This window comes from Oryza brachyantha, chromosome 10 (genome assembly GCF_000231095.2).
Source record: "Oryza brachyantha chromosome 10, ObraRS2, whole genome shotgun sequence".
NCBI classification, from domain to species: domain Eukaryota; kingdom Viridiplantae; phylum Streptophyta; class Magnoliopsida; order Poales; family Poaceae; genus Oryza; species Oryza brachyantha.
In genome coordinates this window covers 14,254,858-14,393,117 of record NC_023172.2, presented here as the reverse complement: position 1 = coordinate 14,393,117, position 138,260 = coordinate 14,254,858, and the positions used below count along the sequence as shown (strand labels likewise).

The 138,260-nt window shown below is 43.8% G+C and overlaps 19 protein-coding genes, 1 non-coding gene and 1 pseudogene across 23 annotated transcripts; 12 read left to right on the top strand and 9 right to left on the bottom strand.

Annotated features, from left to right (window-relative positions):
- Positions 1-11,940: 11,940 nt before the first annotated feature.
- On the top strand, positions 11,941-17,244 carry LOC102702976 (homeobox protein BEL1 homolog). Its single transcript, XM_040528254.1, has 4 exons — positions 11,941-12,899; positions 13,645-14,024; positions 15,042-15,102; positions 15,692-17,244. The coding sequence occupies exons 1-4, from the start codon at positions 12,261-12,263 to the stop codon at positions 16,358-16,360; spliced, it is 1,749 nt and encodes a 582-aa protein (XP_040384188.1). The 5' UTR covers positions 11,941-12,260; the 3' UTR covers positions 16,361-17,244.
- Positions 17,245-18,569: 1,325 nt separating this feature from the next.
- LOC102702694 lies at positions 18,570-20,699 on the top strand. 2 transcript variants are annotated; one of them, XM_040528256.1, is made up of 3 exons: positions 18,570-20,158; positions 20,251-20,374; positions 20,462-20,699. In XM_040528256.1, the coding sequence occupies exons 1-2, from the start codon at positions 18,587-18,589 to the stop codon at positions 20,362-20,364; spliced, it is 1,686 nt and encodes a 561-aa protein (XP_040384190.1). In that variant the 5' UTR covers positions 18,570-18,586; the 3' UTR covers positions 20,365-20,374; positions 20,462-20,699. The 2 variants fall into 2 exon arrangements, with proteins under 2 accessions (XP_040384190.1, XP_040384189.1); XM_040528255.1 differs by having other exon boundaries at positions 18,574-20,158; positions 20,459-20,699.
- Positions 20,700-22,081: 1,382 nt separating this feature from the next.
- On the top strand, positions 22,082-25,229 carry LOC107305190 (probable receptor-like protein kinase At5g24010). Its single transcript, XM_015841950.2, has one exon. It carries the CDS (start codon positions 22,471-22,473, stop codon positions 24,991-24,993), a length of 2,523 nt encoding a protein of 840 aa, XP_015697436.2. The 5' UTR covers positions 22,082-22,470; the 3' UTR covers positions 24,994-25,229.
- A 63-nt stretch (positions 25,230-25,292) lies between these two features.
- On the top strand, positions 25,293-26,712 carry LOC102702415 (probable RNA-binding protein 18). The gene is made up of 4 exons (XM_015841949.2): positions 25,293-25,742; positions 25,827-25,900; positions 26,001-26,127; positions 26,214-26,712. Exons 1-4 carry the CDS (start codon positions 25,740-25,742, stop codon positions 26,511-26,513), a joined length of 504 nt encoding a protein of 167 aa, XP_015697435.1. The 5' UTR covers positions 25,293-25,739; the 3' UTR covers positions 26,514-26,712.
- Positions 26,713-30,151: 3,439 nt separating this feature from the next.
- On the top strand, positions 30,152-31,711 carry LOC102702137 (probable membrane-associated kinase regulator 6). Its single transcript, XM_040528253.1, has 2 exons — positions 30,152-31,123; positions 31,219-31,711. Exons 1-2 carry the CDS (start codon positions 30,365-30,367, stop codon positions 31,231-31,233), a joined length of 774 nt encoding a protein of 257 aa, XP_040384187.1. The 5' UTR covers positions 30,152-30,364; the 3' UTR covers positions 31,234-31,711.
- Positions 31,712-36,187: 4,476 nt separating this feature from the next.
- LOC102715241 (uncharacterized GPI-anchored protein At1g61900) lies at positions 36,188-40,351 on the top strand. Of its 2 annotated transcripts, none has more exons than XM_006661936.3 (8): positions 36,188-36,458; positions 36,988-37,109; positions 37,863-38,702; positions 38,916-39,161; positions 39,264-39,278; positions 39,358-39,498; positions 39,584-39,631; positions 39,764-40,351. In XM_006661936.3, the coding sequence occupies exons 2-8, from the start codon at positions 37,052-37,054 to the stop codon at positions 39,829-39,831; spliced, it is 1,416 nt and encodes a 471-aa protein (XP_006661999.1). In that variant the 5' UTR covers positions 36,188-36,458; positions 36,988-37,051; the 3' UTR covers positions 39,832-40,351. The 2 variants fall into 2 exon arrangements, with proteins under 2 accessions (XP_006661999.1, XP_006661998.1); XM_006661935.3 differs by having other exon boundaries at positions 39,761-40,351.
- Positions 40,352-41,434: 1,083 nt separating this feature from the next.
- On the bottom strand, positions 41,435-44,453 carry LOC102714955 (deubiquitinase DESI2-like). Its single transcript, XM_006661934.3, has 4 exons — positions 44,152-44,453; positions 43,779-44,040; positions 42,832-42,899; positions 41,435-41,889 (listed from the first exon to the last, which is right to left on the bottom strand). Exons 1-4 carry the CDS (start codon positions 44,284-44,286, stop codon positions 41,623-41,625), a joined length of 732 nt encoding a protein of 243 aa, XP_006661997.1. The 5' UTR covers positions 44,287-44,453; the 3' UTR covers positions 41,435-41,622.
- Positions 44,454-48,438: 3,985 nt separating this feature from the next.
- Positions 48,439-50,641, top strand: LOC102701862 (L-type lectin-domain containing receptor kinase SIT2-like). The gene has a single exon (XM_040528293.1). The coding sequence runs from the start codon at positions 48,483-48,485 to the stop codon at positions 50,520-50,522; it is 2,040 nt and encodes a 679-aa protein (XP_040384227.1). The 5' UTR covers positions 48,439-48,482; the 3' UTR covers positions 50,523-50,641.
- Positions 50,642-50,864: 223 nt separating this feature from the next.
- Positions 50,865-54,718, bottom strand: LOC102701584 (mitogen-activated protein kinase 6). Its single transcript, XM_006662481.3, has 7 exons — positions 54,263-54,718; positions 53,877-54,006; positions 52,929-53,066; positions 52,417-52,749; positions 51,873-52,056; positions 51,620-51,800; positions 50,865-51,183 (listed from the first exon to the last, which is right to left on the bottom strand). Exons 1-6 carry the CDS (start codon positions 54,445-54,447, stop codon positions 51,628-51,630), a joined length of 1,143 nt encoding a protein of 380 aa, XP_006662544.3. The 5' UTR covers positions 54,448-54,718; the 3' UTR covers positions 50,865-51,183; positions 51,620-51,627.
- A 5,438-nt stretch (positions 54,719-60,156) lies between these two features.
- On the top strand, positions 60,157-62,179 carry LOC102714678 (annotated as a pseudogene).
- A 292-nt stretch (positions 62,180-62,471) lies between these two features.
- Positions 62,472-65,990, bottom strand: LOC102701304 (beta-carotene 3-hydroxylase, chloroplastic-like). 2 transcript variants are annotated; one of them, XM_006662480.3, is made up of 6 exons: positions 65,544-65,989; positions 65,359-65,418; positions 65,066-65,272; positions 63,255-63,380; positions 63,041-63,097; positions 62,472-62,918 (listed from the first exon to the last, which is right to left on the bottom strand). In XM_006662480.3, the coding sequence occupies exons 1-6, from the start codon at positions 65,862-65,864 to the stop codon at positions 62,829-62,831; spliced, it is 861 nt and encodes a 286-aa protein (XP_006662543.2). In that variant the 5' UTR covers positions 65,865-65,989; the 3' UTR covers positions 62,472-62,828. The 2 variants fall into 2 exon arrangements, with proteins under 2 accessions (XP_006662543.2, XP_040384125.1); XM_040528191.1 differs by lacking the exon at positions 63,255-63,380 and having other exon boundaries at positions 65,544-65,990.
- Positions 65,991-72,991: 7,001 nt separating this feature from the next.
- On the bottom strand, positions 72,992-73,063 carry TRNAH-GUG. The gene has a single exon. It is a non-coding gene; the product is annotated as a tRNA-His (tRNA).
- Positions 73,064-73,437: 374 nt separating this feature from the next.
- On the bottom strand, positions 73,438-74,875 carry LOC102701028 (protein SAR DEFICIENT 4). The gene has a single exon (XM_040528276.1). It carries the CDS (start codon positions 74,706-74,708, stop codon positions 73,692-73,694), a length of 1,017 nt encoding a protein of 338 aa, XP_040384210.1. The 5' UTR covers positions 74,709-74,875; the 3' UTR covers positions 73,438-73,691.
- Positions 74,876-80,221: 5,346 nt separating this feature from the next.
- Positions 80,222-83,529, top strand: LOC102700745 (probable serine/threonine-protein kinase At1g01540). The gene is made up of 7 exons (XM_015841687.2): positions 80,222-81,100; positions 81,622-81,726; positions 81,834-81,956; positions 82,234-82,404; positions 82,482-82,611; positions 82,695-82,901; positions 82,995-83,529. The coding sequence occupies exons 1-7, from the start codon at positions 80,268-80,270 to the stop codon at positions 83,055-83,057; spliced, it is 1,632 nt and encodes a 543-aa protein (XP_015697173.2). The 5' UTR covers positions 80,222-80,267; the 3' UTR covers positions 83,058-83,529.
- Positions 83,530-85,725: 2,196 nt separating this feature from the next.
- On the top strand, positions 85,726-86,640 carry LOC102714406 (protein PAM68, chloroplastic). Its single transcript, XM_040528089.1, has one exon. The coding sequence runs from the start codon at positions 85,848-85,850 to the stop codon at positions 86,511-86,513; it is 666 nt and encodes a 221-aa protein (XP_040384023.1). The 5' UTR covers positions 85,726-85,847; the 3' UTR covers positions 86,514-86,640.
- Positions 86,641-86,684: 44 nt separating this feature from the next.
- Positions 86,685-90,837, bottom strand: LOC102700466 (C-terminal binding protein AN-like). The gene is made up of 7 exons (XM_006662477.2): positions 90,232-90,837; positions 89,373-89,541; positions 89,108-89,238; positions 87,854-88,636; positions 87,697-87,744; positions 87,167-87,283; positions 86,685-86,926 (listed from the first exon to the last, which is right to left on the bottom strand). Exons 1-7 carry the CDS (start codon positions 90,835-90,837, stop codon positions 86,852-86,854), a joined length of 1,929 nt encoding a protein of 642 aa, XP_006662540.2. The 3' UTR covers positions 86,685-86,851.
- Positions 90,838-93,155: 2,318 nt separating this feature from the next.
- On the bottom strand, positions 93,156-94,285 carry LOC102714127 (transcription repressor OFP8-like). Its single transcript, XM_006661932.3, has one exon. It carries the CDS (start codon positions 94,215-94,217, stop codon positions 93,426-93,428), a length of 792 nt encoding a protein of 263 aa, XP_006661995.1. The 5' UTR covers positions 94,218-94,285; the 3' UTR covers positions 93,156-93,425.
- Positions 94,286-106,056: 11,771 nt separating this feature from the next.
- Positions 106,057-107,368, top strand: LOC102713853 (heavy metal-associated isoprenylated plant protein 39). Its single transcript, XM_006661931.3, has 3 exons — positions 106,057-106,262; positions 106,540-106,615; positions 106,711-107,368. Exons 1-3 carry the CDS (start codon positions 106,254-106,256, stop codon positions 107,136-107,138), a joined length of 513 nt encoding a protein of 170 aa, XP_006661994.1. The 5' UTR covers positions 106,057-106,253; the 3' UTR covers positions 107,139-107,368.
- A 6,057-nt stretch (positions 107,369-113,425) lies between these two features.
- Positions 113,426-118,092, top strand: LOC102700185 (probable lysophospholipase BODYGUARD 3). The gene is made up of 3 exons (XM_006662476.3): positions 113,426-114,457; positions 114,533-114,732; positions 117,435-118,092. The coding sequence occupies exons 1-3, from the start codon at positions 113,576-113,578 to the stop codon at positions 117,754-117,756; spliced, it is 1,404 nt and encodes a 467-aa protein (XP_006662539.2). The 5' UTR covers positions 113,426-113,575; the 3' UTR covers positions 117,757-118,092.
- Positions 118,093-120,791: 2,699 nt separating this feature from the next.
- LOC102713576 (lysine-specific histone demethylase 1 homolog 3) lies at positions 120,792-129,538 on the bottom strand. The gene is made up of 9 exons (XM_006661930.3): positions 129,388-129,538; positions 127,316-129,289; positions 127,061-127,202; positions 124,449-126,734; positions 124,265-124,358; positions 123,475-123,965; positions 122,350-123,030; positions 122,007-122,081; positions 120,792-121,799 (listed from the first exon to the last, which is right to left on the bottom strand). The coding sequence occupies exons 2-9, from the start codon at positions 129,013-129,015 to the stop codon at positions 121,734-121,736; spliced, it is 5,535 nt and encodes a 1,844-aa protein (XP_006661993.1). The 5' UTR covers positions 129,016-129,289; positions 129,388-129,538; the 3' UTR covers positions 120,792-121,733.
- Positions 129,539-131,644: 2,106 nt separating this feature from the next.
- Positions 131,645-137,149, bottom strand: LOC102713303 (NAC domain-containing protein 105-like). Its single transcript, XM_006661929.3, has 5 exons — positions 137,130-137,149; positions 133,934-134,142; positions 133,549-133,820; positions 132,068-132,485; positions 131,645-132,016 (listed from the first exon to the last, which is right to left on the bottom strand). Exons 2-5 carry the CDS (start codon positions 134,094-134,096, stop codon positions 131,844-131,846), a joined length of 1,026 nt encoding a protein of 341 aa, XP_006661992.1. The 5' UTR covers positions 134,097-134,142; positions 137,130-137,149; the 3' UTR covers positions 131,645-131,843.
- Between the last annotated feature and the right edge of the window lie 1,111 nt (positions 137,150-138,260).

The following is a 138,260-nucleotide window of genomic DNA, read 5'->3' as shown; positions in this document are numbered from 1 at the left end:
ATCACTCAAGGCGAGTGATTTTTATCAAAACAATATTTTATGCAGCCTGATAGCGTCATCATGTGACGACGGGCAAAATAGATGTATGTGTGTAGAAGTTTGGTGGTATTACCCACTACAATATTAGTCTGGTGAAGTGTACAACCTATGCCTAGGTTATCAGGGAACATGGTATGGTGGTTTATGGTATCGGCAATAATAATAAATTAAGTACAGGGTAATAACTAATGTAACATGATTATTTGAAAGTAATAATACGTCAAAATAACTTTGTAAATAAATAATGCATAAAATAACTAAGTGGTCCTCTACTTAGGTTCTCAAGATGATCAAAGGATGATTTCGTAGCTTGCCTTGCACAACGTGGTCTTCTGAAGCTTCAACATAGCCCTCAGGGTCCACGTCAGCTCCTACGGGGTCGACGAAGGCTTCGGGTCGATCTATCCCACACACACGAAAAAAAACAGACCAAATAAGCCTATAAACAAAATCTATAAATAAACGGAACAAACAAAATAAAGAAAAGGCAACTCGAGCTGAAATAGATAGATTAATGAATCAAAGGGTTTTAGAATTGCTTCAAATGAATTTTGGGAATATGGTTGTGATGTATGTGGTAATTGGTAAGGGGTAAAGACAAAATAATTTAGAATCTTGAGGTTTAAAATGGAGGTGTACTGAATGAGAATCATAATGAGTTGATATATACTAGTTTGAATTGATTTTCTAGTGGTTTGGTTACTATTTGGAAGACTCAAGTGAAATGGTTGGGCTCAGTCAAGAGAGAACAGTGCCTAGCCAGCACTGTTCATCTTCTTCCCTGGTTCATACGTACAGGCAGAGAAACAAAGAGGGGGCATAGGGCTACGGTAGTGAAACGATGAGAACGCCATAAGAAAAACATGTCCCCAGGAATGACGAAAAGAATGGTGCTTATAGTTTTCAGAGAGGATGCCCATGATGGCTGAAACGCAAGTTCCAGATCTAGAGCTTCAGTGACCTTGGGTATAAAAGTGGCAACTCCGGTGATGGAATCGATTGGAACGAGGAAGCATCATGTGTTCTAGGTCAAGGGGGTTCCATTTTTGTAGTTTCTTGAAAGAGAAGTGGCGCTGGCTGGACTGACCACAGTGGCAGCCATGGCACCAAGTGAGAGCTTGAAGGCTTCTTGCCACGGTCACTGGGAGGAAGGGGAAACTTTAGAGGAGGTTTACCTATTGTTGGGAGATGCTGGGGGTGCGAGGAGGCTGCACGAGTTGGCCGGAGATGACGAAGTATGTGACAACCCTAATGGCAGCGTGAAGAACTGGAGAGAGAAGAGCTCAGGAGCTTTCCCTTCTTAGCAAAGGAGGAGGGCTGGTAAAAGAAGGAGAGGGAGGAGTTGTTGGCTTATCTAGGGCTTCTCTTCTTAGGGTGGCAGTAGCGAGAGAGAGGAGGCAGAGAGGAAGATTTGAGAGAGAGCAGAGGCGGTGGTGAGAGGATGGCGACGCCTGGCTCGGCTTTGAGTCAGTCGCTAGTTACTTCAGTGGCAAGGCGTGCGTCCAACGACGACGCGTGGTGATGGAGCTGCTGCATGGCTACTGCCTTAGCAAGGCAGTGACGGCAGTGCCGCACGCCGGAAAGAACACACGGAGAGAGAGACTGTGTGCTGGAGTTGGATATGTTGCTGGCTGGATGGATTTGATTGGATGAATAAATAAAACATCGATTCAAGCGAGATTGAATTCGGACTATTTTGAGTGAAGTGGCATGGTTAGAAATTTTGGTGGCGATGGTTTGATGTCGAATAATTGTGGAAGAAATTAAATTTGATGGTAGATATTTGAGTAGACGGTGACAGACGAAAAGATAAAAGAAAAAGAGAGTTTAGAAGCTCCAACTCGACGAACGAAGAACGAAACTTTTTAAAATAATTTCGCAAAAAAAAAATTTCCAAAAAAAATCTAGTATGTTACAGATGGTATAATACTTGAAGGGGAATATTCCCTAAGACACGAGTAAGCTTCATTCCTCAAAAACTATCGGACAAACCTGTCCCACTTCCTGTCTCCCGCTGACATGTACTACATCCTCACACCTCAAGCCAGCTTTATTCCTAAAAATCTAACAGACCAATCCATTACATTTTCTATCTTTAGCTCGCATTTACTGCATCATCACATCCTAGAAAATAGGACCATTTTATGCCTCGTGTCAAATGGAGTAGATGGATCATCTCATAAAAGAACATGAACCTATATATCACGCTTTATCTCCAAACAAACCCACTCTAAGAGACGGGGGAGGCAGTTCATCCCTCATGTCAAATGGATAGATGTGATCATGACATAAAAAACAAACCTATCCCATCTTATCTCCAAACCACACACACTCTTAAGAGGTGGGGCACATACACATGATAGCTGCTTGGCTTGGGACAATATGTGCTCAGGGGAGGAAGAGGATCAACGATGCCTCGTTGGAACCATTGGCGCCTTCGCACAATGACATAATGCGGAGGAGGCGATGGCACTAGGGCTAGGCAGCGAAAGAAGAAGGGGTAGATAGGGTTGGTGTTAATTGTTTGCACGAATCTAAAAGCACATCTAATGATAAAAATGAGTAATTTTATCGTCACGGAAAATGTATCGGAAAGTACCATATTTTCTAATGTAAAACTTAGTATCTCTAGGTACCTAGTATTTTGATGTATCAAAATTTTCAGTTTATCTATATACTTTCTCCATGATCATAAAATTTCTTCAAAAATATTTCATGATAATAGAGGGTTTTCTATCAAATGTGGAACAGACAATGTTGTTTTATTAAACCGAAGATGAATGTATATATATACTTATATAGTCAAGATACATACCATTGCATAGCCCTAATTTTTTTCACTTGTGTTTATGCTTATATTAGCCAAAATCTAAAATTCTAAACTTAAACATGGAGTTAATTTGTGGGGGTGGGGAGGGGGGTTTCTCGTAGTTTCTCTTCTAGTGTTTGCTTTTAAATCACTGAGGACACGAATATAAAATTTAACCACAAATTATATATTTCAGTCTTACAAGCATGCATGTAGTCAATGGTTTAAAACTTATTCATGCTATAGATATCTTCTCAATCATATGCAGTCTGATTGATGTCCAGCTAATAATGTTTCCTTTTGAAAATTCGAAAGTACTATAGTATCAAAGGGACATGCAGTAGTTTGGTCCGTACTTATATTATTTCAGCTCTATCAGTTGGCAGTTGTGGCACCCGGTGATGGCCGGTACGGCAGGCCTTTTAGACTCGTGCATCCATCGCCTGAATCGACCTGTGGGCTGTGGCCCGGTACATGCGACGTGCGACCGATGGCAAACGTGCATGTGAGGCAACCAACCGTACACACGCACCAGTACGTACGATGTCATAGCCATGTATACAAAACACACTGCGCCTGCTTTTAGCCTCGTCAGTTTGCGTCTAATAACAGAAGCGAAACATCTTATTAATAATTAAAAAATAACTTATAGATCAAAATTTTATATTCATGTTATTAGCGCTATAGAATTAAAGCTGAAATGAAACACAATAAACAAATCAAAAATAAATTCTAAATTTAATTTTAGCTTATAAACATAAACATAAGAAAAAAAGATAGAGGTTTTCTCCAGGAGCTCTAGCCATTTCCATTTCCCGTCGTGCCACCCCATGCATCCATATCTATACACACAAATAGAGCATACGCACAGAGACCGGCTATTCTCTTCGTTCTATATAATAAAACTTTATGGTCTTGTGTGTGCTAATGAATCTAGGCATATTTACCAGGCATATGCATCTATACGTTTAAAATAGGGAGTACTACCTTTTATCTACCGCCACTAACATCAGCATCAGCTGCACACGTATCCACAGGCCAAAGCTGGCCCGGCCCCCTGAATTTTGCCATGAGAATCATGCGACCGATGTCTGACGGATGGGTACACATACACACACAAGCACACACGTCGTGTGGTACATGTAGGACAGGGCAGGGGCAGCCACGAGCTGAGAGGGAGCAGCAAGCAGCAGCTAGCTAGCTCGCTCGCTCGACAGGAACAGGAGAGCCGCTAGCTAGCGCGACCTCGCCGTCCGTCCGTCGCGGAGGCAAAGATTCTCCACATGCACCCACGGAGAGCCAGAAAAGCATCGCAACTTGCAAGCTCGGCAACGCCGGTACGTCGACCGTTGGTACATCTGCTTCTCCCTCGATAGCCCCTTCCCAACTGACACTTCGCCAACGCACCTCTCACACGCTCTTCGCCGCTCTCATCCGTTGAGCTACGACCCAAAAACCGTACAAAAATGAACCCAAAAGAAACCAAAACTATATTGGCGATGGTTTGGTTTCAGAGAAAAAAAAGACTAAAGATATATTTATATATTCTTTAGCGATCTAAAGGTCAAAACTGAAATTTTTAACTTATAAACGTAAGCAGAAGTGAAAAAAAAAACCGTAAAATAAGTTTAAGTTTTTTTTAGGTAAAAAATAAGTTTAAGTTTTGGAATCTAGATTTTAGATGGTCGATGATAAGCCAACAAGCAGACGACGAGACTGACTTTGTCGTGTGTACGTAGGGTGGAGCGAAGCAGTAACTCTCGCAAGGGCGACTGACAAGAACGGCAGGGCGCGGCCGAAAAGCACAGCTCCGGCAGCTAGCTTCCTTCTCCTTCTTCTTCTTCCTCCAAGAGACAGGGAGAGGAGGATCAGCAGCGACCTCTGGCTAGCTACAGGTCAAGTACTCGAGTGAGTCTACGTACGTCTCTACCCAGCAACAATAATGAATTGAGTTTCACCTCACAGTGTGCTTCGTTAATTAGCACCACGGTCTGTCCGTCTTGTCTTTTCGTTTTTAGTTATGTTATATAAGTCAAAATTTAAAATTATAATCTTAAAATAAATCTTATTTTAGAGGCTTTTAAACATAGATAGTTTATTTTCTAATTTTGACTTTATTTTGTAGTTTTGACTTTTAAATCGCTAATAGCATGTATATATCAGTGACCTGAGTAGCACCCAAGGTCTTAGGTTCAAATCTATATATGAGCATAAATTTCAGATTGGGTATTTGAGAGGCTAAGTTCCCAAAGTTCTCGAAATAAAAAAATGACTGCATATATCCAAGTAAATATAGAGGCCGGGTAAAAGTACTGTTCTCTTTAAAAAAAGAGCATGTATATATAAAAGTTTTATTTATAAATTATTTTTTGTTTATAAATAGGTTGTTTGGATCGTCCCTCGTGTGTGTAGAGGATTATTCTTCTTCTAGCAGCGAAGAAAAAAAAACCGGTAGCTGATCGATCGACGACGACCAGTGGTGCTGTGCTGCATGACTCCATCCCTGCAATCTCCATCAGCTGGCTGTTCCACTCGTAGGCCCCATGGCGATGGGCCTAAAAATCTCGGAAAGACAGTAATGGCGGAATAGTCTTTGGTGCCGACGGGTGCGTGCAGCTAGCGATGTTGGCTGGAATAATCGTCTTCTCTGCTCTGTGTGGTGCTGGTAAATCGATCAACGTAGGAAGCTAAATATTTCTTTCCATTCGTGATGAGAAGTAATCAACTAATTAAGAAGATGTGGCTAGTTCTTGCTCATTTCTGACGGAAGCAGCACAGATAATTGAACTGCCAAGAAGCAAAATAATTCATCAGTCAGTCAATCAATCAAACGCTGAGACGATCGATGATCCGAACGTGTGCTGCACTGCAGTTGCCCAGCTACATCATATCTGCATGCATGGTTGCGATCGATTTGCGTGATCAGAAAATTCAGATGACACGCATGCAGCTAGCAGTCACGCCTGAGATTAAGGCGCATCATCATTCGTCGGATGGGATGATGTTTATATATGAACAGCACGACAGCTTGGAGCGTACACTATCATATCAATTCTCTCATATATGCAGCGGATCGGATAGATAGGCTCATAGGCCGGCCAATAGCAATTCTTCGTTTTGGAATCGAGAAAAATTCAGAAAGGAAAAGAATCAAAATCCTTAACTGAACGAGATGGGGAGAGCATCGAACTGATTGGCATGCTTCGCCTAATATAGCACTGCCCGTCGTCATCTATCATCTGCAAATGTTGCTATTTGTTATTAATTTTATCTTTCTCGAACTTCCAAGTCATGTCTAGACCTCGACGAATTTTCAATTTTCTGAAGATGACCAAAATACTCTGACTTGGCTACCTAGAAAGACCAGACCGGTCGACTTGTAAGTCTCAAGTCGTTTTACGAATATGCATACGCATCGGTCTTTTTTTACCATCATGGGACGTAATTTGAGGTATTAAAAATTTTAATATAAAATTTTGTTACCTCGAGATACAAATATATTTTAAGTACTAAACTTTTACATAAAAAATATAAAATATAAAAAATATAGTTACATTAAGATATTTTTCAAGAATAATAAAATCATACATATCTATGTGTGTATATATATATGTGTATATATATATGTACGGAACTTTCAAGATACTCTTTTGGATAATCAAAGATTCACAAATTAAGAAGATTTTTTTCTCTCATTTTTCCCTCCGGAGAAGATCCGGGCAAGAGGGAAAATCCCCCTAGCACTACGTTTGCAAGTACTATACGTATCTCTACCTACCAACAACTTCTCCTTGGATGATAGAAATGTACTCTGCTACTTCCCTTGTCCCCCTGCCTGAAGTCTACTTGAAACACATGAGGAATTTTAGATGACATATTATTCTACGTAGAAAAAAAAATTCCAGGTGAAACTTGAAGTTAAAAATTGTTCGAACTCGTATTATATATATTCTGTAATACTAAAAAAATCCATATACATTGTTACACAATTTAAAAAATTCATATAGAGCTAGTTAGTATTATATATCAAATATGTACTTTCTGGTGTGTGAGCAGAAACATATATGAACATGTTTTTTATATTAGACATGAAGAGAGTAACTACGAGTAGTAGGATTATCTTCCTATATATATGTGTGTTAGTACAGATCTGAACTAGGCAATTAAAAAGCCTTACACAGAGGTAGTATTAGAGTTGGGAATTTATGATAAGTTAGTAGAATTAATTTAACGCCTACCACCACCATTATTTTTTTAAAAGAAGTATATGAAATACATACATTAATACTTCATTTCGTTTATGGTTATAAAAAGCAAAAGGAAACCGTAAATGATTTTTCCTCGTCAGATCAAACTTATGCTAATATTAATGGTTTCTTTTACCATTTTTAAGAAGTATATTGAGATATCAAAACTAAAATTTTTAAAATTTTTGATAACTCAAGATATCTTTTAGTACGGTAAAAAAATCTAATATTAATGTCTTTGATTTCCAATCCTGTGCTTTGGTTTTCTTTCAAGCGGACCATTGACTTAGGTGGTGTTTAGATTGAGAAAAATTTTGGGAGAATTGTCATGTTAAATGTTTGACCGGATGTCGGAAGGGGTTTTCGGACATGAATGAAAAAACGAATTTCACGGCTAGCCTAGAAACCGCGAGACGAATCTTTTGAGCCTAATTAATCCGTCATAGCACATGTTGGGTACTGTAGCACTTATGGCTAATCGTGGGCTAATTAGGCTCAAAAGATTCGTCTTAATATTTCTTCCATAACTATACAATTAGTTTTTTGGTTCATCTATGTTTAATGTTTTATTTATGTCCAAAAATTCAATGCGATGTTTTTGGAAAAAAATTTTAGGAACTAACAAGCTAGGACCTTTACCTAACGGTGTGAACACGAGCGAGTTCGTTACCATTTGTGGGCCCCGCTGAGATGATTAATCTACAACAGGGCCCACCTGTCACAGACCCTAGAAATGTACGACGGCAATGTGGTTACCAGCATACGTCACCGCAGCTCATGCATTGGTATGCAAAAGAAGTAACTAACCATGCACTCTTAAACTAATCAACAGATAGTACTACAAAATCCAAAATAGCAACCTACTTCGTCTAATCTGTATCATGTCACATCAATTAGCATAGTAATATTTTGTTGTTTGGAATTAAAAAATCATTTTTCTCTGTAAATTAAATTAAGTCCATGGACCATGGTTAATATTGTGTGTGCATTTCTTTTCTCTAGCTAGTGGCAGGTGTGCGCAATGCATGCATTGAGACATGGAATCTGGTAGGAAGAATGAGGGCTAGCTAGCTAGCTCAAGTCCAGTGACAAATATTGTATTTGTTGCCATAAAAATATATTTACATGCATGATAGGACGGAGAAATGGATTAAGGGAATGATGAGATTTGGTGATTTAAAAATGAAACGGGAAACTTTGGAGAAAGTGACACGTATCTATATTAACCTAAATGAGGAGGTGAGCCCCATTGAGGCACTTTTATTTTATTTTTTTTTGAACGGTCCGTTTTGTTTAAATTCAATTTTCTCCATAGTTTTTTTAAGTGAAGGAACTGAGACTTCAAACACAAGTTTATATGTGTTGACGAGGATTGATAGGGCTATTTCCTGGCGCGCCCGTGTAGATATATTGAAAAATATGTGGTCGACATCATTGTCCACCCATATATATTTAAAAAATTATGTTGTGTTTGGGTTGGTTTTAACTTTTCTCGGATGGTTATTTTGCAGCTGTCACAGTTGTTAAACACACATGCGTGCACATCAAATGCATCTTTCTTCCATCAATTCTTTTTCTTTGTTTCAGACAAGCTTTCTTCTTAGAGGGTTTTAGAAGATTTTAAGCCCCTTTAGACACATGATTTTATTTATGTTTTTGTTCCCTTCATAGCACAACGGGATTGATGATCGCATTCTTGTCAATCACCATAGATAATTCTCCCTCATTGACTTTTCGTCACGTGTTTGAGCTTTAGTTTTATTTAAAAAATATGCAATTTATACGACCCTCTTTACTGGCTGTGACATAAGCATCATCAAGTGAAAATCAATTTTTTTTAGAAAATATGTATTTATACCTAACTTTTTCATGTAAATAATATGAAAAGAATATAAATAGATCTATATCTTTTTAGCAAAAAAATGGTTTATGCAATCGGATGACACCAGCAAAGATAGTTGATTTTCACTTACCTTAAATTGTTGGCAGGACGTATGGTCACCAGGAAAAATACGTTTTATCCGCTAAGAATGTGTTTTGGAGTAGTGCATGAATATACGTAAACATGTTGAATGTGCAACATGTGTACTCCTAAAAATTATTTGCTTGTTTTCTTTTTAAGTTGTCATCATTTTATAGGGTTGTAAATTACTTTAATTAGCTTATGTATTATTACACCTTGCGCTAGATTATGCCATGATTGTTCCCGAAACGTTGATGGGGAAAGTTATAGTTAAGAGGAATAGACGGGTAATCAAGTACAGTATGAAGTATGAACTGTACTTTATGCGAAGAATTTTTTTTTTAGCAGGCTATGATGCAACACGCTCAAACCCTTGCCTCATCTAATCGGAAACGCATATCATTTCGCGTGGTTTTCATCCAAAAAAATATCCTGCAAATGCAAATGCAAATGCAAAAAAGCAAACGACGAGCCCCCCATGACAGCAACACATGCATAGAGATTAGAGAGACCGTGATCTCGATGAATTTCCAGTCGTTCAGTCAGCAGTCCGCTCCAGTACTCTGCCTTCTTCGCACGAGTGGCAGAAAAATACTCCTGAGCTAAGATCGATCGATCGATTAATTAAAACACACTCCATCGATCAAATTGGTTATTATTAACACATGAAAAAAAAACTAGTGCACCAAGGTGTAAAAAGAGAAAAAAAAAGAAAGAAAAAAAAAGAGAGAAGATGCACGATGGTGACGTGGGTGGTCCCACGGGGCCCACACGTGGTCCCCACCGGCCTCAACTTCCAATACGCAGCTCTCTACAAATTGTCATTGGTTGGTAGCCGCGGGGACCACTCGCGCGCTCACTCCTACCCCCGTTCGTGGCTTCAAGTACCCACATGCATACACACACAGAGCCCCTCGTGAGAGGGAGATGGATTCTGAACCTACCCAGTGATGTTTCCTCTTCTTTTATTTTTCTTTTTTCTTTTTTGCATACCATTCTAACCTTAAAAAAGCTTTTGAATCATAATAAGATAGGTTAATATATATTGTGTCATTCCACAAATATACATCCAAATTCTATTTTTAAAATTTTTAAATACTTTATAATGCGATCGCTCGTCAGATCGGCTCAGCTCCTTGAGACCAAGGAGGCAAAGATGGATCCATGCATTGCATATACTGCACTGCACTCTGCACGCACCTTGAGCTTGTAATGGTACTGTACAGTGTACACCCGAACCACTTCACGGGCATAGTTGCACTGACTGTACTACATATGTGTGTAGCTAGCGTCGTGCGAGTGCAAGACAGTGCATGCAACGTAGCTACAGTCGTGCATGTAACCTAGCAGCTTTCTTGTAGCTCCCGCGCGCGCGATATCGGAAGCTTACGCCGCAACCACCGCGTCTCCTGCAGTGGCGAAGCTGCATGTAAACAGAAAATTTTTTAACTAAAGTTTATAAATTTTCACCATATATTCATTCCTCCCATTTAAACTTAGATATCCGCGGCACCCCTCTCTATTTCGCTCTAGCTTCGTCTCTGGTCTCCTGGTTGTTTCTCTGTTTATATATGTACGTTTTCTGAATAGTATTTTTCCAAAAAATCTATATGAAATTAAGTTGATCGTAATATACTCTTAAGAAAAAAAATAATTTTATAGTAGCTAAATCTATCGTTTATACTATGAAATAACTATTATAAGAATCAGATAATCTTTTATCTTTATCTAACAAATGAATGCAACCTGGATAGTTTTCTTGTTTCTGCGGCACCCCACTCACTCAATCACCCATGTATGCACGGTTTCATGTAGGAGTAGTTTGGCAAATGGAATTTTGTAAACTTCAAGTATACCGAGGGGTGGATTCAAAATGGGGTTGTGGCGCTCTAACTCCCCCTATACGTTGGATCTCGTTATTTGGTTTCTGGATTCGTCTCTGTGTTTATTAATTAGTGGGTCTTTGGTAAAAAATGTTTTCAAGAGTAAAGTCTTGAATTTAATGAAGAAAAGTTTTGTTCGGAAACTCTTTCAAATTTAGAATGGCTAAAATTCCCTGTTCTTGGCAGGGACACGCACACGTGTGGGAAGTGTATGTCTGAGGATGTTCTTATTATACATCTTAAGAAAGAGGAAATGTCTAATCTTGTATCTCTCCGAGGACTTGTTCGATTAATCCCTTCTTTATAGGGTGTGAACTTAATCCCATCAATTCCTTCCACACCAGGATTAGTTAACCAAACGATCCAGCCAGCGTACCCGTGAAGTAGGAGTAGTGATGCAGTCCATGTGGAGACACCGTTAGCGCTGTCTTTTCGTATTCCTTTGTAATTATTTGATTTTTCGTGATAGCTATTAATAGCAGTGTGAACAATAAAATTAATTATTACTTATTTTATTTATATTATAAGATATTTTAGCTATGTCTAAATTTAGCTATTAATCAACATATAATAGTTATACATATGTATGTAGATATTAGTACCAATATGAATTTAGACAATGATAGAAAGTCCTACATTATGAAACAAATATAATATAAAGTTTAAAATCTATGTTACAAAAGTAGGATTATAAACTTATATACAGAACCCTTTGATTTGATTCAGTCCAACAAAAAGTATCTCGAGGTACCGGTACCTTGCGGTACCAAATTGTTTCTGATTGTTGGATCTAACAGCACACATCATACTCAGCTAGATCCAATGATAAGAAACGATTTGATACCTCAAAATATTTTTTTAGACCGGAGAAAATCTCATAAAAATAACACCATTAAACAGTTCGGAAGCATGTGTCCCAAGGAAAACAGGAGAAGAACATGTCTACAACAGGTGCGTAGACGCGGTCGGCTAGCTAGCTCGATCACATATTCACATCCATCTCTCCTCTCCAAAAAGATATGGTCCAGCTCCTGCTCGCCATCTCCGTCTCCATCTCCACCTTTGCGCAAAGCCGCGCGCGCTGCCGTTGCGTGCCTCTCCCCAAGCTAGCTTAGCTTAGCTTTTTTTTTTTTCTCTCTTTTCCTCTCGGTGCGCTTCCCTTCCTAGCCTACCTAGCCTACCTAGCCTAGTCTAGCTCCTCTCCTCGTCGGCCTTGTCCTGCAGCTTTTGTTGCCTCAGCTTTCCGCCTTTCCGTCGCGCGCCAAACCGGCGGGGTGGGGGGACTCGCGCGCGCCGCGCCGCGCGTGTAAAGGCTGCCCATGGCGCACGATCCGAGTCTAGGGTATGCTGACTACTTCGCGGCGGAGGTGGACGGCGCCGGCGGGGCGGAGCTGTACGGGATACAGGCCCACCAGCAGCAGCAGCAGGGGGTGGCGGAGATGTTCGGGGTGAGGGGGCTCATGCCGGCGGCGGCGGGGCATCACGCCCACAGCAAGGGCGCGCTCGCCGGCGGCGTCGACGACGGGGCAGCGCTGCCGACGGTCCACTTCGGTGGCCTCGGGGAGCTGCACCACCACCGGCAGAGCCAGGCGCCGCTGTCCCTCTCGCTCCACAGGCCGGCGGCGGAGGCGGCGACGTCGCTGCTGATGCAGCAGCAGCAGCACCAGCCGTCGCCGGCGGCGGGCGCGTGGCAGCTGCAGCAGGGCGCGTGGCACCTCCGCGGCTCCAGGTTCCTCCTCCCCACGCAGCAGCTCCTGCAGGAGTTCTGCAGCCTCCCCGCCAAGACCACCACCACCCCGTCGTCGGCCGCACCCAAGGCTCCTAAGGCTGCGCAAGAAGACGGCAACGGCGGCGGCGGCGGCGGCTCGTCGTCCTGGACAGCGCCGACGCAGATCCAGTCCATGGACGCCGCCGAGATGCAGCGTCTCAAGGGCAAGCTCTACACCATGCTCGAAGAGGTCAGCTCAACTCTAGCTAATCTAATCACCAACCACCACCATGGCAAACCACCTTTAATCTAAGCAAAGCAGCATGAGACCGATCGATCGATCGATCGAGGTGAAGTGCGTGCATACATGCCTCCTTGGAAATCTAAAAAGCTGCAGGCAAGTGGCAGTTCAATTATGGCTTACCCAAGGACGGTTCCTGGGACACGCACAGCGAGGGGATTCCATTCCGGGGCCTCACCATTCGCTTTTGGAAACCTCCATTCCTTTCCCTAGCCTGCAGCCGTACGTAGCTAGGCATCTCTACATAGGAATTCACTCTCTCTTTCCTCTCCTCTTCTCTGTAAAAGCTAAGCATGGCCATGGCACTGTAGGTGTAGGGTTGCAGCTAGCTAGCTACTAGCTCATATCTATGCAGCCTAGCTAGCTAGCTAGCTACTCGATCGCTTTGGACTTGGCTTGCCCATCGTCTGCAACACCAAGTAATTCCTCAGACATTAATTACTGCTCCCGCTTATTGCTTGCCATTCTTGTGATTACACTGCACATCAGTACAGTGAAGTTCACAGGTAGGTGCAGCTAGCTAAAGCTTGGTCGTTGCAGAATTCCGGGTACTATTTACAAAGCAAGTAGAGCTAGTCAAGTAGTCGAGTGGAGTGTACTACCCACAGTGTCGTCGATCTGTTCATCGATCAACAGGGTCGATTTAGTTGGTTAATCATGCCGTTTGATTATCTGTTTTGTGCTGTGGATGCAGGTGGATAGGAGGTACAGAAGGTACTGCGAGCAGATGAGGGCGCTGGCGGCGTCGTTCGAGGCGGTGGCCGGGGAGCGGGCGGCGGCGGCGTACACGCGGCTGGCGTCGAGGACGATCTCGCGGCACTTCCGGTCGCTGAGGGACGGGGTGGTGGCGCAGCTGCAGGCGGTGCGGAAGCAGCTCGGGGAGAAGGACACGGCGGTGCCCGGGATGACCAAGGGGGAGACGCCCAGGCTGCGCGTGCTCGACCAGTGCCTCCGCCAGCACAAGGCCTACCAGGCCGGCATGCTCGAGAGCCACCCATGGCGCCCCCAGCGCGGCCTCCCCGAGCGCGCCGTCTCCATCCTCCGCGCTTGGCTCTTCGAGCACTTCCTTCACCCGTACGTACATCAAACACTCCTCCATCCTTGCATACTCTCATCCATCCATCCCTTCAAAATTTTGTTTCTGTTCATATGATCGATGATGAACATCTATACATGCGAGCATTAGTTTGCATATAAGCAATTTTACCATACTTGAGAAGATATCAGGAGGTATCAAATTTTACAATAAAATTTTGATACCTCTCAATATCTACTAAGAACTTTCAAGGATCTGATGAACTTAACTTGTCGATAGGATTAGGATGCATGATTCCTTCTAAAAAAACAAAAGGATCGAAAAGGGGTGCGTGTAGCTACGAAGTTGATCAGCATATTCTAACAAAACTAAGGCTAAGAATCAAACACGTACGTCATCTGCTACTTGCAAAAGAATGTTTGCTGGTTTCGTGATGCTTCCTCTCTCGTGCTCAGTGTAATTGGGATTCTCTCGTTCTTGCAACATCGTTCTTTTGCCTTGCACTTTTATTCTCGCTAAGGCATTGTGTGCTTCTCTTGGATTTTAATTTGGCTTTGGTTAGTTGAGCTTAACAGAAGCGTTTACATTAATTTATTTCAAAACCACAGCATTATTTTTTTCAGTTGACCTACGTACGTACGCTTCAACAACTGAATAGTACTGTACGCCTAAATATATATATATACCATCAAGTTATAATTTATAGGCATATAATGATCGACGTACGGCATGGTATTCATTTAGTTATTAGCCTGATCTGTTGTTGATCAAGAAACTGTTTTGCACATATATTATGACAATAATAATAATTTCAACAAATAAATAATAATGGATTCTTTTAATTGTTCTAGTACTGTTACAACGTCTACATCAAATACCACACATACTTGTCTTCTAAGAATATTCCATGTATTATGCACGAAAAAAAATTTTAAACAGTCTCTTGACATATCTCCAGATCCATATAATAACGGTTTTTGGTTTATTTTCTTACAACCTATATGATCTTAGATGAAAGAAAAACTAACGCCCAAATTGGCATCTTTTTCATCCAGGTATCCAAGCGACGTGGATAAGCACATCCTTGCGAGGCAGACCGGCCTATCACGCAGTCAAGTACGTACACTAGCTGCTTGCCTCCTCATTTTCACTTGATCAGTCAGCAGGCCCAATAATACGAAAAAGAGCAATTTTACCGTCCTTCAGTAGGTACCGAGAGGTACCAAAATTTCAGTGTAAAATTTTGTATCTCCTAGTACCTAAGGTATCAAGAGATACCAAAATTTACATAGAAAAAAGTGGTACCTCCTGATATCTTCTCAAGGATTATAAAATTGCTCTAAAAAATGTTATTAATTGGTTCCTGTCAACACAGTGATGATCGCATTCATAATCATTGCAATGTTTGCATCATGATTAAGATAACATATTACATGATTGTGGCCAAGATCCATTTGTCCCACTAATTAACCAACATAAATTGATTCCACACGCAATGCTGCAATCCTAGCTATAGCTAATTAAGCTAGCTGCAATTTGGCAATGGCGAGAGAGATGGCACATCAACGTACGCACCAGCTAGCACACTCAGTCTAGTCGGGTACCACGTCTGAGTCGTCGTCGGTGTCCTCTTGTGCAAGCAGATGTTGAAAGAATCTAATCAACCTCTCCTCTCTCTTCCATCTCTGTCGTCGCGCGCATGCAGGTGGCGAACTGGTTCATCAACGCGCGGGTGAGGCTGTGGAAGCCAATGGTGGAGGAGATGTACGCGGAGGAGATGAAGGACGAGGATGGCAGTGGCGGCGCCCAGTCGCAGGCCAGCAACCTGCAGAACCCTAACCCTAGCAGCTACACCTCGGAGGGGCGCGGTGGCGGCGGCGGCGGCGAGGAGCGCGGCGAGCAGAAGCCGTCGCGGGCGCAGCTGCTGCACGACGCCGGCTCCCTGGCCTCCGTCGTGAGCATCGGGAGCGGCGGCGGCGGCATCGGGCACGGCGCTGGCAGGATGGTCGATCACCATCATCATCAGAGCCTTAACTTTGGGATGATGGACCAGCTCGACTTCGACGCGTACGAGGCGGCCGGCGGGCAGGGGTTCGGCGGCGGCGGCGGCGTATCCCTGACGCTGGGCCTGCAGCAGCAGCACGCCGACCCTCACGACGGCGTGAACGTCGCGTTCGCGGCGGCCCCGCCTTCGTCCTCCGGCGCCGCCGCCGCGGAGTACCTATTCATGGGCGGCGGCGGCGAGCACCAGCAGCAGCAGCAGCTGCCTCAAACCCAGTTCGGCGCCGTCATGGAAGCCGACGCCGCGTCGCACTACCGGAGCCTCAGCGCCACCGCCGCCGGGTTCCACCTCCTCCACGACCTCGCCGGGTGAACCATCCATCCATCCCACATCAAACAAACAGCACCGTCGTTCCTCCCATCAGGTAGACCACGCCGGCCGGCCGGAACCAATCGCCGGCGATCGATCAACCCCCGCATTAAATCACAGGCGCACGCGCGCTCGATCACCACCGCCCAATTCGCGCATGCTTAGGGTGGGATTAATTGGGAGGTTAGCTAGCTAGCTAGGCTGACGATGATGTGATTGACGGGGACGCGCCACCGCGCGCGCGCGGGCGGGCGACACCGGCATTGGCGCGGCGAGCGCGCGCGCTCTCTCTCTCTCTCTCCTGTACATGTACGTACGTACGCTGCTTGCTGCTTGGATTTATTTTTGTTAGCGATTTAGATTGCTGGCCTCTCGCTCGATTTCTTTCTATTAATTTTCTTGGCAGCGCGTCTCTGTCTACGTATATATGTATTTTTTAAAAAAAAATCTCGACCGTCGCTATTGCCGCGTACGTACGTCGGGCTCGGCGTGCTAATTGCTACGTGCACCTGGGTTAGTTTCACCCATGGACGCATCCGTGCAGTGTGCATGTACAGTACGGGGAGCTTTCGTACAGTCTGGACACAGCTGCTGCTGCTGCCAAACGTTTGGAACGTACGGAATGAAAGAGATTCGTGTTGGGTCGTACGTGTGCAGGATCGATCGTGATGCATGGCTCAATCGATCCGAATGACTGATGAACAGTTTAGTTCGATCGATCGATCTCTGCCGACCTGTGTACAGTAGTCGATTTAATCCTCATGGCCGACTCAAACAGTCAGGCTGCATTGATCGTCCAACGTGTATGCTCCTAGGAAATGCCTATACGTCCAGCAAATGTGTTCTTTCTTACTGAAAATAAAAGACGGAAGAATTTCTAATTTTATAATCGAGATTTAATAATATAAATAAGAAAAATTAAGAAAATCTTATTTTAGAATGGTGAGAGAATGAACTTCTGTAATTTTTTCAAAAAAATACACCATTAATTTAAAAGTTTTGCCAGCATGCAAGCAAAAGCTGAGAAAAAGCTAAAGAAAAGAAAACAACCTGTGAATAGTTGATAGCTGATAAGACATGGTTAGACATAGGTCGTACAACGGAGCCATACATGTATACGCACGATAGGACTCATACTCTTAAAACTTAGTTATAGGATACGTGTAGGAGCACTAGCCACAAAATACTGTAGTACAAGAGTATTTTTTATGGTACAAATATCAAACCAAAAATTATATTGTAGTTATTTGTGGTGTATAATATATTACAGTAATGTTTCTAGGGTTAAGATAGTATTCTTAATACCTTCTTAAAGACGATAAAATAATTGAATATCATACGTGGCCCAAAATAATTTAGTTTAATAATATAAAAGTAGTAATGCATTATTTGTATAAGCGAACCCTAATACATATAATCAAATAGAGAAGTGAGAAATATGGCGTGTGAATGGTTGGATATGTGACAAAGGGTTAGGTGGTGGGTCACATGGTTAGATGCATTCGGCGAAGGGGTAGGTTATGTGGCGTAGTCAAGTATCTATATTGCACCCATTGGGCTATTCTCGACCTCAGGTAATGTATGCCCGCTGCCATCGTCTCTAGGTTGCTACACATTGCTATGGAGTGCTTCGCATCAGTGTGTAACTATAGCTACAAACAAATTTGATGGTTTCACATGAACACTTTTCAGATATAAGAAGCAAACATACGGTCTTGTTTTTTTTTCACCCCTCACACTTCATCCCATGAGTCTATTTCCGTTATAACTAGTTGGTCTCTCTTGTGTAACTTTCGAACTATAAAAAACCTAACTCAATAACATTTGCATGTATTGACGCGAACAAATTCTAAATGCTCCCAAAAATGAATCAAATATGAGATAGGCACAAATGCGTCAAACACTACACTTGTATGCAGGTGTCAAAGCGTAAGATCACTTGGGTCTATTCATGGGCCTTAATCTAGCCCATCCACATTTGTGGGCCGAAATTGAAATGAAGGCCCAAATAGCACAAAAGAAGGCCCAAAGAGAACATCCGGTCCACTAAGCAAACCCAAATGGTCGGACAGGTGGCAACAAATGAGACGACGCATGCAAAACGAAGCGCGATAGTCTTCTCCAACCTCAGGCTCAGCTGATGACTGATCGATCCTACAAAGGCGATGCCGCCATGCTCATGCATTGACCAGGCCATGGGGCATGCAGAGAGAAGCTTAGCTCTCTCGCATGCCACACCACGCCACGCCATGCGTGCTAGCCTCTTTTAGCAACTGGATCGATCGGCCGATCAAGCCTAGCCTGGCCATCGCGCGAGGTCGCGGCATGGGGGGAGGAGGAGGAGGAGGAGGAGGTGCCGGAGAGAAGCTGCCGGCCAATGGCGCGCACGGCGGCAAGGCCTGCAGGTTCTCCTTCCTCTACGGCCTCCTCCTCTACGTCGTCCTGCCGGTGCTCTTCCTGTACATGCTCGCCATCGCCGCCTCCCCGTTCTACAACCCGCGGTGCTCGCCGGAGCAGAACGCCGCCATGGCGCGTTTCGTGGTGGCCATGCCCAACGCGTCGTCGTCGTCCGCGGTGAACAGGTCCTCTTCGTCCGCGCCCCCGCCGCCGGGTCCGCCGATGCGGTCGGCGGATGAGGCACCGACGGGGCTGCGGCACATCGCGTTCGGCATCGGCGCGTCGTCGGCGCTGTGGAAGAGCCGGAAGGAGTACATCAAGCTATGGTGGCGGCCGGGGCGGATGCGCGGGTTCGTGTGGATGGACAAGCCGGTGGAGGAGTTCTACTCCAAGAGCTCGCGCACGGGGCTCCCGCCGATCATGGTCAGCTCCGACACGTCCAAGTTCCCCTACACGCACGGCGCGGGAAGCCGGTCGGCGCTGCGGATCTCCCGCATTGTGTCCGAGACGTTCCGGCTCGGCCTCCCCGGCGTCCGGTGGTTCGTCATGGGCGACGACGACACGGTGTTCCTCCCGGAGAACCTGGTGCACGTGCTCTCTCAGTACGACCACCGGCAGCCGTACTACATCGGGTCGCCGTCGGAGAGCCACATCCAGAACCTCATCTTCTCGTACGGCATGGCGTTCGGCGGCGGCGGCTTCGCCATCAGCCGCGCGCTCGCCGAGGAGCTGGCCAAGATGCAGGACGGGTGCCTCCACCGGTACCCGGCGCTGTACGGCAGCGACGACCGCATCCACGCGTGCATGTCGGAGCTCGGCGTGCCGCTCACCCGCCACCCGGGGTTCCACCAGTGCGACCTATGGGGCGACGTGCTCGGCCTCCTCGGCGCGCACCCGGTGGCGCCGCTGGTGACGCTCCACCACCTCGACTTCCTGGAGCCGGTGTTCCCCACGACGCCGTCCCGCGCCGGCGCGCTGAGGAGGCTGTTCGACGGGCCGGTGCGGCTGGACTCCGCGGCGGTGGCGCAGCAGTCGGTGTGCTACGACCGGGACAACCACTGGACCGTGTCGGTGTCGTGGGGGTTCGCCGTGATGGTGGTGCGCGGCGTGCTCTCGCCGCGGGAGATGGAGACGCCGATGCGCTCCTTCCTCAACTGGTACAAGCGCGCCGACTACACGGCCTACTCCTTCAACACTCGCCCCGTCGCGCGGCAGCCGTGCCAGAAGCCCCGCGTCTACTACCTCCGCGACTCCCGCATGGACCGCCGCCGCAACGTCACCGTCACCGAGTACGACCGCCACCGCGGCAAGCAGCCCGACTGCCGGTGGCGCATCCCCGACCCGGCCGACCTCGTCGACCACATCGTCGTCCTCAAGAAGCCCGACCCGGACCTCTGGAAACGGGTACGTACCACCTCCACACCACTCCTCATACAAACAACCACTCCACGACGACGCACCATTTTCATCGATTCCTGGTTGAAATCTTGCTGCAGTCGCCGCGGAGGAACTGCTGCAAGGTGGTGTCGTCGCCGAAGAAGGAGGGGAAAGACCGGACGATGACCATCGACGTCGGCGTGTGCAGAGAAGGCGACTTCGCCAAGGTTTAATCTTAATTAGGTCAGTGCTCAGCTCAGCTTAGCCCTAACTGAACTGATCTTCTCTACCCAGTCACGTTGATCTCGCTTCAATCTTGTGATGCAGCAGCGGGATGGATTAATTGATTGATTAGTCGATTAGGAGATGGGAAGAGGGCATTAGCGGCGGCGGCATGCAGCAGGAGAGAGAGAGATGGAGGGGAGATTAACGAGCCAGAGCTAAGCTAAGCTAATCCACTGGGACCGATTGAATAGCTCATTTAGTGTTAGATCGCCACCTGAGGTGGCGATGTGTTGTTTAATTAGCACGGCGGTGTGTGTATGCACGCACGCCGAGACTATTTTGATCTTTTCGCTAGTTCACTTGCATATTGGAGTTGGACGTTGGTGAGCTCACGAGCCTACACATGCAGCCGGCCGGGGTTTCACAAATCTCTGTGTGGTATATCAAAACGAACGAAAAAAAATGCTATACAACACACTCATACGTCGTCTTCTTTTTACACGCTCATATGTCTTCTCGGGCTCTTATAGTGTGGTTTTTGGGCCTTCAAGCGGACGTCCCCATATTTTGTGCATATCCTGCTATCCCCCAACAAGTCATTGAAAATTTTGGGGAATAAGTGATAATAAGGTAATGTAGATCAATATGCGGTCTCTCACTAAGTTCAAAATCGACTTACCTAAATAGAAAAATGACAACAAATACAACTCTCAATAGTGCATGCTATTTACAACTGAAGTTTGTTGTCTCTGTTGCTCTATTTGTATATGTTAAATTTAAACTTACATGTTTATGATGTTGTATTACCTCCGCCCTATTATAACTTTATTTTTTAATTTCTGTATCTAACGTTTGACTCTCTATCTTATTTGAAAAATTTCTAGAAAGACTTTTAAAAAATTAGTTACGTGTAAAATACTATTCATGTTTTATCATATAATAAAAATAAAAATATTAATTGTAAAAAAAATTCAAATAAGACTAAGAGTCAAACATTGTACCTAAAAACTGAAAAATAAACTTATTTTAAGACGGAGGAAACATTATATCTAAAAACTGAAAAATGAACTTATTTTAAGACGGAGAAAGCATAGAACATGTCTATCAATGTTGACGATTTTTTAAAAATAACTTCGTGATAGTTTTTTGTATATAAAAAACAAGGTTACTTTGAAAAAAAAACTTTAATTTCCTACACCATGACTACAAAGGCTCAACCTCCCAAATTTAACTCTAAGAGGGTAATTTGAACTAAGGTTCTGTAGCAGTTCGAAGTCCAAATCCAACTCTACTTCTCTAATTCATTTTTTTACTCTCGTCCACTTCTCTAATTTGAACTAAGGTTCTGTAGCAGTTCGAAGTTGAAACTAGTTGTTTAGGTTCCAACTTTCAACTCCATGAGAGATATAGGGCCTATTTGGATGTCGTCGTGAGCATCTCGTCTGACTCAGGCGTCTCTCTCGTGCATCTGATTTTGGTCGCATGCGGCAGGATCGACGTGCCTGAGCTTGAGCGACCAGGAGAGGGCATGAACCAAACAGGCCCATAGCCCAAGGCCCCAAGCTGTCAAACATGGCTACATGCCCACAAATATACAGAGATGGGCTGGAAGCCCTGACGGTTGCACACGTGTTTTGAACGGAGCGACATGATTAGTTCATCCTTAATTATTCTCCCACCAACGGGTTCAGGTCAGGCTGATTTGGATTATTGGGAGATATTTTCTGTCCGGTCCAGATGACTGACTGCACGCTAGGCGCTAGCCACCAACAACACGTCGCCGTCGCGCCTTGTCCGCGCCCACCGGCGTTCCACGACGACGTAGCCGCCGGGGAACGATGACCGCCGCGCGCGCCTCTGTGCTCAGTGATCACCCCACCCAATCGCTGTCGCCCCGAGCGAGACGAGGGGAAAGTGGGATGGCGCACCGTGCGTGCCGACCTCGTCGATCACTTCCGTTTCGCCCACCTCGACCGCATGGTTGACCCTCTCGCCGCGCATGGCTGACCTCACCGCCGCTGCTCCTGCATGGGCGAATCCTAGACCTAGCTCGCGAGTTTAGTTTAGGTACTGCCGCTCGATCATCGCCGCCGGTGTCGAGTCACTGCGTGCAGATGGCTGTGTGTGTGCCAGTCGTCGTGCTGCTCGTCGTCGTGGGATTGTTGCCGGCTTCGAACGCGCAGACGGCGCCCTTCTCGCCGCAATTTGGCGTCTACGTCGCCTGCGGCGCCGGCGGCGACGTCGTCACGACGTCCGACTCGCCGCAGCGCACCTTCGTCCCGGACGACGGCAGCCTGTCAGGGAAGTCCTCTCGCCGCGCGGAGAGGTTGAGGAACCCCGACGCGAGCCCGCCGTCCCCTCTCTACGCGGCTGTGCGGGTCGGCAGGAGCGGCTTCTCGTACCGGCTCGAATACCCTGCCTCGGCGGCGCCCGACGGCAACACGACGCTCGTCCTCCGCCTCCACTTCTTCCCCTTCGCGTCCCAGTCCGACGGCGACCTCTCCGCGGCGCGGTTCGGCGTCTCCGCCATGGGCAGGTACGTCCTCCTGCCTTCTCCCTTCTCGCCGCCGCGCGCCGGCGTGGTGAAGGAGTTCTTCCTCCCGTCGGATGGATCCGGCGTGTTCGACGTCACCTTCACGCCCGAAGCAGGGGGGCTCGCGTTCGTCAACGCCATCGAGCTGTTCCCGGCGCCGCAGGAGCTTCTGTGGAGGTACGCCCTGACGCCGGTCAAAGCCGCCGACGTCCCGCCTCATCAGGCGCTGGAGACTCTGTACCGGCTCAACGTGGGCGGCCCAACGGTGACGACGACGAGCGACACCATGTGGCGGACGTGGCTCGCCGACGACTCCTACCTCTCCCTTGCCACGGTCTCGGCGGTGGCCAGCATCCAGCGTACGATCAACTTCGACCCGACGTCGGGCTTCACGCGGATGGTCGCGCCGGACGCCGTGTACAAGTCGCAGCGCACGACGAACTCGTCCACGTCGAACGTGACATGGACGTTCGCCGTCGATGGCGATAGCAGCTACGTCGTCCGCCTCCATTTCTGCGCCTTCGAGGAGCTCAGCTCCGTCGTCGGACAAGGCGTTGATTTCAATGTTTATCTGATGCAAGCCATCGCTTCCCGGGAATTGAAGGCCAAGGACTACGCCACACTGAACATGCCAACCCAGGCTTTCTATCTGGACTACGTCACCAGGGTCCCGACCGGCGGCGAGAACCTCACGGTGAGCATCGGCAGGGCGGCGACCAGTGACAGCAACAAGGCGATCCTAAACGGTCTGGAGATCATGAAGCTCAGAGCGGTCGATATGGCTCCGGGGAGCTCGTCCGGCAAGACGAGCAAGGTCGTCATAGCCGTGATTGTGGCCGTGCTCGCCGTGGCCGTTCTCCCAGGTGTAGCATTGTGCATCGTGTTTGTGCGGCGGAGGCAGAGGCAGGCGACGCTGCCGGTGCCGGAGGAGGAGAAGGAGAGCGTTGGGACACCGTGGTCGCCTTTCACGCCGGACGGCGATGGTTCGGTGGCCAGCTCCGCGGTCACGCCGCGGAGGATGAACATGAAGCTCCACATCCCGCTCGCCGACATCATGGTGGCGACGGGGGACTTCAACGACGGCAACGTCATCGGCGTCGGCGGGTTCGGGAGCGTGTACCGCGGCGTGCTCCGCGACGGCACGCGCGTCGCGGTGAAGCGCGCGAAGCGCGCGTCCAAGCAGGGGTTCCCGGAGTTCCAGACGGAGATCCTGGTGCTCTCGAGCATCCGCCACCGGCACCTCGTCTCCCTCATCGGCTACTGCAACGAGCGCTCGGAGATGATCCTCGTGTACGAGCTCATGGAGCACGGCACGCTGAGGAGCCAGCTGTACGGCTCCGACGCCGCGCCGGCGCCGCTGTCGTGGAAGCAGCGGCTGGAGATCTGCATCGGAGCGGCGAAGGGCCTGCACTACCTGCACACCGGCCACTCCGACAACATCATCCACCGCGACGTCAAGTCGACGAACATCCTCCTCGGCGACGGCCTCGTGGCGAAGGTGGCCGACTTCGGGCTGTCCCGCATCGGGCCTGCGGTGGGGCAGACGCACGTGAGCACGGCGGTGAAGGGCAGCTTCGGCTACCTCGACCCGGAGTACTTCAAGACGCGGCAGCTCACCGACCGCTCCGACGTGTACTCCTTCGGTGTGGTCCTGTTCGAGGTGCTCTGCGCGCGGCCGGTGATCGACCAGAGCCTCCCGCCCGACGAGATCAACCTCGCGGAGTGGGCGATGCAGTGGAGCCGGAGGGGCCGGTTCGACAAGATCATCGACCCAGCCGTCGCCGGCGACGCCAACACGAACTCGCTGCGGAAGTTCGCCGAGACCGCCGGGAGGTGCCTCGCCGACTACGGCGACCTCCGGCCGTCCATGGGCGACGTGGTGTGGAACCTGGAGTACTGCCTCCAGCTGCAGGAGAGCCAGCCGAGCACCGACGCGACGCTGGACGACAGCGGCGTGCACCTGCCACGGGACATCGTCGTGGCGAGGCAGGTGGCGCCCAATGCCGCGGTCGACGTCGGAGACGACATGAGCTGGTCGGAGACGGCGAGCTTCACGGCGACGGGCAACGTGTTCTCGCAGATAATGTCCCGCGACGGGAGATGAACCGAGTAGCCAACGCTTTCTAGATGGTGCACGCACGATTACAAAAATGCAAGGATTTGTAAAATGTTTTAAAGATTTTGATTACCTTCAGTTCCGAATTTATCTCGGATTTGATGCTAATTCACCAGGGGGTGCTCTGTTCAGCGTGAGTTTGAATATGAACATGGCTCCGGCTTTGGACCGTTCGGCCATGATAAAGCTTGGGCTTTTCTCACAGGAATAATTCCACTTCAAGTCTCTCGAGTTCAAAAACATTCTTAAACCGTAGAACAGATATAACACATCCAGTGATTTTTATAAGATCGGATATCCCATATATCTTGTTTTGTGATTTAAGGATGTTTTTTTGAACTCGATGACGAGGAGGGTTAAAGTGAACTTACTCCTTTCTGCGCCGTTTGGGCCAGATAAGTTATAGCCCATATAAATGTGTGGCCCATCTGGAACACACAGAACTGGTCTCCGCGTCACAATCTCAAAGCACCCACCCTCTTCACCAGTTCTCCACGACTCCGCCGCCGCCCCCTCCGCCGCACCGTGCAGTCGTGCTCCGCCGCCGCCGCCGAGTGATCTCAGCGGAATCCATCGTCGGAGCGGCGCCAATCCCAGCCCTCCGGCTTCTCCCGAGCTGCCGGAGTAATTTCTCCGCGGGGGACCCGATCTCCCGCACCAGATACCGCCTCCAGCTCTACTCTCCTTGCTTAGATAGATCTCGAACTCTCCGTGCCTCGTATCTTCAAGCGGCAATGGTAAGCGGGTCTGCAATCCTGGATTATAAGGGAGGTTATATCAAAGCATGGTTTGATGCTAAGTTTGCAACCGATAAATTGCAGGATCACAAGGGTTTTGACGGCGACAGGTCGGAGAGTAGGCTCTACGTGGGGAATTTAGATTTTAGGGTATCAGAGTGAGTTATCTCTTGTGCTCTTAGTTGCATTGTTTTTTTTTTCTAGGTTTGCCTTTGCATTGTGCAACCCAACGTTATTATTATCTGATTTTGCTTGCAGGTCTGACATTATCAAGATGTTCTCTCCTTTTGGGAAGATTATTGCCGAGGATTTCTTGTGGCACACACGTGGCCCAAAGCGAGGCGAGCCGCGTGGTTATGCGTTTGTTCAGTACACCACCAAAGAGGTAACACCAGTATTCATTTCTTGTGGCAAGCAGTAATTGGGTTCTGGAAGGAATTCTCACCTTTGCCACCTGAAGTGAGCATGCAGGAAGCACAGTTGGCGAAGGAAAAGATGAACGGGAAGTTGGTCTGTGGGCGCCCTGTGGTGGTTCACCTGGCTAGTGAGAAGTGTTTCTTGGACTCCGGAAGTTCCCACAGAGCAATGAAGGACAAGAAAATTGCAGGTGGTTCAGGAAGCAAATCGGTACAAACTGATCGCGCTGCGAAGATCGCTGCTATAAAACACAAATTGAAATCTTTAGAAGATGAGGGATGCAGTACAAAAAGACCAAGGCTTAAGTCAGACGAATTGACAGGCAGTGGCAAACAATCTGATAAGAAGTGCTGAAACGGGATTGCTCAGGATTTCGTTTACGTCATAAACTACGCTTTCTTGTGCTGTTCACTTTGCTGAAGGTGCTGGCATTGTAAAATTTTAGCTCTGTTATGTTAGAGGAGTCACAGGTGTAACACTTTATAGTTTGTCACATTTGTACAACAGGCTGTATCAGCCACCAGTGATTAACATGAATGTTTTGTTGGTGGAACTCTCTCCTGGCATTCCAGTTCTTTAGCATCCACACATGCTGCTATCCGCTGCTATGTTTTAGCCCACCATTTATTTGTTCAATTGAATTGTATCATGTACTCATAGTTAGTTTATTCAGTTCTCTTGAAACTAGCAAGGTTGCTTAACCTTCTGCATGTTATTCAGAAGATAATTTGCATTGTCCCTTCTCTGGAATTAAACAGGATGCCAACATTCCATAAAGGAGACACTTGTGTACGTTTGTTATCATCACTTATGCAGCAAAGTACGTTTTCCCCTTCCATTTCCATCGATAATATACTGGTAAGAAGTGGGGATGCTTTCACTCCTTATAAGCCAGAATCTTCTTGGTAAGATTTTTTATTCACGCAAGTTAGCTTGTTGATGCTGTTTTTATGTTCAGTTTTGGATGACATGAGCATGCATCGGCATCGCTGAAATACTCAGTTTATATGCCACTAGTTGATATTATAACAGCATCAACAGCAAAGATTGAATCATTATTTCCATTTACTTTTAAGACGTCCTGCTACTGCAGCATTCCCCAACTATCTTAAATTCTGTTAATTGCACTACACAAGAAGCATTTTTCTTGTTCACTGATATACATGTCATGTCAGTATTGTTAAGCTTCACTGATTCAGCCCTTTTATGTCTGTGGTTTCCACTATAGAATATTATGGAAAGTTGGTTATATTATTCCAACATGTTGTGGGGTAACATTATGTGAGATATCATATGTATTCAACTTCATACCAATATGATTTACCTTCTAGAATCCCAGACAAGAGTTTTTTGGAAGCATATAGATACTGCTCTTTCTGTATGGACAAAATCATTCCATTTCTGACATACGTGTATTTGGATATATGATTCTCCAGAGTCATGTTCTGAATGATGAAGCAAGGTGCTTTGGTTGAAAGGTCCGCAAATCTGTACTCCTGGTAAGCCAGGAGTGGTGGGGGCAAAATGTTCTTTACTGTTTGGCAAAGTATAACCAGAATCTGTCATATTACAAAGGTATGGTCGACAGTAATTGATATATAGTTGATTTGTCCGATTTGTTACTGAATTTTGGAACAATGATCTGTAAATCAATGACAAATCAACAGAAGTAGTCATTAATGTCTCCAGAACTTGCAAAGCTGTCATTTACGCTTCGCCTACCATGAAATCATTAGACACTTGTGACTCATGTTTTATGGTTTATGAAATCATGCACATCCTTATTTTGCTAGAGCACAAAATGGCATCAGCATTGAAATCATTCGCCCTGTTGCTCTTTGTTATCTCTCGAGAAAATGCCTAGGCCTTTGTAGGTACAGAAATTAAAGGTCGAGCGTTCAGAATATCACCCCTTTCCCCAATTTGTGATCAGTATATTGATATAACTCCTATTCTATTCCGTTTTAGAATGATAGAAGTCGCAGGCGATCTTAAGCCTCTAGTTTTCTACTGGTCCTTAGATTCGTCTTTACAAACCGTGTTCCTCCATGTAGTAACTAATACTCCCTTCTTCAAAAAAAAAAAAAAACGAATTTCTGACTATAAATCTGGACATAGGCCATACCCATATTCCTAGCCAGTAATTAGTTTTTTTCCAGGCATAAGGAGTAAGCAATAAGAACCTCAAGTATTGCCTCACATAGTAGCTAAGTGGGATGCTTATGGTAAACGACAAAAGTCTCATCCATTGCCTTGGCCCTTGGGGAGTATAATCTGTTAGTTTAACAACTGAGTAAGAAACTACTATTAGAAATGATTTCAATTCATAGAAGTTGCACAAACCGTTTTTATTTATATTATGGTACGTATCACTTTCTTTCTTTGTTAAACCGTTGATGTGCATTGTACACTAGTTGGTGATTTGGTGCTTCATTTCTGGGAAAGCAATTGATTTCATTTAGAGACTATGCTAGGCTGCTATTCTGCTAGTAAGCTTAATTCAGAACCACGCTAGTGTTGGCTTGTACTATACTTGTCTTGTGATGATTGTTTCAACCAAGTGAAATCTCTAGACTTAGACCACAGGATGTCACCACTTAGGAGCTAGAACTAGTGGTTATTATATGAGTTCACAAACGTGGAACCCTATTAACAAACGGTCATCAAAGAATTGGTATTGATCACTGCCTCTCGACGTCTGTTACTGTTGTTCCTTTGGATGCTTACACAGACCATCGCCCTCTGTTTAAGGGTCTTTGGTTTCTTGATATTTGTTTTGCTGGGACCAGGTACATGGAACCCCATTTAATTTTCCTTCAGAATCTGGGCTTTGTTTCCCCAGTCAGCTTACACAACTCCTGCTCCACGGTTTGAATATTGCAGGTCTGATAGGAGAACAGATGCTTTGCGGCAGCTTGGAGAGATTTCCCATGTGAGGGCCAACATATCTTGGGTTGATTTCCGCATATTTGCCCAGGACCATAGGTTTTATATCCTCCAAATTGCTAGTGCTTTAATATGCTAGCTTTTTTGTTCTCTGAACATTTGGCATTGTTCCGTTCTGAAACTCGCATATGAGACATGGCATGAGATGCTCTCTGCAGAATGCTGTCCCTGTTTTTTGTCCAGATTATCTCAACCACCCGACTAATCCCGTATTATTGCCTATAACATTAATTGGCCTGTCTTTGACAAGTTTGGGACTTTGGTCTCTGCTTGCATTTTGTTTATCAGTAGAATTTCTTTTTCTGTCGTTTGTCTGGTCCACCATGGAACAACCAACAATTTGTTGAGGCAAACAACCAAGCTCCTATACTTTTCCCAAGTACTAATTTTCACATCCAACTTTGTACTGACCCAATTTCTATCATTTCTGTGCGTATCTTACTTCGAAAAACCTCATGAACAGCTGACACATTTCACACGTATGCATCAAATATGCATTTTATGTCGAAAATGTAGGATCGTAAATGGTCTTTCCCACCTCAAAAGCTAGCCAATGAGGTGAGGGACTCCCCCACTTATATCCTAGGCCCATTGCTCCTCCACAATCAATATGGAGACTATTCAACAATCTCCCCCTTCACATGTTGGTGTCCCTCAGCCCTTCACTGTATCCGGGCTATTACCAGCCCACGGTCCATTAGGTATACAGCCAACGGTCCGGCCAGAGATGTTAAACTAGCCAGGCTTTAGATGGACACAGAGATGTTAAACTAGTCAGACTCTAATACCATTTGTAGGATCGTAAAGGGTATTTTCCACCTCAAAAGCTAGCCAATGAGATGAGGGGCTCTCCCACTTATATCCTAGCCCATTGCCCCTCTCCAACCAATATAGGACTATTAAAAAAAAAACGTATTAACAGTGGCCACATCTCACATGTAGGGCGAAAAGGAGCAGAATCTGTATGTGTTTTGGGACCGTGAAAAGCACGCAAATTTGGAGGAGAGAACCCCTGGGCCACTGGGCATGGAACCAAAAAGAACGGGAGGAAATTAGGAGGTGGTGGCCTGGTGGGGGGGACAAACGTTGACGCGGCACCGAACGCCTCGCCTCCCGGCGACGTCAACTCGTTTGTCCGATGGCGTCGCGCGGCTCCCGGCTCGCCGGCTCGATCGCCTCCCCCACTATATCATCTTCGCCCTCGCGCCACGCTTCGCTTGCATTGCATTGACCAAGCGAGGCCGCGCGCTCTAGTAGCCATGGAGGCCTCGCCGTCACGCAGCGACAGCTTCTCGCAGTGCTGGCTCAGGCGGAAGGCGCGGGCGGCGGCTGGGTCGTTCGAGCGACTTGGCGGCGAGGGTGGCGTTGGCGACGGCGATCTTGGGCATTCGTTCGGTAGCTCTGTCGCTTCGTTCATTGACATGGACCCCGCGGAGCTCTTCTCGATGCGGTGGACGTCGCTGCCAGTGGCGGCGGCGGAGGACCAGGAGTTCGACTTCGGCCTGCCGTGCGACGGCGCGCTGTGCTCCTCCCCGCTGCTGGTCGGCACCGGGCGCGTCGACTTCTCCGATGACGGCCCCCTCCTCCCCCCGTGCGAGCCGGGCGTCGACGTGGCCCGGGACAGCACGACGACGTACGCCGACGTGTCGTCGCCGAGCCCGTCGTCGCCGCTGTTCCACTCCGCGCTGAGCACGCCGGCCTCCGTGATCGCCACCAGCTCGCGCCGCGCCGCCGCCGGCGGCGCGGCAGGCAACAAGGCGAGGGCGCCGCTGCTGGCGACGAGGAGGATCCTTCTCAGGTACCTCCGCTTCCTCGTGCCGCTCTGCCGGAAGGTGAGGTCGCTCCCGCTGCGCGTGCTCGCGCCGCGCTCCAGGGCGGCGGCCAGCCTCGCCGCGCCGTCGACGTCCCCGGCGCGGCGGTCCACGTCGAGCAGCTACGCCAGCGCGGCGGAGTACTGGTGCCACGGCAATGCCGACACCGCCGTGCGCGACGCCATCCTCTACTGCAAGAAATCCATCGTAAGCTCACGTACCCAATGCAACCAACCATATGCAATGCACGCACGTTTTACCAAAACAACTTTGACTGACCATCCCATTCTTGTACGTTTCAGGGACAGGACATGTAACTTCTAATCACGATCACTTGCAAGAACAATCAATGTGATTGTTGGATGGTAAATCAGAGAGAAAGCTGGACACTTTGTCACCTTGATTTCCTTGTTCTCTGGGGATTTTGACCTGCATGTGGTGTATATGCATACAGTACTATACTACTGTTACAGTGTATAAGTTGATGAACTTTGCTCCAAGGGGTTTAACCTTGTGAAGCTGTTTAATTAGTTAATTATGGTGTTAGAACTTAGAAGAAGATGTGTTTCTCCTGTCTTCTTCTACCACTTTGTGGTTAAAATTGTCTATCATGTGCATGCATGTATCAGGGCTGACAGGCTCCAAGCATTAGGTTAACAAACGCTGCATTATCTGATTAATTTGTGGGAGAACTCGTGCATTATTGAGCTCATCCCAACCCAAGATGCTGACGGCTCACGACACAGAGTGCTTGTACTGTTGATCTAGCCGGTATTTCCCTTTCATCTGCACCGCATTGCTGCAATTATTCAGCTAGGCACTCATCGCAGTCTCTCACGGTTGTTCTCTGTATGGTGTGTTCAGAGAGGCCATGGCCTTCTGAAATGGATGCAGTTGTCAGTAGTAAGCAAAGGTTTAGCCTAAAATATCAATTCTTAGATGACGATTTCTGAAACTTCAACAGTGATTCCAAAGATCGTTTCAGGGGTCAAACCGAACGCAAAACATCGATTGTTGAAGACGACAATAATATATGTTTGCTGCTCCAACGCGCAAGGCACTGCATTCTGAAGTTATCTCACCAAGAGTGCAGACTGCAGAAGCTAGAACCCAGATCTGCACATTAGTTTTCTCACCAACATTTATCAGAGCAATAGAAACTAAAGAAAACGCTTACATCAATCCACATATATAGCAAGCCAGCTAGTACAAACGATAGCTACATGATCATACAAAAGGACTGGAACCTGAGAGTACCTAACGACGACGATACACTGCAGGAAATTTCAGACTCGTACGTGTACAGTGTGTTGCTAACACGCGCACACATTGCTGCAGCAGATGGCTGCAGGTTACTCGATAGTAGTAGTTGGGTGTGCACGTGTATGTACGAGCATTTGCGTTTGTACTGTGTTTTGAATGGGAAAAAGAAAAGATGGGTACACGCAAACAAGTTTTCGTGATCATCTGCAGCGAAAACTGTGCTGCTGCCCCCAGCAATTTGGCCTGAAATCTAGAGAGGAGGTTGGAGCCGACCGTTCGCTGTAGCGGTGTGGGTGCCATCGGGGGAGATGGACGCATCCGCCATGCCGGAGCCAAGCAATAATTCGACGGCGACCGGGTTGTCGTATCGCCCCTGGCCGGCGACAGTGCGGCTCTCCGAGGACACGAACATTCTCTCGCTTATCCATCGAATCGATCGATCCACTACGTACTGTGCGGTGCACCCACATGGAATGTGGCCAGTGGGCATATCCTAGGCTTAAACGGTTTCACCTGCAAGCAGCCAAAAGCATGGATATACTCCATTAGAAAACCAATGTACGAGAGGTCGTCCACGCGTCGTGTCGAACTGTCCAAGCCGGCATTGTGTTTTTCTCCTTTTGCTGTGATGGGTGGGGGCGTGTGGAGATGGGATCGGGTGCATGTGTCGTCGCAAGCGGCCAGGCTAGGCGGGGAGAGCGACGCGACGGGGAGTACGGCTCGGTCGGGACCCTATGGGTGTATGGGTGGTGGCGGCAAGAAAGAGCGCGGCGATGTCGCGAGCCAGTGGGAGGTGGAGCGACGCGATCGCGCGCAACCGCGGACACGCGCGGGCCGCGGGCTACCGGCACGGAGCATGCAGGTGGTAATAGTAGCGTGAGCCCACGCATCTATTCGCGTGTTCTCCCGTGCGTGTCGCGGTTGCCCATTTTTGCGATCGAGCTGCTGTGCGTTGCCGGCTGGCCGGCCGGAGCGGATGAAAGCGTCGGGTCTCGTCACCGGCCGGCACGGCACTGCATGCGTGGCGGCCAACTTACCGACGCACGTGTATACGTGTAGATACTAGACAGTGTGATAGGGCCATGTATACCGAGCGGAAGAGCTAATGCATGAATTTCCACGCGTCCTAACCCCCCGAGGTTTTTCTTATATCTAGTTTTTTTAATAAAAAATATGTGCATCTAAAGTTTATATATTAAATTTGAGTTATATATATATGGAAAGTTTAATCATCATTGGATCCACTTTTCTATCCTAAAGTGCACCAACTGATTTTACCCATTCTACGCACTCTATTCATCACTTTTTTAAATCTTATGACTAAAATCATCTTCGTAAAATCGGATGACTTGAACAAACTCCAGCTCACCTTACGTAAACTTTCTCCGTATCAATGACTTTATAAATTAGAAATTATCTTATAAATTATAGAGTTTTCATATGTTAGAAATACAAGTTGAAAACTTTAAATATATTATAGACTTATATAAAGATAAATATACATACTTTTCTATATTACTTTAAAAGTCTCTAGTGGCGGCGGCAGCGAATTTGTCACCCCATTGCTCTCTACAGTTCTTTTGCAAAATAGCCCATGGTATTTCCTGATATTTTAAAATAGTGGCTCGACAAGTAATATGAGTATGGTTGAAAAAAATCCCTATAATATTTTGTAATATAATTTCATAGCAACGCAGGGGTATTTTGCTAGTCAATAATAAAATTTCTACAAATATGCATTATATATTTTTAGAATAAAGTACAATCACAACATCGATGTGGCATGTGCAATAGCATAATCTGCATGAGATATCATTAGAACACCAACAACTATGCCAAGATAATGAAATTCATGTTTAACACCATATCATAGTTGCTCTAATCATAAGATCGATAAAGACTCTCGATTACTTCAATTGGACGCCTAAATAACCTAATCACTAACAGTAGGATATAAATATCCAGTAAATAGAAATGAGTATTCAGGATACTAGAAATATTTTGTTGGCACCATATTTTAATGTAAATAAGTAAATTCCTTGATACATTAAATGATACATCATTACAGAATATTTTTAAATTGTTGAAAGATATATGTACCTTCTGATAATGAACATGAAACACAACCAGTGAAAACATTATTAGTAATCTCACTTTGTTGGTATGATAACATCGGAGTGGTTGGTGTTGGCTAGATATTGTTAGCATTCTCCGATGTCGACACAATGAGATTCGTACAGTTTGGCTTTTAGTTACTTATTTAAGGTTTGTTGGGCTCTCAAATCTTTGTAGGCATGTCAATCCCCTTTCGTAGGATCTTGTATTTATACCCACGGTTGTTCTCTTGTCCAAGTAGAACCAAGAAGGCAAGTATTAGTACCATACGAACAGTCTCGGTAGCAACTCTGTAACACTTTGAGAAATCCTTAGACAAAACAGTCAGGACAGTAAGGTGGGAAGGTAGAACCATGCCCGGATCAAACTACCTATATTTTTTTTATCCGAGTACAATTTTCTTTCTCTAGCTTATAGGATTTGGGTATAGGTATATGATACTAGCTCCTATTCGTATATGATTGTTATATGGCACTCCTGCCGAGATAATTACATATCTACGTGGTATCCTATATTCATAACACATACACTCATCTGCCGTGTGGTGCTAACACGTACGTATAACTAATACATGCAAATGGAAAATAATATATATATATATATATATATATATATATATATATATATATATTCTTAGTGATTTGAAAGCGAACGCTGAAAAATAAATTTTAATAAGAAATTCTTAAAATCAAATTAAATTTAAGGTTAAAAATTTAAATTTTAGCATATAAGTACAAGAGAAAAGACGAGGCTACGGTTGCAAGTTACTGGGTTCACGAACGCATCGACGTTATCAATCATTAGGCCTAGCTCTGAAACCACGACAAGTGAGTGTTCACGTGTGTATATAGAGCGTTTGCGTCTAAGAGAAAACAGATAGGTATACGCAAAAATATTTTCGCGATCGTCTGTAGTGAAAAACTGTGCTGCTCCTCCGGCAATTCGGCCGGAGAGGAGGTTGGGACCGACCGTTTGCTGTAGCATAAATAGCATGTAGCGGTGTGGGCGCCGTCGGGGAGATCCGCCGGAGCCAACCAAAAATTCGACGGCTACTTCTCGACGGGAACCGGGTTGTCGTATCGCCCCTGTCTCCGACCGGCGACAGTTCTCGTAATACGCCTTCGCAAATTAGACGCCGGGGCGGTAGTTGAGCGATGCATAGACACTACTAGTAAGTTACTACATGAATATTCTTTTCTGATGGTTCCATTAATCCATATATCAGTGTAATCAAAGGACGTAATTCTCTTGACAGCATGTTATTGCTGCAGCAAACCCTACTGGAAAAAGGGAAATTAGAAATGAAGCGAACTACATCACACCAAGATATATACTATTTTGGAGCAATTTTACCGTCATTAAAAAAATACTCCTCAATACCAAAATTTATACTCAAATATTATTTTATCTCGAGATACAAAGTAACTAGAGATATCAAAGTTTTGCACTAAATAAATTTGTGCACCAAAATAAACGATTTACAAGTTCATGTGCTAAACTGCACCCACCTCCCAAGTTCGTGTACAGGCAGCACAATTTACACTAAGATGAGAGTAAATCATCCAAAATCATGGGCAACAACTCACTTGTTACAACCCAATCATCCAAAATCATGGGCAACAACTCACTTGTTACAACCCAATCATCCAAAATCATGGGTAACTCACTTATCATAACACAAACTGATACACACATACATATAAACAAGAAATAACACAACTAATCCCTTCGAGTTCGCTGTAGACGGAGATTGGGCTAGCCAGAAGCCCATGCTCTCGCCTGACATAAGCAGACGACGGCCCGGCCCATGCGCGTGTCGGCCCATTCTCTGGTTGGGTTCTCTTCTCTCCTCTCCTCCACGGCGGGGAGTACAGACAGACAGCCAGGCGCACGCAGACACGGGGGACAGTCGCTCACCCCCACCCGCGCCTCCGCCTCCGCCTCCGCCTCGCCAACCCTAATCCCCTCCAGCTCCGGCGCGCTCCCCTCGCCGTCCCGGCACCGGGGGAAGTGAGGAAGCCAGCCAGCCAGCCAGCCAGCCATCCCTGCAGGTGTGCGCTGCGGCGCGGGGGAGGCAGAGGCGGCCACGCGGGGCCCCCCACCCACCGGAGGGCAGGCCGGATCGGCCCGCGCTCCAGATCCAGCGGCGGCGGCGGGACCCGAGGTGAGGCGCTCTGCTGGACTGCTCGGAGTGAGGCGTTTTCGGTGCTGGGTTCGCCGGAGAGAGCGAATCTGTAGCTGCGTAGTCGAGATTTCGCTGGAACAAGGTGGTGGAAGAGAGGGAGGTAGATTTTGCTCCGAGTGATTAAATGCTGCTTAACTCGAGCTGTTAGCATGGTAGGGAGAGGAAAAAAAAGGGCAAAGAGTTTAGCTGACGCTGTAGGAGGTTTCACATTGCTCTTGGATGACACACATGCTGCTCACTTCTTGCAGCAGCAAGGATGCTGAGCTCCCACTTGCTTTATTAGAGCTATGTGAGTGAGGAGGAAGCTACATACATGTGATTCCAGTATCAGACCATTTGCTAATGCTAACAACTAATTGACAGTATGGGTCTCACCGGAATGCTTGATTTGTATGCTGGGCTTTACTCACTAAATGTTACTCTTGCACTTTGCTTTCTCATGATTCTATTTTTCCTGGTGCATTACGTTTCGCTTTACATTTATACATATGCTTATTTCACTTTACAGTTAATTAAGAACTACTGGACTTTTACTGGGACTGAGGACCCTGTACGCACCGCCTCATGCATGCATGCACTTACTTAGTGGGGCTAAAAGAATGGAGAGTTCAAGCTCTGGTTGTCCTCAGGGTGAGTTATTTGTCATCTGCATATTATTGTAGCCAGTAAATTTTATTTTGAAAATTCTTCACAATCTATAATGTGCTAATATTCCAAGCTAAAGGGGAACTTACTGAGATATGAATATAGAAGTCTGTTTGGAACTTCAGTTCTTAATTCTGAACCACTTATGGTGCATGTGGCTGTGAACTAGGCTGCAAATGTGTCAACACCCAGCAGTAGCAGTGTAGCACTGACACTGGTGTGACACGGTAGAGCATAGATGGGAACAGACATGTCGCATGATGTTCTTCAAAATATTGATATGGCAACATGGTTTTGCAGATGAACTGATATGAACAATTATTTTTGCTATACTCAATACTACACCTACACTATATGTTCCTCAATGTATTGTCTTGTTGTCGTAGCAGCATACTTACCTTGGAAATCTCAGATTTTCTGTGCATTTTTACTTGTAAATAATAAACTGGCTATATCGTTTGTTGATTAAGAGTCTGCTGTATTGCATACTATATATTCCTAATCAGTTTATGAATACAATGACCATAGTTCCATGTTATACTTGATTTGGTAGGTAGTGAACTCCTTTCCTTTCATGAAGAACTCGGTTACAAATTTACCGTGGATTATTGATGGGGGTGAATATTATGTGTAGGCCATGTGCTTACTAGTGGAAAGTCAATATTCAGTTGAAGTGTACTGTACAATATATGTAATTTTCCTTCAATGAGCTATGCTAAGATGATTGTTACATTGCAGGCACAGTGTATCATTGGTTTGTCTTGTTTGCGGTTTGGCTTTGTGGCAGCCAGCATGTTCTTTCTCAGAAAACAACACTTGAACCAAAAGACAAATTCCTTCTATCTGATCCACCAATTGGCCTCTTTGATCCAATAGAGATTTCACCATCTGTTCTTCCACACAATGCTAACCCAGTTGAGCCACTGTCACCAATGTATCCAAACTACACATCATATGATCCGGTCTTGACTGGAAAATGTCATGTAAATTTCTCAGCGCTCTCTTATATTATGGATAAAACGGCATTTGATTGTTCCATACCTTTAGCACCACTAGTTGCTGATGTGATATGCTGCCCCCAAGTTAATAGCTTGATGAATATTTTCCAAGCTGCATATGGTGCTGGAAACAACACACTAGTTCTCAACCAGGCTTCAGCAAATGCTTGTTTCTCTGATGTTATGAGCATACTGGCAAGCAAAGGAGCAAACACTAATATCCCTGAGTTATGTACTCTAAGGCCATCAAACCTTACTGATGCTTCTTGCCCCGTGAAGGATATTAGCACATTTGAGAAAATAGTTAATGTAAGCAAGCTCCTAGAGGCATGCAGCAGTGTTGATCCACTGAAAGAGTGTTGCAGACCTGTTTGCCAGCCTGCAATAGTGGAAGCAGCAGTTCACATATCTTCTGGTGGAGCAAACATGTTTGGAAGTTCTAGCATATCTGGGAGTGATGCTGGGATCAATGTTGTTAGTGACTGCAAAGGGGTAGTTCACTCCTGGTTATCTATGAAGCTTTCATCAGAAGAATCAAACACTGCCTTTAGGGTATTATCTGGTTGCAAGGTGAACAAAGGTATGTGATGTCACATGGTGTTTGGTTTGGTTTCATCTGTTAATGGGATAATCTATCAGTACATTGTATACCATTACCAAGTTTTCCATATTTTAGTTACAGTTAACCTTCAATGTCTGAGAAATTTTGGTTCGTGTTGTGCTATGTGCTATCAGTGTTATCATCATGTATAGCACAATGTGATTTATCTGGTCCATGTTTTGAACTATGCAGTTTGTCCGCTGGAGTTTGATGATCCTTCTCCCGTTGCTAAGGCATGCGGCAAGGCATCTTCTTCAACGCCCTCATGCTGTGGGGCATTGCACTCTTACATTGCAACTCGCCAGAAGCAAATATTTGTAACAAATTTGCAAGCAATTAACTGTGCAACCATGTTTGGATCAATGCTACAGAAAGCTGGCGTATCCAGTGATATTTATGGGCTTTGTGATATTGATTTAAAAGATTTCAGCCTGCAAGGTATGGACAGAAGACGTGATAACCTAGCATTAATTTTGCTTCATATCGGAATGCTTTCTAACTTTGTTTATTATTCTTGGCACCATTCTCCCACTGGAACAGCGTTTGGTCAGCAAGGTTAGTTCATTTTATTCACTTTGTTTGGTTTCTTCAGCGATCTTTAGTTCTGTGCTAATTCCAGTTTTCCTTTTTGTAGGCTGTCTACTTCGGAGCTTACCTACAGACATTGTATTTGACAATGCTACGGGCATTAGCTTTACATGTGACTTGAGCGACAACATTGCAGCACCATGGCCATCATCATCATCTGTTCAATCCTTGTCACTTTGTGCTCCAGGTAAGGTGACATTTTGGGTTTAGTACTAGAAAAAGGAGATTTCCTACAGTGTAAATTGACATGAAACCCTCTCTTTTGGTTTCAGAAATGTCATTGCCTGCATTGCCTGTCGCTCAACCATCTGGGAGCTCAGGTACTTAATCTTTTTGTTGGTATATCTCATTTGTTCTTTCATGTTCCTATTAGAATCATTATTATCTTTTTTCTGTCACCATAACTCTATCCTTATGTCAACGAACTGAAAAGGCACCTGTTATGGCAGTAGGTATCTCAAGAACCGGAATTGGAATTTTGGTGCCTCTTCTATTCCTTGTGACGGCCATCGTCTTCTGAGAAACGCTTTTCACCTAGTGAACCAGGAGCTTCTTACCCCTGTTGTATTTTTCCCCTCTGTGCAGGTCCACGTGTAAATTGAATTGCATTTCATTCTTGTAAATGAGCCTTTCCCTTCTCTGTTCTTTTTTGTTCGGTGGATGGATAGCATTGCTGTTATGTTGTTAGAGACGACTGCTGTACCGTCTGAGATCTAAACAATGGAGGTAAATTTCTAGATGCTGCTGGGCAAAAAGGGTATACTATACAGCTGAAGAGTGAAGACACGTTGTCATATCAGGATCGGCAGGTTGATGTCATCGAACGCATCCTCTGTCCAAATCCTGGATCAGATTGAGATAAAACAGCTACTACCCTTGGTTCTCCCACTAGCAAAATGTTCATAAGAGGACACATGATTCTGCTACGAAATGTTCTAAATTTAGTTGGATGATTCATATAACAGTTATATAGTATTGCTCTCTGCATTGCCCAAACGGCTTCAGCAATACCAATATAATCAAAATGTCATCAAGTTGCCCTAAACAAAATAAACAATATAATATCTCTTCACTGTTGCATCGGTGAGAACCCGAGTTTAGGTTAACTGACCAATTAGTCCATTGAATGAGCAAGCTAGCTGATGCTGTATAGAATAGAGATTGGTTTACATGGACTAGCATTCAGATTATTAGATAATCAGAGAAAAAATTCGGATAATTCCGAACATATCAGATTTTGCGGATACCACTCTTCTGCCCAAGAGAATGACAATCTTACTTGACATACTTAAATTTAGCAATTTTACATAAAAAATGTCCTTAAGCATCTTCAAGAGATTGACTAAATTTTAACTATCCAAATCAAAATTTAGCTATTCTTTTTGTTTTTAAAACTCAGAATTCATATAGCATCTCTAAGAGACTATCTATTCCCACTCTCCAAATTCTAGCAAGAGAAGGATGACAAGAGGGTTCCACCCACATGAGACTCACGGATAGCAATTGTGCTAGTGAGAGAATGAGTTGCTAGATTTGGCCATTGAAGACTCAAGTTTAGCCATTCAAATAACATGACAAGTCAAATAGTCATTCTCTTGGAGGATATTTTTTTTATAAAATTATCAAATTTAAGTATGACAAGTGAGATATCCATTTTCTAAAAGAATGACTATTTAATTTGTCATACCATTTGAATGACTAAACTTAAGTCCTCAATGACCAAATCTAGCAACTCATTCTCTCACTAAACAATTGCTATCTGTGGATCCCATGTGGGTGGAACCCTCTTGTCATCCTCCCCTTGCCATGATTTAAAACACTAAACAATTGCTATATGTGGATCCCATGTGGGTGGAACCCTCTTGCCATCCTCCCCTTGCCATGATTTAAAAAGTGAGGATAGATAGTCTCTTGGAGATGCTATTAGAATTCAAGTTACCCAAACTAAAATGAATAGCTAAATTTTGATTTAAAGAGTTAAAATTTACCCATTCTTTTGGAGATGCTCTAACCAAAATCATAAAGCATTCAATTTGCGACAAATCACCCAAATTAGCGGGTCCCAAAAATCTCATCGACGTGAAAGATCACAAAACTGTCAGGCTATCATCCAAACCGCCTCATGAGTGACCGTAAAGAACCCCAGAACTGTCAAGCTGGATGGCGTGTTTTAACATTTCATGTTTCCCATTGCAAGACAATGTAGGGAGACAATACTCATGCGTGAATAAGATACCATGTTTTTTTTAACAAATGTTGGGCTACTGTTACACTACAGATTCAATTCAACAGCTGATAACTGGGGCTGCAACTACAACCGTGTTGACTGCTCCGCTGATTTTTGATTCTGCAAAGGGGATTCATCACTAGTGTCATGCGATGAAGTTGATTCGCTTGAAGAAGGCTTTGCGCCGGCGGAAATGATGTTCTTGAACCAGGCACCCTGGAAAGTAGGGCCGCTTCTGCTTTGGTTACTTGGGGACTCTGGTTGCGAGTTTTGATTTTTTGATGCTAGGCCCGCCATAAATCTGTATGCTACTCTACTGGCATTGACAATTTCTGTTTTAGCCTGCCTGAACTGCAAAACATAAATTCAGTCAAGAATCATGTTATAGAAAATATTTGGGGAAAAAACCAAATGACATATTTTTTAAAAAAATAATTTATGAATAAAAATTTTATATACATATTCTTAGTGATCTGAAAGTCAAGGATGGAAAATAAACTTCGGTGAAAAAAACCCTAAAATCAAATCCAAATTTAAGGTTGAAAATCACTAAATGCATTCAGTTATCCAGAAAAGATGGAAACCAGAACACATCTTCCTGAATCTTTACACGAATGGGTAAAAACAGTGCTAATGAACTAGATCATTTAGGATATGACTAACAGATTAAGCAAAGTTGCCAAATGACACTGAGTTATGCTAAGATATGGCCGACAACTGACAAAACGGGTAAAACCGAGCATTACGCTTTAACAGAAAGAAATAGATTATTTCAAAAGAAGTAAATATGTGGTCAACTTTACTTTTGTGGTAAAGCAAGGAATCTAAAAATGGGATGCAAACTAAGTAGTTGAATAGAAAAGGCTTTTAAATGTATCACATAATAAAATAACTCAACTACGTACTATCCGTTGTAAAGTCACAGTTACAATATCAACAATGAGAAAAAAGAAACTTGAGCATGAATTTATTCAAAAGTTATAAAAGGATCCTTATTGGAATGCACATGACACTCTGATAGCTGCTAATGAGCTGGACATGAACTGGGTCTAGTTGCAAGCTTGGGGCATTGAAGCTTAATACCATTATAAACGTTTTTTTAGAAAAAGAGCATCACAATGAATCACAACTCATTGAAAATTAAGTGTTATAGTGAAATATTTGGTTTAACACAGAACAATATTAAATCTGCCAATAGGCAAGGGGCGTGTGTAACAACAATAAAGCACTCCTAACAAGGAACAGATAAGAGAAGAACTTGCTGATGCCTAAGAAAAGTTAAAATAAGTGTACCTTAACTGCTGTGTTCTCAGCAACTACCACCGCGGTATCACCAGCATTGGCAAAACGATTAACCCAGCCTGCACAGTTTTTAACACAAGGTCAGCAAAACTTAAACTATAATGTACGCCATTCCAAATCTGCAGGAATAAAACATACTTGTATCATAGATAAGGCATGATTAATATAAGCAAGTTGCGAGCAAATCTCATTGATTTTAAGTAAAGGCATAGTAGGCCTAGCTTATTACTCCCTCCGTTTCCATAATACTTGTGTTTTGGGCAAGGATGTGGTCTCCAAAAAAACAATTTTGGCCACTATTTTCTATGGCAAAATATCTAAAAATATCAACAAACATATGGTTATTGAAGTATCTTACAAATTAATCTAAACATATAATTTCCGTGCTTCTAAAGTAAATATTTTAAAAGTTCTTCATATTCAAAAGTTTTTGACTTAGCCTTGTCCAAACTCCAAAACAACAGGTATTATAGAACCGGAGGGAGTAGTACTGCCTTTTGTCAGTTGATATAGTTCTGAAATCAAGTTCTAATGTAATAGCATACAGCCTAAGACAGTTAACACCTCTAAGACAATGAAATCCCTCCTGGTAAGCTGCAGCACTACTCAATAGCCCTCTAACAAAATAAAACAGCCAAGAATTTGAATCCAGCAACCTGCTACTCTCTAGCTGAGTAACTACCAAGTTGTACACCCATATCCCTGCCCCCACAATGTCCAATTTGTAACAAATATCCTTCATTTTCTCAAAAGCATATTTTTCCTAACCAACTAGATCTTACTATGAACTAAATTAGAATCTGCTCTGAATATATCTATCGATGCTAGACTCTGCACTTGAGAATCGAGAATTGATATCCCTTGCGCACACATGACATATGCATTGCACGGCCTATTACTAACCGGAAGAGTAGAGCTGCGAATCTCATGTGTCATACCTGGGAGCTTGGGGACGGCGAGCCTCTCGCAGAGCTCGTCGCAGAAGTGGTTGCAGTTCCTGGAGAGGAGGTCATAGGAGTGGCCCGGCCAGTTGCGGCTGAGCTCGCGCAGGATCCGGTTCACGGTGGCGATGGAGCACTCGGTCTCCCCGAGCACGATGCACTCGCGGTAGGTGTACATGGGGTTCTTCCCGATGGGGCAGCTGAAGACGCCGCTGCCGCTCTCGCAGAACCCGAACGACCACTCCTCCTCGCCATAGACCTGCATCAGGACCCGACCAAGGCGACGCCGCCGACAGGAGTCTCTCAATCAGGGAGGGATCTGGAGGAAGCGAGCGAGGGAATGCGGCCGCGGGATCTGGGGGGCACCAACCTGGACGGCGCTGTGGAAGATGCCGCCGAGGCCGATCCGGTCCTTGAAGATGCGGTTGATCTGGAGGATGGTGTTGTTCGTCTTCTCCGAGTCGCTGTTCGTCACGTCGTACACGTGGAGCACCACCTCCTTCATCTCATCAACACGGCGACCGCGCCCTCCCTCCTCCGGCGGCGGCGGGCGTTGGCCGCGTGGCTCGATTGGGGTCGCCGGCGAGGCGAGGCGAGGCGAGATCGAATCGTCGGTCGGCCGGGGCGGGTGGTGGTTGCTTTGCAGGTTGGAGGAGGAGGACGAGACACGACCGCGACACGGCTGGCTCGGGATGCACTTATCGGCGCGGCGATTTGGGTGGTGGAGGGGGTCACTGACAAGTGGGCCCAGGTCACCCGCTTTCCCGTTTCGTTTTGGGTTTTCTCTCCCCGTGTCGGCCACGGTCCATGGAGCACTGTTTTCTCTTGTCCAAGGGGATTTTTTTTAGATTTTTTCTAAATCAGAAATACTTTTGTACTATAAGATATCCGTATCTCGAGGTATTTTTATTGGACCGAAACAAATCTCTTTTTTATAGGTTGGCACTTAGTAATTCAAGGGGTTTTAAGGTATTTCTTTTTTGAAACAGGCAGTTCATGCTCTATTTGTTTATATAACTTGACTTTTATGCTAAATAGTACTCGCTCTGTCTTAAAAAAAATGTTTTCTACAAATAAATCTGGCTATCCTGGTTCATCAGTCGAAATTCGCTCTTTTAAGGATGAATTGCGTATAAATTTAAATAAACATATATTTTCTTTATAATCGACTTGTTCAACAATATAAGTCACCCTTACACTATTCATATAACTTTTTTGGGTTATTTGAAATAGACACCATTAAATTTAAAAATTTTAAAACACCAACTTATAAATCATATAACCCAAAAGTCAGCTTAAAATCTCAAGCCAATAAGCTGAAGCCGAAGCATTAATGTTTAGACTTTAAAACTGATTTTTTTAGTTTATTTTGAGGTTTTTTAATTGTAGCTTATTTTTTTAGTGTTGGGTTTTAAATTACTAAAGCATACATATGAAAGTATTGTCCATAGATCTCTTTTTATTGCTCAGTTTATTTTTTCATACCTTACCAACCATATACCAAAAATCAGAGTGGAGATCATTATGAGAATAGTCAAACAAGAGATATTTATGATACCAGATCCAAATTAATAAAGTACATTTGATTTGGCATTAATCTATGCGGTGAGGCAAAAGAAATTGGTGCTTCTCAACAGGTTCACCTTACCGATGGTTACTGTGGTAATTTATCTTAATACCGAGGTCCTGTAGCAGAAACAACCGAGATAAGGTTTAGCAAGATTTGTTTGAATTCAATTTTTTCTTAGAAAGGAGAAAATATATCATAGAAGTAGCAACTAGTCACCTACTCTATAATTCTATCTGGCGAAAAATATAAAAAATGAATTAACTTCATATTATTGCAGCCAAACCAAAATTGAAACTAAAAATAGTAAAAAAATAGACAAATGAGCTAGGCCAATAGTGAGCACTATTCATGAAGCTTAGGCCCACTTGAGAGGGAAATGTGATTCAGTGTCTCCAAAATATAGCAAATGTCATGTCAAAATTTCCATGCAATTCATATATGTACATTTTCTATATGTTTCTAAAATTATCTGTAATTTTTCTACTTTTTTAATTTCATACAATTTTTAGTTTTTCGAAATTTGTTATCTCACAAACGAAGTTCGATCTGGATCAAGATAAGTTACATGATTGTTCATCATCATCTTATCTATATGCGGGGTTTTTCGATCTGTTGTAATAATTTTATATTTATTGCAATCTTGGTTTACACCAATTTTCATATTTGGTTATTAAGTATCCACTGTATATTTACCAAAAGGTAACCCACCCCAATGCGATGGGATAAAATCGACTTCATGAAAAGATCAAGCTACACATGGTCAGGGCATGCATGCGAGTAGGGATGTAAGTGGACCAGCCCCATAAACCCATTTATAGAACAATTAATGGATAATCGGTTTAATTAACCTATAAATAGATTGACGGATTGACTAATTTATGGTTGACGGCCTGGCCCATTTATGCCCATACATGCGAGTTTCAGAATTTCAATTCCGGTAGAACTAGTCTTTTACCTAAGTGGTACGGAGTACTATATATGATTTCTGTCCAAAGTCCAAACGTATGCTACCAAGACAGGACGAATAGATGATATTACGGTGATGCATGAGATCAATCATGGAATATCAGGCCTTGTTTAGTTTCAATTTTTTTTTCTAAAAACATCACATCGAATTTTTGGACACCTAAATAAATCATTAAATATAGATAAACTAAAAAACTAATTGTACAGTTATGAAAGAAATCTTGAGACGAATCTTTTAAGCCTAATTAGTCTATGATTAGCCATAAGTGCTACATTAATCAATATGTGCTAATGACGGATTAATTAGGCTCAAAAGATTCGTCTCGTGGTTTCCAGGCTAGCCATGAAATTCGTTTTTTCATTCGTGTCAAAAACCCCTTTCGACATCCGATCAAACATTTGACGTTCTCCCAAAAATTTTCTAAATCTAAACACCACATCAGATAATCACCCCAGCTGTGTGATGTGCCTCAGAAAGCCAAGGCAACGACTCAGAGTCAATTTGTACCTTCCTTCATATTAAGAAGCTAACCTATTTATCCCTAGGCTTGCAATCATGCATATGGTAGATTACTATTTTAATTGTTAGCAACTGGTTCATGAAGATAAGTGAAAACGGCTGAGATTCAGAGTGGTCTCTTCTTGCTCGTGTTTGTCTTCTGACAAACATAATATGTCTAGCTAGAATTGCGTAGGCTATCCCTTTTATCTTTTTCCTCATCGCTATGCAACGAGAGATGATCTAATTGAACTAAAAAGATAAATTTATTTTAAGACAGAGAAAATAAAAAAACTCTAACACAATTGCCCCTATCTTCCACATGATGTCAGCATAGGAGTAGTTTGCACTATGGCAGTCGACGTTGAATCGTGGATGCTAGGAATAGGAAGGTGGTGTTAAAGTTGCTGACTAGCAATAGGGAGGGGGAGTCAGAGCTGTAATGCTCTTTCCTGAGAAGTTCCTGTCAAGAAGATAATAATAGTGTAGGATGAAAAGTGGACAGGCAATGGCAAACTCTTTAATTCAATACATTGATGGTTTTAATTGACCTGAGGTTCTACTTATATCATGTCACTTATGGTGTACAAAATAATTCCTTTTCTTTATCGGAAACCTAGAGACAAGGAAAAATCACAAAGGGTCAAGTCGTTTACCCAGTTTGTTATCAGACGATAGATGATAAAGATGGTCCTATCAACCTAGCAGTAATATACAACTTATCAAGTATACTCCCCCCGTCGTACAGGGGATTTCAACTTTTTATTTGTAATGTTTGACTACTCGTCTTATTAAAAAAATTAAAAGTATTATTTATTTTATTTATTATTAAAATTAGTTTAAGTATTACTTATAAATTTTTATATTTGCACTAAATTTTTTAATAAGACGAATGATAAAAATTATAAGTGAATAGTCAGAATCTCATATATTATGGGACATAGGTAATAGGTAATAGTACATATTATTGTCGATTTGGCTTCCCTGACTTATACGGTGTTAATCTTAGCCTTTCAATTGAAGAAGAATGGATAAGATCATGTGCCATAGTGCGAATAAACGGAGGTTACTGGTTGTAATTTTGCAGTTCTCACAAAATTCTTTTTGCCGTTCGATACTGTTCACATTTCACAGATAGGGGCCAAGCTACAATACTAGGTTCAGGATCAAGTGACACCGACTATAAATTGATGCTATAACTGACTATATAAACTTGTAGCTCATTTTCTTTTTCCTTTCTTTATCTACCTACAAATTTGATGTCTTAATTTCTCTAGACTGTTTATAATACTTTACTAGTTTACTGTATTAACTCGTTATCGGTATCCATGGTGCTCATCTGTTGGCTTTGAAAGGAATAAGCAACATGACATATTTGCAAAAAATAAATTGTGAATAAAACTTTTATAGATGTGTTGTTAGTAATCTAAACCCAAGCTGAAAAATAAAACACGATAAAAAACACCTAAAATCAACTCTAAATTTATAATTGAAAATTCTGATTTTGATTTATAAGCGTAAGCATAATCGAAAAAACGATTGTGCATGATTTCATCAGCTTGATGCATGCCAACTATTTATCATTGCGCTTCATGAACGAATCTCAACATTAACAACGCAACTGTTCAACTACAGCCTACAGGCACATCCAAGTACAGTTTCTTCCATGTCTCCGGCGTCCGTTGCAACGCCCGGCCACCTCGCCGTCGCCGTACTCTCCCTCCTTGCTCACCGCCTTCTCCTCTGTTCGGCCGACGTTGATTTCATCTACAACGGTTTCCACAACGCCGCCAACCTGAGCCTAGAGGACGCGGCCTCCGTCTTGCCCGGCGGCGCGCTGCAGCTCACCAACGACAGCAAAAATATCATGGGCCATGCGTTCTTCGACTCCCCGGTGCAGATGGTGCAGGACGCCGCCGCCGTCGTCTCCTTCAGCACGGCCTTCGTCTTTGAGATCGTGACCGTCGGCAGCGGCGGCGGCCATGGCCTGGCCTTTGTCGTCGCCGCCTCCAAGCTGCTCCCCGGCGCAACCGCGGAGCAGTACCTTGGCCTCCTCGGGAAGGACAACCTGGGCAATCTCTCCAACCACGTCTTCGCCGTCGAGTTCGATACGGTGAAGGCGAACGGGCTCCTAAACGAGACGAACGACAACCACGTCGGCGTCGACTTGAACAGCCTCGTGTCCAACGTGTCGGAGCCGGCCGCCTACTTCGCCGGCGACGGCGGCGAGAGGACCAACGTGACGTTGGAGAGCGCGCAGGAGATTCAGGCGTGGGTGGAGTACGACGGCAGCAGCAAGATCCTCAACGTCACCATCGCTCCGGTGTCCGTGACGACACGGCCTCGTCGGCCGCTCATATCGCGCCCCATCGACCTCCTGCCGATCTTCAAGCAAGAAATGTACGTCGGCTTCTCGTCGGCGACGGGGAAGCTGGCGAGCTCGCACTACATCCTCGCATGGAGCTTCCGAACCGGTGGAGCTGCGCAGCCGATCGATCTCTCTCGGTTGCCGAGCGTCCCGAAGAAGCCGGAGCCGCCGCCTTCCGCCTCCACCGTCATCAAAATCGTCGCACTGTCCTGCGCTGCCACGGTCACGGCGATCATCGCGTCGACCGGCGTCGCGCTCTGGCTGCGGCGGCGGGCCGCGCTCGCCGACACGCTCGAGGAGTGGGAGCTTGACCACCCGCACAGGTTCCCGTACAGAGAGCTCCACATGGCGACCAAGGGGTTCAAGAACAGCGAGCTCCTCGGTGCCGGCGGCTTCGGCCAGGTGTACAGAGGCGTGCTCCGGCGATCCGGCGACGTGGTGGCCGTGAAGAGGATCTCGAGCAACGCGAGGCAGGGGATGCGCGAGTTCGTCGCCGAGGTCGCCAGCCTCGGCCGCATGCGGCACCGGAACCTCGCCGAGCTGCGCGGGTGGTGCAAGCGCGGGCAGGACCTGCTCCTGGTCTACGAGTTCATGCCCAACGGCAGCCTCGACGCTCTCCTGTTCGGCGACTGCGCCGCCGCCGGCAAGTCCGCTTCGCCGGCGGCGACGCCGCCGCCGCTGACGTGGGAGCAGCGGGTGAGGATCCTCAGGGGCGTCGCCTCCGGGCTGGTGTACCTGCACGAGGAGTGGGAGCAGGTGGTGGTGCACCGCGACGTGAAGGCCAGCAACGTCCTCCTCGGCGGCGACATGGGCGCGCGCCTCGGCGACTTCGGCCTCGCGCGGCTCTACGAGCACGGCGGGGACCCGGCCACGACGCGCGTGGTCGGGACGCTGGGCTACATGGCGCCGGAGCTCACCGTGACCGGCAAGGCCACCACGGCCACCGACGTGTTCGCCTACGGCGCGCTGCTGCTCGAGGTGGCCTGCGGGCGCCGCCCCATCGACCCCGTCACCGGCGTGAACCTGCTGCGCTGGGTCCGGGACCTCGGCGTCCGGGGCGAGGTGGTGCGCGCCGTCGACGAGAGGCTCGGCGGGTGCTACGACAAGGAGGAGGCGAGGCTGGTGCTCTGGCTCGGCCTCACGTGCAGCCAGGCGAGGCCTGAGGCGCGGCCTAGCATGAGGCAGGTGTGCCAGTACCTCGACGGCGAGGAGCATGTGCCGGAGGAGGCCGTGCTCGTCTTCTCCGACGCCGATTCCGTTGACTTCGGGTTGTTCACGTCCCTGACATGGTCCTCATGCGCGACAATGTCTGTCGGCTCGCTCCACGGTGGCCGGTGAACATCGGCCAAGTTGCCGCGGCCAGATTTGCTCATGTACCAGAGTTGCTTATCATAGTGTTTTCCAAACCACTCGTTACCACACGATTATCACAGTAACCGTGGTTACTGTCACGATACGATAATGATAATACTATGATAACTATACTAAATTCAAACAAAGTTTAAAAATAATTTAAAATTTTAATAAACCTTATACGGTTTACCGTGGGGCACGCCGGCAGTGAGGCCTACCGGCAGTGAGGCCTACTGGCACATATCGTAGCTGCATGGTATCACTGTAACAGTGAGCAGAATTGGAGCTAACTTAAGACTGACAACTTTGATATTAGAGCAAAATGGAAATAGCATGTATGAGAGAAGATGTCAACTCTGATATACACGGGCAGTTCAAGCCATTGTGCACACAATTACAGGCTTAGATACATAAGAAAAGTTATACGATCAACCGGTATAATACAAGCCCGGGTTAGGGCTATCTGAAAAGAGATACAAAAGCTGTTTCTTTAGACAGGCCTTAAGAAAAATTGTCACTATAACAATAAGGGATTCATGCTCATTCGCCCAACAGGTGGGCATAAAATTAATACATGCACAAAGCAGGGGAGGTTTTGGCTTCTCTAGAGCTACAGATCTTCATATGCCTGCGCTGATAAATTGCTCTGTACTCCAGGCAAAAGAAATGCAATGTGTTATAAATAAAAATGAGGAATTGTAATTTTGAAATGTCCAGGTATGGATAATTCACATTTTGAACCCTTCTAAGAAGGTCTTAAACAAAAGAGAGAGTATTTAAAATGGTGAATGGAGACAGTTGACTATTGAGAATTATTAGCAAACAGGAAATATGTGGCAAGCAAGGTATAAATATCATTCTATTTCATAGATTGAGTTATGAATAAAATTTTATTCAGCAGTAAATTATGAGCATAAAAACTTAGTGCTCCAGGCATTCAGTTCTAGAAGAACAGACATTTTTCCCAGGGTCTAAATTAGTCGATCTAGCAAGCTATCAATACGAAGCCTGTAAAAAGCATTTGCAGGATGCCAGAATTAACCATCTACAAAATTTGAGATCATTGGTTCTCTCGAACAAACCTGAGATTTTAGTAGGGAGGATTCGGATTGAATGCCAAGGATTCCCTCCAGATAAGTTCTTTTATATGTTCTTCGGTAAAGGATGGCTGCTCAAAATCAAAGCTGAAAGGCGCTGGGCAGGTGGGTTCTTCATTGATGTCATGAAGAGAAGCCAAGTACGGGTGATGAAGAGCCTCATCAACTGCATGGAAAAATAATGTTGACTTTACAGTTAAGACAACACAAATGAAGTAGTTTGTGTAAGTCCATGTACCAGTAATCCGTCTGCTTGGATCAAACACCAGCATTTTCTCTAACAGGTCAACTGCGCCAGGAGACATGTTGCGGAAGCGCAAGCGGAAGTCCTGCCTGGGGTACTGAGGTAGCTGTTTCATGTATCTTTTTGCATTATCACTCCGAAGAAATCCTAGGCTTGAGTCATCTGGCGACCCTATCAGCTTTTGAAAAGAAAATGGCCTGATTAATATTGATACCGCTTGGGTTCCAGGGACACAATTCAGAAAGAAAAACAACAGAAAGAATGGTCCTACGATAGACGATAGTCAATCAGGAGTGATCAAGAGAGGACAATTCCACAAAAAAATGAATTAATTGCAAGAAATTTAGTCCAAATCTGCATCTCAGATCTTAATATGCCGTAAAATGTTGTTTTATACTACCAGAAGAAAAAAACACATCTATATATTGATACTAAATAATAAAAAGTGTCTCTTATTCACATACCCCCAAAAGTACAGTTTAACATGTTAAAGTAGAAACTAAAAAGTAGGCAAGCAATGAATCAGAGAACGACTTACTTCAGTGATCAATTTTAATTGTTGGATGTAATCCCTTCCAGGAAACAGGGGTTGACGAGTAACAATTTCCCCAAGTATGCACCCAACTGACCAAACATCAATAGCAGCAGTATACTGTGAACAGTTCAACAGCAATTCTGGTGCTCGGTACCACCGAGTGACCACATACTCTGTCATGAGATCAGTCTCCGTAGTGGTCCTTGCGAGCCCAAAATCCGCAATCTTGAGATCACAATTTGCATTAAGGAACAAGTTGCTTGGCTTCAGATCACGGTGCAAGACATTTGCTGAGTGCACATATTTTAGCCCTCGTAGCAACTGGTACAGGAAGTACTGCAAAGCAAAACATGCCCCTTATGATTTTTGAACAGGATAAACAAAACAATGTTAAGCTGAAATATGGATAGGATGAAGAAACATAGTAACCAAAGGAACAAGATGCATGCAATCACTGTCTAGATTTTCTGCAAGCAAAATTTGTTTCAGCAAAGCACAAAATGGAAGCAACAAACCTGGCAATGGTCATCAGTCAATGGTTGATTTGAGCGTATGATCTGATGGAGATCAGTATCCATCAACTCAGAAACAATGTACACATCATTAAAATTTTCTCTTCTTGGGGGGCGAATTATGTCCTTTATGGCAATAATCTGCGAGCCAATGTTAAAATCACAATCAAACTATATGATACAAATGTGTGAATGAAAAGTGTATAACACGCTTTACGGAAATGAATACCCCACTCCAGTTTGTATGTTCAATTAAAGCAAACAGAACTACTCATAGAGATAGAAAACCAAACAAGCCACATGAGTGCAAGGTTGTTAAGTCTTAAAAATCGAATTGAGTCATCCCTCTACCAACTTGGCCGACTAGTCGTGACTATTTAAAACTAGTGTTCTAGTTCACTAGTCTATTAGACCATAACAGCATATATGCTGGTTGTCTCTACTGTCAATCTGCTCCCGTCCTCTCTCCTCTCTGCTTCACTTAGTAATAATGGGCCCGATGCACCAGGCCTCCCAAGTAAGGCCCAATTTTCACCATAGCAGTTCAGTGTTACTGCCCTTACCCCATAGCATCTTATGCGCCAACAAGTCAAGTCATGCCCCTTGGATGACTTGTCAATTAGTTACATGATAACAGAATATGAGTGCAACAATGAGTGGCATAAAAGGGATAGTGTGATCTTTCAGTGGTGTACAAGGAAGTTGTACTAACTAATAATAGCAACAGTAATGCATTCTTTACAAGTTAGTACAGAAAAGTCTGAGTGTTGTTGCCGCTTTCTCTAACAAATTATGGAACATGATGATTGCAGTGGAAAATGCCTTCCAAAGATGGGTTATCAATGTAAACCAAATGCGAAGCACAACCAATAAATTACCTAATAGTGGTAAAGCTGAGTTCAATCAATAATTGCTAGGAATGTCAAACCAATAATAACAAACAGCTCTTACATTCTCGTGGTCCATGTGGCGGAGCAGCTTGATTTCTCTCAAGGTCCGCTTGGCATCGATGTGGTTGTCGAATGCATTGCCAATCTTCTTGATGGCAACTTCCTCGCTGTTTTCCGAGTTAACAGCCGCACTATGAATAGGAAAAACAAAATCCCAATATAAGCACATCTACTCTACTACTAGTAGTCAACCCTTTCACATTTTTTAGGGCCACCGCGACACATTTCCCCCACAATCTTATGCTCAAAACACAACACGCGGGCGCCAAATCTAGCGCACCAAGTGTCACGAACACACCACGGCCTCGCGCGCGTGCAACTCGGATTCCCTATTAATTACCGGGCAATTCAAACGCATAACCCCATCCGCGGTCCGGGAAAACGTACCAGACAATGCCGTAGGCGCCCCGGCCGATGGGGCGGATGGGAGGGGTGTACTTGGAGGAGACCTCGAAGAGGTTGCCGTACACGTTGTACAGCACGTAGCGGCCCCCGTGCGTCGCCATCCCCCTGATCTGCGAGCCGCCCCCGCCGCCGCCGCCGCCGCCCCCACCGCCGGAGGAGGGATCCATGGGCTCCTCCCCTCGCCGCCGCCGCTGCCGCCGCTCGCGGGGGGAACCGGAAAGGGGGGACGTGGGGGAGCTTAGGGTTTGGCTCTCTCGGTGGCCGCGACTAGTAGTCGTTGGTGGGCGGAAGCGGAGCCGAAGGGGAGGAAGGAAGGAAGGGCTCTCTCTCCTCTGGTGGGAGAAGCTTCCCTCTTTTTGACTCGGGCGGCGACTGCGGAATGGGGATCGGAGCGAGCCGACGACCTCCTTGGGCGGTGTTGGGAGAAAACGGCTGTGGGTCGGTTATCTGTTGCCAAACCTACCTCGCTCGAGTTCTTGCGTTCGAATCCTAATATCATCGATTCAAATCTTTGATTAATCCATTAAATTATTTTAAATGTATATTTAATTTAATACAATTTAAAGTAAAAATTGAAGCTATAAAAATATAATAAAGGGTTTGTTTGGTACGGCTCTAGCTTCGACTTTTTTTTTCTGTTGAGCTATAGTCCAATCAAAAGATTTTCAGCTTAAAAAAGATAAGAGTAGAACAAGTTAGAGTAATTAAAATGAATTAGAGAGGTAGAGTTGACCTTAAGCAGCTTCACTCTTGGCTTAGTTCAGAGAAATTAGAGCTCTACCAAACATGCTTTAAATCTAAAATGATGTATTATCATACCTAATTCGGTTATCGATCTGGTCGAGATCTTAAATCATTAACCCGATGCTAAATCATGGGTTATTCACACATTTTAAAGATAAATTTAACACCCGCATATCCCTTAAAATAAGTATTTTTATCTAAAAAAGTATAACCAAACCTAGAAATATGTAATTGATAATTCATAACCGATATCTAATGATAAGATTAGATATAAGTGAAGAATTTGAGATATGATGACATAGAAAAATGTTATATGAAAGTAAAAGATGTGATCAACAAGGTGAAGGTGTGAAGAATAAACTATTTCAATATAAAGAAGACGCGCCTGAGGCTTGATCCATCGAGCACCATGTTGGTAACCTTAACACCTAGTTGGCGATACTAGTTTTAATTGTGGCAAGATCTGATTAGGTGGTATTCAATTACGACCCACCCAAAACAAAAGTTTTTATCATTCTGCATGAATAATATTTGATTGCGGCTCCATAGACAAGTCATTTGCCTTGGTGGCCAAGGACCAAGTTTTTCCTTAGCGTAAACACAAATAAAACCAATCTATATGCTAACTTTTTGATTCATCCTATCCTATAAACATCTAAACTAGACTTGCTTTTTATTTATCTTGTCTTATCTTATTAGCATTTTAATTGCATCAAAATGCTCCATGTTTTACATCTGTCTCTATTTTTTTTACCTTTTACCTTTTTGGAATGCATACATTTCACTAATCAAGAAGTTATTACCATAGTGTTGAACTCAATTATAAAATGGCAATCAAACAAATTTCTAATTCATTTTCATTGCTCAATCCATGTTGTGGAGTAACGTTGCTCACTAATAGCACGGCTCATAGAGCGTGCCCAAGAGGCATCGTGTTGGATTACTCAAGAAGGTAACGAAGCTCTCAATCTTATGCAGTGTCGCAAGACTCAAGAGGCAAAAAAAATTACACGAGTCATTGACGATTTGACATGGTTGAGGGCTTGAGGATAGACGACAAAGAGGGCAGTGGCCACCGAGAGCTTATTCCAGTAGCAAATCGCTAAACCCAATAAGCAACTAGTCAATCTTAATATGAACAACTATTCCATTTAGGACATTTACATGATCTCCAATAAACAAGTTCAGTCATATATTTATAAAAAAATGTAATGTACATAACTAAATGGAAGTGTTTTTCATGAGAAACCTATCAAATAGTAAAACTTTGCATGCATACATTAGTGACTTAAGATTGTGATACATGAATGCATGCATTATAGGGCGACTTCTATTTATGAATGAAAGGGATTCTAATCATGAGATCATTTTCTTTTTGAATTGGCGATTGGTCATCACTAGAACCTAGATGATCTATCGCCTAAGGTGGTCAATGATGTTGTTCTGGTGGTCACAACTCCACAACGCATGAGTTTGGTTTTGATTTCAATGAACATGTGCCTCTTGATGATGAACCCATGGTGATTTGGTCATCACTCATCACTCTCTATAATCTATTACAGTGGTTTTGATCGATTGCCGTGGTTTTGATCAATCTACCTATATTTGCAAACACAAACAAAACCTCAAGTATTTTTTTTCTCAATACATAGGTGTATGTCGTGGAATTGCATGGCCTACCAATATGACTCTTAGAGCAGCGCTTAAGATGCTCACACTGGATTACTCGAGGTGGTAATAGAGCTTTCTATTTTATGTGTGATATACTGGTCTGTGTTGTGTTGTACTACACCAATGAGACAAATCTATATCTATATATCCTATATAGTTATCATAAAAACAACATGTTTTGAGCCACATCCTCTAAAACAAGTCTTTGGATCCTAAATCCCTCTCATGCTTTATCCCAGTCATCCATATGTCATTGATACCATGTATAAATTGACAAGTGGTCACCGCTAGAACCTAGATGATCTATGTCTTAAGGTAGCTAGCCAACAGTGTCCGGTTGGAAGGGCCAACCCTTGGGAAGATGTTAGATGTTAGGATTAATCTTATTGTTTTTTATATATTTGTGTGAGTTGTGTACGCGCTTAGTACCTCACATGGCTTAGTGGCTAAGAGAGACAATCATGTCGTGAATGCTTGTGCGATCAGGTGCTTAGTCAATTAATTAGTGGTGAGTGATTAGGAGCAAATCAGCCGATGCATGTGTTAGTTAGTTTGGTCAGTCATGCATGCACACGTTGGCGTGGAGTTGGGGCCAAGTCTGAATTTAAAGGTTATGCCGTTCAGCTAGCTAGCATGCATGCATGTGTGTGTTAGCCTTCTACATGCAAGAAGACGTGGCTGCATGTATAGATACGTGATTAGTGGGTGAATTAGCCATGGAGTGAGTGGCTGGTTATGCGGCCAACATGGCTACTGTGCGGCTGTGCGTGTGTGCTATTTAAAGCGTGCAATCAGTGTGTGATTAACCCGTGGAGAATAGAAAGAGAAGTGTATGGTGGTTTCGCTGGTGTGCAGTGACAAAAAAATCTCTAGTCTCTTCTTGTGTATTGCTTTCTCTTCCTCCATCAGTGTGTTTCGTTGTGTGTGTTTCATCGAGTGAGAAAGAGAGAGTTGTGTGGAAGTGAGTAGCTGGGTCATCATTAGAGACACTGCATATAAAATAAGCCCTAAATAAAGGCTTGATATTCCTTCATATATTTTTTCCACTACTTAAATATGCGTCCCACATTTATTTGAGTCTTATTTACTTAAATATCCTTCTTTTGGAATTTGTTATGCTTTCAAAATAGATAAATTTGCATTGTTTTATCTTAGTTGATTGGTTATTTAGTGAGTGGTGATCAAATCTGTAGTGGTATGTACACTTTTTGAAAACGAGAATGCACACGATGGGCTTTGTTTGAAACACAATGATTTTACAAAGTTCAATTCCTCCAAAAATTCATGTGAAATTCATCCTGCCACAATAGCCCTTAAACTAACCTAACTACCGGCCCGAGCATGCACTATGCGGTGATATGGCGAGTAGCCTCATCGTTCCCCATGCGAGATTCTCATCTAGCTCGGACTGGGTTGCGTCTCGTGAAGCTCTTCGTGCCCCGCAGAGGAAACGAGTGCCTCCTCATGCTTTTTGCAAAAGCAAGCAGCTTTTGTCGGAGCAACCAATTTTTTTGAGAGGGTCACGGAAGGGAGAAGGGACCAAACAGCGGATGGGCCACCGAGAGCTCGCCGCCGAAGACCTTCGCCGGCCACGGCACCATCCATCCGCGTTGCCTAAGACCTCGCCGGCCGCCGCGTCGTCCATTCGTGTGGCCGTGAGCTCCGCCGGCGGCCGCGCCGTCCATCTGCGCCGCCGAGGCCGCCCCGACGCGGTGGCCGGCGAACTCAGCCCTGACGCGCGCACCGTCGCCTCGACGCGGTGGCCGGCGAGCTCCTAGATCCGCCCGCCGTTGAGACCGTCCCGACGCGTGCGCCGCCGCCCAGATCCGTCGGCCGTCAAGGCCGACCAAACGCGCACGCTGCTGCCCGACGCGGTGGCCGGCGAGCTCCCAGATCTGCCAGCCGTTGAGGCCGCCCCAACGCGTGCGCTCCTGCCCAGATCTGTCGGCCATCGAGGCCGACCAAACGCGCACGCCGCTGCTCCGACGCGGTTGCCGGCGAGCTTCACCTCGACGCGCGCGCCGTTGCCCAGATCCGTCGGCCGTCGAGGCTGCCCCGATGCGGTGGCCGGCGAGCTCCGCCTCGACGCGCGCGCCGTCGTCCAGATCCGCCGGCCGTCGAGGCCGCCCCAACGCGCGCGCCGTCGTCCCGACGCGGTGGCCGGCGAGCTTCGCCCCGACGCGTGCGTCGCCACCCAGATCCGTCGGCCGTCGAGGCCAACCCGTCGCCGACGTCGCCCGCCCCTCGCCATCAGATCTGCCGTGGGACGCGCAGGCGCCAAGCTCCGCCGCTTGCCGGGGCCGACGTCGGCCACCGCCGCCGCATGTGGCCGAGAGAGAGCAGAGAGAGGAGGGAGAGAGAGAACGAGGGAGAGAGATGGAGAGGAGACAGCTGGGAACAGAGAAAAAGTAAATGTAAAAGTTTTAGTGGGGTCTACGTAAAGCAGCGTGTGCATTGTGAAGCATGTATCCTATCTGCGGCTTTGTCCTACGTGCCATCTCTTTTTTGTCGGAGGCTCCTTGGTGAGGCTTCTCGCACTGTGTATGCCCTAATAGTCTTGTGTGAGGTCCAGTCATTGTACAAACTTCCAAAAGTCAACGTGTCAGCTTCTGACGATGATCTGTGCTCTTTCCTGGTAGTTGGCTGAAGCGATTCCCTCCCTACCAGGGCAATTTGCCCAACCTTTTCATTGGGCAACGTACGTCATGGCCTGACGACATTGTTGAGCCACACATTTTCTTCAGCCGGTCGCCTTCACATATGAATGTGTGATTTGTTGGGTGAAAGTGCCAGTGTCTGAACTCTCAAGTAATCTGAAACCACGAGGCAGCAGACTTTAGGATAAACCTTACAAAATCATCACTGATCGAGTCAGCTCATTGTCTAAAAAAAATATCACCGAGTCAGCAGCACATGTGTTTCTCCATCCGGCTGGTCGTGGTACGGACTACGGACAAGGGAAGAAGATCACACCTCTAGCACTATGGCTGATTGGCTGCATTCCTTTTCAGCTTTTAGATGAAAGATAGAAAATTATCTGATTTTTTATAGTTATTTAATTGTGTAATGATGAAATTAGCTACTACAAAGTTAAAATTTTATTTTAGAAAGTTAAGATGTTGAACTTTCATATAGAAATTTTATATACACACACCATGTATTCATATGAATAATCAATGAAATAGATAAAGACATATTTCATCCCAAGAAAACTCAAAAAATAGTAGTTTGGGGCCTTTGGGCTGTTCCTACCCCATTTCTTTCGGCCCATTGAAACCAAAATTGGCCCAATAGCCCATGTATTGTTAACCCTAGTTTTCCCCTGTTTGCTGTTTGGTTTTGTTATGCAGTGAGTGCAGTGTTTCCCCGTCGGCTCCGTCATTTTTCTTTTTCTGTAAGAAGATCGCATTTGTTCCCTTGTCAGACATGGGAGAAAGAATTCTTGCAGAAGGAACGGAGTAATGTCTGGAAGTAAGCCTGGATTGTAATCCAATCTAAATCCTTTCCAATCTATTTGTTTGCTAATTAGTATACCAAACCAACCGCACCAATTATTCTTCATTAGAATCCAATCCAACTTTGATTTTAGCCTAACCCGCACCAACCCATTTGGTTAAAATGGATTCAATCCACTCTTGCAGAATGGATGCACCATTTGATTTGTATAAACTCGGACCTAAAATTTTAAAACTCGCGTTTACACTATAAAAGTTTATTAAATTTGACTGAAATTTGGTAGGATGATCTGTTATGTATAAAAGCAATTTTGTACAAATTTTGATCGATTTCTACATGTGGGCCCCACGTATGTCTATTATCTTATTCATTAGCTATCCAATTAAAGGATCCATTTATTCTCTATGGGTTAAATCCATTTAGAATCTAAAATCACCTAACCAAATCCAATCCATACTAATCTTGTCTCTATAACCCAATCCAATCCAGACCATTTGAAGTTACAATCCATTTACACCCAACCAAACACAATCCAAATTAAAACCAATCCATTTAACCCATTTCCATCTAACCCATTAGTAGGTCTATCTGGAAGTGCCAAGAGGAGCCAGGAGGAGACCACATCTCAGACTGGACAGGCTCCCACAGGTACAAAGGCACTTAACTTATAATGCCGAGAAAGCGATCAAGACAATTTAGCAAAGCATTCTGGAAAGAGTTTTTTTACCATTCTTGAAAAGTATCTCAAGGTACTAAAAATTTTAGTATAAATTTTTGGTACCTCAAGATACAAAGTATCTCAAAGTACCACCCTTTTACCCTAAAAAGTGTGCCAACTTGAGATACTTTTTTAAGGATGGTAAAAAAGCTCTTTTGAAAAGCATAAAAAGATTCAGCATTACCAGTTCATGGACCTAAATCAAAATTTATGATGTAGGATTATGCATTCAGGCATGGTTTCAGTTCTTCTGAATCTGGGCATAGCTACTTCACCAAATAAGTTGCTCCAAATCTCTCCACCTTTCACTATGAAGGGCCCAAAATACAGTTGTCACTTGGAGATTCACTGCAACTGAAGCATGTCAACATATCTATTCTTTGTTTAATTTGTTTGGATATGCTTGAAAGGAGCTTCCAACAGTCGTCCCAAACATTGAAACGATGTTCCTGTTGTCTACAAATTAGGCTGGCCGTCTCTACCAATTCTTAATTGAGCCGCATGGAAGATTCCTGCGCCTCAAGTATCTGGAGCTTTTTTATTCTTGCACGTATGACATTTTCATCTCTCAAATCAACATATTGTCTTCTTTGATCCTTCAGTTGTTTATGCTGTCATTTTATCATTAAGAATGAATGATATCTTATGCTTTCCTTTTACTCTGCAGGTAGAGGAGTCTGCCAAACGAATCTTTCTGTTGGTTATTGATCCTAAATACCTGAAAAAGGATCTGTCACCTGAACATTGCCACCCAGTGGGCTTTTTGCCCGTAAAATTTAAGGTTGAGTTCAAAATAGGTTGAAAATAAAATTACATATAATTTTAAGCTATTTTTTAGGGATTAAGTAACCCACTAGCCTTGGCTCATTACCACTCCTATTGCCACCAGAGCATGAAGCATGTGAGAGTCACAGTTTTTTGCCCCATGCATGAACTAGTGAAGCTGAGCTGATATTTTATATCCTTGAGAATGCAACTTTGCTTCAGTCCTTTACACTGGACAATCGAATTCGTGGTTTTGAGGAGAACTTGGTGGCATGCATCACACAAGACACTGGAATCCGTGATTATCAAGAGTGGTGGAAAAATTTTGGTGATAGGGAAAGAATTCTACGGGTTTTTACATTTTAGAAGACAATTTCATCCAAAGTCATACAGGGACTGGGAGGCTTGCCGTTCTATATGTTGCCATCAGAAAGTATATCACTGGGAGGGTTCCCTTGTCTGTGGAACTGAAGATACCAGTTGTGCCTCCTGATGAAATTGTATCCCATCTTTTAGTATTAGAAAATAAGATGCTGAAGGTCTAGCAAATAATGACAGGATATGATATCGCTCCTTCAGAAGTTTGCAATCTTGAATGATGCATTTCGATATTTGATCAAACGCACCCTGCTTTTAATCATATTGTTCCTAAGTTATGTCCAAATGGCAGCACTCTATTGATCCTGGCTGCCATGATCAGCACTGAAAACGGCACATACATGTCGCCACCATGGCCAGTCAGCCACATGCATCTGAACCAGCATAACATGATGCACATTTTCAGACATTTTTTTCTCTCTGAAAAAGGAGCTTGATCACACGCACATGCACCCCGGATCATTGAAACCTTTCTCTTCCCAACCGTATTAACTGTCAGGAATCTCACACCAACTGCCACAACCACCCCACAGTTGACCTGCCAATAGGGCAAGATATATACACATATACTAGTATACAACATGAGCACGTATCGTCTGGTCCCGGTTGATCCATGCCTGATGCCTCTCTTAAACTAATTGATTATTCCTCTTCTATTAACAAAACAAAAAAGGACAGAGTAAACAGCGGCACTCTACAGTATCTACGCATCGACAGCTAAACTAAACCAGAAGACAAGAAGGAGGCGAAGCCAAAACAAAAGAAATCGAAAACAGTAGAAGGGCAGTAGCTCTCATGGCATGGGCAGTCTCAGTCTCATCCGATGGCGTCCATGGCCTCTTTCCTTCTGATCCTCTTCTTGATCTCCTTATCCAGCTCCTCCGTCCCGCCCACCTCCTCCAGCTCCTGAAAACCCACGCATCCAAATTCATCACAAAATCCCAGCATGACCAACCAAATTCGCTTCAAAATTGCACGGTCAAATTCATGACGAATTGCGACATGAACAGCTTGAAGTCACAGGCCACCTTGGGTCCGAGGAAGAGGCCGTAGGGCACGCTGTCGAACTTGTCCGTGTGGTGTATCTGCACAATTCACAAGACACGTAGGCATCAGCGACAGTCCCGGAGCGAGAGACGCCACCTCAGGAAGAGACGTCGACGGCAGACTGCCAGGTGGCAGCTGACGTGGCTTCGTACGTGAGGCTCTGGCTGGCTGCTTGCGTCCGACGGCGAGGTTTACCTGGTGAGCGGCGGCCACTCGCCGGAAGTAGGGCACGTTCTCGACGGGCCCGACGGGGAAGCGCCGGTGGACCAGGCCGTCGTGGACGAACATGTAGGCCATCCCGAACAGCGTAATCCCGAGCCCCTGTTGCGCGCGGCCACGTCGGCGCCACCCACGTGACACGTCACCCGTCAGACCATAGAAAAGAGGAAAAAAATTGGGTGCGCTGGGCGCACCTCGCGCACGCGCCCGCCAGTGCACCCCTCCGCGGGATGCGCTCAATTTCGTATCGTACGGTGACGGCAGAATTCTCGCCTCGGCTCATTCGCGGGGCATGTGAGGCTCGGCGGCTCGTGGCTCGTAGCAGCCGCAAGGAGACTAAATGACCGTAGTGGCTTTAACCGTTGGGTTGGGTATGCATGAATTAATTTGGTGTCTTTGGACATATTAAGAACAAATAAAAAAAATTCATTCATGACAAGTTCGTTGATTGAAAACGATAAATTTTATACTAATATTTATGGAGACAAAAGAACATACTTCCTCCATTCATAGACGTCGTTGATTTTTTATACACGTTTGACTATTAGTCTTATTAAAAAAATTAAAAATATACAAAGCTATATATATACATAAAAATATATTTAACAATAAATGAAATGATATAAAAATAATTAATAATTACGTATGTTTTTGAAAAAAAGGAATGATCAAACGCGTCTAAAAACAACAACGTTAAATATTTAGGATTATTTCATTTCATAAGGTCCCTTAACACCTAAGGCCGTGTTCAGCAGCTAGATGAGTTATCTTATCTCCCTCGTTTTTCGTGTGCACGCTTTCCAAACTGCTAACTATGTATTTTTTAAAAAATTCTATAGGAAAGTTGCTTTAAAAAATGATATTAGTCTATTTCATATTTTTTAATAATTGATAATTAATTAATCATATATTAATATATTGCTACGTTTTTCGCTCCGGATAGGTTAAATTATCTCCCTCCATAACAAATGCGGCCTAAGAGCTAGACCGTGTTCAGCTTAAAGAGGTTAAGTTAACTTATCCCTGGCACGGAAAACATAATAATAGAATAGTACATGATTAATTAATTATTAAAAAAATATAAGATAGATTAATATGATTTTTTAAAACAACTTACCTATAGAAATTTTTTTCAAAAAATACACCGTTTAACAGTTTGGGAAGCGTGTGCTTGCAAAACGAGGGGTAGGTTATCTTGTCGGGGACAAACGAACGGGGCCCTAATGATTCGATAGTCTCATTGAAATTAACTTAATAGTGGGTCCAATTTTCCCATTAACATATGCATGCCATATGCGTACGAGCCAGATGAGGAGCGCGTGCAGCCGAGCCACCGAGCCTCGCATGTCGCGCGTGAATGATCCGAGCCAAGTAGCCACGCGAGGGAGTTTTGCCGTGGCCATACGATATGAAATCCAGTGCATCGCGCCGAGGGGCGCACTGGCGTGCCGTGCGCGAGGGGCGCACCCAATTTTTTGCCCAGAAAAGATCCTCGAAAACGGATACGGATTTTGGGTTGTTTGCGTTTTTCATTAAAAAGAGAAACGATATATTTATAAATAAAAAATAAGTTATGAATAAAAGTTTTACCTACGTATTTTTAGCCATATAAAAGTCAATAATGAAAAATAAACTCTGCAGAAAAAAGTTAAAATCAATTCTAGATTTAAGGTTAAGAATTTAAATTTTGGTTTCCAAGAAGACACAAGTGAGATAGGGTGTTTATCTCCTCATGGTACTTTCCAGTTTAAGTAGTAATTTGGGAGTGGTTAATATTGGTTATTTACCGCGCCGAAGCAGAGGCCGGGGATGAGGCCGCGGTTGAGGAGGCCGTAGGCGAGGAGGGAGATGGCCGGGGCGGCGTTGGCGATGGCGAAGACGTCGTTAAGCTCGAACGGGCCGTCGCGCGGGCGGTGGTGCGACTCGTGCATGTGCCACAGCGACGCGTGCCACAGCGCCCGGTGCGCCCACCGCGCCCAGAACTCCATCCCCACCTGCAACCACTCACAAGATTAAGCCGCCGCCTGCTCGGCTCGGCTGCCCGATCGCCGGTGGACATGGTCGGAAGGGCAGAGCTTACCGCGGCGCCCACCGACAGCGCGAACGTGCCGACCATTTCCGTCGCCGGAACGTCGCCACCCTGGACCAAGAATGCGTGCGTGTGAGTGCGATGTGATAGCTTAGACGGCGACGACGAGGGGAGTCGGCCGGTGCAATGGTGGAATTAAAGCTAGCAAGCTACGAGGTATATACGATAATACGAACCTCCACTTGCCACGCGAAGCGGTAGTAGACGGCGGCGGCGGCCATGGACGTGAACCCGAGGCTGGACATCACCGCCGCCGCGAGGTACGTCCGCCGCTCCGACCGCTTCCGCGCCGCGCGCCGGGCGGCGCCCGCGCCGTCCTCCACCACTGCGCCCTCCACGCCGCCACCGCCATTCGTCCCGTCTCCCAGAACGGCGCGCGCGGGCGCTGTCAGCGCGCGGCGCCCTGAAAACAGCAGCCGCGGCACCGACGGCGAGACGCGCGCGGTGCGGGCGAGGAGGACGGCGGGGGTGACGACCACCAGCCTCGCGACGGCCATGTGACAACGCCCGGCGCGCGTGCGGCCGTGCGAATCGGCCGGGGATTCTTGACCGGTAGACGAGGGCGAGCCGGGACGACGCGGGCGGTGACGGTGAGCCCGGCTCCGCTCGCCACGGTCCCCGTTATATGAGCGGCCGTAACGATGCGTGACCCCACTGCGTGTGGATCGCGCGCGTCTGCGAGTACTTTTATTTCGTTAGGATATTTGTTTAATCGTTAATTATTTTATTATACTATAAACTTTTATGATATGAGACTAACAATTTTATATTCATATTTTAAAATAATTTTTATAATTATATTTTTATGTCATGTACTGTCTCTGTCCTAATAAATTAAGATGTTTTACTGTCCAAAAATTCCCATAAAAATTATCGTTTTAGCATACGTACCAGAAAGGTGGGATCATTAATTAACTAATTGTATGCATCCCTTCTATCTTTGTCAATGCACTAAGTGCATAGGCAGTTAATTTGTGCCAAATTCGCATGCATTGAAATGACAGGTCAAAAGATAAATGGGACAAGTGCTATATAAATGGTGCAAAATTTAGTTAAACTTTTGTTTGTTCTAGCAAAATAAAATACGTTCTATATTTTAAAATAGAGGGTATACCAATTAGCCACTAGATTTCAAGCCATATTGGTACCGTGGTTTTCAATAAATTTTGACCTTTTCTCGATAGTTCTAACTGAAATTTGATCAAAATTAATGTTTGACATTTGAGTTTATCCTAAACCATTTGGGAATTTAGTCACAATTTTTTAGTCATGTCAAAATATCAAAAAACACAAAACCTCTCGGCTTTGAGAAACCTGGTCGACACAGTGCGCAAGTTTTTCCCAAATCTCTTCGGTTATATTTACGCTTATAAGATAAATTTAAATTTTAAAACTTTAATTGAAGCTGATTTAAGGGTTTTATCATTGTAGTTTTTGTTTTGATCTTTGTTTGTAGATAATTAAGAACACGTATATAGATTTTTTATCTAAATTATTTTTTAATCATTAATAAGTTGGTACTGTGCACGACCAGAACAGCCGAAACCTTTCCGACCTGAATAGGCCGGCGCAGTGCAAATCCAATCAGCACACACGTCACAGCTCACAGCACATAATTTCGTCATTTTTCACCATAGTCCCAGTAGTTTTCAGATGTCAGTTATTCCACGGTAAGTTCACGCCTGACGTGCGACGCTTAAATTTCTAACACTTATTTCTGGCGAAACATCCACTCGACCACTCTCTCGCTCGGACTCATTCCCTTGTCCCGTTGCGCGAAGATGTCTGTCTCCGAAACAGATTGGACGCGAGCGGAGTGGCGTCTAGTGCGCGAGAGGGCAACGGCATCACGCGATGTGCTGCTCCGGCCGTGGCGAGGAACCCCCCCGCAGGGAGGGGCCACGTGTTGCCGACGGCGGGCACCGCCGTCGCCGTCCCACGATCTCCCATATGCCGCCCACGCCCTCGTGTTTCCTCGTTGCCGATCAGCCCGCCGCGCACCCCTGGCCCCCCGTGGGCAGATGCAGATGCAGCCAGTCCAGCAGGATTGGGATCCTACGTAGCCAAAATCATCGTCCATTTATCACTGATATATGGCCATGGTTTGTCGATGGATTCTGTACTTTCTGCCTGACTAGGAATGACAATGGGTTGGATTTGGGATGTGTTTTATAAAAACCCACCCGTCATAAAACCTGTGACTATAAGATAAACTCATACCCGTAAATCTATATGGGTGCAAAACTAAACCCATACCCATACTTGCCAGGTACCCGAAACCTAATGGATACCCACGGGTGAAACCATGTCAAACAAAAAGTATCTTAATCGAGACATCTCCATAAATATATTAAGGTTTTTTAATATTTAAAATATTTAAATACAGGGAATAAGCAAATGAACATAGTCGATTGATCGATATAGCAACAAGAAAAATAAAAAAGATACAATAGTAAGCAAATAAAACTAAGCTCGACGAATTCTAACGTTCAATCATCCAATCATATCGACAAAAACGGCCAATCATACATCAACAATATTCTTCTGCTCCTGGCTTATAATACTGAACAATAAGCATGCTTTATGTCGAATATTTCAAGGTGTCGCTAGATTTTTGGGCCCCAATGGATAAATCTAAAACCCGTACCCAACTCATAACTTCACGGGTACCCATCCCCACGAACCCATGGGTACAAATCTTCACCCATACCCGCATCCATTGGGTACAAAACCCATTGAGGCTCCGGACCCGTGGGTCCAATTGCCATCCCGATGCCTGACTGCCTGCCACCGTAGCTGGTTGGGATCCCATGCGGTTTGAATAGGGAAGTCAAGTTTAACAGTCTTAGGTCTTTACTATGATCATTTCAGAGATTCCAACTAATAAGATTTTCAAGGTGTATTGTTTGCCAGACTTAATAGTGGTTAACATTTAAATTTGTTGAAAACCATTCGAAATTCTAACCGGAAATTGATTGCCGTGATGTGGATGGGTCTGATATGGGAGTTAATTGCTATTTTGGCCACGAAACCGAGCGGCTTCGCTAAAATAGCCACGGAACCGTTGGCTTCGCTAAAATGGCCTCGTATCCATTGGTTTTGCGTTAGAATGACCATTGCAACTATTTTTATTTCACAAAAAATCAGAGTCAACCAGTCAATACAAATGGTGAGCAAATTACCCCTGAGTGAATTAGCACTTCATTTACAATTTCTCACTCTCTCTCTCGCTGTGTCTCTCTCTCTCGTGTGAGCGTGCAGGCGACGAACAGTGGGAGGAGGCCATGGCCGGCGCCGACGGCGCACCGCCGGCCACTCCCTCGCCGGCGAGCGGCCTCCCTAGCGCCGTCGGCCAATCCCCCCGACGCCCCGCGCCCGAGGCCGCCCCCCTCGCGCTGTCGCAGCACACGTTGCCGGCACCGCCCTTCCCCGATCTGCGGCATGGGCGCGCGCCTCCACCGCCGGCCGACACCGCGACGACCCCCGACGCCGACCACCGCGAGCGCCCGCGCCGGTTGACCCCGGCCCCTCCCGAGCTGCCACCTGGGTGAGCCCGACTGTCGATCGGGCTGCTACCACTCCCAGATAAATCCCAATGGCCAAAGGTTGACCTATCTCATGACCTAGGTGCTCCACTTGGTAAAAGAAGTGTTGGCCGACAAATGAAAAATAGGATAAAGGGTGCTCTTGAGGGTGGTGGTGCTACGAACGAAGCTAACAACAAGGGAAAGGAGACTGAGAAAGAAAAGAAAAGGATTAAGGGCCCAACCAAGTGCCAAAAATGTGGAGGATTGGGACATAGGCAAAGCAGCTACAAATGTCCCTACAACGGAATAAAGAAAAGGTTTGTGCTCCAAATCTACTTTACATATTATTTGTATTGTCTTTTTAGTGAATTACTTACTTATATGTTGTTTTGCAGGAAGAGAAGACCTAGGAAGAATACAACTAAAGCTTGGTTCCCTGCTGATATAGGCACACCAACATGAGACACCAACACAGGTGGAGGTCCACATGAAGTTTCAATAGAAGAGGGTCCTTCTATGCTAACAAGGTAAAAACTTTAACTATGGTTCACATGTTTGTCATTACTAAATATTTCACTTTACACCAAATGAAATGTACATGTAGGACACTTGCTACACATGAGGAAGGAGGTAGCTCATCTCAGCTCAACCATGTCTCTTCAACTCCTACCCAACGACCAATTCCACGAAAGAAGGCTGCGAAAAAATTACTCCAAAAAAGAATACTCAACTCTATGTGGAATGACTACTAGACATTATTTTTCGCTTTGCTTCTAGTGAATGAATGAACTATGTGTATGTGTAAATGTGAACGGACTATGTGTATATGCTTCTAAATATTGAGATCTCTTAAATATTTGGATGGCCTATTTAGATGGTCTGTGTATGGTTATAAATTGCATTATGCCTATGATTGATGCCTGAGATGGATGTTCTGTATGCCTGAGATGGATGTTGAAAGTAAGAGAAAAAATGATCTTCATACATGCATTTTTTCCAGCTGCTGCTGCTGAAAACTGATGCTGCTGCTGCTGAAAAATGCTTCTGCTGCTGCTGCTGAAGAAATGAACTTTGCTTTGCTGCTGCCTATTACTTGGTACAATCATTGCTCAGTTCTGCATTTATCCAGCTATTTTGCAAAGGATCATACATGCATTTCTTAGAGAAAAAGAGGTACTGATACAACAAACTAACCAAAGGCTTAAATTTATACAACAATTTCGCAATTTCTACTGATACAATAATTTTTCTATTGCTGTTGTTGCCCAAAACTACCAAAACTGCTGAGGCTGCTGAAAAATGGTGCTGCTGCTGCTTTCCTCTCTTCCAGCAGCAAGCAGCAGCGGGCACAGATCAGCGTCAGCGTCGGGGAGGCATGGCGCCGCGGCGTCGGACAGCAGCGCGGCGCCTCGTCGGGTAGCAGCCCGGCCGACGGTCGGGCTCGCCCAGGTGGCAGCTCGGGAGGGGCCGGGGTCAACCGGCGCGGGCGCTCGCGGTTGTCGGCGTCGGGGGTCGTCGCGGCGTCGGCCGGTGGTGGAGGCGCGCGCCCATGCCGTAGATCGGGGACGGGCGACGCCGGCAACGTGTGCCGTGACAGCGCGAGGGGGGCGGCCTCGGGCGCGGGCGTCGGGGGGATTGGCCGCCGGCGCTAGGGAGGCCGTTCGCCGGCGAGGGAGTAGCCGGCGGCGCGCCGTCGGCACCGGCCATGGCCTCCTCCCACTGTTCGTCGCTTGCATGCTCGCACGAGAGAGAGACACAGCGAGAGAGAGAGTGAGAAATTGTAAATGAAGTGCTAATTCACTCAGGGGTAATTTGGTCACCATTTGTGTTGACTGGTTGACTCTGATTTTTGTGAAATAAAAATAGTTGCAATGGCCATTCTAACGCAAAACCAGTGGATACGAGGCCATTTTAGCGAAGCCAACGGTTCCGTGGCTATTTTAGCGAAGCCGCTCGGTTTCGTGGCCAAAATAGCAATTAACTCCTGATATGGAGGACTTTGTGACGATGGCTATTGCGCTTGCCTAGGTCGCCCGTGAAACTCAACCTTTGTCAAAGCATCTCAACAGAGCATCTAAATTTGGTCATTCTTATCTTCATTTGAATGATCATCTAAAACGGTTTCATTATCTATATCTCTTTATACTCCAGCAAATCATCCATATATAGCATCCTCCATATTTCTTTGGAGGACGGAGAGAGAGCATCTAAATATAGAGTTTCTCTTTCTAAATATGGATGACATCTAAAAATAGAGGATAAGATGAATATTTTGCTAAAGATTAATCTTTATCTTTCATTTTTTATTTTTAGAATAGAGAATGAGATAGATGAACTGTTGGATGCTTTTAGACACCTGGAACGGTAGAATGTCTGCCAGCTCAAGCTTTTAAGCTTTTCCTCGGCCGATGAACTGCAAAACGGAAGGAATCGACGTGTATAAACCCATCTCCATGACAGAATAATTCTCTATCGCTTGCCCACTTTGCATTATTTAGTTATACTGTTATTTTGACACAATTGTTGTAGATTAAAGAAGCAGCATAGGCAGATTCGTCAACCAATATAGGAGTACATCGCATCGGCAAGTCATTCCAAGCCGCGGAGAAACCATGCCCACGGTAAAGTTGACAAGAACACCATTTGCTTAATTCATCGAACCTGCAAACAGAAACAATACGGTGAGTTCCCACGAACCCATTTCGTGGACTTTTCAACAAGTGCATATAAGCACGCGAAACAGGGGGGGAAAGAGAATTCAGAAAGTTGACGAAAAGAATACGGTGAGTTGATTGAGTTCCAATGACCGATTTGCTCCGATCCGACAAAAAGTATCTCAAGGTATCAAATCGTTTCACACCGTTAGATCTAGCTGAGTAGGATGTGCACTGCTAGATTTAACGATAAAAAACGGTTTGATACCGCGAGGTACCAGTGTCTCGAGATAATTTTTGTTACTTTTTGTTGGACCGCAGCAAACCACTTTTCATGGACCTGAATATTCAGAAGAAAAGAAGATTCAGAAGAAGAATAGCCATTGTAGTCCCTGAAATTTCATTCCAGGGTCAGTTTAGTTCCTTATCTTTTAAATTGTCTAAACAAACCCTTAAAATGTGTCATGTGGCCATATATGATTCTTGAACCAACTGAAAATTACCATGTAAGCATGCCATATCATCCTCCCAATGCAAATATATCATAAAATCCCTAATTTGCTTTTACATATACCATAGGGAAAAAAAGATAAAAGGAACAGAAAGAATACAGGTGATTTTACATATTAAATACTTGTTATAATTTTAACATTCAAATGCAACTATGTACATGACATGTTTTTTTATCAAAAGCTATTTACCATGCTAATTATATTGTTGGTGCCCTAGTTATTTTAACTTCATATTGGCATAGTGCAGTGAAGAAGGTGTGTCATACAACTATATTCATATTTGAATGTTTAAAATTATAACAAATTTTTAATATGCAAAGTCAATTATTTCTTAATATTTTTATTTTTATTCTTTTCATATAGTATATGTAAGGGTAAAATAGACATTTCAGCATAGGTTTTGTATAGAAAGGTAACATGGCATGCTCATGTCGCAGTTTAAGTGGATCCGTGGACAATATTAGGCCCGCATGATAAAGTATAAGAACTCACTTGGACAATATAAAAGGTCCATGATTAAATTGGTCCTTGCACAAAACCTCAACAACTATATTAGCTATTCTCCCTTCAAAAAAAATCAAGAGGGAGAGAGAAGGAGATAAATTCCAACGAACAGAATTTTGTGGACTTTCCAATAAGTGAATATTCATAAAAAAGGGATCGGTTCCAGTGAACTGGTTTTCGTGAACTTTTGAATAAGTGAATATTATAAAAAGAAGGGATGGGGTCCAATGAAGTGATTTCCATCGATTTTTGAATTAGTGAAATTGAAAAAACAAAAAGGTGAACTTTTGAACAAGTTAATGTTCAAAAAAAGAGTGAATGTTCATAAAACAAATAAGGTGATTTTGAATGTAAAAAACTGGCAGTGGGTTTTTGAATAAGCAATTGGTAAAAAAAGAGGCGAATTTGAATTTTTGAAAAAAAAAAATGTGGCTGCTGGGATTCGAGCCCAGGTCTCCACGGCCACAACGTGGAATTCTCACCACTAAACTACAGCCACTTTGTGTTTGACATGATCGGATTTACGTATATATTAAAAATATTGTCTTCTGCTTCTTCACCAACAATACGAGTGAACCAGTTATTATGTGATACTAATTGGCAGGTAATGTGAAGCTCGTGGGGGCGTGAGGCTTTTACATCTTCTGAATTTCTGATCGTCCTATCCTATGGATCAATTGGATTCGTTACCAATCATGGTGTTCAGTATGAGGATTCACGATTGCATTCTCCTTTTGCTTACAGGATTGACAAAAGCAACTAGACTGAAGCCTGCCAATCTTTTACTTCTGAACAAGTATGCACATACCCATCAAAGTTCAGAACCATGAGAGTTGTGGGCTTCTGGGCTCTATGCAACAATTCAAAAGATACTTCACAAGTTATGAATGTTTCCAAAGATCCACCAGAATAACCATGCATAGGTGAGCACTCAATTGCAGTTCTCCTTGATCGTAAACATCATATATGAGGTAAAAAACACATAATTGTAAGATCTTAATACATCTTATTCGAATCCAAATGGGTGAGTAAACATGCCACGGAGAATGATCACAAGCATTCTGATTAATTTATTTGTGTTTCTATTAACGACTCTTCTTGCAGTCTATGAAACCAGGAAATGTAAGTTATGGAGTTGATGCGGTTGAAGAAATGTAAGTCTCGTAGGCGAGCTGCGCCGCCAAGAGATCGACCACCGCCGTCCCGACGGACTTGAACACTGTGATCTCGTCGTCGCTGCGCCGCCCTTCCACGCTCCCGGCGGCCAGCTCCGAGAGTGTTCCGACCACGTCCTCCCTCCGAAGCACGCCGCGCTGGAGCGCGCCCACTAGCTCTCCGGCCTCCTGCATCGCCGCCTCGAAGTCGATGAACACCCTCCCGCGCCGCAGCGCCTCGTCGTCGCACTCCCTCATCGCCGGCGTGAACGACCCCACCAGGTCCAGGTGCGCCCCCGGCTTCAGGAGCTCCCCGCGCACGATCGGCTCCTGCGACCCCGTCGCGCAGCTCACGACGTCCGCCACGGACACCGCCTCGTCTATGCTGTCCGCCTCCTCGACGGCGACGCCCGGGTGCGCGCCACGGAGCTTGGCGGCGAGCGCGGCGGATTTGGCCCTGGTGCGGTTCCAGATGAGGATTCGGGAGATGGATGGGAGAGCGGAGAGGTGGGCTTCGGCGAGGTAGGGCGCGAGGGCGCCAGCGCCCGCGAGCGCGAGGGTGGCGGGCGGGCGGGAGGGAGACGCCAGGAGGGACGCGGCGAGCGCGGACACGGCGGCGGTGCGGAGGAGGGTGAGCGCGGAGCCGTCGAGGGAGGCGAGGGGGACGCCGGAGGCGGAGTCGAAGAGGGAGACGGCGGCGTGGACGGAGGGGAGGCGCGGGGAGTTGGAGGGGAAGGAGGTGACGGCCTTGAGCGCGAGGTAGGGGAGCGAGGGGTGCGCGCTCCAGGATGGCATGAGGAGGAGTGAGGCGGAGGGCGCGGTGGGGAGCGGGAACGAGACGCGGTGCGGGCACTGGATGCCGGCGGAGAAGGCGGGGAGCCCCGCCCGGAGGTGGGAGATCAGGGACGGGAAGGGGAGGACGGAGTGGAGCGCCGCCGCATCGATGTAGACGAACGGGTTCGCCGGCGGCGGCGGCGGCGGCGCGGCCATGCTGTGGCGTTCGGGAATCTGGACGTGGCGGGTTTTGGAACGGAACAGAAGGGGCTAGTCCACAAGGCACAAGAGGAACGGAGAAGAGTTGACCGCCGTTGACTCCAGTGAATTTGCAGGAACTTGCATAATTCAAGTCGTCGATTCAATTGATTTTTCAGCAGGAGCTTGCATAATTTTGTACATGCTGTAACCTACCTAGAAACTTCATACTTGCATGATTTGTGTAACGTAATATGCAGCCTAGACTGCTAAGTTCATAATCAAAACTTGTTGAGCCGGCGAAATACGAATATATATGCACTTGAATTCTGCAAGATGTTAACGACAGAATAGATTTCTCCTGCTACTCTATATGCAGAGCTCGTTCTTGCAGAATTCAGATCTTCATAGTTCAGGCGATGGCCCCTCTGGCCTCTGAGTTACTCCTATATGCTGCAGTACATGTCCACTTTGTGCAACCAAAAGCTAAGATGGTGCCCTGTCTCATATCGGTGTTTAATTAGTGTCTGATGGTCAGATTACAAATCCGAGAGAGCATACATATACAGTACTTCCGTTGCCTTTTGATCGTCAAAAAAAGGCCCATTAAATTCTGAAGGCCTTACTAATCATTCAGATCGTAGCCTTTTTTTAGATGATCAGAACTTTTGTAACAGAATTGGCGAGCTTAAACAGATTTTGGAGTTGTTAGAACGACAACTCAACTATTCAAGGGCCATGTTATTCTTACACTTGTGTTCTTTTCTTCCTATTATTTTCAGCCTTTTCTCGTGCACACATGTTTTTCTGAACCGCTAAATAATGTATTTTTATAAAAAAAAATTCATATATAAAAAATACATCATTTCATATATCTAAAGTAGATTTAAATCATACTGGTTATTTTTTTTTCGCTTATATCAGCCTAAGTTGAGCAGAAGATGACGATGTAAACAGGGACACGTGAGATTTCTGCGCTGTGGATGCACATCCAAGGGTCCTCGCTCTTCTTCTCCAAACAAACGGTATGGTCTACACTACTATGACTCGGATTCGTTGCATTTGGTCAGACCTAACTACACAATCATCTCTGTAATCAATTCAAAGGAGTGAAGGATACATTAAAACCGAACCCTTTTTTTTGGGTGATCATTGTCTACAACTTTGTCCTCCGTTCTGTACCAGACGACTGGCAACCGCAACAACAGCTGTAGTAGCACGGGCCACAATCGTTGCGATGTGTCGTGAAGGTCAACAAAAAGAACGGATTAGGTTCCCATTTGGAACAGGTAGAAAATATTGGAATTTTGAAGGGTTTGAAATTTGTTTGCATCAAAAACTGGCATTGGGTAGAGTTGCCGTATCTGGGAACGTCTGGTATTAAGATGACTTGAAATAGATATCACATCTCTGAACTTTCAATATTAAAAACAATTCTTGCATAAAAACAATTAGGGGATTGTTGCAGGGAGCTAAATGATTTATGCAGAGATAGATTTAATATAATTTTATTTCTATAGATGCCACTCATAAATGTAAGAATTAGCGTGTGCATTCATCTTAGAATGAAGAGGCCGGGTGTTACCCATTACCCAAAAAACCACTATGTAAAAGTATATTTGAATTTCAGAACTCAGCTTATATTTCTATAACGTTTGGATTTTATATACAACTGCTAGACTCAGAATTTCTAGTAACCTGTTGCCAGAAATTTCGATCTAAGGTCCGCCTCATGATTTTGGAAAGAATTTGAATCAATTTTCGATAAATATGAAGTGAATTCTAAGGGACTCTAGCCCAAACACCTGCCAAGACAACTCCTACTAATTTATATGGAGCAAAACTGATTATAAGCCCGCACTCAATCATCGAAATTAATCTATTGTTTTTTGTTATTTCCTTTCATGTCTACGGCTAGGAGTGACTTGGCCATTCTTTACCGATTCGTCATGTAAATTAGTCATATGCCTAAGCGAATCTAAGATGATCTGTTTGTTGGTTATACCATAAATCATCCGTACTTTTCCATAAAAGTGAGAAATTATAATTTGCATTTTTTTTAATCATAGATCAGTTGTCCACCTCAACAATATTGAGGCCTACGCGTTATTGATTGGCTTATTAATCATCCGTGCTTCTCTACGAAAGATTCATCATATGGCTAAATTGCCTCGAATACTTCCGGTCTGGTAAGACTTCACAAGAAGACTCACCTTGTAATAATTGCATATTCTGTCTTGTTTAGTTTCTAAAACATTTCCCAAAACCATAGCATCAAATCTTTGAACTCTTAAATAAAACATTAAATATAAACAAAAAACTAATTACACAGTTAGAGAAAAATCGTGAGACGAATCTTTTAAGCCTAATTAGTCCATGATTAGTCAATAGTGCTACAGTAACCTACATGTGCTAATGACTAATTAATTAGGTTTAAAAGATTTGTCTCACGGTTTCTAGGCGAGCAATAAAATTTGTTTTTTTATTCCTGTCCGAAAATCCATTTCAATATCTAGTTAAAGGTCAAACGTAACATTCAAATTCATTTTCGTGAACATTTAGCAATAGGTTGTCATCTTTACCTTTGGATTGGTGTTCTAGCTCGTTCTCTTCTTAAGTAAATGTCAGAATGAATTTTACTATTAAAATTAAAAAAAGACGCTTGACGTAGTATCTGTTTTTTTACACCACCTAAATTTTATGGGGAGAAATCCTAGAGTATTTTGGGATGGAAAATCTGGGATATCCTATAAATTTCCCTAAAATTCCTCTAAAATAGGCCATCCTATAGAAACGTTGATAAAAACAAGTACAACCCTACGAGGTCACGCGCCACATTTTCATCTTCTTATCTTACGGTTAATGTGTTTTTCCCGTGTTTCACCATCTTTTTAAGAATTTACGGTTTATGTACCCATTTCGAAAGGGAAAAGGCAGTTATGCAAGGCGATGCTTTGGGAGCAATTATATGGATTGTTAACACTTCATTAACATCGCACCGAAAAGCTCCCGAGTAGGCTGCTGCCGAGAGATTTAGTTCAACGACACCTGCATTAGCCTTTTTTTTCGTCTTTACTTAATGGCATCTGGGTCCCATTAATGATTAATAAAACTTAATTGTGGGAATGAAATGCTCTGGTTACCTCGTGTTTTACACTGGGTTTTGCCCTTCTCATTTCTTCTTATATTTTAGGAGCTTTGCTATACGTACGACAGCTCTGTACGAGAGTTGTACGATAAAACGGAACCTCCTTTTCGCACCGCTATATCCAAAGCGCAAGCGCACGACGTCATGGCCTGCTATCTCGTTGGCCTGCTTGCACAGCCAATCAAACCAATGATAAATCAGTGCCAAGTAGAATTACTATATAAGATATTATTATTAGGAAGAAGATTATTTAAGATATAATTAGAAAGAAGATTGGTTTGGTTGGCTGTGCGAGGAGAAGACTATGCACCTGATAGTCATTTGGAAAAGAGCCAACGGTACTTGCAGCCTCATACGCTCCATAGCAATGACGATCAAAATTGCCCTGACAAAACAAAGTACTCAATTATATATTGAGCATAAGCTGAAGTATTGAAGCTATAAGTATGTTCCACAATGAGATTACCTCTGCACACTTTGAACTTTGAGAAACTCTGTTCTTTCTTGTTTTCGCTTGCTCTCTAACCTGTAAATCAAATTCCTGGTGTTAGTAAATATATCTTTGTGAAGCTAAAGAAATTCGGGTAAATAAGATGACATACCTTTGTCTTCGTATGGTGTGTGTTCTTTGGATTAGTTGCAGACTTGCAGATGGAGCTTCGCTTGCAGATGCGCCGAGAACATGGAACAGGGAAAGACAGGTTTAGGGTTTAACAAACGAAGATGTAAAATCAGGTTTAGGCTAAATGGGCTTTAGGGCCATGAGCGTTCTTCCGTCGCGCATGCCGTGAGGTGGTTAGTTGTTTGATCGTACGAAATATCGTACAAATACTTTGTATGTGTAGCATTTTGAATATTTTAGACCAGTACAGGTTCATCTAAATGCCTTAAGCACATCAATATTCAATTAACTAAGTCATATTGCTGCCGCTAATTTTTTTTTCTCTCTGCTTGACTCCAAATGTAAGTCATTTAAGCGTTTCCAACTCTTTCTTAAACAATATGGTTCTAAAATTATAAGAACTTTTCCAAGTCATTTTCCATGTTTTCCCTCATTATCTTTCTCATGAATAAATAATTTGTTTTCTCAGTGCAGTACAAATGAAGGACATATTTACAAAACCAGCCTCAAAATCAATAGGGTCATTCATACGATTTTATTTATTTTCATGCACAAATCTTAAACGAGTTATATTTAATACGTGGTAAATTTTAAAACCACCGGATGGACAGCTTGCACTGAACCCCGTATAGTATGGCTATGTGGTCTATTTGTGTTCCCATCTTTTACCTATACTTATGTTTATATATCGACATTTGAATTTTTAACCTTAAATTTAAAGTTGATTTTGAGATTTTTTTTCACCAAAGTTTATTTTCTAGCCTTAACTTTTAGGTTACTAAAAAAATGAATATAAAAGTTTTATTCACAAATAATTTTTTGTTTGTAAATATATCGTTCGATTTTTTTATGAAAAAACCAACTATCCTCTTTAACTAAGGATTCTTTAATGTAAAAATCCAAATTACACCCTAAAACTATTGGATGACTATTGGATGGGTATGAATTACCCCTAAACCCAAAGTCAGGCATTTTTCACCATCATACAATAGTGGAGGGAGAACCCTCCAGAGTGACTTTGAGGTTGGTTTGGCTTAGATTAGCACACCTGGCCACTAATCTCAGCCAAAACCGGTCTCAAAGCTGCTTGAGGGGGTTTTTCTAAGGGTATTGCCAGTTGAGAATAAAAATATCCGGTTATAGGTCCATGAGGTGATTCGTACTCACCCAACAGTTGTGCTATAATTTAGACTTTTCCCTTCCTCAATCCACCATTGCTATGAGTTCTAAAATTTCATATTAAAAATTTATAACTTATTTTCACCCGTCGTATACTAGTTGTAGCCGTATAAGTTTGAACAATTTTATTTTATTATACAAGTCAAAGAGATGATTGTTTGCTTTTTTGACATTAAAATGTCATATTTGCAAACGAAAAATAATTTATGAATAAAATTTTTATATACGTATTCTCAGCGATCTAAAAGACAATGCTGAAAAATAAATTTTGGTAAAAGAAATCCTTAAATCAACTCCAAATTTAAGATTAAAAATTTAAAAATGTGCTTATAAACATAAATGAGGTGAAATTCTATAAAGACGTGTCTTGCAGGTCATAAATACCTCGGATTATATACACGCGCCAAAACTCTTTTGATTTTTTTTTGTAACGTGGGCTATAATACATGTGATTATTTGAAATTTACTACTGAGAGAGTAAAAAGAAAATAAAACAACCCCAACTAGAGAAGCGCCGGAGATCTCCACATGAAGGCTACCAAACTACTACTAACACACTGTCACCACCATCAACCTCGGCTCCGTCTCAAACGACTCTAATTAATCCACTTCCTCTCTTTGCATCTGCATGCATGAGATGGGCCAACCAAACCGAGAAGCTTCCACGGCTCCGCCTCCGCCTCCGCGCGCGGCCATGGCGACCCGGGGGAAGCCGGCGCCCGCGCCGCCACCGCCACCCGCACGAGCCGTGGCCAAGGCACCCCCGCGCCAACGCCAGCCCCACCCGCCGCCTCGACCGCCGCCGCCGCCGCCGCACGCGCTCCATCGTCAGCACAAGCAGCAGGGGGGGACGACGTCGTCCGCGTGGAGCGTGGGGTACATCAACGCCAGGCTCTCGCAGCGCACCCCGGTGCTCGGCCTCCGCCTCTGGGTCCTCGTCGCCGCCGGCGCCGCGGCGGCATTCCTCGTCGCGCTCCTCGTTATTATCTGCCTCTGCCGCCGTTGCCGCCGCCGCAGCCGGAGGTGCCCCCGCCTCGCCCCGAGCCCGCACCACGGGAGCATGAGGTCCCTCAAGTACCAGGCGCAGCAGCCAATGCAGGAGAAGGACGTCGAGGAGGCCGTCCGCTGGCACCCGCCGCCGTTCGAGCCGCCGATAGAGGTCATCAAGGCGGAGCAGAAGGCACCCCTGATCGTTGTGGAGCCAGCGAGGACGAGCGGAGAGACGGCGACGAGCAGCGGCGAGAGCACGCGCGACTGGAGCACCGAGAGTGGCGGCAGCGACGCGGAGCCTGAGGCGTCGCGGCGAGGGTGGGGCCGGCGGTACAGTCGCCGGGAGCTGGAGGAGGCCACCAACGGGTTCGCCGCCGGGAACGTGCTCGGCGAGGGCGGCTACGGTGTGGTCTACAAGGGCGTTCTCCGCGACAACACCGCCGTCGCCATTAAGAATCTGCACAACAACAGGTAAAATTCGAGTACTCATGTTTGGTCGATTCAAATTTCAAAATGTTGATAGGTTTCAAACGCGTAGCAATATTTCATTTGAGTACTCAATTGCTAACTTGTTCGTTTGGTTCCAATTTGTGTTTTGATATAAAACGTGGACTAATTTTGCAATGCAAAGTTTCCCACGATCTTCCGATTCATCCGATCAACTCTTGTCTGTTCTTTATTCCGCTATTTGCTTGCCATCAAAATCTCGCAATTCTGACGTTTCTGATGATCAGAAAAAGCTAGCATTATTTCCGTTAGTTGAGCCCAACAACCTAGGCAGTTGTTAGATTTGGGATTTGAATTTTGGATGGCGAAAGCAGTAACTGCTTCTCATGGCGTCCTGGACCCATGTTTCAAACTGCGTCCCGCTCTTTAGTGGCAGATGACACTTTACCAAATTGGGTTGGTTGTTTATAACATTTCACCTTAGTCCGTTGTAGAATTGAACGAAAAATTAATCATGGCTATTCATTTGTTCTGTGATTAATCAGGGGTCAGGCAGAGAAAGATTTCAGGGTGGAAGTCGCGACGATTGGGCGTGTTCGGCACAAGAATCTGGTCAGCTTGCTGGGGTATTGTAGTGAGGGAGCTTGCAGGTGCGAATGGGGGTGCAATTTTGACGGATATTCAGATACATTTCTTCCATTATCGTTACTTGTCATCTCTGAACTGAAACCAAATTGCCATTGTTGTTGTTGGATAGGATGCTTGTATATGAATATATGGAGAACAGCAATCTTGATAAGTGGCTGCACCACGGTGACGATGAAATTAGTCCGCTGACCTGGGATATCAGAATGCATATACTTCTGGGAACAGCTAGAGGGTAAAATTTTGCTTTCTTGTTGCATATACTTCTGGGAACAGCTAGAGTAGTGTATGTGGTTTTATCTGCAAAGACTGAACTTCAGTCAGAGGATTACGAGGACAACTTGATATGCAGTCATTAAAACCTCTAAGATTTATCAATGCTAGTTGACACAGTTTTAGTAAAAAAACACGGGTAGTTGGTACGATTAGGCAAGTCATTTGCCAGTATTTTTTTCTTCAGCAATGCATCTGCCATGTACTGAAATGATCATGTGAATCTTCTGCCTGTTCAGTTTGGCCTACCTTCACGAAGGCCTGGAACCCAAGATTGTTCACCGAGACGTCAAATCCAGCAACATTCTTATCGACCGGCACTGGAACGCCAGAGTGTCAGATTTTGGGCTGGCCAAGCTCCTGTGCTCGGAGAGATCCTACGTTACAACTCGCGTCATGGGAACATTTGGGTCGGTTCCATTTCTCATGTACTTTCCTACTAGCACGGTTCATCATAAGACTCACTACAAACTCTCCTGTGTTGCAGGTACGTTGCGCCAGAGTACGCGAGAACTGGAATGCTAAACGAGAGGAGCGATGTCTACAGCTTCGGGGTGCTCATCATGGAGATCATCACAGGCAGAACTCCTGTGGATTACACTAGGCCAACAGAAGAGGTTAGCCACCACTCTAACTGACAATGAACTCAACAATCCCATGGTAATGGGGGAACAGAATTATTCAGGCTTTGTCCCTCCAGGTGAACTTGGTTGAGTGGCTGAAGCTGATGGTCGCCGAGAGGAGAGTTGAGAAGGTGGTGGACCCCAGGCTGCCGGAGATGCCGCCACCCAAGGTGCTGAAGCGCGCCGTCCTCGCCGCGCTCCGGTGCGTCGACCCCGACGGCAGCCAGCGACCAACCATGGGGCACGTCGTCCATATGCTCGAAGACGACCTCAAATTCAGAGACGTACGCCGTCGTCGTCGTTGTCACTGACAGCATTAAACCTGCTGCTTTTTCCATCGTTGCATTGCTGACGTTGTTGGTTTCAATCATCTGCAGGAGCTGCAGCTTGCCCGGGATCTGTCGCCGCACGCTTCCGACAGTTACGAACACGAGCTGTAAACTTGGCGGAGTAAATGTGTTGCGAGGCAGAGTTTGTATGGGCTTGAATTCTCTGGTCGTGGGAGAGGAGTACTAGATTTTCGCATTCAAGCTCCCAACCAGATGATCTTGTACAACTCGATCTGTTATCTTTTACGTTTGTATTAAGGCGACGATGGAAATGGTTAATCACACACAGCAGGTATACGGCGGTAATACTTACCAGCTTCCTTTTGTGATGATTAACCTAACGATAAGTACATTCCTGTCTTGTTGCTTTCCGAAGAAACCCCTGCTTCCTTGTTGGATCTAGACCAGAGCTGCCGCTGTGGTGCATACGAACGATCACAATTCACATGGCGTTGTGTCGTACTGTCTCGTACATGTCCAATGCTTCAGATTGTCATTGTACCGATCGATCCAAGCACAGATTGTCATTGTACCGATCGATCCAAGCAATCAATTTCTTCTTTCCCTGTTGTACGTGGGCAATAAGGCCATCTCCAGTGAAAAATAGATTTAACTGATAAGTATATAAGGTCTGATTCAGTCGATTGAATGCTACAGCGTGGTAGGCCTCACAAGTTAAATTAACTTATTTTCCTAAACCTTTTCATTCTTGCTCACACGGGTTAAGTATCTCAAGATTATAAGAAGTCACTAGTAAACCCCTGTTCAGAGGAGCTCAATATTCTGAAAAACAACTTATAAGAAGTAAGCTAGGGGTTTTAGTTTTAGATTTCTAGTTCATTTTATAGATTATACAACTACATATTTTTAAAATCTAGATAAGAATATAGAATATTCAGGAGATGAAGATTTTGAGAGACGTTACACAATTAGGGCTAGATGAAAAGCTTGTACCTCATTAGCTCGCTCAGCTCGTTTCTATTGTCTAAACTCTAATGAGCCGAGCCGCCTTTTCAGCTCAAGAGCTTAACAAGCTGGGTTGGAGAGAAGAAATCTGAAAAACTAGCATGTTAGCCCGCGTAGATTGCACGGCTAGCATTGATATAAAGTTTTTTTATATATGTTATTATGAAAAACTATGTTACATTGTAATATAATTTAAATTCTAACCCGTTCAAAATTATATGTATGATAGTCTAATTAATATAGTGATTCATATGTGTATAAAACAAACATGATGGATGTTTTAGTATTCTCTTCACAATACAATAAGTCAAAGATACATAAATTTTATGGTATATTTGCTTATCTTCTTCTTTGCGTCTCTGTCTTCAATATAATAGTAGTTGCTCTCACTACCCCAAGGCCCCAATGACACCATTTCAATTATTTTAAAACTTTTAATCCAAAATTTGTATTTTTTTCTAAACTATATTTACACATTGAATCTTTTTATTATTTTTCTTTATTTTTAATTCTGAAATTATATTTCTAATTGGATTTTTTTAACCGGAATTTTAGAGATTTCATATTGTATCTATGATAGACTCTTACCTCAATATAAATTATAATAAAAGTTTTAATCCAAAATTTAGATTGGATTTTTCTAAACTGTATTCATACGTACGTACGTACAAATGCATGTGATTTTATTTTTATCTCTTATAGAAACACCATATTGCTATTGACCAGGATTCTATAAGAGAACTTGATGTGTCCGGTTGATCATTTTTCTTTTGTCTGATTGATCTTTTTTCCTTTTCTTTTCTCTTATTTTTTTTTGATTAATCTTATAATTTTTAGCATGTGAGAGACAACATGGAGGTTCTTCTTGTAAGCGCATTTAGATCAATTTTCTCTTCTTGTAATTTTATTATAAGTAATTATTTCTGGGGAATAAATGTAGTAGAGCATATGATTCAAATTAGGTAGGGAGTAGGGCCATCTATTATTTTTTGGCCTAATCCAAAGTTCTATAACGAAATATAATACAATCGGCTTAAAACGGTACATTGTGTTACCATATATTACTAAAGAAATTGAGTTTGTTAAAATTGGATAGGTTTCTATTACCAGTATAATATGCTAGAAAATTGAGACGTCTCTTATTCCTATTGTTATTTTTTTTCTGTTGTAATGCGCTTGAAGCTAATCGGTTGCCATATGAATATATGTTATGTGATTATAAACCTGATCTATCTGATCAATTGACGTGATTGATCTTGTCTCCTTTTAGTTGCTATAAACTTGATTTGTCCGATTGGTTTTTTTTTCTGTGATTGATCTTGTCTCCTTTTTGTTGCTATAAATCTGATTTGTCCGATTGGTTTTTTTTTTCTTTTTTTGATTTTTCTTTTTTCTCTTATATTTCTTCGATTAATCTTAGAATTTCTAGTCCGTAAGAGACAACGTGGAGGCTCATTTTTCTATTACTTTATATATATAATAGACGAGCAAATACCTAGCCAAACAACCCTGGGCCAAATCCTTAACCCAAGGGCATAGTGAACAAAGGAAAAGGAAAATCCCTCTGTATCATCCCGATCGGATCGAATAGTGCTAGGGACGGTAATGCCGGCTGACGATGGCCTTGAGAGTTCAGAAGTGCCAGCTAGGAATGATTCTAAATCACTGACAAGTGGGCCCACACTTGCTGACGGGGTGAAAAGTCCGTGGCAGCTCAGCTCCCGTGCAGTGAGGAAAAGAGTGGGTATCGGTGTCCATCGGATGAGCAAGATATTTCTGGTGGGGCCGGTTCATATCCAAAACGCATTCACGCGCCACCACTCGCTCATGGCGATAACACACTCAAAAAAACTCTAGACGATCGTACTAGACACCATAGCACAGCGTGTTCGTCATCTCCGACCAAACCAGCGAAGCCACCAGCAGCCGGCGGCAATGGCAGCCGTGCTCCACCAGACAGCTCTCCAGCCACCTCAAACCACCACGAGACCGCACCTATGGACGCATAACCCCATGGCCAACCTCTCGCCGCCTCACGTGGCGCTCCCCAAGCGCCGACGAGCCCCACTCCGGCGGCTACATGCAGCCGGCAGCGGCGGCGCCATCGGCTCCTCCGCCGTCACGGACACCGAGACCGCCACCACCAAACCACCTTCCAAGAAGACGAGCCGCAAGGAGAAGCAGCGGATGCGGCGTCAGGAGAAGGAGCAGGAGCAGAAGCAGATGCTGCTGGAATCCCTGGCCGTCAAGAACGGCGGCGAGGGCGGCGAGGAGGACGACGACGAGCTGCCGCAGCCGGTGTTCGACCGCATCCTCCGCCGGATCATGTTCATGGTCGGCGTCCCCATGGCGTCCGGCGTCGGGCTGCTCAACCTGTACGGCGCGCTCGAGCGCGACCAGGGCGTCGCCGTGCCGTTCTGGCTGCCGCTGCTGACCATCCTCTTCGCCTTCGGCACGTCGGCGCTGGGGATCGCCTTCGGGACGCTGTCGGCGAGCTGGGACCCGGAGAAGGAAGGGTCGCTGCTCGGGTTGGAAGAGGCCCGGGCCAACTGGCCCGTGCTGTGGAAGGAAGAAATCGAGAAGGCCAACAAGAAAAAATGACTGCACATTGATGCTAATTTGCTAGACAGTATAGTAGACTAGTGGAGCACTGAAAAATACGTATGCATTGCAAATTCAGTGTGCTATACTACGTTTCATAATGAGGAGATTGATTAGTTATTGATTAATCCAAAATTGGATAAATATTTCTACAGAAAATAGTAGTCTTTTAGACGCTGAATACTATTTTTGAGCAATGAGATACTGAATACTGATACAACAGAACTGGTAGCTAGGTAAGAATAGCTAAAATTGAAAAATTAAGAGGAAATCAAACCAGAATACCATACTGAGTCAATTGTTTTGATTGTCCTAGGCTCCTGGAGCAGATGGGTGGATCAATCCAGCCATCTAGTGACGCCATCATCTTCACTCACAGCTGCGAGTATCTCAATATAGACCTCCAATAGAACCTACAAAAATAACCGTAGGAAGCTCAATAGTATTGACAACGAAGTATAGAGGCACGAGTCAGTACAATACAAGTGTAGCATCGCCAACTATGCAAGTCCTACCAAGTAGCATTGGAACTGTTGAATATGATTAGAACCTGTTTGGTTATACAGCTGGATATTACAACCATTTGTGGGGATGCATATTAATTATCAAGCCTTGATGTTATGTGATTAAAATGATGATGAAAAAGGGCATACCGAAGGATTTTTGCGATTGATCAACTTGCAGCAGTCCAGTAAGGACCCCTCCAGCGTCCAGCTCTCAGAGACCTCAAAAGAATAACTCACAAATACAAGATCCATATTCTTATTAACCTGGTGACACATTACAAAAAGTCGAACATAAAAAATAATCAATCTAGACAAAAACGTCTTAGATGACATGGCGAAAACAAGAATCATGTGATTTTTAGAACAAATCAAGCTAAGTGACTCTGGTTCACAAAACCATTCAAACTTGCTACCATGAAGCAGGCTTGCAATGACAAACAAATACATGAGGATAGTCTTATTATATCAAACATAGCATGGCATCGACTAGGCAACTATGAACACTGAACAAACAATGAACCAATTAATAGAGAATTAAGATTGATGTTAAAACAGATGCCAGTATCATCTAACAAGCAGTTCTTGCACAAAAAAAATTCCCAGTATTATCTTTACTTTCATCAATACAGTATTGAGCTTTCACAGTGTCTTCAGCAAATGAGTACAAAAGATTATACCTGTAATAGCTTGCCCCCAGCAACAAAAGATCGCAAGCCCATAGTATCCTGGGTAGTGCTATATTTTATCAGTAGCCGTGCAAAGAAAGCTACTTAACAGTTTAAGGAACAACAAAGCAAAAATGAAACAAAAGAATGACAAACGGAAAACTACCACCTTGTTTCCAAAAGTGACTAGAAACTGAGCAGCAGGATCCCTCTTTGTAGCTTTTGACACAACATCAAGGTACCAGCTACCTCCTGCAACCTTTTGTCTTGCAACATGAAACCCTGAATTATCTCTGGTCCTAAGGGCGACAACAAAGCCATCTTTCAACCTCTCGAGTGGTTTTATACTAAGTCCTGCAGTCAATTTATTTTCAGAAATTATTTCCATCGGTGACTCGGCAGATGACCTCAGCTTAATCTTGGAATCCTCAGGGGAAGCAAATCGTGAACTAGAACTTAACACTTGATCCTTGCCACTCATTACAGTATCATCATCCATACGTGAAGAATAATTACTTCCACCCTCTAAAGTTGATAATCCATCCCTTTTCTGCTGTGATCTGCGGCGAGCAGGTCTCTTTTTCCCTTTCTTTCCAGATCGGCTGCGCCTTCCTTCTGATCTGGGCACAATATTTTGAGACTGCACTGAAGTTTGGGGCTCCTCAGAGTGGGAAATGATTCTTCTCTTGTCACATTCTAAAGTTAACTGACTCTCATCTGTCTGCTGTCCACCATCATAAATCTGTTCTTTTGCCTGTTTAGCTAGCTGATCATCTTCGCATCCAGCTTCACTTATTTCTTCTTCTTCATCAGAAAGAGCATTGTTTGGAACAACACCATCATAGAAAAAGGATTGCAATACCGCGAGTGCTTTCTCCCTGATTTCCATCCACACTTCTTCACTGTAATCTGCACTTCGAGGAAGAATTAATACATTCGGCATTTCACGCACCTGTGAGTGAGCAGTAAAAGAATAATCAGTGATATTGATCATTTTCTAGGTTAATCTCATGCTGAAGCAAAGCATGAAGAATATAGAAGAGTATATCAGTTGTTAATGTTTGGAATAAAGCGATAGGACGACTAGTGTAGTCTCTTCTGTCCTCCTTACAAAATGAAAATACTTTCAGTCAAATACCAAATTTCCTTGTCAATACTTCACTTGCATTTTCGTATCCTCACTTATGTTAAACAAGGAGCACATATCAAATAGATTGAATTTGAAATGTACTATGTGCCATGACAAAATGCTACATGGATGAAATTCTCCCTTAGGAAAGAAATGGAATTTCAATAGAGGCATACTGGAATGAAGAAGACAACATTCTTCACAGTGATGTTGTTTGACCATACACAGCATTTTGGTTGCTTTAATATAAAAAAACACTTTGAATGAAATTCAATTGTGCCATGAGGTCCATACCCATGCTTCCATCCACTGTGGACCTTCAGCACCATCTAATGCACACCCAGCTATAGTGCCATCAATTAAGAGTTGTTTGAGTGCACAGTCATCTATCAGTTGACAGCTACCAGTATTGACTATGAAAGCTCCTGCAAGGCTCAAAACCAGAATATGACACGGCATGAATAAAGCAAAGGATAAACTGATTCATACTACAGCAAGCATGACAATGCCCAAAAGTGAAGGAAAACATGAAAAGGAAACTGGAAAGGAACCACATTACCAGGCTTTATGTGCTGCAGGCGCTCAGCATTGAGTATATGAGTAGTATCATTTGTTAATGCACAGTGAAGGGAAACAAGATCACTTGCTGTCAATAAATCATTGAGAGTATCCATTCTTCTGGCAGCAGAAGGAAATACAATAGAAGGCCGCTTTGTCTTCCCAGTAGCCTTTACCACATATTTAGAAGAGTCAGAAATCAAATGGGGATTTCCATAACTAAAGAAAACAATGGAAAACTATCCAAGTGACTAGTAAAATTTCTAGTACGAGGTACCAAGAATGGAGCATATGTATAAGTACATAACCAAAATGAATACTAAATAACTACACATGTTAATGTCTTTTTTTTTGTGCCTCACATGTTAATATCTTATGAGCAGAAGAAAAATGGATGTCTTGATTCTCAAGTGTTGGAATAGATATCAGCCAATACTAACAGGGAATAAACAATATCATAATCTTTCAGAACTATCCGCCATTTTTCCTGTTTTGGAGTGTTGAAATTCGAAGTTTAGTAGAGCTCAAACGAGACTGATTTATCAGAAATCATTTTTGGCTTCAGGCGTGATACAAGTCGTAATCATAGCCAGCAGAGTTGAAGTTCAACCAGTGCTACAAACAGGCTTCATAACACACTAGATGCCAAAATTCTGATCACCAATAAATGAAACCAAGACAGAGAACTAGCAAGCAAATCATCTACTGATGCAAGGCCACATATCAAGTCTTCAGATCGCATAAGCCAACAATGCGCGCCATGCACTGGCTGTCTGATACTAGAACTACACCACCGACAGTAGCAGTAAATTTGAAGTTTAGATCGGAACACAGAGGTGAAAAAGTGGCGGATCAGATACCTCATAGAGCGGATCGAAGTAGAGCACGCCCATACTGAACGCGAGGCTGCGGGTGGCAAGGCATCGCGCGGCGGCGTTAACTCCGACGATACCAAGCACCAGCCCACGGCAGCGGCGCATTCCGCGGCAGAGCGGCTGGACGGAGCCGAGCCACCCGGCGGGAGGCGCGGAGGAGGACGAGGCGTGGCGGGACAGCAGGTGGGTGCGGCGGAGGAGGCCGAGGAAGAGCGCCATGACGGTGTCGGCCACCTCCTCGGAGCGGTTGGCGTCGACGTGGACCAGGCGGAGCCCGAGCTCCGCGGCCACGGCGGCGTCCGCGGCGCGGTCGGGCGACCCGAGGCAGAGCACCAGCTGCCAGGGGCGGAGCCGCCGCTGCGCGGCGCGCGGGAGGAACGCGAGCGAGGTGACCAGCACGGCGGCGGCGGCCTCGACGCGCCCGGCGGACAGCGCCGAGAGCGGGGCGTGCTCCACCGCCGCCGCGCCCGCGAGCACCTCCTGCTCCATCGACGGGTCCTCCAGGCAGTTGAGCGTCACCACCAGCGGCTCCCCGCCGCCGCCGGCGGCGGCGGCCGCCGGCGGCGGGGATTGGGCCGGGCCGTGCAGCATCCTGGTGGGCCCTCGGCTCGTGTGGGGATTCGGAGCGGGGGGCACCACCACACTGTGTACAGCGAGAAGTGTGGCGCGGCGCGGTCGGGTCGTTTTGGTTTTTGATGGGAACAGCTTGCGACCGAACCGTGCGTGCCGTGACCACGATTTTGAGTCAAACGTTCACGCTTTGCACCGGCGAGCGAACGTGACCGGCCCATCACACCTCACGCGTTGCTTTGCTTCTGCCGTTTCGATCCAGGACAATCCGACATATCACGTTCACAGGGCCCATATGCTGAATAGTACGGAGTACTTGCCTGGCTTCAGCTGCAGGTGCAGGTGACTTATAGTGGGCCCCGTTTCATGGGCTTTCTGCCGAGAGCATTCTATTTGGGCTGCACTGACCTGGGAGCCCATGATCCCCGGGCAATCCAGTGAAAAGGCCCATGTTTTGTACGAAGGAAAAAGTGAAGTGTACTTCCCTCAACTTTGGACGATTTCGATTTCATCCCTCGACCACCAGACCGCATACATCGCATCCTTTGTCTCTTAACATCGGTGCAAATGAGCTCTCAAGCATTATTGGGGCCGGTTTTTGCCGACGTGGCACATACATCGCTATTTTTACTGTCCTCGTCCCTCATGACGCTGACGTGGCACTAAAAGCAAAATAAAAATAAAAGATGCCAAGTGCATATATGTCAGTCAAACAAAAGATAAAAATATAGTGTGATACATATGTCAATGGATCACAAATTATCACCCCCTCCATCTCTCCCTTCATCTTCTCTCTCCTCTCTCTCTTCTACTACAACAGCGCAAGATTAGAAGCGTGACGGTCCGCAAGCCTATATGAGGTTATCACGTCCACACGTCGTGGCAATGGTGGCTAGCAGCAAGCCCTTGGTGTGCACCAACAGAAGCAAAGACGGAGGATTGACTGTGACGGGGCTTGAGCCTAATGTTAACGGCAGTAGAGCGGAGGGGGTTGGGACAACGAGCTCAGCATACGGCGACAGAGCAAAAGGGATAGAAACAGCAAGATCAACCTTAATGCCGGCGACGGCATGGTAGAGGGAGGATGGGACAACGACCCCAATGAGCTCGATGCAGACAAGAGGGCCCCTCCTCTCCCATGAAGCAAGCAAGCTCAATGCGACTAGGTTGAAGGTGGTCAACGAGACGATACATCAAAAGGTTGTCATCTTCGTTGGTCCGCCCCTCTGTAGTTGTAACCATTGTTGCCTCTGCGTCCCTCTTACTTCTTCATTGGTTGCCCACTACTATCGTTGGCCTCTTCTTATTCTCCCTGTCACCTTCTTCCTTTTCCTCTCATGTGTGCATGGCTCTGGACGCCGTGTATGGAGAAGGCTTCCATGTGCGTGGCTCTAGATGTCGTGTGTGGGGAGAAGGCAAGGATGACGAAGATGCCGGTGTTGAGGTCTGGCAAAGGAGGTCGGTGGTTGAAAGCATAAGAAATATGACAAGACTAGTAGATGGAGAAAGATGAAGGAGAGAAGATGGAAGGGTAAAATGAAGATGGTGGAACCCACTGATATGTGGATCCACTATATTTTTATCTTTTTTGTTTGAATGACATATGGACCTCATATTTTTTTATTTTAATTTTCAATTTGTAAAATTTGCTATTAGTGCCATATTAGCATCACGTGGAGAATCAAAGTCAAACTAACCATGCATACACCATGTTAGGAACAACCGGCCTCGAATCAAACTTGGGATCTCGTTTGCACCCGTTTTAAGAGATGAGAGAGGATCGTTGTTGCCAGTTTTGCCGTTAAAAAAGGACCAAAATGAAACACGCCCTATAGTTGGGGGACGTAAATTAAACGTTTTCCTTGTACGGGCTGGGAAATACGTACCGGCGAATTAGCGATGGATTCGCCGGAGTAGCCGAAAATACAGTTACGCCGGACCAATCGCCCCTAACCTGCTCCGCATCGTACGAGCGTGCCATCGGCTCGACCTGTCCATGTCTTCACAAATTAAGGCCGTCTTCACACAGTCGCCGTGAAGCACACCCAGCGTCGCCACGCGCGGCGGCTCCACCGACGACGGATCGCTTCACTTCACCAAGCGAAGCTACGGCCGTGCAGTACGTGCAGCCGCCGCCTGCCGCTCGCTCCGTCGCGCCAGCGACAAAAAAAGCTAGCGCCATCATTTCTATCTATAGGTAAGCATTACCGACGAGCCGTCATCAAGCGTCGCGGGAATCGCGGGCGCCTCTCCTTTACTCCTCCCCGTTTCGATTGGCTAAACGCAAAGTAATATCGTGATCGATGCATTCACCGACGTAAAAAAAGACGAGAGGAGCCAAGATTGGTTTTGCTATCAGCAACAGAATTCCGGAGAAATACATGATACAAAAACACCCAAAAAGCCTGCGGAAACCACTAGGTTTTGTTTGTAGTTTGTACAAAGCCTGAAATCCTACTGAATTCGCCGAAAGAAATGCATCAAGAAGCTATAATTAACAGAATCTCGCTAAAATGTCGTCCCAGGGAAGCGAAAATATCTGAACGGCTACGATGAAATGAATGGAGGACGAATCGAGCATATTGGAATGGTGTAGAGTGGAGAGTTTGTTAGGCGGCGTTCCAGTGCATGTCGTCGTCATCGGCGGCGGCGTAGGAGATCGGCGGGAGCTGCTTCTTCTTCGTCTTGCGGTGGGAGACGAGGAAGTCCGGCGTGCGCTCGTAGCCGGCGAAGACCTCCTCCCAGATCTCCGCGAAGGCGCGGAGGATGACGTGGTGGTGATGCGGCGAGTTGAGGGACAGGAAGCGGTGGAGGAGCTCCCGGAGCTCGGCCCCGCCCACGATCTCCTTCTCCACGATCATCTGCAGCATGGACCGCCGGAAGTCGGCCAGCGGGTCGGCCGACTCCTTCACCACCGCCACGCTCTCCTCCACCCTCCCTGACCCGCCGCCTCCTCCGTCACTTACAGCCCGCCTGTGCCGCCTGCTGCCGCCGCGGCCGTCGTTCTTGGCGCCGCGGCCATCGGTGACCGCGCCCTGCAGTGACAGGACGCTCCGCTCGAGCTCGCCGAGCTGCCGCAGGAGCGCGGCCACGCTGGGCGTGCTCCCCACGCTGGTGTCGGTGTCGACATAGTCGTCGTAGGAAGCAGAGAACGAGGACCGCCCCGGCGCGGCGGACGAAGCCGTCGTCTTGTTCCCGGCGCTCCCCGTGGTCGTAGTGGTGGTAGTACTCGACGTATTCGCTGGCGGCGTGGCCATGGGCGACTGCTTGTCGTTGTCGGAGCCGTCGGAGATGGAGACGGCCTTTGAGTTGGAGCAGCCGCAGCCGCCGCACATGAAGCCGCGGGCCTTCTTCTTGATGCGTATGCCGCCGCCGCCGCGCCGCAGTGTCATCGTCTTCATCGACGACGAAATCTTGAGAGCTGGCAATGTAGAGGTGGTGGTTGTACTGGAGCGAAGAGAAAAGTGAGGAAGCCTCAGGTTTTAAAAGAGCGATCAGCGTGCATGGTTCGTTGCTTCTTCCCCCTGCAAAGTCAAACGGCTCCATTTTTTTAAGATAATGGAACGGCTTGACGAAAACCGAGCATAATAAGGTTATCACCATCTTATCATAATTCATCTTAATTTATATCACAAGTTAATAGGAGCATCCAGTAAAATATGTAAAAGATAAGTTAAATTACCTCGTATTATGACAGATGACAAAGACTTGGGACGATGGTCTTCCATTAGTGCAAGAGTTTTACTCTCATTCTTTTTTTTTATCTCGAGGTATCAAATCGTTTCTTACTATTGGATCTAGCTAAGTAGGATGTGTACTGTTGGATCTAACGATCAGTACCGGTACCTCGAGATACAAAAGGAAGGATAAGAGTAAAACTCTTAGTGCAGGGCTAGTTAATCTAGGTTCGAGTCTCGCTCCTCTTAATAAAGTTAAATAAAGTTAAATATGATAGCCCCTGCTCTTATATCAAGCGTATTACTACATGCGACAATATTTTAATACTTTAATACTTTCAAATTTCTTGTTTTCGTGTGTTTCTTGGTTTTCGACGAAAATTGTAAATTGTTCTATATTCATTTGCAGTGGAAAAAATCAAGTTCAATGTAAGATACTGTAGAAAATGTCGTGTATAAATTTGGAGAGTTTGCATTTAGTGATACGAAGACATGAGAAGAGAGTAAAATGATCACAAGTGACAACGGAAAAGCCAAACAATTCTATCAATCAAAAAATTATGGAAAAACTATAGTTTAACTTTGAGACAGTCGCAAGAACACAACTCGTTTTTAATTCGATCGCATCGAGGGCCTACCAACACTGATGGCAGATGCCCTGTTGAAAGACAACGTGTTTGGACGTACTATGTAAGTAGGCTGGAGTAGTTTTTGTCCATTGCATCTGTTGTTGATACATTACCATCAGTCTAGGTAGGGTGTCATTAGGCCCTTAATTTGACAGGGTTCCCATTAATCAAATCGAATACTTCATTAAATTCGCATTTCTGTCAACGTTGCATGAACAGATATCCCTTTACAACCCCTAAATATGCGGCAGATAATGCTACCAGTTTTTATCACCCATCATCTCCCAATAATTGTCACCATCACGTACATTTGCACCGATTAATAACTGCAAAAATAACTATATTCAATTTATATGGGTCTACCAATACTTCTTCTATATGTGGATGGCGGATCATCAAACCTTTTAATTTGGGTGAGAGCTAGGCAAGCTAATCAATTAGTGGAAGCAATACAATTAACGTTTAGCCAAGTGTACATATTTTATGCCAGTGGGTAAAGGTTGCTACAATGATCATGCCGGTCGACCACCATGCAGTACCCAATCAATCGCGCATGAAGCCAGACAAAAAAAAGGAAAAGAAAACCACGATAATCTAAAGAAACGATGGAGGCTTTTGCGGAAGAAGTTTTTTTCACACGGGCGTATATACACCCGTTGCTTGCATGTCATCTAAATAGTCATCAAAAATATGAAAAAAATTGACAAGATAGTTTGATATAAGTTATATCACTCCACCAACATGCAAGTTTAAATTTAACTTCTACAAGTACTTGTAACAAAAATACAAAAACAATTATGATATGCGTATACTTAGTTTCAGTTTTGTTTGTTTTTTTGCTATAACTTATAGAAATTGAATTTAAACTTGCATGTTTGTGAAGTGATATAACTCATATTATTCTATCTTATTAAATTTTTTCATATTTTTTGATAACTATTTAAATGTCATACAAGCACACGGGTGTACATACACCCGTGTGCTAAAAACTGTTTCCCAAGCTTTTGCTTCCACAATGATTACAAATGTCACCTAAAAAAAATAGTGATAAGAGTTGGTAATATGCATAGCATATCGCACATCAGTGGCATAGCCAGGGGTGGTCCGGGTGGGCTCGTGACCACCCCGGATTTCACTAATCTATTAATCAATACAAATTGCAGTATTTCACTAATCGCTAAGCCATGTTCGAATAAAAAAAGCTAAGACTTTAGACAAACCATATTTTCTGAATTTACTAGGTGACCATGACTCATTTTTCTATAAATGCTTAGAGCAAGTTCAATAGTATAGCCAACTACTAGCTCCAATTCATCTATAGTTAATCTAATAGCCAATTCATATAATAGTTACCTACAAAACATTAGTACATGGTCCCACATGTTATATACACACGGTGTCTTGGAGTCCGTGTGCAGCTGACTACAAATTAGTAGCCCACCTCTCTTCTCTCTTCCCTCTTATCTCTTTAAAATATGCTTATAGTTGGCTTATAACCTAGTATTGTACCTGCTCTTATAGCGTTCCTTTATTTTTTTTTATTTCTTAGCAAATATACATGTACATTTTTTTCCAACAGCCAGCAAATTACAATTCTACATATTAATTAAACAAACAGAATTGCTGTATCCTGCGAATTTCTTCAGTCTTCGTGCAAGTTGAAAATTATGCACTTTTTATATTGTCATCAATTGAAGAAGTAATATTTATAGTTGACGGATATCTATTTATTTAGTACATTTTGGTTATGAAACTATATATGTAACTATAGAAAAAGTAAGTCAGATACCTTTTATTTTGCTCTAGGTCTGTGGCTGTCTAAGGATATGGTCGCCTGCAGTCACTACCTAACCTCTGAAATCCCCTGTTTTTTAATGTGATACCAACTTATATGACACGACTATCTAAAAAAAATTCCTGGCTACACCAATGGCACATACGTGGTGTTTGGGTTTGCTCAGCCTTTACGTATCCCGCGTGCCGGGTGGTGGCGCGTCCGTTCTCATGGCCAGCACCGAGCGAGCGCGCGATGCCTCCATCTGGACGCTCGCGCGTGATGATTGGTGAGGCGGAGACGGAGACCCCGGGCGTACGTACACGCGGCCGGCAGACACCGAGACACGCACCATCATTCGGTCGATCCGCGCGTCTCTCTCCACAGCCATTTGGGCCGGCGCGCGACTACGCGGGAGCGGAAAAAAACGGCAGCACGACGCGGCCGGATGGCGAGCGCGGCGCGGTTGGGCGTACGCACGCACGGTGAACGCGCGCTTGCGCTTGTACTGTGCTCGGCGTTTCGCAGAGGAGGGGGGGCATGTGCGGGCAGAGAGGCCTTTCCGGCTTTCCGCGTGCTAGGGCGGCGCCTTTTTGTCGCACCGCGCCGGCCGGCCGGCAGCGGCTGCAGGGTGCAGCAGCTCCCCCGCTTTCTGGCCGTACTCGAGTAAACTGCACGGTGTATGGTTGTTACTGGGGAAAGAGAGTTGAGGCCTGGGAGGTGGAAAGTGGAAACCACGCATCTATGTAAATGTGATAATTTGTCATTTTTTCATTACAATTCTAATCATGGTGATACTCACGATTATGATATACGAAACTATCGAAATCAATGAGAGGATATCCGTTATAAAAATAATCCAACTCTAATTTATGGAGTTGTAAAAAAAAATCAAATATCTTCACATTTCACTATCGCAAACTCTCTCGTGTTAGCTACCGCTTGGAGTTTCTGTCACCCACAGTCCTTTTAGAATCTCCATTTTCCAAAATAGCACAGATTGTTGTTATGATTCTACTAGAAAATAAGTTAGAATACATAAAACTTAAAAAGCTTAGCTTTCTTGTATTTTCACATCCCCTTTCTTCCTTCCTCATATCTCCCCAATTCGCCATCCTCATTCCCGATGACCCAACAGCGGTCGACGAGTGTAACAGTTCGTCTTCCAGACCACGTAGCCCAGTTCAACCGGCGAGCGGATCCACCTACACATATCATCCACCTATACTTTCATCATCACTTTGTAGAAAGGGCCAACCTGGGAGTTACATGGTCAGAGTGATGATGTCTTATAAATTGGTTTCACCCTTACTAAACTAGGAGGGTGATATTAAGCATGCGACATAACTCTCATAAGCCACACATGTCATATTTTAATTGGACCAAAATATTATTGCAAGCCCCCACTTGACATTGAGCTCACTCACTGCATGCGAAGGACAAACTAAGAAGTAGAGTGTGGTACTCCCTATCCCATGTAGCACATCGACAACGGTGGATAGCTAGAGGATGAGCAAACTCTCTCAACCCTTCCCTTTCCCATGTGTGCTCTCTCTCTCTTCCACCCCTTCATGTTGCACCCTCTAGTGCTGCTCCGACAACAAGGAGCCAGCCAACTCCCTGTAAACCGATTGGATGGACCCCTTGTCCGTATGAGGCCACATGCAATGGAGTAGGGTCCTAGGAGGTGGTGGATGCATGTAAGATGACCTGAGGTCGGTGTGAACCTCCATCGAGGCGCCTCATCCTCTACTAGGGTTGGCAACTGGACGGGTCGATGTCGTGTTGGTCGAGAACAACCTCGACTCTGTAGGTCCCCGTCCCTGATCAGGATCCCGTGGGTGGACGGCGCGCGGCATGGAGACAAAGGCAAGGCCATGGAGGTGATGGGCACAAGGCTGGCGCAACCGCTCGTGGAGGCGGTAGTTGGCCAGGGCGAGCGTGAGGGTTGGTGGCCGCATGGGCGTAGGCGACTGGCCATGCGAGTGGAGCTGAGGGAGGGCAGCAACGATATTCAGGGGATGACTGAGGAGGGGAGAAGTTAGGGAAGCCCTATTACACTAGGCTATCGGAGCCCCGCGAAGGAAAAGATTTCCCGTCCCAGGTTTCGTGGGAGAGGGTCCCCGACGAATCCCTGGCCTTGATAGGGATTTGGCCAACCATACTCTCTACTGCTTCTCACTGGTACGCTAGTGTCCTCACCAGCCTACAGGAGAGGAGGGGAGGAGACTAAGTAGAGAGATGAGGGAGGGAGATGGATGATGACATTTGGGTCACGTTGTAAATCATTTAATGGACACCCATTGACATATGAAACATATATGTATACACACACTACTATAATGCAGGTAGCACGTTGTTTTCTTATAGCGAGTCCTCATAACGCTCTAATTGTCGCCGCACATCTCAAGTATCTTTTTACATTTTACAAGATATGCAACACCATCTCGTACTAGTGGGACAATATGTTTTGTGTGAGTAAAGTTTTTATTTTAACATTCAATGCATGTACAATCAAATGAGTAATTCATTTACTTTTTATGGTAAAACAATTTCTATGACACATGCCCACGTCCGTATCTATTGTAAAAATATATATTTGGGAGCACTACATAATCTTAGTAATAAAACTACTCTAAGTATTACTACCGAATAGTAATTTGTTTATTCTGTTAGATGGGTGATTTTCTCTGCTGGAGAGTAATTTGATTACTCCGGATGCGACGATGAAATCAGATGAGTGATCTTTTTACTTACCGAATTTATGACACACATGTCCCACGTTCCTATCTATTATTAAAAAATTGCTTTCAGAAGTACTACATCATCTATGTAATAAAATTACTCTAAGTATTACTATGGAAGAGAAATTTGTTTATTCTCTACGAGAGTAGTTGACAATTTGGATGTGTGATTTCTCATAGAGTAATTTGATTACTCTGGATGTAATTTGTATATAGCTTCTAATGCCACCTGGGGTGAAAACTAAGTCAAAGAAGCCACGTCAGTTACACTGCTCCTAATATTGCCAAGAGACTCAGTTTGCAGTAGTTTATAAGTTAGAGGATACTATATGGCTGCGTTCGACAGCGACATAAGGTATCTTATTTCTCTCGTTTTCCGCACGTACGTTTCCCGAACTGCTAAACGGTGTATTTTTTGCAAAAATTTTCTATAGGAAAGTTGTTTTAAAAAATTATATTAGTCTATTTCATATCTTTTTAATAATTAATAATTAATTAATCACGTACTAATTTATTACTATATTTTCCGCGCGGGATATGTTAACTTATTCTCTCCGTAACAAACTCGGCCTATACTCTATACCTGTTTTTGTGCTTGAGGGGTAAGAATGAAATTCGACCCTTATCGAGGGACTAACAGTAGACTTTTTTCACTACTGACAAACTGAAAGAGTGAGTTCAGTACTGAGTACTGTTGTTGTACACGGTTGGCAACGGCCCATTACGTTAAACAATCCAGGTAGCTGTTTTTGGGAGCTTTGTGATGTCGCAGGGCCCTAATTAAACCAGTGAACTGGGCCACTATGATTTCTTTGATGTTCAACAGTCAAGACCGGGTCCATCACGGACGAGAGCAGCAAAATGTATAGGTTCCCTTAGAAAATCATTACGTTGTACCACCCTGTTGTTGTTGTGAAGTTGTACATTTTAGAAGGTTTTAACCAACAAAGTCACTGGTCGATGAGAGGAGCAAAAACTCAGTTCACCCAATATGATGATTGTTTAGAAAAAGGCAAACGACATATTTACAAATAAAAAATAGTTTATGAATAAATATTTCATGTACATGCTTTTAGCGATTTAAAAAGCAGTATTAAAAAATAAACTACGATAAAAACCCTAAATCTATCTTAAAAATTTAAAGTTAAAAATTTAAATTTTGGTTATAAGCATAGACGAAAGTGATAAGATGATGACGTAAAATCTCTAGCGATTTCTCGAAGTGTTATATCCCACTATCACGTTTCCAAGGTTCAGATTGCTCCTCTTTTACCTCCAAACGATTATGGAGCATACATTGCCCTCAGAGTCTCTATCTTTGCACGAACAAACGTAGAAAGACTAAGAGAATTGCTGTCACAATCTCGTCAATGCTCTCATTCCCTCTCAAAAACCTAACTACTCTTTAATTCTCCATCAAGACAAATCGCTTGGAGATGTTCACCGACTGAACGCCTGGATGCGAGAGCGTTGGCAGCTCGCGTGATCCTTAAGCAAATCACGAGCAAGCTAGCTTCGTGTGCACCCTCTCAGATGGTGACCGGCTAATGTTTGTGATGAGTGGCAGCCAGAAAATGTGAAGGATTTGGGCTCGTTTTCTCGCCGCATTTGTGTTCTCAGTAATGCCTCACTGGCTGGCTGGCTACTGGCTAGCAATTTAGCCTGATGAAATTTCTGGAAAGGTGTAAGTGTCATACAGTATTAGCGAAATTCTAAAGGAGGATTTGTGTGTACAGCATGATAAACGCGAATCTACGACAATTCTAGAAAGTTTGGCTGAAATTTGTCTCGTCTTGGAAACGTCTTTGTCATTCATATCTCCCCCACTAGTGGATTTGGCCCTGCAGTCACTTAATAACAGCGAACGCCCCAATTAATTCCTTCTCTTCTCGCAACTCGCAAGTCGTATCTACGCAGAACATGCAGAACCGAGTAAATTTCGAATGTTTGACAGGAGTGCTGCCAACATGACACTCGGAATACTTCTATGTTTTGCCTATGCTAGACTACAAACAGTTACCAAATTCAGCTATCCTTACAGAAAAAGAAGGCTATGTACTAGGGGTACTTCCTCCTATTCGAAAATACTCGTTGTTTTGGACAATAACAAATTCTTTAAAAAATAATTTTAACTACTATTTTCTATTATATATTGCAATAAGCATATGATTTGACTTAACTGACTTTCGAGATTAATTGATACATAGAGTAAAATTTTGGGGGAAATTTAAGATATGAACTACAATCACTGAGCTCCTAAACACTTTTTGTGAAAGAAACGAGTTGTGATGCTTGTGCAGTCGTGCATACTCTGTCCAACTCCCTGCAGGTCCATGTCCGATGGATCATGGATGAGCATGAGCTCCTTTCTTCTTTTCTATCAATCACCTGACGCAAGGCGCATGCGTGTATGTACAAGCGCCAAGGACAAACTCCTCGGCCCATCTACATGGTACACCTGCAAAGCTTCAACGGAGACGGACAAAACTCCCAGACCGAATATGTATATGATGCCGCAAAAATAAGCGCGAATGATTGCAAGACAAACTGACGTTGCACCATTGCTGCCCCTTGTTCGTTATCCTCGTGCAGCTGCTCATCGTAAGATCGCAATATTGTAAGTTGTTTTTTACATCGAAAATATGAAATGTTTTTTAACTAAACTGTGTTTGCATATGTGTATTAATAGAAGTGGCTGCGTGAACATTAGTGCCAAGTTTTTGTATTCAAAATTTACGAAGTTGGAGTCCCAAATGGGTTGGACTAAATTTTATTGGCTTTTAGGCTTAAAAATATTTAAGAGTTTAATAGAGTTGTAAAAGAACCCAATGGTCTTACCTCTATACCGTGTTTTGGGGGAAAAGAAATTATGATTTGATTTTTTTCTGAAAAACAATTCGAAGATATGATGCTTGTAATCTTCATTGTGAACTCCGGAATTCCACGTAGCACGTTCCAAACGTGTGTTTGAATTTGTGGATTGGTACGTCACAGCGGTAAGCACTAAGAGCTCCTTTTGCCGGCCACGGAGAAGTGGCGGATCACTGGGATCAGTACAGCAGAAACAGTAAATTAAACCTGCATCCTTCCAGTACGTTCTTCGTAACATCTTTGACATCGATGCACGATCAGCCGAAAAGGAAAAATCAGGAGTACTGAACAGTACACGCACATCTCCTGCGACCAACGAGTACCGCACTGTTTGAAACGCGCACAATTGCATTAGCTAGCTCAACATTGGTCGGTTTTGCAACATCATCATTGAGAAAGCGGTCACCCGTTGGTTAACATCAAGGCTTCCCTTGTGTTCTCGCATTAGCGCTTGTACAACTAGCAGATAATACCTTCGTCCTTAAATATTTGGCGCCGTTGATTTTTTATATGTGTTTAACTATTCGTCTTATTAAAAAAAATTATCAAATATATAAAGCTATATATATGCATAAAATATATTTAACAATACACGAAATGGTATAAAGATAATTAATAATTAAGTAAATTTTTTGAATAAGACGAACGGTCAAACGTGTATAAAAAAATCAACGGCGTCAAACATTTAGAGATGGAGGGAGTAGTTGTTTTCTGTGTGACATATACAGACGTATAATAAATTGTCATTTTGTTTATCTATATCATATATAATACATTATTTTTATATGCACGTAGACTAATGCGTAAAGTTCTTTTAAAAAAAATATGTAGTATGTAGTGTGGGAATCACGTACGTGAGTTGTAAATGAATGAAGAGTTGATGACTAAGTTTTTTTTAAGTTAACGATGCTACGTAGAATTATTAGTCTGACATATATAAATAGGGATTTTTTTAGGTACCCTCAAGTGCATGTGAGCCGTCATTAAGGATAATCCAATGGTTGAGATAGATTAATATTAATAGTGTAGCGATTAAATCATGTAGTAGTGTAGTAAAAGGGTAATTTGGGTAAAAATTATCGTGGTAATGTTGTAATCTGTGAGTGAGGCCGGCGGCGGAGGACCGCTGGCGGAGACGGATGGGAGGCGAGGCCGGCCGCCGGCGGCAGAGGGCCAGCGGCGGAGACGGATGGGAGGCAGGGGCCGGCGGATGGCAGAGGCGACGGGAACGATTCGTTCTGCTTCTTGCCCGTGCGATCTTCTTTCTCCCACAACTACGTATTTCTTTCTTTTTTTTGGCCGTGCTGTCCAGTTAGCAAATAAAAACATACTAATTTATCTCTCTTTTTATTTAAGCAAATGATGAAAATATCCATCAAAATCAACGGTAGTGGATACAACTACCACACTACTGTGTAAAAACGTCCATAAATAGAGATGGTCTCACGTACGAGGCATGCGCTAGACTCGAAGCGGTATGGAAATTCCTAACAGTATTGATATCGTTTCTAAAAAATAGTATCGTTTTAAAAAAATTTTCTGTAGAAGTTATTTTTAAAAATTTTTTCTGTAGAAGTTATCTCTCTAATTTCTATTTGTATCATATTGAAGTCACCATAAATAATTAGATTTATAAATATTATTTTTTACGGTATGAATACTGTTTTCAACCATTTTCATCTTTGCCCCGCATCTCCGTCGGAGGAGGTAAAAAAAAGAAAATCTCTAGTAAATCAATCACATTCTATAATCTTATTGACAAAATTCATCTGATTTTCATCTGTTTAACTTGGTAACTCCAAACCCGGGCTAACATTCACATCGACCTTGGTGTCAACTAAAGCTAGCTAGTGGAAGCATAGCAGGAATCTCGAGCTGGCGGTACAATACAAACGGCACTGTGAGAATGAAAAAAAAAAAAACGGTGAATGTGTAGTGCACGATTCCGTTTCGCACACAGCGGTTGCGATGTGGACTCGATTGGTGGTGGCGCTCCATCGCGCTCTTGAGGCCCCCGGATCGATCGAAACGACACACAAAGTTTGCAACACATCAAATGGAGCTAATCGATGACGAACTTTATCTCCACGTCACCTTTTGTATATTATCATGCCACGTTAGAACCCCAAAAAAGATCGGAGAGAGACAGCATAAAGGGTGATGAAATTAGAGGATGTATTATTAGGGGTTAGGGTTAGAATTTTTCTAAAAAGAGTCAGGAACCTTTTTGTTTTTAAATTTTGAAACTAAACTCTATAACTTTATTCTTTATATGAACTTTTGACACACCACCCTGTTTAGCATGGCCAAATAAAACCGCTATACCACGAAGAGTTGACACAATAACTTTATTTGAGCACGTTACTAGAAAATCCTGGTCTAAAAATAAATTGTCAAGATTAGTTCTAAAATTGAGATAAAAAATAAAAATTCCAAAAAATAATTAAAAAATCTACAGGTAAAAAATAAAAATTTCAAAAAATAATTAAAAAAAATCTAGGGATTGGGGGCAGAGCAGGCAGAATGCATCGCGTTTCATCGGCCTCATCAGCATCGCTGGTGTCGTGAAATGGCATCACAAGTAGATAAACTTGTGGCGATGAGCATCCAAGAGTGACTTCCTAATTGGATAGGTTTATTTGAGGATCTCATAATAAGTTCAGAAAATGATGACGTATTCTTGCAATTTAGGGCGAATCTCCACGGAAGCCACGTCAGCCATCTCTTATTCCTTCTAAGATATGAAAATCCTACGTGAAAAGACAATAGAGATTGATGCGGCATCTCCTATCAAAAAACTTACTCTCATAAATCTATGGAGAATTTTACTTAGTTTTAAGGAAAAATGCTAAATTTATATAATGGTCTTTACTGGTAATAAAAATAATATGAACAATTATTTCTTCTATCCAACATTGATATGTCTATGTACACAATCATCTCAATCAACTGATAATACAGTAGAGAGAGAATTATTTGTCTTCTGCCAGTGGTAGAACATTGTAACCATAGACCATTGTACAATTAATTAAAGAGTGAAAAAAATTGCATATGCATGGGAAAACACGTACAAGAAAGACAACTGTGAAAGGAGAGCGCAACAAAAACATGACAAAGAATAAATACTTACAAGAATCATGACGAACACTAGTGGGCTCAAATGCTTATCTCAGGTGTTGTTTCTAGCGTTTCTGAACGAATTATCTTAGATAAGTTTTATATCCCACTAAGTCTAATCAATGTATTTAGATGATGTTAGCGGATAAGACTATTTGCACCTACCCTTAACCCAAAGTGCTTAAGGCTAAAGCTCAAACTGTGCCAATCGCCAAACACACTTGATTGTGAGGAAGAGAACAAAGATTTGGCCTTCACCAACTTTTTTGCCCCCTCCTGGACATAGTTCCAAACACGAGTGGCTGACACGTGGATACATCGAAGTTAGAGGCTGGTTCACTCTCTCCCTGTCCACTCCACTCCACTTTCCCCTCCCGTTTACGTGACACTCCCGGCTGCTACTGCCACCTTTATTTACAGCTCCTCCTCCTCCTCGCGTTTCCATCCACTCGCTCTTCTTCCCGCTCCATTAATTCCAGCCATTGCCACCTCTACATACGCCATTGTTGTGAGCTCCTGTTGATCGATCGATTCGTTTCGGTTTTGATCTGCAATCCGGACGGGTTCTAGCTTCTCCTTTCACCGCCGCCGGCTAGTCGGCGTTCGTGCTTCGGAGGCCGGAGACATGTCGAAGGTGCTGTTCGAATCTTTGTTTCTTTTTTGGTATGCAGAAAGTTGGTCACCTTTTCCAGGGGGCATGGGGTTCTCAGCCCTTCTTCTAGCTAAGGATCTTGCTTTAGAATCCGATAGAATCACTCTTTCCTTTCTCTGCTCTGCATATGTTTGTGCTCTGGCTTTTGCTCATCTGCTGTTAATGAACTTAATTCTGCTGGAGCTGGAGCTCGAGCTCTGATGGTCAGCAGGCAAAGTAAGTGAACTGATCAGTGATCGCACTGCTCATCTTGTTGCAGAAAATCGTGGTGAAGCTGAACGTGCATGACAAGACGGAGAAGCAGAAGGCGATGAAGGCCGTCTCGACGCTCATCGGTATCTTCTCTTGATTTTCTAGCTTCTCTCACCGTGATGCAAGGAGGAGGAAGAAGAAGTGATTGATTAGTATCCTGCCTTTGTTTTGTGTTCAGGCATCGACGAGCTGTCCATGGACATGGCGAGCCAGAAGATGACGGTGATCGGGATGGTGGACCCGGTGAACGTGGTGAGCAAGCTGCGCAAGTCGTGGGCGGCGACCATCGAGTCCGTCGGGCCGGCCAAGGAGCCGGAGAAGAAGGAGGAGAAGAAGGACGGCGGCGAGGCCAAGAAGGACGGCGATGCCAAGAAGGAAGGCGAGGGAGACAAGAAGGACGGCGAGGCCAAGAAGGACGGCGACGGCAAGGACGCCGAGCCAAAGAAGGACGACGGCGACAAGAAGCCACCGACGGAGCAGCAGCTCTTCGCCGATCTCATGAACCAGTACCGGGCGGCGTACAGCCACAGCTACGGCCCCTACGTGCCCAACCACTACTTCGTGCAGAGCATCGAGGAGAACCCCAACTCCTGCACCATCTGCTGAAACTCCCATGGCGCCATGGCTCAAGGTAGTAGCCGACCATGTCTACTGTATACGTCTACGTGTACGCACGAGTTACGAGGCCAATGAACTATGCATCAGCATGCTGTAATATTGGTGATACGATGATATGCATGCACCATGTATTTACAAATGTATCAGCAGCGAAGAAATGTCAATGATCAAATTTATCATTTTTGAGAAACTATCATGAGATATCACTGTTTTCTATATAAAATTTGGTACCTATATCAAGAGATACCAAATTTTATATAAAAAACAGTAGTACCTTCGAATACCTTCTTAAAGATAATAAAATTGTTCAATGTCAATAGTTTGAACCTTGTCATCCCATGCAATTATAATGTAATCATCTATAGATGCATTTTTGGTATTCTCCTATGTGTATAAAGAGATTGCCGTGTGTCTGTGTTAATCAATTGCTAGTTGCTGATTGAGATGATATGCTAGTTAATTTAGACATATCTGAGGTGAAGCCTAGTTTGCTTCGTTTTGTTTTCCTTCACCAATTAGGATGGTGTGATTGTTTGGATGTTTTACAGAAAAAGCAAAACAACCTATTTGCAAATGAAAATAATTTGTGAACAAAAAATTATTATTATTAGTGTTCTAAAAGCCAAGGTTGGAAAATAAATTTTGGTGAAAAAACCCAAAATCAACTTTAAATTTAAGGTTCAAGATTCAAATTTTGACTTATAAACATAAACATAAGCAAAAAGACAAGTGGATGAATGTATGCTCTGTTTTGCTAGCCCTTTAGGTTTCTCAAGTTAGGTCATGACTCTAATTATGACACTACGATTGGAGCCCAAATCCTAAAATGTCGCATAATGTCACCTAAAAAAGGTCAATGATGCTAACCTGGAAAGGTTTCTGAACGACAGGTCTATCTATGACGTGAAAATTAGAATATCAGTTAGAAATCAGTAGGAAAAAAAATGGTCCAACCGACATTATTGATGCATCTCCATCATGGATAAGGGAAGATAATCATGTAAGTTAATGTTTAACTCAAATCACAATTGTATCACATACTGATAAAATTAGTATAGGGACAGCATGGCACCGGCCAAAATCTTCTGGCCAGGATCAATTGATAGTATTAACCACTTATTTCAAGTTGCATTAGAAAATCAATGCTAATGAGACTCACTTTGAGAAGAATTCACATTCCAAAAGGCAGGCTTTGCCCATAGTTTTTGGATTTTTTTAAGATACCTCGAATGATTTGAGCCGTCCATTATTTTGAATTTAACGGATCTGATTTTGTTATACCACACCGCTAGTATACGTAGTAGAAATTCTATGAGGATAAAATTAGAACTAAAATATATAACTCTATGATAGATTTATGTGTCATATATCATTTTAAAATAAATAAACCGATAAATATATCTTACGAAAGTTTAGAATAAAATATTTAATATATAGTTAGATCTAAAATTTACTGTACTACCACCACCACAACAACCACAAGTAAAAGTACCGTAACATTGACATAGTTTTAAACGAGAAGCTCACAACGTATTCATGTATCATTCTTACTTATATAAAGTACGTATCATAACCACATATTAAACGGCAAAACCATAAACTCGAAACCTACCACTGCCGAGTCTATACAGAGGAAACGACAGAAAATACATAATTATATGATATCATCAAGCCCAGATTGATACGTCAGGGAGAATATATATGAAGAAAAAGAGTGAAATATTTTAGTAGCCAACTTGGAAACAGCAAAGAGGCGAAAATGATATCTGCTTTTTGCCTTCTAGGATGTGGCTAATTGCGTCCACTAAATGGGGTTTCAAGCGTGGCAATGACGGTCATTTGGAACGCTTAACACCAAAACCGCTTGTCCTCTTGCCCTGAAATCTTGTGCGACGGTGAGTCGGATGATCACGACGTTCACTGCTGTTTAGCCTTAGCTTTAGCTGTAGTCTGCATGCAAGATTTTCATTGCAGCAACAATCTGAAATCCTACAGAATTGCAACTGTTCTTGTTTAATTAAGATCCTATAAGGCTTAAAACTGGCACTGTTCTAGGGTTTCTGGATTCAGGTTGCTGATGAGCCAATGAATGATGGCTGAGCTGATCGTGAGAGCAGTGGCGTTCATTTTACTGTTTGGGCAATCAAGCACCCTGGTTGATGAAATGAGACTGTCTTCTGTTGAGATGTCTACTGCATAGCATCTGATTGATGTCGTAGCACTGGTTGAAACAAGTCGTTTGTTTCCAACAGTTAAAAAGGGATCAGTGTTGCTAGTCTGCACAGGTTATTATGGTTATGGCCCAGTTTTCTTTAAGATAGCTGCTATGATTTGTCGGGTTGGCTTGGTCAACATTTGCTTTGGGCTCAATCTCCTCCTGATTCCTTGTTTGCAGAGACAGAAAGCCATATGGCCCAAACAAAGAGAACACCAGCAAATGGTATTGGGCTTGTCCAACCATGAGACTATGATGTATGAGCTGGGCCTTGGTCTAGAAAGAAAGGCCTCTACCTCAATCAGCAGCAAACCAACAATTATGTTGTCATTGCAAATGTTCAGAGTTATTTGCAGCCTTGCAGGGATGATAAATAAATTCATCAAATTCATTGTCCCAAATGCTGATACATGTCAACATTAAACATGGTGTCCTATGATCCTGAATGTAAAATTTGGGTACTCATCATGTACTAATAATCCAGAGGAACATTCTCTCAGAAAAGTTATGCACTGTTTGGAGCACATTGTTTTCATAGTTTCATTCAGATGGATGTCCTGTGCTATTGCTTAGTCATTTTCCCCATTTTTTAAACATTTTCCAGAAACACGCAGTGACGGTTGTATGCAGGTGTTAAGTTGTTAGCAACTAGTACGACCATGAATTTTCTTTCCAAGGAGGAAAAATCCATCAGTCATTTTGGTGTTGACTCAATGCTGCCCTGTGTCAATTGCCAAATTGAAATCGCCACAAAAACTGCTTCCTTGCACGCAACAAATACATGCATGAATCACATGTAAGCTCCAGGACCGTTTCTCCCACAGATTTCCCAAAATCTTGTACACTGATAGTATATTAGTATTACACGGTCAGGTCACCTGTACAGTCCCTTTCAGGCTTTCAGCCAGTGATGATGAATAAGCAACTTTTGCATGCCAAAGAAGCAACCAACACCTAAATTCAGCAACTGTTTGATCCAAATTTGAACTCTGCACTGCCAGGTATGATGAATAAACAATGGCCATGTCTCTGAATTCTGGCACCTGCTCAACTACATGAGCTCCTCGTCTCAGCTTTCCTCTTGGCTTAGCTCACCTAAGCCAGTGACCAAATCAACCAGAGCGCGACATTGCCGTACTTTCTGCCAAAGAAAAAGGGTAGGGCAAAAAAACTTTGCCGTACCAGTTGGCACCTCTAACCTGCATACTGCTCACCCGGCATGAGCTGATTTTGCTGCTTTTCTATGGTTTATGATCTAATCAGTCTCCTCATTATTAATTATTTTATGCATCTACGTGACTAAGGCACCGTCTTTTTTTTCCCAGCTTATCTTCTAGATTATTGGGACCGATTATTTACTCCATACTGATAAGACTAATATTTTTAAATACTGTATTATTTAAGCCATTTGTTCTAAGCTATTTATTAGATTTATAACATATCATCAGTTTAAAAAAAGATTTATAACATATCATATTTAACTCTTTCATATAATTAATTAGAAGATCGATCAGGTTTCATCAACGAATAGTCTATTTAAAAAGCTATCTAAATTGGACAAGGAAATGTACATTTTTGCTTCAGTGACTCATGCATCTCGATGGATGTCTGTTGAAATTTGGCTCGGCAGCTGACGCCTGAATTATCACTGCAGTTCCTGAAAGTAAACTGTGAGATTTGATCATATATTCATATCTAGACAAGTACTTAGCTACTCTTTCCACAGTAAATTGAGTAATCTTTTAACGATTAGGTTGTCGAGAGAGATCAGATACGGTCAATTTGTATTCACAGGTAATTAATGTCTCGATCTGTGCAGATGATTCCGCACTACGGAAGCGATTGGATCACGCAGCACTGCAGCAGCATTGACTAGTCAACGAAGAACTCAGTAGAGCCCGGCACGAAGCGTCCTGCACGGCTGCACCTTCGCATTTTTTTAGTGAATTTTACTCTCATCTTTCCTTCTATATCTCGAGGTAGTTTATTATTATTAGATCTAGCCAAGTAAGATTTACATTGTTGAATTCAACCGTGAGGTACCGGTATCTCGAGATACAAAAAGAAGGATGAGAGTAAAACTCTTTTTACGTTGTTGCTTATAAGTTAAAATTTAATTTAGAGTTAATTTTAATTTTTTTCATCGTAACTTATTTTTCAGTCTTTATTTTTAAAGAACTAAAATACATATATATATATATTATTCATAAAATAGTTTTTATTTGTCAATATGTTATTTGTTTTTTATTTTTTATAAAAAACGAAAAAACGACCCTTTGTACTCTGGTCCATTCCTTGCCGGCTCGAGTAAATATTTACCGGTGCTCCGGCGGCGGCGTCGGCGTCGCCTTCATGTCCGGGGAAGCATACATGACACATGCATCGTGACAATGGAAGAAACAGAAGTACCACTGCTCCTCGTCATAAGTAAAGACATGCAGAATGGGCAAGTCATTATCTACAAATACATGTGCTCTTGTTGCCGTAACTGATAAAAACGTGGTGTGTTCGTGAGAGGTAGATAAGATTCACCGTACCAGCAGACATGATGCATCAGTTATGAGTCTGCTTTGGAAGTCACTGGATTCTTGCTGAATATGAAGTTTATAGTTCAAAATAATTAAGTCATTATCTAAACAAATAAATTAGGTGATGTTAGCTTCTAGTATTTGTAATCTAAAAAATGACGTTGCAACTTCAGAAAATTCTGAACCTGATACGCCGAGTTCTTACCAAAGAAAAAAAAAATCCTTCCGTTCCATTTTACTTAATATTCATGCATGGATAGTACCGGTAGTGCACTTGCAAGGTTCCATCCATCAGGATCTACACACTCGTGCACATAAATATTACTTACATATAAGTGGATTTTGGTAATTAAGGAGTAAGGCTAGAAATCTAGCGCTGCTTTGAGCATATGTCAGGAGATGTATTCATGGATATGCAAGTGCGCTGTGTGTTTTTTGTGTAAAAATAAAATGATATTCATGAACACATCATACCTATAGCTAAACTAGTCATTTATTATATAATTAGCTATATATATACTCATATTTTTTAAAAAATATAAGGTATATTTTGTTTAATTAAGACAATGATTTGAGCAAAGATAATTTTATTAAAACATAACTTTTATAACGTAAAATTGATATTGATATTGTTATATTAGTATTCAAAAGTAGTTTTCGATGGTTATACTTTCGTGTCAAGAAAATGATATATTAATATAGAAATCTTGTCAAATTCTTAGTAGTATCGTATAAAATAAAATATATCATATATTTTGAAATGAAGAAAGTATATTACTCCATTGTCGTATCTATAGTCTGATTTTTCTTCCCACTCGTCTCCTCTCGTTGGCCAAATTATAAATCTGACATGGCATTTCCTATCTCCTGCATCATATTATACCTGTTAACGTGCTTGCGGTTTCACCAACCCGTCGTATTTTGGGTGAAAAAAAGAAGAGTAAAAGATGCTCAAAGAAATACAGGGTAGATACACGTACACATGGCATGTCGCCTCCAGGTAGAAATACAGTTGCTTTCTTGTCTTGTTGATGGATTAGCAGATGGAGGTCCATGCCCTTGGAAAAGGTTCAAATAAGGCCTTATTTAGTTCCCAAATTTTTTTGCCAAAAACATCACATCGAATTTTTGGACATCTAAATAAAGCATTAAACATAGATGAACCAAAAAACTAATTGCACAGTTATAAAAGAAATCTTGAGACGAATCTTTTAAGCCTAATTAGTCCTTAATTAGCCATAAGTGCTACAGTAACCAATATGTGCTAATGACGGATTAGTTAGCCTCAAAAGATTCGTCTCACGGTTTCTAGGCTAGCCATGAAATTCGTTTTTTCATTCATGTCTGAAAACCCCTTCCGACATCCGATCAAGTGACATTTCTTTTAAAAAATTTTCTCACTATAAAGACCACCTAAAATGCAGATTATCCTTGGCTGCTCCTGCTCCTGCTCCTGCTTGCTCGGTCCGAAGCCCAAACCAGTTGTCATGTCAGTGCGTGGACGTGGTAGCCGCGAGGGGGTTCACCAACTACCAACCCCTTCGTTTTAATGCGACCTCGCCCATCAATTCACTCTCTCACTCTCTCACACTCCCCTGCGCTGCACCTGCTTTTACCCTCGTCGGCTCAGCGAGCTCACCGGTCGACTGCTGAGCTTGGCCGGCGGTAGCTAGGTAGGTGGGATGGCTGCGGCGCGGTCGGCATTGGCGTCGGCCGGCCGTGCGGCGAACGAGGCGGTGAGCTTGGTGGTGTTCATGCTGCTGGACGTGGTGGAGGTGCTCCTGTGCGTGGTGTACAAGGTGGCGGACTACATGCTGGAGGGCGCGTGGCGGCCGTGCTACTGCTCCTCGTCGTCGTCCTCGGGGGCGGCGGCGGCGTCCGGGAAGATCGTCGTGTCGGAGCGCGGCGGGTCCAAGGTGGTCAGCATGCTGTCGTCGACCAAGCTGCACCTGGAGGACATCTCCGACACGCTGTACACGCGCCCGTCGGTGCTCGCCGGCGCCGCGTCGGCGACCCGGTCGTCGCCCCCGCCCTCCTCCCGGCGCGGCGCCACCACGGTCACGGTGCACTCCGCCATCGTGCAGATGCTGAGGGGCAAGATCGGCGTCGACGGCGAAGGCGGGAAGCAGCACAAGCCGTACCCGTCGCCGAGGTGGTCCGACTGCCACTGCGCCAACTGCAACCCGGCCGACGCCGGCCGCCTCTTCGTCCACGTCGAGGCGCCCCCCGACGGCGCGGCGACGGAGGAGGACGTGCTGTTCATCCACGGGTTCATCTCGTCGTCGGGGTTCTGGACGGAGACGGTGCTGCCGAACGTGAGCCAGGGCGCCCGCGCGCGGCGGCGGCTGTTCGCCGTCGACCTCCTCGGCTTCGGCCGCAGCCCCAAGCCGGCCGACTCGCTGTACACGCTCCGGGAGCACGTCGAGATGATCGAGCGCTCCGTCATCGAGCGGCACGGGGTGAAGTCGTTCCACATTGTCGCCCACTCCCTCGGCTCCATCCTCGCGCTCGCCCTCGCCGTCAAGTACCCCGCCGCCGTCCGCTCCCTCACCCTCGTCGCGCCGGTAAGCTCGCCGCCGCCTCGCCTCCGCCTCCGCCTCGTCTCGCGGTGGTGTTTGACGCGTTGTGTTGTTGCGCAGCCATACTTCCCGGTGCCGAGAGGGGAGGTCGGGACGCAGTACGTGCTGAGGACGGTGGCGCCGCGGCGGGTGTGGCCGGCGATCGCGTTCGGCGCGTCGGTGGCGTGCTGGTACGAGCACCTCAGCCGCACCGTCAGCATCGTGCTCTGCAAGCACCACCGCCTCTGGGAGCTCGCCTTCCGCGTCTTCACCTTTTACAGGTAACTAAACTAAACTAAACCAAACTACTAAATTAAACCAGCTATAATCCCTCACTTAATTAATCACTAAATTTTAGAGATAATTTGACTGACCTGCAAATTAAGACCAACAGAAACAGAGTAATGCCTGCAGAAAGTCATAACAGCCCGAATTAGCGTCAAATATTTATTGGTGAAATTAGGTAACCAACCGGCTCAGCTCAGCGAACGAAACTTTCGTGCTATCCGCCAGCGGATTTGGGCTGCAGAAACAGTTCGTAAACACCGATGAAGGCCTTGTTTATTTCCATAATTTTTTCAAAAAACATTACATCGAATTTTTAGACACCTAAATAAAGCATTAAACATAAATAACTAAAAAACTAATTACACAGTTATGGAAGAAATCTTAAAACGAATCTTTTGAGCCTAATTAGCTCATGATTAACCATAAATACTACAGTAACCAACATGTGCTAATGACGGGTTAATTAGGCTCAAAAGATTCGTCTCGCGTTTTTTAGGCTAGCCGTGAAATTCGTTTTTTCATTCATGTCCAAAAATTCCTTCCGACATCCGATTTGATATGATACTTCTCTCAAAAAAAATTTCAATCTAAACACCACCGAAATGAAATGAAAATAAAATGGAAACGAATTCAATACTTGAATTCTATGGTAGGAAGTGGGATTTTCCCGTCGAGGCGATGCAGGATATGAGTGCCATTTACTGATGCCGGTCGGGGGTCCATCTGCAAGCCTGCAGCCTGCATCCACTGGAGTTAATACCACGGGATTTATGAACTGTGCTTGACTCCGGTCAACGATTGGGGTCTGAACAGTAGTAGTGGTACTTGGGTGAAGAGACATGCGCACGGCTGCTGTTCCAACGACGGCCCAAATTCGGATGAAATTCATGTTGTTTTGTTGCAAATTTGTTGTGGATTTTTTTTCAGAATGTCAAACTAACCGGAACGGTCAGAACTGGTGGCCACCTACTGTGCCAGCTACTCTAGTGAATTTTACTCCCTTCAGATATTTTTTTTATTTGAAGCCGTTGTCTATATTTAACTATTTGCTTTATTTAAAAAATATATAATTATTAATTATTTTGTTATGATTTGATTTATTACTATAGAAACTTTAAGCATAACGTATAATTTTACAATTTACAAGAAAAGAAATTTTGAATAATACCAATAGTCAAATATAGATTTAAAAATTAACGGTATTAAATAAAAAAAAGGAATCAAATAAAAGTTTTAGTCCATCTTTTAAACCAAAGTGATTTTTACTTTTTCTGTTTCGCCCACTCCCCTAATCACTTCTCTAAACAAAAGTGACCAGCTGGTTGATTTGGGGTTGTTTTGACTTTTGAATGTGGTTTCAAAGTTGGTTTCACCACCGTGACGACTGAAATAGCTACGACATGGTGGTTCATCAGAAAATGTCATCGTCTTAATGTCATTTGCTACGGAGATCTTCTAATGATCCTTGAGGATGTACATGTCAGCAGGAGTTATCACAGATTAATACTTGAAACTGTGGTATTCACTGTATGACCATAAAATGACTAAAAACTGTGCCTGTACGCTCTGCTGAATGGAACAAATTGTGAGCTAGTAGTACATCATCAACATATAATAGCCAGATCAGCTGCCATGGTGTTGAAACCAACTCAATGGTTGCTTGAACCGGTTTTCATGCTTTGGGGGCAGAATACCTTTCATATAGCTCGGACTATACTTTTCTTTATTGTAGTAAAAGTTCTCAAAAGTCTTTCGTTGGTTGGCTAATTCTTGATTATTCAAATCTAGTTGTCCCAAATTTAAAACGAAAATCTAGTAGTAATTTTGTAGTGTCTAACGTGTTTGTCTAGTACTCATATGTCATAGGCCACGTTCTTTGAGGGGGGCTTAAGTTAACTTATCCCGACACAGAAAACGTAGTAGTAGTAATAGATTAGTACATGATTAATTAATTATTAATTATTTAAAAAATATAAAATAGATTAATATGATTTTTTAAAACAACTTTCCTCTAGAATTTTTTTGCAAAGTATACACCGTTTAATAGTTCGGAAAGCATGCGTGCGGAAAACAAGAGAGACTAGTTAACTTATCATGGTTGCCGAACGTAGCCATAGAAACATGAGCGGAAATATGTTCAACATCACTATTATAGCAGTAAAAAAAACTTAAATTCCCCATGTATAGTGCGGTAGAGCCTCCAGTAGGAATGGGGATACCTAGCATGGCCGCGTTCAGGTAGGGGGTGATAAGTTAACTTATCTGACGCAGAAAACGTAGTAATAGGTCAGTACATGATTAATTAATTATTAAAAATATAAATAGACTAATATGATTTTTTAAAACAACTTTTCTATAGAAAATTTTTGCAAATAATACATCATTTATCAGTTCGGGAAGCGTGCACGTGAAAAGGTTAACTTATGCCTTGTGGCGAACGCGGCTTATATAAGGTTTACCGCACCTCATTGATGGATTTTTCTGAACTTACTGAATGTTGTGGGCCATCTTTACTTGTTGGCCAAGTTTTTTTTTAAATACTCCTATATATATTGTAGATTTGCATTCATCAATGAACAATAGTTTATTTTTTCTTTTTCAGAAATTCCAATGCAGAGCTTAGAAAAACATCATAGCATGAACTTTATGGCTTGAAAAACAATTTTCTAACTACTCATCCCAATCCAACGGACAGGGTCAGAACATACCTGATGGATGGTTTCTTCTGCCACACTCACATCGCTTCGTGGCATACCCTCCACAACATCATCTGTGGCAGCGCCGGCAAGATTGACAAATGCCTTGAGATCGTCAGGGATCAGCTCACTTGCGACGTCACCGTCTACCATGGCAGGGATGATGAGCTCCTCCCTGTGCAATGCAGTTATGCAGTGAAGTCGAAAATACCTCGTGCCCGTGTTAAGGTTATCGACGGCAAAGATCATGTCACCATTGTTGTCAAAAGGCAGAAAGAACTAGCAATGGAGCTGGAGGAGATCTGGAACAGACAACGGTGACATGATCACCATGAGTAAATAGGAGAAACCACAAAGTGTGTTAAGATGCACCTCATCGGATGAGTCGAAGTTGGGTCTTCCAGAGAAGAGCAAGACTGCGACAAACAAACACATTTCTGAATGCAACAGGAAACTGAAGAGCAAACAAGGCTCAACAGAAATGTGAAGGCTACCTGATTAATTTTACCTTTTTTTTCCTTCTCAAGTATTCATATTGAAGGTTGGGAAAATTCTTGCCGAGTCTTGTGTATAATTATGATAAATGAGTCCTTCCAGGCTTTTCAGCTGTAAACCTGGACAGAATGTGATATGATTAACTTGTGGGGATTATTAGAAGATTCCTACTTATGTTATCAGTCCATTCTCATTTTTTTATACCATTCTTATTCCGGATGAAATCTAAAAATATGATCACAAATTACCATGCTACATTGCAAACTGCAAAGTACAGGAGATACAGGGCTATGAATTGCAGGAGACGATTATTTGGGTTTTTCATTAAAAAAAGGTCAATCGGCATATTTGCAAACGGAAGATAATTTTTGAAAGCCAATGCTGAAAAATAAACTTTGATCAAAAATTTCAAAATTAACTCTAAATTTAAAGTTAAAAATTTAAATTTTGGTAGAGAAGAATAAGTATAGGAAAAAAGATGGGGTGACAGTGCACGTAAATCTCACAAACCTAGCTAGGACTAGCTTTGCATGATGCTTTCAGCAGCCCGTCTCATGTCTTGGCAAAGAAAGAATGTAACCAAGCTGAAGAAGATCCAAAGAACATCAGTATACGGACTCTTTATGTTCATCCACTTTATTCCCACTCCACGACTTAACTGTGAGTGGCCGAATTCCAATCTGTACACCTCCAGGAGATAGTAAAATTCTACAGCACATGCAAAGATTTAAAGCTGTGTCACACACAACTCACAACACCACCCTGCTGTTACTGTACCCCCATGCAGACCGTGGCTCGGCAGTGATCGCAATGGTGCCCCATAAATGGCGCATTTGCATCTCTCACGACCCACGCGCTCACGGCTGTTGGTCAATTCACTGTCCTCCTTACAACTCACCTCTAGTTGGTCAATTTCCCACACAATTTATTTGATGGGAAATAAGCAAATGAGAAAAAAATGCTGTACCCAGCTAGAGCTAGGGCCACAGGTTACTGTACTTTATGTATATTTACTGCAATTGCTTGCAAAAAGAATAAATCAAATCTAACCGCAATGCCAGAATCACAGCATGCTAAATTTGTTTCGATAAAATTCACTGTTTTGATTCACGTAAGTATAGATACTAGTCCTATCTTTAACCTCAACCACTCAGCAAAGTTAACTGAACCGGAAATGCCAATTTGAAATGCTGTGGTACAATGACCAGAAATCTCCTCATTCAATACAAGTATTCCCCGTTTGCAGTTGTTTCATTCAATCCACCACCACCGCCCACCCAACGTATTTAAGAAGTGCAGAAAGCAAAGCCCCGCGTAAGAACACCCATGAGAGTGCACAGCGCTGTGGCCTCGTCCGACTGACTAGTGTGTTAAGAGGGAGAGGTTAAGATCTGGACACCCGGACCCCGGTTATGCCACTTGCTGCTGCCTTGGTAAAAGACGGTTATTGTGGTGTGCCCGGTTTACATAGCAATTAGGCAGCGCGACAGATGGCAATAGCAACTGAGGGGACCCCATAGACTATATGGCATTAGAAACAGTAGTGCTTGAATGCAAGACACACTTAAATGAGCTATCAGTTTGTCCCCTGATTTGTGCCTAAAGTAGGAATGAAAATGAGTTCATTTGTGTTTAAGTCTAGTGATTACCATTTATCCGATCAATTTGTTGCTCTCGAGCAAGATTTGATAAACAGGTGACTAAACTAGTAATTTTCAGGCAGCACAAGGTCGAATATGAAACTAGTAATTTGTGGCTAGTTACACTAACGTAAGCAACTAACACTGAATTAACAAGTATTCATATGAAGAGCAAGTTCAGATAAGAATATGGCATACCGTTTGGCTTTTATGCAAGAATCATGAGTTGATAAACCTGAAGTGTCAGCGGAACTTCTGCACCCAAATAGAAGAGTATCATCTAGGTTAGATTTTAGCAACCTCAGATAAGCAGGAAAATTTTGAATCTATAATTGATTAGTTACAATCAGGTATATAACCTTTTGAATTCTTCTTTTTAAAACTAGATGTAAGGGAGGGATGGTCTATGCTAAGCTTCAAGATCAAACTTAATCATGATTGCGATATACAGTACTTAGTCAAATGAGATTTGAGTTTAGTTTTGAATTTGTAGAAGTATATATAACATGAACTCCAATGTATTACTTTTGAGAGCTGTTTCGAACTTCTACACCCGATCTGCATGTATTTGCATTATCCATCCTATTTTCAACGGACAATTACACATTCATCCAGAACTCAGACTGCTCTTGCTATCTTGCAAAACCAATCTGGAATTCTCAAATGGTCCACTGGATAGAGCAGACGCCATTAAGCAAATATGATAATTCATAAAGTTGAACTATTAAATAATCCTCCCTTCAAAGAAACTTCGCGAACTTGGACTGAAATTAGGCCTTGAATACATTTGTTACTGGATGCCCGTGCCACATCTGTCAGAAAAGAGCATAGAGAAGTGTACAACATTTGCAAGCAGCAGGAGACACAAGCTACCACAGAAACATAGAAAAAACTACATGAAAAAAGTCACGTCAACCTGGGTGGCACGATGGCAATGAAGTAAAGAAAAAGTAAGGAAACGAGGATATGCACTTATCGATTCTGAAAAGATTATCCCGAAGAAGTCCTGTCAGATTAGTGTAAATAAGTTATGAAAAAATGATGTATACTGTAGCATCAGAGACACTAGCAGATATTGAAGCATGCAAATATGTGATGCACAACAAATATAAACATGACTATATTCTAATAAACAAACAAGAAGACAACAAAAGTCATGTACTAGTTACCGAAACCTGTCGAATGCCAAAGTAAACATCATGTAGCTTGCATGTGGAACAGTTGACGCAAGCAGCCTTTCCTGTATCGTAAGTGAACATTACCCAAAAGACAAAGTTAATTAGGCTCAATCTTGAGAGCTCATAAACTCCCATTACACATTTGTACAAATGAACTAATACACTGCTGTACTCTATTGTTTTACTGACTTCTGTCTTACATAAGGCCGTGTAAAAACTCGGCCTGAAAAATGCTCTAAGACAGATCGCATTAGCCATACATTTATATTGGAACAAACAAACATGTGAAAACAAGGTAGAAAGTAACAAGAAAACTTTGTTGGTGAAGTTTAATTCTCATTTGCGGATCATTTTGCTCTCAGCAGTCATTGAGTTCCTTTAAGCAGACAAGGCCCAAGGATGTACAAACGCTACAAAAAAACCTCCCGCTGCTGCACCTTTTAAATGACGCCCATTTTAAGTTAGATGGTTGCTAGAAACAACAAAAACTATACATTAAAGAGCAAACAAGACTGGATCTACTTTGATGTTATCTCCGAACAATGAACGGCTTTAATCCACTAACACAGGAACTAAACTAATGTCCTTTAAGGTATATGAGCGCCCATTGCAAAGTAACCATGCTGAATCCCATATCTTCATATGGCACTTCAGTCAAGCCATATCGCTCAATTCGGCACACAAGCCAACTGCAAGCAAAGTCAATACACAGAGATCTACACATTCAACTGTCCTGGAAAGGCCATTAACCATTTAACCGCTGCTATGATGATGGCAGCGATCGCAAAAACGAATGTGCTGATCTGACCAATGATGTTCCCGACATTCTCCCTCATATGTGATTTTAACTCCAAGGCCAATGCTGCCTGCTTTAGAACAGAACTTTTAGTTCATATGGAGTCGATGCCTAATGGAGGACAGCTTGCTTTGATAAATACAATTTGCTCCCTCCACATGTAACAGCTTCCTGATAAGCTTCTGCTTGTTATGAATTGGGAGGTCGATTCAGATGGCAATGCCTCTCAACCAACTTATCCACGAAAATTTGAATCTGCAATATTTGTAACACAATCATGGTTAGAATTTACAGAGAACAGAGAAACATTCTACAGTAAAATGCATACATATTATATGAACATGTTATTATGGAGAACCAAAATCCTGATTTAGTCATAGCATGCATGAATAAAAAAGAAACCAAAAGCCATTGACCACGAAAAGAATTATGAAAACACTGCTACGAACTGATCTTGCTCACCTTATTTTTCCTCTTCGAATCAAGAAATTCATGAACAGTCATAATTTTCTCTCCTTCTGTGCATGTCTCAATGATCTGTTCAGACCAGAACAAACAGTGGATGTGAGTATTTAACTTATTATATGACACGATGCACTCTTCAGTTGCCTGAATGAACTGCAAAAGGCTGCTTGAAATAAAAATATAATGGAATAAAGCAACACGAATGGTATTCTACATATTCTGAAGTAGAAACAAACAATTCAACACATACAATTCTAAAAATAATACTAAATAAATGCTGATGTGATAACTCAAGTTGACAGTTCAAACACTACTTGCTTCAAAAAGGGAAGATATATACCTTCGTGACAGCTTTCCGCATTATTGTCTTGTACCCCTCCCTGTCAACCTTTCTGTTTCTGTATAGTGGCATCAGCAATGTGGATATGAAATTTATAAGACCCTGCCTTAAATGGTCTACACCTCGTGATTGCCCTTCTGATGCGGGTTTGCTTTCTGCAACCTGTGAGGCAGAACTTCTACATGTCTGCTTTTGGCTACTTGAGTCTTCTTCATCAGGTATACGTATCCGACTGTAGAATTCTTTATCTGCTTCCATTGCCTGTTGCTGCCACCTCTCAATAGCTAAAGGATCCTTGACACCATCAATAATGATAGTATCTATATCAACCCATGCCCTCGTGAACCGACTGTCTGCAGCTCCACTATCTGTGGAATGATCCCTAACGTTTATTAGGCAGGCATTCTCATTTGAGTAGCTCCTCTGTGTACAGTTATCACCAGTCATTTTTGAACTGTCAACATCAGCACAATTGGCATGGTCAACTGGTGGGTTCTTATCTTTGTCATTCCTGGAATCAATTTCTGATATGCATTCAAGTCTCCCAAGGTTGTCACTTAACACCTTCTTTCTTGTATCAGACTCATCTAAATAATGGTCACGCATGGCAAAAGTATGGAAATCAGGTATCTTCGGAAGCTCACGAGGTGCATTTATCTCTGCCTCCACAGATGCATATGCCTACACAAAAGGAAGTTGTTAGTGATGTGCAAACCTACAGGCTACAGCCAATAAAAGTTGGGAGTTTTGCATATGCCAAATCTGTTTCAAACCATGCGGCGATTGTTGACTGTTGATCTGTTGGATCTTTTTTGCTAAGAATAAAACATATTTTTCCGTTATTTTTTCATACACATCCTATATTTTGCAACAGGACTTGTAAAATTTATATACCCTATATTTTGCAATGCAGGGAGCCCAGTTCAGAGTAGCGTACAGAAACTTTCGAGCATTGCAATGTCAGATATAGAAGAATGGCAAGACGGAGTGGCCTATGACACTTTTTCTTTTCTTTTCTTTTGTGCGTGGCATATTCAGGTTCACATTACCATAGTAAGATGAGAAAACCTAATAAGCAAAGCAAATAAAGAAATTTGAATCAAAATAAGGCTGTTAGTCACAGACCTGTGCAGCTGCTATGGCAGCAGCTCGAGCAGCCTCAGCAGCAGCAAATGCAGCAGCTTCTTCCTCAGACATAATAACGAGGCCATTATCAGCTTTAGGTTCCAGATCATTATGCTGCTTCTGGGAACGAAGCGAGCTACCATCAGACCTGGTAGCTGTCATAGCCTCCAGTTTTGCAGCCTTGTTCTCAGGTATCTTGATTGCTCTGTGTGGTGAATGGTTTCCAGCAGATCTTGCATGCCTTGAAGCCACTTTAGGGTTATCTGGAACTTGATTTGAGGCACGTCCAACAGGTTTTCCTGATTGTAGATCCTTACTCCTCGGCTTACTGGACTCAGCTGATGGCATCCTACGCAGCAATTTTAGTGCACCATTGCTAGCTTTTTCTTTACGGAAAACTTCTACCCACACACTAACCAACTGGCGAGCTATAGCACGTATATCTCGACTTGTATGGACACAAACCTTTTCCTTTACAGTTCTCCCAATTCCTGCATGGATTTCAAACAGAAAAAATAGAACATGATACCAGACTGTTACAATACTCAATTTGGGAACACGTGCATATATTAATTAATCTAATGGTACATAGACAAGCGCTATTTTATTTCAAAAATGCCACAGACATTTTTCTCCTCATTATTTTCTGCAAATTTTATGTAAAGCTGATTAATAAACAGGTGTTGCATAAAGAACAACATAATCCCCTTCCATAAAGAAACAGCAAGAAAGAAAATTATCATGATAGCTTCCTTAAGGAATGTTATAAGTGTTATGGAGCAATACATACCAGACAAGCGAACAGCTAGTAGGTCGGTTGAAACGAGCAGAAGCAAGCGTACACAATGCCGCAACAGTTGAGTAGCATTCTTCCCAAGTGAATCCTGCCAAATTAGAAAACAAGAGAAAAGAACTTAGGGGAAACCATTACCCTGCTATTTACCGATATAAAGTTGACTAAACAATCCACTTACGAGTATCCAGGAGTTCAACATAGATAGTCCTTCTTTAGATCCAGCAAATGATTTAAGAACATCTGGAGGAAGCTTCAATAACATTTTGGCCAAATGTAGGCGCCCTGATGTAGTCTTTGCACTAAAGAACATTTCTTGCAGTAAAGATTCCTTACTAAATAGTGGATAGGATGCATCAGATGAGTTTTTGCATAGAGCAGTTGAAAGTTCACATGCTTCAAGTTTATTTGACATGTCTCTAACTTCATTTCTTTCACTATCTGACTGCATCTGGTAAGTTTGTAGAGCTTCAACCTCAGCCACATAATCCTTACCACTGTGTACCAAGTCAATAATCCGAACAGCTTCTCGAAGACCACTTAAAATTGCACCACCAACAGTATCTGGGTGTTCTTTACATGTTGCTTCGCCAGCAAAAAATAAACAGTCTGCAACTGGCCTTCCCAAAATGTCATAGTCCCTCCCTGATGCTCCTACTGCAACATAAGAGTAAGCTCCTCTGCTAAAAGGATCACAGCCCCAGTTTGTCACAACGGATGCAACTGGATCTGGTACAGAAACATCCCTAAAGAGCTTTCGGAGAACCACCATAGCATTATTAACGTGATCATCAGAACTGATACTCTGTCCATCTATAGCAGCCTTCCCAACAAGTAGTGCTATCAGAACTGGCGCGCCAACTGTCTTTTTGAGGTTCCAAAACATAAAGCATTGTCCTCTTAAATCAGTTTCTTCGGCAGTTGCACCAAAATAATCCACATTATCATCCCAAAAGACCTCAGGAAACTCCAACACAATTTTATTGAGAATACCAAATCCAAGTCTGTCAATGGAAGACAGTTTCCAGTCTGGCAATGAAGGAGAAAATTTGATTGTTTGTGCTTTCAAGCAACCAAGAGGAACAGTGATCAACACAGCATCTCCCACAAATTCATTTCCATTTGAAGTGGAGACTTTGACAAATTTCCTGCTATTACCACTGGCACCTAGTTCCTCAGATCCATAAAGTACATCAGTTACAACGTGATTTAACTGAACATCAAGTCCTTTTGCAAGGTTCTCTAGAACAGTATCGTAGCCACCTTTAATCATACAATGGGCTCCTCCAAACCCTCCATACACATCGTCCTGGTTCCAGTATGGAAGAGAAACAGATTTCAGCATTGCAGCACAACCATATTCTAAATGTGCAAAGTGCCAGTTCATAACTCTTCTTTCAAGAGGGCTGAGAACATCTATCTTATCCTCCTTTCCACAGTGGGCTATCTCCTTTTCTGTGGAAGCACTCTCAGAAATGTCTATAGCGCCAGACCTTGACATATTTCTTAACTGATCCTCCTGTTCAGACTGAGCCACTCGATTCTTCCTAAGTGCATACTCTAATCCATCCTCAAGGGATAAACCCACTGCACTTTCACCGTTTTGTGCAAAAAGCTGTGCCATCTCATCAAGAAGACCATTGTATTCAGATTCCAAATCTCCATCCAATTCATCAGGAACTTTGTTGCCTGTTACAACATCATAGAGAGGGCAAGCACTATTCAACACAGTCAATTCAAGACCAAGCTGAGAACATATTAAAGAAGATGGATCAGCTCTTCTTTCTGTTGCTATATCAGCCTCCACACCTGTAATAATGCTAGCACCCAAATCCACAGGAACTGAAAGAGATACACGATCTGTATAAACACGACCGCCGATCCTATTACGTGCCTCAAGAACAGTAACAGAAAAACCTTGACGCTGCAGATGTCGTGCAGCCGTTAACCCAGCTGGACCAGCCCCAACAACTATTATCTTTTTGCCACACCCACCAGACTCAACTTTATCACTTACTTCATGTTTGTTTCCAGAATGTTCTATATCAGCTGCTTCTGCTTGTTGAAGACTGTTGCCTTCAACTTTTAAAATGAAACCATTGAGGTCTGACTTAGAGTGGATATTGGAATTGCTGGGAAGTACTAATTCATCTCTATCTTCAGTTAATACACCCAGATTCTTTTCTTCGGATATCTGTTCTTCAGACTTCAAGGGAGGCAGCAAGTCTTGAGCATCATATTGAATGGCAGCAGAGCTACTCCCTTCATTTGATGCTTCTATCAAAACGCACTCAGTGCTTTTAACACCAGCTTTATTGTCCTGGACTGGTTCAGTGACAATATCATCATGTATACTGACAGATTTTCTTTCATGTGATTCACTTAGCTTGGATACTTCTACAACTTCAGGAGGACTTTCATGGTTTGTTTTCACCTTATCTAAGGCAATTCCAGTATTTATGTAACCCTGGGAAATAATAAAAAATATCGAACGTTAGTGCGCAGGCATATTTGGTATATAACAGAAGCGGAACATATTGGATTAAACAACAGCCTGAAACAATACAAATAGATCAGAAGTAATTGGAAACTTGAAACTACAAGTGTATGAAGATAAAAGGAAAGAAAAAATGGTCAACAATTTCAAAAGCTTATTCAGCAAGCCTTTAAGGAGTTACAATGGCTATAGCTATTGCCCAGCGAAATTCATTGCTCAATCAAATTTGGTTTAATTTTGAGAATAACACAATACAAATCATGAAACTGTGCCAAGCTACAAGCAATGCTACTTACATTTTGATCTAAGAATAAATACACATCACGAGTAAGTGTTTGACGTGGTGGCTCATCATCCAAACAAACATCAGATACACCACATTCTGCAAGATCCAATGTATGTTTAACATCCTTGCACCATCGATTTAGAATCATGTTCCTGGAACACAAGCATGAAGAGCCAATAAAACTCACAATGCATGTAAGTCACTATCATAAAAGATATTAGGGCAGGTAGCAAACATCACAGTGTAAACAAAAGCATTCACATACCTGCATTCCAGGTACTCCTGAAGGCCGCCCTTGCGCTTCAAGATGTCCTTGAATTTTATCTTTTCAATTGGAGTAACAGCCTTTGCCTTTAGGCCAGCACGTACTGCAGCAATACCACTATCATCTCCATTGTCATGAACTTCAGAGATTTTGATTTTATCTTTTAATTTGACAGAATGGTCCGCTAAGGATGCTGAGAGGTTCGAAAACAGCCCCTGCTCCTGCATTAGAGTTTCCCAGTCAACATCACCCTCATATGCCATGTCACCATGCTTGCGTTTTCTAGCACTACGTGTCACACGCCTCGACTTTGATGCATTCTCCATGTCCTCGAAATCTGAAGGTGCTACCACATCAACCACATCCAGATCTTTCACAGGTGTTGTCATTTTACGTAAACCCTTCCCGGTCACGTTGGACTCAGGGATCCCCAAAGCTGGTTGATTAAATTTTCCTTCTGTTGGCACAGCTGCATTTTGTTCAATATTGACATCTTTAGTGTCAGCTGAGCCTACCACATGTTCATTGTCAACATCAGTAGATAACAACTGATCCTTTCGTCGAACAGGTTTCTTAAGCAGCTCTGTTGATTTTTTACCATGTATGCCTTTTATGCTTGATGCCGGTGGCTTGTCATGGGGACAACCTGCATCATCATTTCTTTCCTTTAATAATGTTTGGGAGTATGTGTGTTCATCAGAAACACCATCAGTGGCTGCTGCATTTGCTGCACTATGAGACACTTCTTCAGCAAGCTCTCCTGAGCAAGGTTTCATGCAAGGTCGGTTGCTTAAACAAGCTGGAACTTCAATATGATGACTGGCACCATCAGATGAATTTCCAGATACATCGTCCAGTACTGTCCTGGTCTCCGCATCTTGTTCAATTGTTTCTCCCAATGATCGGTGACATAGTCCGTCATCTGAAGCCTTCTGTTTCACATCAGACTTCCTTGAGCGCCTGTTGGAACTACTAATCTTCACCTTTGCCTCTGCTTTTGCCTTCCTGGGCAAGGAGGTGCTGACTTTCCGATTGGGCAATCCTTCATTCACCGTTGTTCTTTCTGATTTTGCAGCAGCATCTTTCATCTGTTCCTTTGTGCGGCGCCTTCTCCGTTTAGGGCCATTGGTAACCCTATCCAAAACCAAATCAGTTCCCTTCTCAGGAATTTTCTCAACATGTGAATCAGTAACTTCCACACCTTCTTCCTCCTTCACAGAGACATGTCGAGACTTTCGACCAGGTTTCTTAAAGAGTGTCGACAAGGAGTCATCTAACCCTAGACCACCTGAACCCTGCAAGGCACCCCTAACGACTTCATCAACCCTTGCTTTCACACCCTCCAGAATGCTCTTATCATCTGAAACACCATCAACAATATTATCAACACCACCCTGAGCATCTTCTTGCTCGGCCAGGACCTCGCCTTTGGCTCCCGATCCAACCACTCCAACATCACCCCCTTCTTTGCCCTTCTTAGGTTTCCTCAATTTCCTCTTTATACTAGCCAAGGTATCTTCCATCTCCCCTGGCACCACACCATCAGGAGCCTCCGATTCCGCGCTAGGGTTTGAATCTGCCTTAGCTTCGGCCGAAGCCTGCGCCTTGCGCTTCCTCTTAAGTTTAAACAACGACCCAATCGGCCGCCGCTCGTCCTCGTCGGACTTGCCCCGCCCAGGGGCAGACCTAATGTCGGGCATGGGGGTTCAACTGAACCCCCAATTCCTTTTGGAAACACAGGCCGCTATTCGATTCGTACCGAGGTAGGGGGCCGGTGGAAGGAGGTCGGCCGCGCCGCCCCGCCCCTCCAAACCCGCTCGCCGGCCGTGCGCGCGATGAGGCCAGGCCGGGCCGCGCCGGGGTAGGAAGGAGTCTAGGGCGGGGTCGGGAAGGAGCGGAGGCCGTCTACGCCGCGCCCAGGGGTCTTCTCTCCGGCCGCCCGCGCGAGTAGGCGACTCCTACCTCCGGCTCGCGCTGCAGATTGGACACACAGAGAGTGTCTGATTGAGGGAGACGGATACGAACAGGTCGGACCATAGGGAGCAAGGTGTGTGCGAGTCACCGCCACATACCTGTGCGATGCAACGGGGGCCGGCGCGACGACGAGAAGGATACGTTCGCGGCGTGAAGGGGCCGGCGCGGCGGTGCCGCCGGCGAGGTGGCCGCGACGGGGAGAGTGTGGATGTTTCGCTCGGTGAAGGGGGGGGAGGGGGGCGAGGTGGAAACTTTCGACTTTGGACTGGGCTGGCTTTGGTTGATATGCATGTGTATTTATTCAGCTTATTGTCACTCCTTTTAAGTATTCTGGTTGTGTTTTTAAGGTATCCTGTGGACGTCAGCTAAAGAGATAAATGGTTTTGTATGTATTAGATGGTGTAGAAGAATTTCAAAATGACTATTTTAGAAATTTACTAATGTTTTCCTTTTTCTATTTAGTATATATCAAATATTGCCCGGGGTAAATAAGTCAACATATTTTTTTGTGTTTATTTTCTATAACTAAGCCGGGGAATTTTGGGACGTAAAAGATACACGCAGAACTTTATCAACATTGTTTTGCATGGGAATGTAAAAAAGCGCGGGAAAGACCGTTTATAAGCCGTTTATCAACTACGTATAATAAGACAATAGAGCTTGTTTTGCCATGTAAAAATATGGAAACTATTTTGAAAGTTTAACGGAATCGTAAGAGATAAGTGTTTTGATGCTTGAATGGAGCATGCATCATGAGAGAGTTGATGGTTTTATGAGTGTAAATGTGTTGTTCGATGTATTAATAGTGCACTTAGTAATTGCGTGTAGTTTTCTTTCCGTTGACAAAGTGTAAAAAAATCAGTTTATCAACATAATAACTATATCAGATCTTATAAATGTGTTGGATTGATCATGCCCTAAACAACAATATATCATAGTGTTATACAAAACAAGATACACTATTATAATTATCACTTTCTTAAAGAGCATGACCAAAAAAATATGTGAAAGTCGTGTCGAGGAACATGAGGATGTGAAGGGGGGAGGGTGTGAGATGGGGACGAAGGTCGAGGGAGGAGGGCTTAATTCTGTTTTAACTTTGAATTGCGTTGGCTTTGGTTGATATGTATGTGTATTTATTTGGTTTATTGTCACATTTTTCCTAGTATATCATCTCTGTTTTGTAGGTATTATGTGGGCGCTAGCTAGATATGACTATTTTAGAAATTCACTAATGTATTTCTATCTTTTCCCCATTTATTGCATACTAAATATTTCTTATGGTAAATAAGGCAACATCTTCTTTATGTTTATTTACTGAACTAAGATAGTGTTCATATGAATTTTTGGACGTAAAAGAAACACTTATGGTGTTAACGGAATTTGTTTGCATGAAAATATGAAATGGACACGTTACTGAGTCGTACATAATATACGTAATAGAGTTTTATCTTACCACGTAAAAAATAGAAACTATTTTGAAAGTGTAACGGTATTATAAGAGTTAAGTACTTCTTATGCTTGAATGGAGCGTGCATAGTGGTAGAGTAGATGATTTATGGGCGTAAATGTGTTGTCTGATAAATTAATAGTGCAGCTACCGTATATAACAATAAGGTATATGTAGTTCCTCCTAGTGACAAAGCGCGGGAAAATCGGTTTACCATCCTAACTATATTAGGTCCTATAAATGCATTATATTGATCATTTACTGAACGATAAATATGATGAGCAACAGTCTTATAAAAAACAAGATACATCATTATAGTTATCACTCTTTTGAAGAGCACGACAAAGACGTCAATATGTGAGAATAATGGCACGAAACAAGGGGACATGAAGGCAAGCTAGCAAGTTAAACGACAAGGAAATTATAGTCTAACCTCAAAAAAGGTAAGCCATGCATCAAGTTAAACAAACTACATGTAAAACTTTTATGGTTACTAATATGTAGATGTCAACCACCATACTTCACATAAATAAGGATATGGCGGGTGGGCACAAATTGCTTTATGAAACTTGTTGACACATCCTACTACAACTAAATCTCATATTCTATTAGTTACATATTATAAGATGATTTGAGCATATCTAGATTTATTCATAGATCAATAAATATGTTTTATATACATGTCTAGAATATATTATCATATATATGAATTTATGAATGACTAGAATATCAAATAATATAAAACATGTGTAATATTAAAATTGGTCGATATCCTATAGAAAATATTGCATTTATACGAATATCAAAGTGAGCACTGCATATCACACAACTCTCATGTTGTATGCACCATGTATACCATGCAACAATTGCCATCGACAACAAGGTAGAGATGGATGGTTGGTTTAAACATCTATACACCATAAAGTGAATAGATGGAGCTATATATATATGGTCATCATCCACTGATCACTTCCAAGAACTGAAGCTGAAAATCTGAAATGATGCTTTGATCAGCTACATATATATATATGTATAGGCGTATAGCCACGCATACAGTTCGTAGGTATCTCACACTTCTGCTCAGGAGGAGTGAGCCCGGATCGATCAGTTGATCTCGGAAGGCAAGCAGGTGCCGAGGGCGCAGTCCGTCGAGTCGGCCACGGCGCTGATCAGTAGCCCGCCGGAGCCCAGCCACCTCCCGGCGTCGTCCTCCTGCGCTTCGCCGTCAAGGAGCAGCAGCGCTGCCATGTCGTCGTCGTCGACGACGATGGCATTGCCTGCCCCCGGCGCCGTCGACTTGCACTCCTGCAGCTGCAAGGCGGAGCCACGGCAGGTGGTGGTGTGCTGCTGCTGCTGCTCCTCGGGGCTGAGCTGGAACGCGACGAACTTGTCGAACGCCCTCCAGTCCGTGGTCACCGCGGCGCCCGGCGCCGGCCGCCTGCTGGAGCCGTCGTCTTCCTCTCCGTCGACGACGGCCGAGGCGCCGCCCTGGCTTGGCAGCGGCGGGCTCTCCAGCTGCGGCAGCTCGGCCAAGCGGCTGGAGTACTGCAGGAAGGCTTTAGCGCCGGCGGCCGCGGCGACGCCGCCGTCCAGCTCGGGGGCAGCTGCCTCCTGCTTGAAGTGCTCCACGCCGCCGACGAAGACGGGGTCGTGGTAGGAGTAGCTCGCCTGCCATGCCCCGATGGAGCTCCGCGGCGGGTGCATGGTTCTCTTCTTGAACGCGCGGCACACCACCCAGCCTTCTTCCTGCATTGCACGTACCATTCATGGTCAATGTCTCTCAAGTATCAACAGTAGTAGATGTGTTACATGTGTAAGTGGCGCTCAAGCAAAATCGACCTTATGTTTGAAACTAATTAAATTCACGTGAAACAGTTTAATTTCGGTGGAAATCTGGTAATTTTTTTTAAAAAAAACTCCCCCCTTTAAACCAAGGATTTTTTTTCATGGATCCTATGCACGGTCATAAATAGCAGGCTAAGACATTTAGCGATTGATCTTCTAAAACAACTAATAGCTGGCTAAATAAGGTTATATTGGCTAAATTATACATGTGAACAGATGAGCTTTCTTATCATTCTTAAAAAGTATCTCAAGGTGTCACACTTTTCACACTGTAAAATAACCCGTGAACAAATAGGTATATCCTTCTCAAAAAGATATAGGGCATGTTTGGAGAAGCTTCTCCCAGCTGCAGCTTTTCCCAGAAGCTGCCCCAAACGATCCACAGCTTCTAAAAATCTGTAGTTACAGATTCTAGAAATAAACTAAGAATCCAGAATCTGGAGAAGCTGGGTTTAGGAGCTTTTCCAAATTCTCAGAAGCTGATTACCAAGTAGCTGCTTCACAGAATCTAAAGCTCTCCTAAACATGCCCATAGCTGGAGATTTCAAATCTTCATCCGGTGTAGTTTTGACTGGCTGGTTCGCTAAATCAATTGGGCCTATAAGGCTGCTATTGGGCTAAGCTTGAGAAAATTATCTGGGCCAGGCAAAGGCCAAAGGCCCAGTAAGCCCAATCCACGGGGAAACGCAAGCAAAACGATAGCCCCGTCGTTTCTGTAACTTCCGGTCAATCCGGCGCCCTCCCCTCGCCGTCGCCGTCACCGCCGCCGTCCTCCACACTCCCGTAGAGGCTTCTAGCCATCGCCGCGCTGCCGATGAACTCTGAGCAGCAGCGCGGAGGAGCGCGTCCATGGATTCGTCCTCCAGGTTAGCAACTATGCGATGCCAAGAAAGCTCTCGACGATTTTCCATGGGAGTAGAAACAGTAAACGCATGCCTGAGTTTGAGTCGAAGGGAGGTCTTGCCTGAGGAGGGGCGTTCTCGTCGGACTCGAGGCGGTACTCATGGACGATCCAGTCGGTCTTGTGGCCGTTGGGGGCCCTGCCCTTGTAGAACACGAGCGTCTTCCTCATGCCGATGAGCCGGCTCCTCTCCCTCACCGCCTTGTCCCTCCCCGTCGCCTTCCAGAACCCGGTCATCGTCGCCCTGTTCGTCCTCGTCCCCGTCGGGTACTTCCTGTCCTTGTAGCTGAAGAAGTACCACTCGCTCTGCTCCTCGTACCCTATCCTGCAGTGCTCTTCTCACCACCCCACCACACACCACACCACACCATGGATCGATCAGCATCTATAGCAACAAACATGAGCGAGCTTGCTGTGGTGGATCGATCATGCATGGGAAGTATGAAACCTTGGAGATCCCATGGCTCGATGCGGTAGAGGTCGACGTCGCGGATGACGTCGAGGTCGATCTTCTGGGAGGCCACCTTCTTCCGGAGGTAGTAGCCGACGAGCTCCTCGTCGGTGGGGTGGAACCTAAACCCAGGGGGCACGCATGGCTCCATGATCACCATGCGCCTGCTTCTTCTTCTTGCCTGATCACCACCAGTGCCACTGCCACTGCACGCATCAAATTCAGCAAACAACTCTCAATCTATACATCTCCAAACAGACAGACACAAACACACACACAACTAGCGATCGAGTGGTAGAATCATCATTCGAAGCTGCATTTTTTTTATAGAAAAGCTAAGCTCTCATCAGTGCACTGCAGCTAGCACTGCTGCTTGACCACTGGTTGGATGTGAACTATACTATCCATGAGCTTGCCTAAGCGCGTGCATGGGTTTCAGTGCTTTCAGAAAAAAGTTTAACGCAGGCGCCATGCTGGGTTTCAGTTCTTCTTTTCTGGTCTCTAGGACAATTAGTAAAATAGTACGGTGAAGTCTGAACAGTTTCACTACAAACTGGCAAAGTACGGTGAAAGCCTGAGCACCAAGGCCGGGCCTGGATGCAGCAAAGTTGCAGGCTGTGAATGATAGTGTCGACTCTGTGATCAGGAGCATATTGGCTATATAGTCAGCAGGGAATCATAGCTGCTGCTACAGAGACATGGACCAGAGTGATGCATACTATATGGATGCAGACATGCTGTTTCTGAATCTAGGACCTGTCATGACTTGAGCTGTGTTTTGCTCAAGAAACATATGTTAGCTAGTTTAGCCTTCTACTGCAGACATTCATGCGCTTTAGCATAGAGAATTTGCCAAATGCAACAGATAGATAGATGTTCAGGGATGCAGTGGATTCAGTAATATATATGATATGCCAATAAACTATGTCATCAATGAAGTTATTTTCATCACTCGTTAGATATACACTCATTTCTTGCATATCATCTAAATAGTCATTAAAAATTTAAAGTAATTTAACAAGATAGATTAATATGAAATATATCCATATATCACCCCAAAGACACGTAAGTTTAAATTCAATTTCTACAAGTTAAAAAAACAACAAATTTAGCTATTAATGAGTGCATATCGCTTTTAGTTTTTTTTCTGTCACAATTTGTAAAAGACGAATTTGAACTTTTATGTTTACGTGGTGATATATATCATATTAATCTATCTTTTTATTTTAAAAACATTTTAAAGATTAATAAGATGACATACGAGAAATGAGTGGATGTTCAACTGAAGTATGAAAATCCATCTCCTCGTATCATCACAACAAAACAGAAATCCCATAGCAATATACACAGAAGGCAAGGCCAATGACATTGGCAACACGCCGTGCAAAGATCAGCATTGTATTTGCTGTAGACATGTAGGAATAGAGATGGAGATCAGCAGCAGATGGCCGGGAGAGAGGCCTTTTTGTGATCGATCAGGCCTGCTGCCTGCTGCACCGGGGACTGAGGGGCTAGCTCTATAAAGCACTAGCTAGGGCATGCACAGCACAACCATTGGTGTTCTTTGCACAGCCTCTGACCATTCTGTCCCTTTGTCTAGGAATTCCATGGCACATCTCTGGTCCTGTGCCCTTTCTGGGGATGCATATAACTAACTTGCTTTCATGTCATTCCTGCCTAATTCCCTAGTGATACATGCAGTTTAGGGGAAAAACAGTCAGGGGACAAAAATGGAAAAGGAGCACTCTTTTAATTACTCCTACGTTTCAATTTCTACACTGTAATGAGAGAAATTTTTAGCAGCAAAAATTGCACTCCAGTGACGACCCATGAGAATCGAGTGCTAGCTTTTGTGTATATGATGATTATATATCAAATCCATCCCTCCAACAAAAGCTGCATAATTATGTGAACATATTTCTGTAATTATTTTTTGTTCCCATTTTGATTTAATGTGGCATGAGTGGTTCTAGGAAATGGATTTTTCAAACAGTTTTGAAGTAGTTCTAAGAAAATTAACTCAGCACATAATAGCAACTCTGGCTGTGTACATCCTTTTGGATGTAGAGGATGGGTTTCTAATCCATTATCTAAAAAAATATATAGCAACTGATCTGGGAAACAAATTAACATTCTCCTGAGTGAAAAATCAATGAAGATAAATAATAGAAATACAAATAGATCTCATGTAGTAGATTGAAATACTTAGATCAACTACTAATATCAGCACATTTCAGGTTTTTATCCACGTTATTGTGGTGCATGATTTATTTTGTGCCAGCACGAAGAACTCCAGGCAATGCCATTATATTCAACGGGGGAGAAGAAGTGAAATGTTGTGGATTCATTTCTTCTTGATTAAAAGAAAATCACTGTAGCTTCCGTTGAGGTAAAGGCGGATGTTATCATCCATTATCTACAAAAATAGAAAGAAAATTAAGACAAAACATACGTGTTGAAAATATATAGGACAAAACATGGGATGTTCGGTATTTTCTTCTTCTTCTTAAACAACCTTGTCATAGTGGACTGTTTTTAATTTTGGGTGAAAACATTTCTGGGTTTAGATCATATATTTATCATACGACTAGGTAGAATTAAGTCTATAGATGGAGTAGCGATTATTCCAATTTCCCCAGATTCCATCCAGTGTCAAATTTCACTTATCAAGTGTTTTGTATCAAATTTGCAAAAAAAAATGTTTATATATCAACAAAATCTAAACATAAATTTACAGAAGCCCTATTGTTAACATATTACTGCTTGTTAGTACATCAAACGTAGGAAGCTGTCCCGCTGAATCCTGTGAATAATAAAACCTATTTGTAGAGATATATCAGCATGAACATCAAGAAACCAATCCGGTAGTAAGAAGCTATCATATATGTATCCAACCAGTTAGATAAAAAGAACATTGGGAAAAAAACTACTGGCTAGATCAAAGCATGGAGATTGTGTTATCTCATCGATCACTCAAATTCTCAAAGGAAATGACAAAGATCTGATGGAAATTAATGGTGATGGAGTGAGCATATCAATCACTACCAAACCAAGCGAATGGTATATTTGAGAAGTGGAAAAAGGATATAACTCCAATAGATCAAAGACAGATGCAGCATGCAACCCCATTCACCAAAAAATGATCTGAGCGACGACGAAATCGCAAACTTTGTGATCACTGCAATGAACTCACCTTCAGAAGATCAAGCACTCTACACAAACTACAGCTAGTTTCTCTCTTCAGGCTGATGAGATGAGTGACTACTAGCTCAAGGGATGAGGAGAGGGGAGAGCTAGAGAGCAGTGTGAGCTCATGTATTTGAGAGGAGTAGAGAAGAGAAGATCAGAAGAGAAGAGGAGAGGAGAGGAGAGGAGAAGCAAATTGTTGAGGAAGAGAAAGATCAAAGATGGAGGGGGTATTAAAAAAGAGAGGAGGCTTTTCTTTCCTTCGCGCGTGGGTTGGGGAAATGAAGCCCCTGGGCCCCTGTAGGGGACCCTTTTGGCCACCTAGCTGATGTCACATTGCTCTCTCCTTTCAGGCTTCACCAGTAAGCCACATTACTGCTGCTCCAAACAAAAATCATGGTCCTTAATTACTAGCATGACAATATGGTATGATCATTGTTGAACAAGGTTATAGTCTGGAATGATATTTCTCGGAAGAGACTTAATTATAGGAGATATGATCTGACTGTTTATTTTGTCAGATGGTGTTCTGAGAGAGGTCACAGAAATTTGATAAGTGTGGGCATATGTATGGTTCATCAGAAATTTGCAATATACTTTGAGCAAAGAACTATACTCTTAAACATTGGTAGCCAAGGATCTTTTATCCTACTTTGGATGGCGTAGTAAATTACGTGTTAGAATCTATGTGATTTTATAAACGCTATTTAGTCTTCTTTTATTGGAAGAAGTTTGATGGTTGTCTCATCACCTTTTTTACATTTCTAGATCTAAGCCTTACTATTTGTGTGCCTAACAAGCAGAGGCCGGAGATATAATGCATTTCCATTATCTAGAGAAGAAATTTGCAATATACTTTTGCTGCTGCCACCTAGACCTTCATTTATAAGTAGGGAGCCATATGCATTCATCGATCCCTTTTATCATATAGTGAATCAAATTACATCATTGTAGTTTTGATCGTTTACAATGATGCTATGAAAGTGACTCAAATTGAGAGGTTTGGTTAACCTGGTCCATCTCCTTGTATATATGTAGAGCTTTTTTAACATCTTTGAAAAAGTATCTCAAGGTAATATATTTTCAGTGTAAAAATTTAGTATCTCGAGGTACAAAAATTTTGCACTGAAATTTTTGG

Excerpts from the sequence above, each read along its gene's own strand:
- LOC102702976 (XM_040528254.1), top strand. The coding sequence starts at position 12,261 with ATGGCGCACGATCCGAGTCTAGGGTATGCTGACTACTTCGCGGCGGAG. Across the intron at positions 14,025-15,041 it reads TTCGAGCACTTCCTTCACCC|GTATCCAAGCGACGTGGATA; the intron begins GTACGTACATCA and ends TTTTTCATCCAG. Across the intron at positions 15,103-15,691 it reads CCGGCCTATCACGCAGTCAA|GTGGCGAACTGGTTCATCAA; the intron begins GTACGTACACTA and ends GCGCGCATGCAG.
- LOC102702694 (XM_040528256.1), top strand. The coding sequence starts at position 18,587 with ATGCCACACCACGCCACGCCATGCGTGCTAGCCTCTTTTAGCAACTGG. Across the intron at positions 20,159-20,250 it reads ACCCGGACCTCTGGAAACGG|TCGCCGCGGAGGAACTGCTG; the intron begins GTACGTACCACC and ends ATCTTGCTGCAG.
- LOC107305190 (XM_015841950.2), top strand. The coding sequence starts at position 22,471 with ATGGCTGTGTGTGTGCCAGTCGTCGTGCTGCTCGTCGTCGTGGGATTG.
- LOC102702415 (XM_015841949.2), top strand. Across the intron at positions 25,901-26,000 it reads TTAGATTTTAGGGTATCAGA|GTCTGACATTATCAAGATGT; the intron begins GTGAGTTATCTC and ends TTTTGCTTGCAG. Across the intron at positions 26,128-26,213 it reads TTCAGTACACCACCAAAGAG|GAAGCACAGTTGGCGAAGGA; the intron begins GTAACACCAGTA and ends GTGAGCATGCAG.
- LOC102702137 (XM_040528253.1), top strand. The coding sequence starts at position 30,365 with ATGGAGGCCTCGCCGTCACGCAGCGACAGCTTCTCGCAGTGCTGGCTC.
- LOC102715241 (XM_006661935.3), top strand. The coding sequence starts at position 37,052 with ATGCACTTACTTAGTGGGGCTAAAAGAATGGAGAGTTCAAGCTCTGGT. Across the intron at positions 39,499-39,583 it reads CTTGTCACTTTGTGCTCCAG|AAATGTCATTGCCTGCATTG; the intron begins GTAAGGTGACAT and ends TTTTGGTTTCAG. Across the intron at positions 39,632-39,760 it reads TCAACCATCTGGGAGCTCAG|TAGGTATCTCAAGAACCGGA; the intron begins GTACTTAATCTT and ends CTGTTATGGCAG.
- LOC102714955 (XM_006661934.3), bottom strand. The coding sequence starts at position 44,286 with ATGAAGGAGGTGGTGCTCCACGTGTACGACGTGACGAACAGCGACTCG. Across the intron at positions 44,041-44,151 it reads TCTTCCACAGCGCCGTCCAG|GTCTATGGCGAGGAGGAGTG; the intron begins GTTGGTGCCCCC and ends GTCCTGATGCAG. Across the intron at positions 41,890-42,831 it reads CTGAGAACACAGCAGTTAAG|TTCAGGCAGGCTAAAACAGA; the intron begins GTACACTTATTT and ends TATGTTTTGCAG.
- LOC102701862 (XM_040528293.1), top strand. The coding sequence starts at position 48,483 with ATGTCTCCGGCGTCCGTTGCAACGCCCGGCCACCTCGCCGTCGCCGTA.
- LOC102701584 (XM_006662481.3), bottom strand. The coding sequence starts at position 54,447 with ATGGATCCCTCCTCCGGCGGTGGGGGCGGCGGCGGCGGCGGCGGGGGC. Across the intron at positions 54,007-54,262 it reads GGCGCCTACGGCATTGTCTG|TGCGGCTGTTAACTCGGAAA; the intron begins GTACGTTTTCCC and ends TCCTATTCATAG. Across the intron at positions 53,067-53,876 it reads GCCACATGGACCACGAGAAT|ATTATTGCCATAAAGGACAT; the intron begins GTAAGAGCTGTT and ends ATTGGCTCGCAG.
- LOC102701304 (XM_006662480.3), bottom strand. The coding sequence starts at position 65,864 with ATGGCCGTCGCGAGGCTGGTGGTCGTCACCCCCGCCGTCCTCCTCGCC. Across the intron at positions 65,273-65,358 it reads CGCTGTCGGTGGGCGCCGCG|GTGGGGATGGAGTTCTGGGC; the intron begins GTAAGCTCTGCC and ends GAGTGGTTGCAG. Across the intron at positions 63,098-63,254 it reads GAGTGGCCGCCGCTCACCAG|ATACACCACACGGACAAGTT; the intron begins GTAAACCTCGCC and ends TGAATTGTGCAG.
- LOC102701028 (XM_040528276.1), bottom strand. The coding sequence starts at position 74,708 with ATGGCCGCGCCGCCGCCGCCGCCGCCGGCGAACCCGTTCGTCTACATC.
- LOC102700745 (XM_015841687.2), top strand. The coding sequence starts at position 80,268 with ATGCATGAGATGGGCCAACCAAACCGAGAAGCTTCCACGGCTCCGCCT. Across the intron at positions 81,727-81,833 it reads TGTAGTGAGGGAGCTTGCAG|GATGCTTGTATATGAATATA; the intron begins GTGCGAATGGGG and ends GTTGTTGGATAG. Across the intron at positions 82,612-82,694 it reads ACACTAGGCCAACAGAAGAG|GTGAACTTGGTTGAGTGGCT; the intron begins GTTAGCCACCAC and ends TTGTCCCTCCAG.
- LOC102714406 (XM_040528089.1), top strand. The coding sequence starts at position 85,848 with ATGGCAGCCGTGCTCCACCAGACAGCTCTCCAGCCACCTCAAACCACC.
- LOC102700466 (XM_006662477.2), bottom strand. The coding sequence starts at position 90,837 with ATGCTGCACGGCCCGGCCCAATCCCCGCCGCCGGCGGCCGCCGCCGCC. Across the intron at positions 89,542-90,231 it reads ACTTCGATCCGCTCTATGAG|GCTACTGGGAAGACAAAGCG; the intron begins GTATCTGATCCG and ends TATGTGGTAAAG. Across the intron at positions 88,637-89,107 it reads CACAGTGGATGGAAGCATGG|GTGCGTGAAATGCCGAATGT; the intron begins GTATGGACCTCA and ends GCTCACTCACAG.
- LOC102714127 (XM_006661932.3), bottom strand. The coding sequence starts at position 94,217 with ATGAAGACGATGACACTGCGGCGCGGCGGCGGCGGCATACGCATCAAG.
- LOC102713853 (XM_006661931.3), top strand. Across the intron at positions 106,616-106,710 it reads GGCCGTCTCGACGCTCATCG|GCATCGACGAGCTGTCCATG; the intron begins GTATCTTCTCTT and ends TTTTGTGTTCAG.
- LOC102700185 (XM_006662476.3), top strand. The coding sequence starts at position 113,576 with ATGGCTGCGGCGCGGTCGGCATTGGCGTCGGCCGGCCGTGCGGCGAAC. Across the intron at positions 114,458-114,532 it reads CCCTCACCCTCGTCGCGCCG|CCATACTTCCCGGTGCCGAG; the intron begins GTAAGCTCGCCG and ends GTTGTTGCGCAG. Across the intron at positions 114,733-117,434 it reads CGCGTCTTCACCTTTTACAG|GGTCAGAACATACCTGATGG; the intron begins GTAACTAAACTA and ends TCCAACGGACAG.
- LOC102713576 (XM_006661930.3), bottom strand. The coding sequence starts at position 129,015 with ATGCCCGACATTAGGTCTGCCCCTGGGCGGGGCAAGTCCGACGAGGAC. Across the intron at positions 124,359-124,448 it reads TGTTGAACTCCTGGATACTC|GATTCACTTGGGAAGAATGC; the intron begins GTAAGTGGATTG and ends CTAATTTGGCAG. Across the intron at positions 123,031-123,474 it reads CTGCCATAGCAGCTGCACAG|GCATATGCATCTGTGGAGGC; the intron begins GTCTGTGACTAA and ends CCTTTTGTGTAG.
- LOC102713303 (XM_006661929.3), bottom strand. The coding sequence starts at position 134,096 with ATGGTGATCATGGAGCCATGCGTGCCCCCTGGGTTTAGGTTCCACCCC. Across the intron at positions 133,821-133,933 it reads CGAGCCATGGGATCTCCAAG|AGCACTGCAGGATAGGGTAC; the intron begins GTTTCATACTTC and ends GGTGGTGAGAAG. Across the intron at positions 132,017-132,067 it reads GCAGCACACCACCACCTGCC|GCAATGCCATCGTCGTCGAC; the intron begins GTGGCTCCGCCT and ends CGCCGGGGGCAG.